This window comes from Trichoplusia ni, chromosome 17, assembly GCF_003590095.1.
Source record: "Trichoplusia ni isolate ovarian cell line Hi5 chromosome 17, tn1, whole genome shotgun sequence".
Taxonomy (NCBI): Eukaryota; Metazoa; Arthropoda; class Insecta; order Lepidoptera; family Noctuidae; genus Trichoplusia; species Trichoplusia ni.
Window position 1 is genome coordinate 981609 of NC_039494.1, and position 144179 is coordinate 1125787.

Here is a 144179-nt window from a genome sequence, read left to right on the forward strand (position 1 = left end):
ATCACATAAGTGCGTAGAGATTAAAAAATAATTAATTTTAATAAACTTCCTATTCTCAGTGCGCAACAGTGCTATCTAAGCCGTAATAATTAAACTTCAATTACGCACACGAATGGGTTAGAGCCTACACAATCATATTATACAACCAATAATGTTCCACTCCAAATACTGTTTGTTCAATAGTTCATATTAACTTACTCTAGCAGAACATGTTGGTTTCCTTCCGTTCATTTATACTTCCTATCCTACTTTGTTAGTAACAGTTGCATGTCTCAGATATGATGGACAGATAAGTGCGTGTTTCTAACTGTATCAATATCAATCATGTCATTATTTGGCGGAAGTAACAATGCTTACATGTGTTCAGGTATTTTAGAGCTGTTAAATTAAAATGCACGGTTACAGGGATATAATAAAGGTCACGGTCGTTATTAATAATTTTTATTTTACATTGTTCTATTTTCTAACAAAAAAATACATTCTAAATATCATTATAACACAGCAACCAGTTATAAAATTACTTATAATTATTTTAAGATTCCCTAATCTACCTGCCACTAAAACTATGTGACCTTGCTTGATTGGTGCCCATATTTTGAAGATGTGCTATCTTCTCAAGTTGGTCCAGTAGTTAGAAGGCCGTTGGTTTGGCTCATGTCAAAGGTCAATCCAAATTTTGGGCAAAAGTTGAAGGCTTGTGAAACAATGCAGTGTAGGTAATAGGTGTTTTGAAAACATAAGTCGCGTGCTGCATTCATATTGCAACATTTTGTTGTAGATGCTGGAATCCATGATGCAGACACTTCATTCTGAAGAAATGTGAATGTGAAAAAAAGAATACCAATAAAGACTTATGTTAACTTGTGATTTACGTACAGATTCAGGAATATTCTTTTTAATTTAATTTCCAAATAATTTGTTGCAATATTTACATCGTTTTCGGCTTTCATTATCTTTACATAGAAATTAATAAAATGATGGTACAGTTGCATATTTTTCCCCATTTATATAAAAATCACATTTTTTAAATTTAGTCAACCATTTAAGCTATACTTGACAACTTTAAGATACTGGAAGTTAAGTATAGCAGATAATATTATAAAACCGTTATTTTTTACGCCATTAATCTACATTATGTATCATGGGTTACATAAAATTAAGAAACAATTGAAGCGCCCCACACTGACGTCGTTTCAATTCAAGGAATTATGAATAGGGAGGCGATCCGTACCGTCGCTGGCCGTGAACCAAATGTTCTTCACGGTGTGTGGCCGGGCATCGCCTACTGACCACTGTTTGCCGACCAGACCATGTCGAACTGAAGCAACCTGTTGAGGAATCTTTGATGATCTATTGTTATTCTTTCATTAGTTACGACATGTATCGACTTTTGTTTGCCAGTGCTAAAGTTCACGAAACTTATTGCGATACAAAAAGAAAAATATCCACTAACATATTCACTGGCTTGTAGTACACACACATGGTTTCAAAATTGCAATTTAGATTAACAACTGCGACAAAATTATTGTTGTCTCTCATATTTTCCCATTATACACATTGTTTTAAAATAAATATGCGGCGCACTTGTGTAAAGCCTCATTCGTTTTGCAACGACTTGGTGAGCATTGCTGCTAACGTTCACGAGTTTAAATGTTTCCAACATCTAGACGAGGGAAAATAACTGTACCACTACAAACGAGGAACCCTCTGTCTTCCACTTTCTGCCTCTATTGCATTATACTTATGTAAGCCGATGCTAATATTGCAATGGGCTGTATAATGATCATCACACAATAAACATGCAGTATAATGGTACCTAACTACAGTCGTAATACTTTTAGGAAGTAGATGGATTCAAATTATTGTGGATTCTGTAGCAGGAAACACATTTCAATAAGTCATCGTATACAATATACTGTTATAGGCGATTAATAAGAGATTGTTATAATTATATTGAATACGGATTTCATCGGTGTCACAAGCATCAGTCGTGAAATAACTAAAAGCTGTGACTGCCGCCGGATGCTCGCTGCGTCGACTGATGCGCTATTGATAACAAGCGTGAGAAACACGAGCGGTGATCGCACATACACCTCCATCATTCATTAATGAAGCCTGTAATCTAGGACATTGCCACCGGCAATTTAAAACATATTGTTATTCGACATTCAACATTCAAACATTTATAGCAGAAGCACACACAAAAGAGGAACGCTCTCAAATTACGCTAACCTTATACCGATATCCTTAATTGCTATATTTATTTAAATTGCCGATAAACGATAGTTCATTTGTTTTAATCGTGACATCATATCCTTGAAGAGCACGCTTTTTGTATGATGCTCTAAATTGTTATGAGTCAGCAATAACTTACAAATAAACGGACAATTTAGCGATAATGGTCAGGAAGTTATTGTTGTAGAAGCATCCTTATTGTACTTACGACCTTAACACGGAACCAGAGTTACGAGATCTTTATCGAACAGGATCTCGTTATTAAAATTATTTTGTGCTACACCATTAAAATTGGGTCTAAAGTGTTCCGCGCTTTCGACAATGGGAGCTATTTACTTAATTGGCAATCAACATTTTTACAAATACATTTTTGTTCATGCAAATTTAAGCCCGCTTTACAAAGGCAGTGCAAACAGAGGTGAATCGAGTTAGATAATCGTTAATTGAATGCAAATCAGTATTACGCGTCTGATTGCACCCCGGAGGCGGAGGACCGACAGCCATCTCACTTTCGTTCCGCTCGTCTATTCTTAGAATTTTCCCACAATTTACTCAGTTCGATCGGCGAGATAAATAACGTTTCTGTATCCTAACATACTTTGACTGTTATTGAATTGTAACACGTAATTACCTATTTAACATTCATATCTAAAGATAAGCTAATAGATTAATGATTTGAAAGGAAATTATATTTACGTCATACATTATAGAAGTTTTCATCGATTTTCCTTCCTGTTTTATGACAATTTACGTAAATAGTTTTGTTCAATGTGAAACGCATTGATGTTCGATGCACGCGACTATCAAAAACTGTGATTGTTTGCGTCAGTTGCAACACGCGCGCGGTTGTTGTCGATTATTTAACGAGAAACAATGCCGAGTCGCACGCGCACCGCGCCGATGCTTCTCACGCCTGCCGAAGGTCGCGGATAACTTTGCTCTTACAACACCCTTTAAATTATTTTGATTTCATAATTCAGCGCTCCAATGTGTGCCCCTAAACAATCCGCCGTGTAAGCTATCTCTGCAAGAAGTTTTTTCACATTTGCAGTTAGTAGCGGCTATAAATCGTTTAGTATTTTACATTAAATTCCTTTCGAAACTTTAGCAAACTTGTCCGAGACTGTGCAAGCGTATAGTTAGAAATATCTGAAATTCTAACGTAATCTCATACGTGTTAGCATATTATGGCATGTTGTCAATTGCGAGCTATGTCCTCCTAGATTTCTTAACTAATAATCATTTCCTTTAGATCAACGTATTCGTAATCATCCATCAACTTGCAGTGGCTAATGCGTGTTTTGCTCATAGATTTAAATAAATTTAATCGAGCTATTAGTTCGTTGGTAAAGTAAATAATAAAACTGAATAACGTCATCTCATTAGTAATACTCTACTGATACATTGTGCAAACCACCCATAGTGTTAACATTTACAGTCATATAATAAACTAGTGATTAAACATAGCGTGTAGTAAAGTTTCAAAAATGGTTCGCTATCGTGCTAGTAATGGGAAGCAGAAACTTACTGCGGGCGTAAATGCGAAGAAATGAGGTATGCACGACATACTCTGTGAGTAATAACCGATGTCGTCTTAGTATCGTAGTAATACATAATTCGATCAAATATAAGGCATACTATTTCAAACGAATAGTAGCACACGCATTGTGACCGTGGATCAAGTAATAAAGCGATTCGGGACAGCGCTTAATTTTCGTCGCGATTTTATCTCCAAATGTTTGCAAGCAATAAAAATAACGTGCGAAACGCATTTGTATTTACCTACGATTCAAGGTTTTTTCTTCCAGTCACTTGGGACTACACCGCGATATACTTTCTCTACACACTATATAGGTAGACTACATTTTAAATTAAAGGTATGATTTACCTACTTATATTAATTTATAATTTTATACTATACTGAATGATGTTTGTATTGCAGTTGCAGTTTACAGCAACAAATAGTCCGGTAGTGTCTGATGCAACAAGCAACGTCATATGAACAACGATACATCAATTAGTATTAATTACAGCTGTTGATTGGCTCCATTCAATGTTGTCAATGTTGTGATCGTTTCAGAAAGATAATTAGAGTATGATTGATTGATACGCTATTAGCAACTCATCAATGAACATCATATAATACCCACTTCTTGTTATGTTAATTTGCTTTCTATTTTCTTTCATTGTGAATGTGGTGGTTTAGCAATTAGTTCTGAGAAAAAGGAACAGGGGTGAAACTGTAGTTAGGTATAAGGTGACAAACGTTTCCATATGTATTGCTAGTGGGTAACTTCGATATACCGTGAATGTCAGTTTTGGTAAAAAAATCATTTCACTTTTTCCAGAATATTTAAAAAATAAGTGCGCAAGAATTTTACCTACATACGACCAATTTCATGTTATAAACCTTTAATTATAAGCATAATACGTATGTATTTACCTATTGGTAACATGCATTATCTGGTAACAACATAAGCTTGGGATATCTGCACTTAACCAATCATTGAATAATTAAGCCTAGAGAGGTGCAAATCGGCACAATCAAGGTTGATTATGGGTTTATAATAAGTTAAGTAAGTACAGGTGTGAGCCATTATTTTGTGTAATATTAGAATTGGTTATAAGTACATGCTACGTATTATATTATCTATATCTATACTAATATATAAAGCTGAAGCGTTTGTTTGTTTGAACGCGCTAATCTCAGGAACCAATGGTTCAAATTGAAAAAATATTTTTGTGTTGAATAGACCATTCATTGAGGAAGGTTTTAGGCTATAAACCATCACGCTATGACTAATAGGTGTGAACACAATGGAAAATGTGGAAAAAACAAGGCAGATATAAATCATAACTTACACGCTTACGAAGTCACGGGTAACAGCTAGTCAAAAGATATAGAAGCGAACACGTTTACTCTCCCTGAGTGAAGAAACGAAGAATATAAAGTACGAAGAATATAAAGTATTTGACTAAATCAAAGTTTTAGTTTTATCATAATATATCGTTAAAATTTAAGGAAAATAAAAAGCTCTTGAGTTTGGTAGCGAGAGATAAAAACATTACTTGCTGGGAAAAGCCTTTTTTTTCTTCTGTCAAATACCCTAATATACAACATAAAGAAACACTTGTTATAATGAAATTGTGTCATACCATTATTTAATCTTCTATTCTTATTTATAGCACATAGCTTTTGCATGGCAAATATAAACTTTACACTGAAACTCCTATCTATGTGTTCAAGGGTCAGGGTTAACTTGAATCATAAACCCAGTTAAAGAGATATTCATTTTAATGTAGTTCAATGGTGTTTGTAGCATTGTTAGAAACATGAATGTTGATGGAATTGTTTTGCGGGCGCTATACGTTTTTAAACGATCACACAAAATGTACCTAGCTTCTTTTTTGTATAAATAAGTATATCGCAAATACGCCAAGCCACATTAAAAATAGTTTTTTGTTACCAGCAAAGCAAATTTCTGTAGAATAGGTATCTCCATATGATTTAAAAGTCTGTCAAGAGCGCACATGAAATGAGTACCCACACACACAAAAAAAATGTTGTACTTCTATTTTTAGCATTAAAGATAATTATACTCGTAATAAAAAAATACTATGACATAACTAGGTATAAATATAATTTGTGCTTATTTTAAACATCAAAGACCCCTATTTGTCATCGCTACAATGGCAAGAATAACAGTCCCTACGAAAATGGTCCCTTTAAGCGTCGTTAGATAACGGAGGTCTGGGTGGTGCGCGCTTTCACCTACGGTATATCACGAGCCGTCCCCTCCGCCTCGGGTCGCACATTTCCGTGAACCAAGGACCTCAGGCCACGAAGGCGCATCGCGACCCACACCTGACCTCCTTTTAGGGCTGTCAAAACAATTCACGAAGAAATTCTTTCGTTTCATGAAAAGTTTTTAAAAAGACAGGTATATGAACGAGTTGGCCAAAGCTCTCCGTCTGTATGTTATTTGTAACTGATGAAGAAAGCTTCAGTGTAGAGTCCCAACCGCAACGTAGTAGACGATGAGATGAGAGATTATTCCTTCATCTCATGTATAGCGTCTGCTATCAAACTTCTCAAAACTATGCAAAATGTGAACTAAGCATTAAAAAATAAGACAGTAACTTAGTATGATTACCTCATTTGCGTATGTTTTTTTATAACACGAAATTAATGATAATCTGGATGGTCTGTACTTATGTGTAAAATCATTATTATTTTATTGATGATGAGTTTATTAATACGCAAATTATTTCTGCTTAAATTATGGAAATCTGAAAACCCTACATTCTATAATATTGAGCTAACCGCGGCGCCACGCTATGCCAGTGTTACCTAATTCAATTTCCTTAGTTTCCACTCAGTCTTCGATTAATGGAAAAATACAGTATAAAAAGGTTGTCAACAGGATACGAAATGATTAAAGGTAAACATAATCATTATTTTCTAGGCAAGTGTAATATAGATGCATAAACAAATAAATAAATCAATTTCAATGTGTAAACACGTACCTTAATAATATATGTACAAGTAATAAGTACAAGTATGGCACAATGTTTTAACGATAAACGTTGTATCCGCGCTGTTTCATCAGCTTCACATTAAGATGTGCTTAATTGTTTTATTAAGTCTTAGTAATGCATTTTAGCTGTTGCGTTATATAATAAGTTGCTGTAATTTTCTAATATATTCGCCGGCATGGGTCATATTAATGTATTGCAACCATGCAAAGATTTCAATAAATAACTTTGATTACAGCGAGATTGTAATTATATGATAAAGTTCTATAAAAATATTATTGAATTTCTTTGACACAAATATTAATCCCACCAAAATCATTTTCATGTAAACTGTTGCCAAGACGAGCCCATATGACTCGCACTGTCAAAAAGTTATCAGATCTCATGTAGAGCCAAGTTTCTAACACAACACGCCCTAACTCTAAAAGGCGTAACTTCACAAACTCTACACCTTAGTCAAAATATGTGGCCGTCTTGGCGGGGGCACTACCGTGCCCCCAGATAAGGGTTTAAAAAGATGTTACGTCTGATAGAACCAAGTTATATTTACTCTCCTGTTTGTATAAGATGTTTGCTAACGGTGTGGTGAAATTGGCTAATCATCAAGCTTGTAACGGGGTTAACTGCCTGGGCTGCGCCGGACGTAGGCACACATTTATCGCCACATGTCAATCGACAGTATGTTACATGTGCATCTAAAGGGGTTAATAAAGTATTCAAAAGTTAGCAGTTCGAAACAATCTTATAAATAATAGAATTATTATAGGCGCGTAGAGATATCGAACAACTAGTTTGCAATATTTATACGAGACTTATCTCATGTCTTTTACTTTTCATCTATCATGAGTGATGTAAGACAGCTTACCGAAATATTCACCATCAAGATTGGATCAATCTGAATGTAACTACGATATTAGAGGGCAAAAGGTCGAAGATGTTATCTACTATCTAACGAAATGTCAAGTGAGGTATCAAACACGCACATTTTTACATCGGCTTTAAGTTTCAATTTCATCAGTGTTGTAATAATCTATTGTTTTGTGTACTACTTATTGGGGTCAATATTTTTATTGGTGCAACGCAATGAAGCGATATGCGAGTTCGACGGTAATTGTGGCGTGTGAACCATTAGCGTTTGTGACACTATCGGGGCACCTCACCTGTCGGTAATTAAGGCTACGAAGCAAAGCTGTAAATTATACGTGTAGCTAAAGTAAAAGGCGTTCTTTCTTAGTGTCAGCGATACTTCACACGAACACCGCCACCACGTAACGTGCCGTAATAGGCAAGTTACAATCTTGGTCATATATAAAAGTGCAAATAATTGTACTTCATAAATACTTAATATTTGATTGGATGGAGCAAATTTAATTTAAAGTCAATTAAACTATTTAAACTGATTTCTTATCAACTCTCATAGTTTTACTAATTACATTTATACTTCAGCACGACTAGCTCCGGAATTAATTATAATTATAGAGGCGGACGAGTAAATCTTAGCGCATTAAATAATTGCGTGTGAATCGTTTTCGGTAACTGCGATGAAACTTTAGGCACAAAGGTCATACATACAGAGCTAGAAAGTTCCGGCATTCATTACACGGTCACGCGAATAACTTATTTATGGGCTGTGAAAGCCCTTGTTTATACGTGTACATTACGCTTAATTTTGGTAATAACTACATCTTAAATTGCAACAGTCGTTGAAAAGGATTTTGTTTTCTGCGGGCCCGTTCTCTTTAGATTTTTTTAACTTTCCTATCCCGACCTAGCGTAAACGGATATTTTTTTCTAAGCCTTACAAAAACGTTTTTGGTCTTTAATTTCCCGTGATGATAAAAAGAACAATTTCTTCGGTAACGATGTGAGCCACTTTGCGTGTACAACACGCACGCGAGATTGCTATGCATTGGCATTCGATATTATTCAGAAATCTACCTTTTTCTTACGATAACCACGTACTACTAAGATGTTTAATTAATTAGGATCGACTGATAAGGTGATAATAATATACTGAGAACATGACATCAGTGAAGACTGAGTCTGAAATATTCATCCCAATCACCAAGAGTCCTCAACTGAGGGATCTTTGTAACGTTTAAACACTTTATCGAACTTCTCTGTCGTAATTGCATGCGGTTCAAAATAAGAACAAGCTAGTTGTTATAATAAAGGTATCAATTAAATGTTAAAAAAGTAAATATAGAGTCATTATTTGTTTTAGCAAAACGTTTTACCATGACTCAACTACTATTAAAATTAATTGCTACCATAAACAATTTAGGGTATGAAATTGAGACTACAACATTTGGCAACATCCACGGATTGAGTAACGTGGATAGCCTGTTCTTCCAATTATGTGCTGCGAATACTGCAGTCTTAGAATATCTTAACATTTCCGTTACATCCATATTTGCATGTACTGCGTCAATCTACGCAGCTTATGGAATCTACCATCGGATGTTGCAGATTAGTAGTAGCCGTTATTACTCACTGCCCGTTTTGCTAAATTAGATTTACATTTTACACTAATAAAATTTCCGCACACAATTTTAAAACTTAAAGAAAACATCCTGCTTAAGCTTCATACAAATTACGGCAAACAACCTCAATAAATAGACATACGACTTTTATTTAGTCAATTAAAACTCTGGATATTGCCAACATCGTGTCTCCACTATGCCAACATCACGTTTTAATAGTAACAGATTTTATTCAATTAGACTCGAACAATATTCTTTACATTGAAGCTAACAACTTTGTTCTAGTGAACTGATCACATTACATTTCGATACAGCGTGATTGAACACGAACACATTCTCACAGCCTGATGACTGCGGGATTATAAAAGGTAATTGCGTAATGAGCATCGAATGTGAATGTATATTTTAATTGTAAAATGTAGGGCTATATTCAAATGCTACAATTGGTACGGTAATTCACGAAAGGCTTAATAAAAAATAAACTGCGAAATATCCGCTAACACTTTTCCTTAGTTCATACGTACTTACTTGGTGACTTTTACACTTAACACAATTATAAGTAGAAATTTTTCTTACACCATATATGTAAAAGAAAAGGCTCTTTTATAACCCAATGTGTGTGTTTTTAATTCATCCATAAGATGGGTCATAGCAGTTTAGCGTGTTACTCAATATCCTCCCACAATCCAACATAATTAGCAAATTTGTGTTGTGTGTTACGCAGTATACCATATATTTCACATAAACATTTAACGCCCACATGTTATTCAGTGGATTAATTGAGCTTTACCAATTGATTTTTTTAATCGTTCCGTCCGGCAGTCGATTCTATTTCATTAATAAAGTTTGTAACAAATAAGAAGAACCCATACGATTTAGAACATGTGGGTGTATAAATAAGGAACTAAGTTTATGCACCCACATCTAGAAAACATTTTTACGGATAAAAAAACATAGGTTGTAACTGTTGTAGATTTGCAAGTTTTTAATCACTCAGTCAGTGCAGCAAATAAAATGTTAGTAATCAATGTATTGCTCGAAGAGCAATTTTAAAATGATAAAAAGTATATCACATATATTGCGGATATAAACCTGTCCAAGAATGTATCACAATTTTATTTTGCGTCAACGTAATCCCCGTGAAATTCGAAAACTACAGAATTCAGTGCGTAAAACTATTGCTAAAAAGTTTAGGTAACAGGTAGGTACGAATGTGATTGCATCATGGGGTTTTATTTTACCATATTTAATTGCTTAACTCGGAAGAACAATGGCACGACTATGATAGAGTAACTTATCGTATATCTTGCAAATCAATCAGAGTCACAATAGAATTGCGCGAGCGCTTTCACCGTGGACGCGCCTCCTCACCTATTGAACGCCATTTGTCTGTGATTTTGACCCCATCAATCTAACTGTGAGACTGTATTGTAGCGAACCGTACCGTGAAGTGATACATCGAAACTATTTTATTAGATCTTGAATGAAACGAATGAACAGATTTCTCATAGCTTCATATTGTACCGATAGATCTTCGATGTAGATACGAAGGGGATATGATCTAATGAAGTGATGATTACGGCTTTGACCAGAGATTGCGAGATTCAATCACATCCTGTTAATAAGAACGTATCTAATAAAAGTAAATTAATCTCAGTATAAGTAGGATGCATAACTATTACTATAATCTCAGTCATTACTTAAGTCTCTACCTACTCACTGACGTCTTCCTGGAATTTTTTTTGTGTTGCAAAAATCTGAATGCTGAAACCTAACTTTTATGGGAAGGAACCAAGAAACATCATTATCAACATCAGTAGGACGTAAAAAGGCTCGTGTGATATATTTTATATGACCGTTTTTTTATAAAACACTGCTCTATTTAAATTATTCACAGTTATAGGTAAATATCATACTTTGCATTGAAAAGAAATTGCCATGAATTCAATCTTCTCAGCATTGTAAGTAATATCCGCATACTTCACTGTTGGCATTTACCTGACCTCTGCCGTCAAAACGGCTGGGAAATAACTACCATTTGAAAGATGACACAACCCTAAAAGTAGTTGTCTCTTTTAAAAGGTCTGTACTTCCACATAGGTTGGAAGTACATATTAATAAAGCGAATTTGGGATAGGGTACCTGTTTGTGTTAACTTTCAGTACGGGATATTAAAATCTTGCAAAGAACAACAAATATTTCAATCGTATCATATATACGGATTTAAATGTTGAGTTAAAACTCTTCGTAACAAGGAAGTATTATTTAAGTACTATTAAACAATAACATCAAGCATTTAAACCAGTGGGTTTTAAAGGGTCTCGTTATGTAAACCTTTTCATCAATTTTCTTACCTAATCATATGATACAAAATAACTATATTTGACGGTTAACGCCTGTTTAGGGAACGTTAAGCAATTTCTGTAAGTTGATAAACAAGTGTAAATAAAAACAATTACCGCATTAGGGGCAAGGTCCATATTCAGACTATGAGACTGCTCTGTTATTCTTTTAAATTGTTTCTGAACGTTCTCGCGTTTTCCCGTGTTTATTGAGAGAAGGCCAACAGCGCAAATGATCATCGCCTTAAAATGCGATGGTGAGATAGCGTCAATGTTAAATGTATCCCAAAAGTGGTTAACATTGCATTACCTACGATCTGTGTACCGAGCAAAGTGCTGCAAACATTTATGTTTTAATATTTGCTTACTTAACGTGTCTTAAACAATGTTTATACACTACTCCAAGGACTAAAGCGACTAGCTGCCATCCTCGGCACATCCTTTCACGACCTACAAAAAGGCATTTATGAATGGGCGCTTAAACAAGCGATTGCCTAGTCAGCGCAAAGATATTTATTTAATATCCAAAGTATTCTTGCTAGTTTTGCTGTTGAATATATTTTACTTTGCTAATGGCCAATTATATTTGACTACCTCATTTTATTACAAGTCTATCAAAGGCTCAGATATTCATTTTAGGTAGTTACTTTATTTACTTTGTTTACAACGGCTGATGAATGGATGGGAATGGGATTAAATGACACTATTCGTATTCTGCTATTGCTTTTTCAAACACAATAATTGTAAATACAAAAGAGCCCTTCTCACGGCCAATGAATTTCAAATTATTGAGTTAAATACTTGAGAAAATAAAAATAGTTTCATGTTTTATCCAATTGCCATTCATTCAGCGGCAGTTGTAAACCGCAGAATTGGGACCCAGACGATTAGCACCCATAAATCTGTTTGAAAACCACGTGAGGGACGTGGTTTTTAAACACTTACAACATACTATAAATAGCCAACAATTACTACTAAATGATGGTTAAGAATTAGATAATTGACTATTATGGCAAGTTATAAAGTCAAAGTCCTAATTCGCAGTGAAGTGTTAGTAAATGAGTCACAAAATATCTACCTATTTTTTTAATCACAGCAAGTTCTTGTTATCTATACGTAGATACAAAAAATCAGCGTGAGAACTTATCGACTAGACAGTAAAAGTAAACCACACACGTTATAACAAAATGGATAGGAAGTATGTTTCGATTAACCTACAAAAATGCACCTTGAACTTTATATGCTGACAATGAGAAAAACGATAATGACCATCTTTGGCAACCCTTCACTTTGTTTGTAATGAAATGCTGATGGCACCAATGGCCGCTCAACGATGTGCTAGAATATTGAATTTATAAAACACTAGTCATACATTTTGCTGAATAGGCCGCTAGAAAAAGGTCAACATACCAGTTTAGTTACGCGCGGTTTTATAATTGACGTAGGTAATCGTTGAATGAAATTAAGATAAATGGATTTTAGATTATTCACCTGAGCATGTAAGTGGGTATTTACTTAGCTGTACGTAACCTGTGTAGGTGGCCGACTTTATAAGCTTACCGACTTATACTTGATATGCTATATAATTAAATTTTAGTTCTCAGGTCATTCAATCAACAACTACAATTTGTTTCATTAACAGGGCTTATTGCTGTGGCCTATCTAACACCTACGATGATCAATAAACTTTAAAGGAATTAGCCGTTGGTAAAATCAGTTACCGACGAAATCATCCCGAGAATACAAACTTGCAAATATGGGTCTCGCACTCTTACGTAAACAAGTATATCCATAAAACAAGAGAAAACAAGTGAAGCAACGGAGTTGTTTAGCACGTACCCCAGGGCAGAGGGCCTAGCAATCTCAGACCTATTTAAAACCGTTTACTGTTACGGTTCCGGCAAGTATTAATGCACAGCAAACAACGCCAAGAGCGAAGCGTGAAAACATCTTTAAAACAAATGCTGACGAGCATTGAGTCACTGATCCATTAATGCATTGAATTCATTTACCATTTATGGATAAGTATCTTCATCATTTAGCAATTTAATTTGAAATGGACATGCGAGTAGTAAGAATCTAGCGCTGTTTTTTCATAAGGCATATCTATCTGTTTGTCTTAATGTGGAGAAAAAATCTTCAAGAGAATGCAGTCATCAAGCCAGACCAAAACTGGGTTTTGTTTCAGTTCGCCGGGACCTTATCTATGAAATAATTTCTAAGTTAATGAGCCTACCTGTTCGTCACATTGATCGTAACACAGTAATCCCATTATAGTAAGACCCGATATAGCGGAAGGCGGCGCGTTGCGGCCCACGCCGGGCACTTCCGCGCATTGTGGCTGCGAACCGGGTCGCCTCTCCCCTACTTACGACACAACTTTACACCATGCAGGTAACGCACTACCCATGAGTACCCAACAAGTTCTCTTCAAGCGGTAATTGCTGTCTAGATGCCTGATTATGTGTCCGTAATAATCTACGTAATCCATGCTAGAATTATAAATGCGTGAGGAACTGCCTGTTGCTCTCCTACAAACAACAACATCACTCAACCTGTTCTGATATTTTTATTTTTTTACATGTTTGGATTAACAGACTGTTTTTCTTTCACAGTAAAAACACTGAACCAATATTTAATATTAAGTCCTTTTTTTAACCCTATAACAATTTTTATGTAGCTTCTTTTCGTAGCGATGACCAAGACACGGACGGAGCCGCGGGCGATGTGTATTATAAATCTAAAATGTAGGTGCCAATTACATTCAAAAATGTTGACTACCGCAGATTAAGCGCGGATTCTCGTCTGAGACCAACTGATTAATTAAAATGGTTCTTATTACATCAAACAACTTGACCTTAATAAAGAAAATGCTAGGAGCAATGATGCCATTCTTCGGAATTGGAGTAAGAAGATGCAGGTCTCACGTAAAAGGCGTTATTTACCCTATATGGAAGTTCAAAAGAAATCAACCATTTCCGGAGTTCATAGTTTAATGGAGAAATTAAAACAATATTCACATTACTTTGACTTTTTATTTACAATATATTAATATCCTCTTATTTTTTTCTGTTTTCTTTTTTACATTATTTTTCAGTTCAGGCACTAAACATTTTTCTTTTTATTTAAGCGTAAACACACAGTTTTAACAGTAATATGAAGACCTCACTTGTAAATAAAAGTGCGATTTAAGTGGATAAAATCGTAAGTAAAATTAAATACTTTTAGCAAAAATACGCCTTTGGCGCAAAGAGATCACCTGCGCAATAATCTCATACAATATGGCTTAAGTAACCGTTTAACCTAAACTACGTACTAAAACAGCATTCCATAGTTTTAACAGTTATTGCACAATTAACATATGTGTACAACAATTTAGCGCAGAAGTAAAGAGTCAAACACATGAACGCTGGACGCAACGCAGCTAATGCATGCCGAGTCACGTCCAGGGATATTACTTAGCAACAACAATCCGACATAAAACTACCGAAAATCAGGTTCTTTAACCTAACAACTAAACACTAATGTAATTTAACATTCATTACATTTAAGTGAGGTCCGTCTGAGGTGTTGAGATGGGAAAGAGATTATTAGAAAATTAGGTACACAGGGCAGTGTGCGCAAGCTGTGTCCTTTCAAATATCCAAACCATGCATTAATTTGTTCACATCCTATAACATTCTCGTTTTAATTTCAAGTGACATTTAACGACATTACACAGACTTTTGTATAATAATCGCTCAATAACTTGTACTTTACATCTAACAACTAACGTAAGTAAACGAGCATACCCTAAACCATTCTGACAAGCTTGTCACGATCGGTAGTCGCAACAAGCCATGCATTTATCCCTCGATCAACAATTTACAGGAAGCGTGAGTTTTGTATCTCTGTATCGACATGAGAATTACTTGTGGTTCCATATTCAAATGCACCACATTGTAAAGTACCAAAAATAAACATTAAATGAATAATGATATATTTGTTTTGGTGTTCTTCTTGATGGCAAGATAACTAAGTATTATAATTTGGTTAAATAGTGATATTTTATATAAAAATATAGTTTATTTTTATTGCCATTTTAAAATTTGAGATCTACATTAATATTATACTAAATACATGTTCACTGTACTATATATAGTGAAATTAAACAGGTACTATTTTACAATCATGATATTTTGTTTTGTCATTGCATCAACTCCTAAATATTGAACAGGTAAGGTATATAACAGTGCACGGTAACAGTAGCTCGATCAGAACTATGTAACTGAATGATATCGCAAAATGTACTAAAAAAATTTGGTCTGTCAAGATATACATTCGGAGACATTTTTCTAACCGACTTACATCCGTCTACATCTATGAAGAGGAGTAAACTGGAAACTACAAGTAACAACCATACTCAAACAAATAAATAGCAACATTAAGTATACCATAGCCAATTTTTGTTCAGGGCAAGTACTAATCACACAACGAACGTAAATTAGGTCTACTTAGCATTTATGAATTTAGCAACAAACGTGGTGTGGGCAGTCCGGGCGGGCTCACGTGAGGCGGCAGGACGGCGGGCGGGCTCACGTGAGGCGGCAGGACGGCGGGCAGGCTCACGTGAGGCGGCAGGACGGCGGGCAGGCTCACGTGAGGCGGCAGGACGGCAGGCGGCCGCACGACGAGTGCCAGCGCCGCTTGCGCCGCGACGACGCCGCGTCCGACAGCTCCGCCGTGGACAGCGTGCGCGACCCGCCGTCACCCAGCTCTGCAACACCACGCACTCTACACGCACTGCACACGCCTCCACGTAACATAATATGTAATACCCATAAATATTTGGAGAATTCTCATCCTTAGCCAAATATTGTTATTACTCTATAAAAATTGCGTTTTTGTAGGGTTCAAAACTACAAGGCTAGAATTTCGCATTTCCTTCGGAATTTCGGAATTCAAAGAAACGAAGCAGAGAATTATTTCGTTTGCTAATATTTTAACTTTTAAAATTCTACGTGTGTGGAAAAGAAGTATTCGATAATCAGATTATGAACCGTTATTTTCTGACGCAGTAGGTATTACAAAAAAAAACCTATAATTAGTAAATAATATTCTAGGTACACACAAACATACAGTATGTATATAGAAATATATATTTTACTGTATAACGAGTTATTTATACGATATATGCATCATAATATATTTTATCAGAGATAGATTAGTTATAATTCGTGAACAGTTAGGCGGGTAGTACATAAATAAACGATTTTGTTGTAAAGCTTTGAAGCATAGATTGGGGAGTCCTTCACTCTCATGCAACGAACCTAACTCAAGGAACAAACGCGAGCGCGCACGTGGCCTGCTATGCGCACTTCATCAGACTCTGAAAATGTTAACTCTATTTACCTTTCGAAGCATATTTACACGCAACCCTTATTTGTATCGGTCCTGAACTTAGTACAAACACAAAGTGAACAATGTTTTGCATAACAAATAAACTTTACCTGAAGACCTGTTTGTATACTGTCATTTGGACACAACATTTTCTTGTCTATGTTCGTCTATAGTTCGAATTACCGTTAAACCTTACCTGTGGCAAATTGCCACACTCATGTCAAAATAGTAATAATATGAATAAGGAAATCTGTACATAAGAATGTCTTACAAATTCTGCCAAGCCTAAAGATTTTGTTGATACATTATTATGTAAATGAATGACCACACATTACTAACTAAGAACAAAGTTGTGCTGCAACACGGCCATAAACATGCAGTGAGATGAAATTAAAATTAGGAATTCTATACCGAGAACTAGTAGGCTATTTTAATTATGCATAGTAATTCCTAAGCATTTACACCGTGTTTAAATGTTTTCGACATTAGACATTATTAGATTTGAGGCTTCTTAATGTTTTGTGCCTAAATCTTGGAATATAAATAGCACAATTAATAGTCAGACAAATGAAACCTTATGCACAATGCTTTTCGAATCAAATTTCATGTTTTCCTTCTAATACTACTATAAAGATCTATATAGAAGAGATAGAGTAGTGAGTGCTAACCATGTCGCAAGTCCCTCTCGGTGAAGTAGTCCTGCGCGGAGGGGTAGTGCCGCTCCACCAGGTAGGGGATGACGGTGGACGTGTGCAGCTCGTCCGAGCGGCGCGAGCGCGGACTCACGAGCCGCTCGCCCGCCTCCAGCGGCGGCCGCGCCTGCACCCACCTGCAGCAAGTGTGAACCATGACCCTAGTTATATAGCCAACACAGTCTTTTACACTACGGTAGTAAGCGGTTAAAGGTAAGAACAGTTATAGGAATATAAGAATCTACTGCGTTAATAAAAAAATAGGCTGAACGCATACAAGGGCTGGATGATAATGGTAAAAAAAACGATCTATCCATCTGTGGGTTGCAGAAGACGGATGATAATGTTCGAGGCACGCATAAAAATACAGTTAAATTAATACAGCGTGTCAAAACATTGATTGTGTGCTTAAAAGTATTAGCTACTTTCTAACGCAACTATGATCGATTGTCAATAAATGGTTAGTGATTGTTTCTATAAATGGCAAGTAAAGGTGATGCATAAATAGAATCATAGGAATACTTGACGCCTGTACATCAAGAACCGATATCAAAAATTTCTGAATCGTCAGTTACATAAACAACTACATTGTTGAGCATATTATTATTATCGTCGATTTCAACATTTACTTCACCTACAGTACCTACACACGTATAGACATAATACTTATAAAGCGTAAACAACGTAATCTCCACAATCTGGAGTACTATACTAGTTCACCTTTAACATAACCTTAAAGGTTTTAAGAGCAACTGGTAACATTAGCACTACAAAAGAAGAAGCGCCAGAGATTACTTGGTTAAAAATAATTGTTATTTGTAAATAAGTAACGGAAACTTGTAGCAACAATTCAAAGTGATGAATAATGCAATTAGTCACAGTATTTTGTAGCACTTTGTATGGCAGAAGATTACATTGTAACACAATAATTTTGCTCTAGGTCAGGTCAGATATGATTCCATTTTCGTTTTGAAATATTCACAATTTTTTATGGGCTGATAAGAGAGATATAGAGATTTGCGCTATTAAACGAAGAATTACAATTTCTAACAATTCAAATCCACTACACTTTTAAGCACGCCAAATAAATTATTTGAGGGACACAGAATGGCTTATTGTGAATGGGTTTGGAAATGGCCGGAGGTACTAGGCAACATGCGAAAAAAGGAAGTATACTCCAGGGATCACCTTAGAGATCTACTAGTCCTCCAACAATTGAAATTTTGTTGAATAGATCGAATACATAATTATCATATTCTAACTAAACGGACAAAGTCATATGAATTGCGTTATTTCGATGTGTCATCAGTTCTTAGTCACGTAAAAGTAATTAAACATTTCTCCATTTCAAAATGAGTCGTAATATAAATACTTATTCGATAAGCATGAATGTTCAATAAGTTAGGTAAGGTTAGTTATAAGCTGACCTCATTACTTTATCATTTTGTGAAATCAAATATCTTCTAACTTTACACTTTATACCTACTATAATGCAAAATTTTGTGTGTGTGTCACGCTTCTATCTATACGCGAAAGCTAAAACTATAAAAAAGTTATATCTACCTTAAACGGAAAAGGGATACCATTACCTTAAATAAAATTAGGATCTAATGACGATAAATTGCAACATCCCCAGTTGTTTGCAAATGTTATTTCAGTCTGTAATATATACATACGAGTGCTTCCTGATCTCGTGGACAGTGGGTCTCAGGTCAGGATCCCGCTTCAGCATGTTGGTGAGCAACTGTCCGAGGGCGGGGCCCAGCGTGGCGGGCGGCGGCGCCGGCTCCCCGCGACCGATCGACTCCAGCAGCCGGTACACGTTATCACCCTCGAACGGGTAGCGGCCCGTCGTCATATTGTATCTGAACAAAAAAAAACGTGTTACTTAGGTCTAAAGGTTTATCCGCAGCTAAGAAGTAGGAATTACCGTCTGCGGCAGACAAAAACAAGTAGATAAGTGGTATGGATACACCCAAGCGGATTTCGCTGTAGTCGTGGGTAGAATACAGCACCATATATATTACATCTCTGTTAGAGAAACTTGATACTAAATGGTACAGCGAAATCCGCGCAGCATTTACCTCTACCCACAGCTGCAACGAATACTGCTTTGCTTGAATAGACAATGAAAATAAAATCCCCAAAATTTTGTTGATGTTATTATTATTAAAATCTATTCGATTTACTGTTAAGCCTTGACCTTGCTAGTTTTTCGGCATTGTTTAATCTACGAGGTAATATTTAAAAATTCTGGTGCGAAAACGTAAATGAGGGTAATTACTGCTGTATTGAGGGTATAGAAACATTAAAAATGGACGTCAATGAGGTCAAGGTCGCGAACATAAGTAAGGTATAACTAGAAAAATATAAACACCGCATAAGCTTGGTAGCTATTCCTGCATTTACAATACCGCAATAAATAACTTGCATGAGATCATCGATACATGACGCCATTTTTGCCAATCACAGAAAGCAGAGTATTAAACAGCGTTTTCGCTACATAATTTTAATCTAAAAAGGTTTCTCTGTATCGGTTTATATTAGCAACAACTTCTTACTTCTGAATGAGAGAAGAATTCATAGTCATAAGTCTTAGTAGCAAAATAAATTGCACATAAATAATAAAACCAAGTAAGTCGTAAAATTCATATAAAAACGGCACACTTAATATGTAAATCAACTGGAAGGAAATAATGTGTGGTATTTAAATGATTTCATTATACATCATTACTTTCAAGCAGGTATCGAGAAGGACAATAACAGCATTAATTACTTATCATATTTACTGTTTTTCCAATTATAAATCAGTATGTTTATAAACAAATAATATTATTATAACCAGCAGACTAAATAAATGGCATAATAAACTCATTTACTATCTTATTTACGTGTCATAAATTGTTTTTACATGGTTTGAAAGAATAGAATAGCTGAAATTCCTGACACAGAATTCTTGATTATATACCAGATATATATGTATAAGAATGATAATATTATTTACATAATAAAGCAGCCTGTATAGTATGAAAACAATAGGTAAATACCCTTTGTATGTCAGACAATGCTATCACAAAGGGTCACTGTTAGTAGGTAATGTTCTACTTTCATTTACTTACAATGTAACACCACTGCTCCATATATCTACTTTGACCCCTGAGAATTGTTCCGCACCATTTGCAATTTCAGGTGGCTGGAATGCTGGGGAACCCTGCCCTGTGTAGCATGTGTCCTCAGGAGAAAACATGTCTAGAGCCTGAAATTAATTAGTCCAATGTTATAGTACACAAGCTTTGAACAAACTAAAATGACTTGGTGTGTGGAATTGCTCCAAATTTAAAATTGTAAATGTAGTTTTTTTCGAACATGGGAAGTTAATAATGGCTTTATGGTGGTGAAAACACATACAGAGGGTGGAGCCTACAATACCTAAATATAAATACTTAATCTTTAACAAGTTTCAGTAGTAGAAGTGAAATAGGTAATTTAGTAACCTAGTAATAATCTGTACTCTCATATAATGATATATTTGATACATTAAAATATTAGTCAGTTTGTCAAACACAGGTGACTCATTAAAATTTCCATTCTATTACATAGTATGTAATACTATCTTATATCTAATTTAGTTAATTGGATTTAAAACACTCAGATGCTAATTGGATGTTAAGTTCTATATGCATCTGTGTGAATAATAATTGCAAGTCAACTGCAATGACATTGTATCTTTAATTTTCTGACAAACTACCCTCTCATAAAAAACTTGTGGGTTACGACTGCTAACAGTACAAAATATGTGAGAGAAGTTGGTTTCTGCATTTTACACTAAACAATTAACAAAAGAAAGATACTTTACCTCAGCCACTCCGAAATCAGTAATTTTAAGTTTTTGGTCTAAAGTCAGCAGTAAGTTTCCTGGTTTAATATCCTTATGGACTACACCTTGACCGTGCAAGTACTCTAAGCCATCTAGAAGCTGGGTGAAATAGTCATGGGCCTGCCGCTGAGGGAATTTCTTTCCAGGGCTTGCTTCCAACATATCCTGATAAATAATAAAATATTACTATATGTATTTATATACATCTCTAATTTTTTAATTGTAAAAGAAATAAAGTGTATGTTCAAAATGGTATTAAAGATATTAGTTGCTACTTTATTAGAGTACATTATTAATAAGACAGTCCACACTTTATTGCTAGTTAAGATTGTTGCAGTCACATCAATAATTGGTTTTTAGGTAAAATATATAGTAAAACTAACTAATTTACTCAACAACATACTATAAATGATGTTTAAAATCACAACAGAATATTGTATTGATTAGAAATCTAATTGTGTAGGTGTAATTTAATAATTTGCTAGTACAGCATGAATTGCATAAGTGTAGGTACTTGAGTGTTCAATTCTCATGTTCACTAAAACTACTATTAATTATCATTATCTAATTACTAAGCCAATCTGTTGGAAACCCAAGTAGATATTGTAATTGGAGTGATAGGAATAATTATACTCAGCAATAATATTATGAATTCAGTTTAAATCAAGAATTCAACAAAAAATTGGTGTAGGTTTTATAAAATACACTTTAGAGGAAAATGTGTATAACAGCTGTTAGCACACAAAATGTTGCAATCATAAGCTAAGAATTTGTGAGGCTATATGCAAATAAGACATAATTCTATTTAATTTTTATAAGCATTAATTAAATAAGTAAAATATACATACCTGAAGCACACCCACACAAAACTCCATAACAAGATACATCTTCTGTTTTTCATCATTATACATAACATCGACTAGTTCTATCACATTTTTGTGTCTAAGTATTCGGAGCAATTGTATTTCTCTCTGTACATTTTGTTCACCATTTGGTATTCTTCTTAATTTTCTCTTTTTCAATATTTTTACAGCTCGTCTACAGAGGGTCTCCGAATCTAGCATCTCCTTAACTTTACCATATGAACCCTCTCCTAACACATCTCCCATTACATACTTTCCTACCATTTTGCATTTTTTCTTCTTGCTTCTGTATATTATATCGGCACTATCGACTCTATGAAAACATAGATTAGTTTGGTCGTCTAAATTAAGATCTAATTCATCTATTTGATCATTGTCTAGCCATGTCACGGAGTGAGGCTCGGGACTACCGTCCAACATAAAGTTCTCATCGCTTTCTTGTGGTGCTATAATAGTTGATACCTCATATTCCTCATTGTCCACGTCTGGAAGACTTTCACTACTGCTGATTTTCCTACACATTCTTGGATCCATTATCTATCAAAACAACACATTTGTAAATCTATGCGTACTGCAAGGCCTTTTGTCATGAGATCATGAAGGCAATATCAAAATAAATTTACTTATTTAAATTACACATATCTCAAAATTTTCACAATTGATGTGGACAAATACCCATATAAAAATTATACTCTTTTTATTTGTGTGTAACAAAATAGGATGGTAAATAAATTTATGAACGATCGCGCAAATGCTCCATTAGACAAGAAGTCTAGAACCACAGATAACACCACTTTTGTTTGTGGAATTTTGTTGAACTTTGCAGTTCACATAATGTTGCCACACCTAAGAAAAAATTTAGTCGATTTTTGAAAAAAAATAGAATAAAAACAATTTATATAAAATGAAAGTAATCCTGTTGTGACGAAGAAAACTGGTATATTTTTAAAAACTTTTGTTGGCTATTGACCACCAGGCTCCAGAGACCAGGAATTGAGCGAAGAACAGTAGAGTTTATAAATACATATTCTTACATATTGAAAAAGTTTATTATAACCATAATATATATTTAAATATTAAAAAATATTTTCTAAAATAATCATATTATCAAATAATCATTGTATCATCTCTTTGATTATTACCTCTGTGGTAAAAGAATTACCGATACCAAATGCTGGCCGGATCACAATTACGTCGCATCGCGCGGTCTATTTAACTTTGGAAATATCGGAAATTTGTCTAATTTAATAAAATAACTTCGTTTGTCATCAGTAGTTTAAAGTACGTTTGTTTCAAACAACAGGAAATTAATTGAAATAATCGAAATGTAGGCACCGAGCGAAATGAAAGGTACGTGGGTTTTATTTGTATGCTAAGTTTGTATATATAATTTATGATATGAGGTTTGAGTTTTGAGTTTATTTTAAAGGTAATTTAAATACCCAAGCTAGGATCACTAGTTGCTTAATGTTAACTATTTTACTTTCTGGTGTTATTTCAAGCTAGGAACAAATCATTTCGAATGAATGTAGGAAGGTAATAAAACAAAAATCTTTATTTAAAAATATATTTGTGCGTAGGTAATAAGTTAGCAATAAAACAGTCATATTTTGTAGGAATAAAATTTATCCGTTGCCTATATTTGAATGGGCACATTTGTATTTAGGTTGGTTAGTACTTATTCTTTTTCTCGTTCATTTCCTTCTTAAGAATTGCAAGACGAGTAAGGCAAGCATCACGCCAGGCCCGTCGCTCCTGCAATTTGTCCAAAGGAACCATATGGTTCAGTTGTTCACAAATGGTTCCAGCACTTGTGCTCGTCGTCATTCGTGGGATGTCGCCCATAGTGTTGCTGACGTTGTAAATAGTTTCGCCATATCTAAAAAAGAAGTGCCAGTAATAATAATCTCTCTTCACCAAAGTTAAAAAAATCTTACACAAAGTTCAAAAAAAAAATTGGAATGGGTATAAAATACCTGCAGCACCGATCAACAGGACCCCCACCAATAACGTTACAAATATAGTCATATACTAATTAGACTTTGGTCTAGAGGTAAGGAAATTATGTACAAATATAATATGTATAACTCTATTTTGAAGTAGTACTACTTCAAAGTGTAAGAAACTAGGAAATTACCGTTCGATATAATTCTTCATCCCTTCTGCGTTCAAGTGCGCAGTTTCCAGCGATCCAAGGAAAGCGTATCTCATTCCGAGGCCTTCGGATATGACCTTATCTATGTCTTCAACATTCACGACTTTGCTGTCCACAAGGCGCCATACTTCGTTCAGGATTGCGTACCTGTAGATCACATACAATGTAAATAATTATTTTCTGAATGGTGTTCGCTCATCTAGGTTTATGAGTTCCCATTATCCATTTCATTAAGCGTATTTTTGTAGTTTATAAGGCATTGCAAATGGTCTAAGTAAACGCTTCTTTATATTCGATAAAGTATACAAAAATCTCAAAGTAAATTGCTTTTAAATTCCAGGCTTTGTATTCAAAGTATATTTGTTTATTGTCATTTTGCTCCTGTTTTGGATGAAAATCAGCCTTCTCAACAATTTACCAATAGGTTTTTACTCACTGAATACGGTTTAGTACGAATCCATCAATCTCACGGCTGAGGGAGACAGGTTCTTGTCCAATTTCCAACATGATCTCCCTTGTCTTCGTAGCGACATCTTTCCTGGTCCAGGGAGCAGGGACTATCTCAACAAGGGGCACGTAGTACGGTGGGTTAACTGGGTGGGATACAATAACCTGAAAACATAAACCTACGATGTTGTATTACAAAATATAATAATCGACATGTGACATTTTTTAAATATTAATAACTATTAATAATTGAATTTCACTTTTGGAACAGTCTTGAAATTTAGGTATTGTATTAGCTGGAGCGTCTTCTTTAACCCAGTTTTTGACAAGTCTTTCAACCGTATGACTGAATATTACTGAATAAGCAAGCATTTATCGATCTCCTCCACCTAATTTCAATGAGTAAACTCAATTTCCCTTAGTGAAGCTAGTTGTAGAAATTGATTAGCCAGAATAGGGTTCGAACCCGGGTCGTCGCACTTGCGATAGCGACTTTGAGACTAGAAAATAAATATTTTAAAATGTAATAATAAATAAATAAAACTAACAAGGAAAAACTGTACCCATAAATGTCTGATATTCCTTAATTTTAGACGTGTCGATCAGTATTTTCACTTAAAATTTAATATTTTCCTGCATATGTTGAAGTCGCAAAAAATTATAATATATTTTATCCAATCAATTACCTGTGCCTTATGTTTCATATGTTCAGAGAACAGTGAGGGAAGAGTGGTGCTGGTGGAACTCGACAAAATAGTGACGTCATCAACTACTTTATCCAAGTCGGAGTAAACCTTCTTTTTCAACTCAAGGCTTTCAGGTACACATTCTTGTACGAATACAGCGCCTTTAACGGCTGTTGCCAAATCTGTAGTTCCTGTAAATTAAGTTTAACAATAAAATTTAGCTACTTTAAGTAGAGACCTTACGGTGCATAGTCTATTGCGATTTCTTTTTACCTTAAAAAAACGACTCCCGCAGTAAGGAATTTAATCCTTGTGTCGCGGGGGGTTTACAAACATACAATTCACATGCACAAAGACACCCAGACTCAGAACAAGCATTTGTGGATCACACAAATGCTTGTCCTACGCGGGGATCGAACCCGCGACACGTCGCGCGCAATGGGTTTGGTAAATTGATTTAGAATTGAGAAAATTGGTTAACTACAATTTGTTTTAACAGATGTGTTCGTTTTATATGTAGTTAGTTAGTACTCTAGAAAAATATAGCAGTATGCTTGTTCTATTAACATTTTCTATGAATATTATTGTAGTTCTGGATTGGATGTTATCTATAAACAATCGCGTCCTTATTTCCTTATCAAACACTTGAACTCTGCATAGGTTGGTACATAAAGTAGGAAATCGTAATAGTACAGTAGTTATAGGAAGTTTAATTACGCATTATTTATGAATAGTACGTAATTACACTGCATATCATATAATGATTTTATTGATGAAAGTGGAATAAACCGATCGCATAGAACTGAGTTTATCAAAATCACACGACTCTTCTGCGCTAAACGCGTTGTATCTACCTAAATACCTATTATTTCACAATGCTTATCACTTAATTAAAGTAAACTAGGTACATTAAATAGAAAGGTTCTATCAGAATATCAAAACAAGTCTACTATCACATAAACAGTTTAGTTCAAACACGTGATAGGACTGCTTAGGTACCATTGTGACATAATAATATCGTTGTTGTGTAAGTTAATTATGTAATTCGAATAACAAGAGATTGCACGTGTGAAAAAGCAGTAGATTTTTATCTAGAACTAGTTGTCCTAGCGAACTTCGTACCGCCTAACAGGCGATGATAACAATGCAGACAAAAATACTTTTTTTGCAACTTTTAGATTATGTATCACCTTTTAAACCACCCAATATTGGCCCTAGAGCAATTTTAATAGTTTCGTCCAAATACTTATTTTTACTCCGGTGGGCTTACATTCTACATAGACCAAATGCACAAACGGCGAGGTATATAAAAACCTAAACGTCAATGGTTGATTTCTTATAGCATTTAGGGTCCTCAATGTTGGACGATCACGAGCACGTGGCACTTTTAATAAGACGACTAAGGTGTGGCAGATTGACTTTGAAAAGTGTAGCTTACCCTTGATGCACTTGTACTGTTGGTCAGCATTCAGTTTGCCGCGCAGCAAACCGTCTCTTTCCAGAGTCTTGAGCTGAACTTTGATGTCGTCAAGAGCATCACTGACTTGCTTCGGGACAATGTCGAATACTGTCACTTGGTATCCAACGGACGCGAAGAGCATAGCCCACGAACGACCAATAAGGCCACTGGAATAATCATATTAAGAAATATTAAATTCATCATATTAAAAAAAATATGATCTGCTTATAACATATTTGTAGATACCTACGTAGTCATAATTCAACCATGGAATGGAAGGATATTGTGGCAGAAGTTAAATATTACTTTATAATATTATTAATCTTTTTTTAATTATCATCATTTATTTTCCATAAATGTTGTACCGAAGAGGTCTTAGAATAATGTCTCACACTAAGGAGTTAATGTAACATGCAAGTATTTATACTTTTAAGTAAGGTGACAGAGACCATCATCGGTAGATTCGGTAGGGATTCTCCAAAAGCATCAGATTATATCTTGTAAGTGTTTACAATTCTGGCTTCTGTGCCCAACAATAAATTCCCTATAATAAATTTCCAGTAGAGTGCCTATTTTCTAAACAAATATTTTATATTATATATATATGCTTATATTGATTCGTATTAACGCTAAGTACAATCATTCATAAGTCTTGTATGTGATGTGGGTCAGCTGTGTAAATTACCATACAAGGCTTAACATGATTGAGCTCTTGTATTTTATAATTTAAAGAGTTACGAGTCGAGTCTAGTTTTGTTTCTGATTTGATAAAGTAACATCCCTTACACCTAAATGTTAAACCAATCTGATTATACAATATATATAAACCCTTAAAGTGACGATCTGAGTGAGTAGCAAGCATAATACTAAAACTTATTGCGACTTTAGGTAAGACACTAATATGTATTCACTGTTTTGTCTCGTACATTATTTGCATAATATCTATTATTATGCAACATAATCACAGTTACTGTGAATATTAAAGATCCCGTCTGCGCCATGAAAATCAGACCAGCCTTTCTGGATAATTTGATATTTCCTAGGTAAATAATGACTATCTACCCCTCTCTATTAGAATACAATAAATATAATAGTGGACATAAAACATTATTGCCATTGACATTCATATAACACTTACAAATTGAGACAAACAAATACAACAATACCACTTAAATTTATTCATGCAAAATAAGTATATCACGTAAAAGGACTATTTTCATTTTGTTTCAGTACTGATAATTATGATATTTAAATACTATTTTGAACGGGCTATGCTTTGTGGTAAGGTACATTTTAAGCACTAGTACAAAATAACATAATAGATGCATTCTTACCTGCCGACAATGCCGACTTTTTCTGTTTTTACGGAGGCCATGGCGCTGTGAGTTCCTTGCAACACGATACGCGACTGGTGAATGACACAGACACGCGACGTTCAATGCTTTAAACAAAACTAAACTAGTTATCTATCGGTATTACAAGGTTAAACAGTTATTAAGCACGTCACTATAAACATACCGAGAAAAATAAATAAATAGCCGTTATATAATGAGTGAACTAAGTAATCATATAAAAACACCACGAGAGAGCACGGAATAGTACCGATTTGTTTTGAATGTTTATGAAATGTTTATCACATACCTAACGGGATTCTTATTCAATAAATTTTGTAAAACAAGCGTTTTTGAAATGAAATATGATCACAATGTTCAAACAACGAACCGTACTTGAGTGTTTACTAAAATTTAGCTTTCAGGAAATTAACAATCACTAAGATTTTTTTTAAATAATTGATGCAAGAACTTTAATCAGGTAGTGTCATATAGGATAGAATAAATAAAAGACCTTTGAACTAGGTTTCCTTCCTGTAACTCTGTAAATAACTAGCTACCTGTGGGACTACTCCAATGTATTTAAGTAATAATGTTTGGTTGTATTAATTGTGGATGTGAGACGCCGTGTAGGGCGCCGTCACGTTTCCGCAACTGCAATAATATTATTTTTAGTTTTTTTTTTGGTTCCAAAGATACCAAGATAATATTAACTTTAGTATAACCGCTTCGAATTTTTAAAATCATGTCAATAAATAAATTCGCTGTAGCAGGTAAGGAAATCACGTTAAGGTCAATAACCTTACCTTCGTACGAAAATTATAAACGTTAAATGTAGGTACGCATTGTTCACAAACTGAACCAGGAATCTGTTAAATCCGAAGCCAATGTTTACAATTTCGCAGAAGATTTACCTTCTGTTGTAGAATTAATATAAAATCAAATACTCAGTAGGTACTCAAGGATCATAACATGGTTACACACCAACCTCGCTCCTCAACACCTTCACATAATAAAAAATAACGCCATCTTTTGTCTATTCATGTGTAGTTAGTAGTAAATAATATACTCGTGAATGTCAAACAAGGACTTCGCCCCAAACCACGTGACTTTTATACCACCCAAACAACGCACAAACCTGCGGGTAATCAAATAATCAATCTGATACCTGGTCCACTCGAAATAGTTTTTTTGAGCTAGTTATTACACTTAATCAGAATCAAAATGAGACATGAATGATTTGGGTTAATATTTAAATTAACAATAACACATTTTGTTTTTACTAACCTGTCACTGAACTTTACCCAGGTATAGTTTTCTAGTCTAAATTGTTATCCCTGATAAAAATAATAAATAAAAGCGGTCCCACCAAAAAACGCCCTGGTTTAAAGTAACGTTATTTTTTAGATTTAGCCCAACTTATACCAAGTAACATAAAATGTAGGTAGGTATATGTTATTTAAAATCTAAGTGATAAATCGTATCAACGGAGTTCAAATAATTAAATGAACCCCGTTTAATCAGTGACCTTTATATCTCAATTGTCCGTTTATAATTGGTCATGCCACAGAGTTATCAGATTTGATTGTAAAAATATGTTTTGTCGAACGGGAATATTTTTAATCCTTGTGTCGCATTGGTTTTACAAACATTTAAGCCATATGCACAAAGTCACCCAGACTTAGGACAAGCATTCGTGGATCACGCAAATGCATGTCCAACATGGGGATCGAATTTGGGACAGGTTGCGTTCAATAATTTAGGATGTATGACCCACTAAGTACTAATAGTTTTGACGATCTCTCATTTGACTTTAAAAACCCAAATTGAACTTTGTCCAGGTTCGTTAAAACGCTATAAATTTGGAACTAAAAATTATTTTGAACATCATCATCAATCATTTAATATTGTATATAATCAAAGTACAAAGGCGATGACCTAGAGAGAAAGGCCGCATATTGCAGCGACTGCAAAATGTCGGATGATATTGATGTGACCGTGGCACCGGCCATGACCTTACTTCGCTTCAATGGTTTATTTATTGAAGAGTGCCTTATGGAAATTTGTCAACTAATGATTAGGTATATAGTACTGCTTTCCTACTTTCTTGTACTGATTGGGAGGGATTGGGATTGGGTAGGAATTTTCATAAGTTTTTAGGCAATAATTTATCTGTGGCTAGCTATTTATTCTATATTTACTATATTCTTTATTTTGTACAGTAATTTTTAGAAAAAAATATTATATAATAAAATATTAAATGTAATAATAGTAATTTTTCGAATGTCAGCGGAACCCAATTTAAACCCAGTATCAGTATCATTTCATAACATTTACAATTTATTAAAACGACTCCCGCATTAAGGAAATTAATATTTGTGTCGCGGGGGTTTTCACAAACTTACAATTCACAAAGACACCCAGACTCGGGACAAGCATTCGTGGATTACACAAACGCTTATGCTACGCGGGGATCGAACCCGCGACACGACGTGCACTGTGGGTTTAGCGTGATGACCTCAACCATTCGGTTATCCGTGCTATACTCTCATTAAGATAATCAAATGATAAAGAGTTTCACTATATAAGTTATCGACTAGATGTTGCGAGCGACTTTGTTCGTGTTGCTATGTAGATATTAATTAGAAAAAATTGAAATCGGATAAACAGTTGAAGAGGGCACGCACCTTCTCCCTTTTTTGATAGCATGATAGCATATAGTCTTCCTCAATAAATGGACTACTAAAATATTTTTTCAAATCGGATCAGTAGTTCTTGAGATTAGCGCGTTCATACGAATAAATTCTTCAGATATATAACTTGAGTATAGATAAAATGTTACACAAAAATGACAAACTTTAAACGCTGCACATGTTTTATTAACAATCTCAGGTAAATTGAGAATTTACATAGGCTATTGCTGAAAAATGTCATACATATAAACAAGTACTGAACTATATTAATGTGTTATCATTATTATCAGTATCATATTTATTGACATGGTCTCTATATCACGCCATAAATTGGCAAACTACAAACATGCATTGCTGTTAGTAAAATATGATTTATATATTATAATAATATAACACAGATATCAATCACACTCAGACAGTATATTTAAAGCAAATACTAATTAATAAAACTTACTACTATATATACCTAATGACAATTCCAAAGTTAAGTACGTGTATGATTTGCATTGCAAACAAACTTGGAATTCATAAATAAAAATGTGTTATTCAAGTTATTTGAATTTAACGTTTTCTTATAACTAAAGATTTAGGATTTTAAATGTTTATTGTACATTATGCATTCATCTCAAAAATGAGATTATGCTTTTTAAGTCTTCTTATAATAAGAGTAATTTCCGTCAATCCAATTTATTATTCCAAGTTAAAGCTGCGAAATAGTTTCTTATCTTCATATTTCGTAAAAAAAACAGCTTTCTTAAAACTAACAGTTTTAATAAAATTATAATGTCATAGTCGTAAATTAATATTGAACTACAATCTATTCGCAAGCCGTTCCTTCTACCGCCTTCTTAGTATCGATACTGAGTATTCTGTAGTTCACTTGGTTGGGGTCGATTGTTCTGTAGAGGAAACGAGCGAGTTTGTCTGTAAGCACCCATAAAGTCCCTTCATCGTCAACCTGGAAAGAAAATCCTCAACTTATTTCCATATAAAGATAAATAAAAAGAGTCATGTCTTTGCACGGTTAGATGCAACAAATACGGTTACGGTTACAAGCAAAATATTGTGGTAAAATCTATAAAAAATCAATCAAATGAAATAATCATTTGAATCCTAAACTTTATTATTTTAGAAACAAATGTTCGTCACTTACCTTCATGTCGTTAGGGAACTCAAACAATTCCGGGTTGCTGACAATAAGTGGATTGTTATCAATTGTATACGGCTTTTTGGAATTCCAGCACGCTATGCCGTTGCGGTTCACCTTAAAGAAAGTAACAATTTATGAGTAAAAAACACGAGCTGATACTAAGTTTTTGCTCAGAAGGTCTTGAAAATGTCCAAATGCGAAGACACCAAGAACAAGAAGTCATTTCTAGGTACCAAATATCAGCAGTACGATAAGTTTTCTTATATAGCCCAGCTAGTATCACATTGCGATACATTTAAGTGTATGTAAAACCTCGTTTTTAGCTAAAGTTTTTGTGAATAGCCCATTGTTAAATTTTGCGAAGGTTGTGTACAAGAAGTAAATATAGAAGGAATGTCAGCCGTGGTGAAGGTTTGGCATTCGATATTATTGTTAAATGAAGGTTGTTATTGTATGCATTAGGTTTATTTGGTACTTGTCGCATTCATAACTCATATAAACGAATTCCCACAATCAGTGCTAGCTAATTGTCGTAGGTTTTTGTATACCATGTAGAAATACAGCAACTTATTTATCACACGTCAATCTAGATGTTCAGAAAATCTAGATAACACTAAGGAACAATGTTAGATGATCGCGATATAGCCGAAGCGGAACATATTGTTTGCATAAACAAATGCAGCACTTGTTTTTGCGTGCAATTATTGTTTAGCACTATTTTATTTATATCGTATGACGAAACACCTATTTTTTTAATCAGTTTATATTTTATCAGTTAGGTTGTGTTGTTTAGCTTCCAAAGTAGGCAATCTTACCTGTGTGTAGAACAGCACGTGAGTTTTGGGATCGTAGAAACTGGCAGCCGATTGTGTATTTTGTCCTCTGTCACCCAGCAGCTGTAGATATAAAGGTTTTAGTACTTGTATAATTAAAAACAATTTCAGAATATTTCGCACTGACACGTTGCGCAACTTTTATGTTGGTATTCCGCCATTTATCGTAGTCATAAAAGGTAACGTTTTGAAAATGCAATATGAGAACACACTTTCTATAGGTGTGTTCAACATTACTGATCAAACGAGATTGAATTGTTTCGTTATCTTACTACATAAATTATTCAATGTAACCGTGAGACGAATAGTAATAAGTCAGCAATCAAACCTTGAAGTCGTGGAACGCTTCGAGCTTGTCGATATGGTTGTAGTTGCGAAGCAATTCTGTGGACACGCAGAACTCCTTGGTGCTGGAGAATGCGTGGAAGAACATTGTCCGATACCTGTAATAATTAAAACAATTCTTCATTGTGAACTCAAATTTCGCAAGTAACCTACAATGCTAAAAATCATAATTAGGCGCTAGATTCAATCAACAGAGTAAAGACGTATGACCTCGCTTTCAAGAGCTTTTTTAGTTTTGGGGTCAGTGTCGAACATCATATGTACCGTTAGACCAACGTTATTGGCAGAAAATTTAATGATAATCCTTCATTAATTTTAATGATTGAGACATTATGTTTCAATAAATTTTAATCATAAGACTGCAGTACCTAATGTCTATTCAAGTATTATTCTTAAATATCTTTTACACATTCTAGCCTAAACTTTAAGCTGATCACCAATTAACTACTAGCCCGTTCTCTTAAACATATACAGTAGCAAGGATAACACGTTATGAAACCAGCATTTTTTGTATTTGCAATCGTAAGTAGGTGTTCTTATACTACACGAATTGCATTTACATAAGTACACTGATTTATTTGCAATCAAAACTTTATTCCTTAAATTAATAAAATTATGAAAATTTTATTTACCGCAAACCAAACTTCCAAGTATTTCCACTATTGCCGGCATTTACAAAAGGTCAACACGAACCGTATCCAAACTACAATTTATTGTTTAATAAAAAGGAAATAAGTCATGACAGTACATTTTTTTTGACCTTCCATCATTCCGAAAAAACTAAAACATCGTTTAATATTAACAATATGCACAGTGGACTGTATCAAAAAAGTACTCTTACCCGTCTTCTCTTGGTTCCGAGAGAGCTAATCCAAACACACCATCGGTCCACTGGAACTCAATGCCGCTAACATTGTAGGATCCAGCCAGAGGTTCAAAGTGGAAGTAGTGGTGCGTAATACGCCAAGAGTCGTCCTGTTTCAGACTGTACACGACTACCCCGTAACCACCAAGATCAGGAATGTAGGCGTAAGCATCATCGCAGGTGTCCTTAGTCACATCCACAACCTAAAAAAAAGGTAATATAGAATACCCAATTGATAATTCTTCCTAAATATGTCTACTTAAGAGCTTTGGTTTATTAAAATTATAATAAACACTTACAATGTTTGCAAAGAATGAGTCCTCTTTCATATCTGAAGCTTTGCATTGATAGCGATGAATCAACTGATCGGTTTTTAAGTCAAATATTACAATTGAGGGACCATTGACTTGATTTCCAGCACCTTAAACGTAAACAAATCGATAGATAAAGAATGCACATCATATGGTGAAAACTTTTTATCATCCGGGAAAGGTATTCCATTCCTGATTCAAAGCTAATAATTATTTATTATTATTTATTACGCAGTTACGGCAAAGGGATTATTTATCCCTTCGCCGTAACTGCCTACTGCCCTGTAAGTGGCATTATAGTCCAAGATGTTTTATAATCCTATTAATAACCATTGGAAGTCGCTCTAAATCTATGATAAACTATCACGCTTTGGTCTCAATGCCTGTATAATTAATTATTTGTTTACTTATAAAATCACAATTAATACAGTAGTTACAAAGGCGTACTCAGCCATGCCTGCAAAACCTTTATTGTGGTCTTACGAATAACTGACTTACGGAGCATTGTAACAAGTCAGTTACAATTTATTGTGCATTGTTTTGCATGTTTAATTTTCCTAAGTAGTTACCGGTCACCTGATCTTATAGTCTTGTCATAAAACAAAATAATCAGATAGTGACCTGTTATGGATTTGCTACTTACAGTAAGTCTCTACTCGAAAAAACTAACTGTAATAATGTTGCATTGGGAAAGGGAAGTCTATGGTATGTGATCCATGCTAAATTATTATTTTCTGTCGTTTATTAACAGGAAGTGAATTTCATGTACATTAAATAAACATAACACGTGTGCTAATATAATACTCTGCAATTCGTAATTCAACAGGAACTGTATATTATAAAGTTAATTTATTTACAAATAAGTTGTCTTGCTACAGATTTATGATGAATATCAAAATATTAGGTTCTTTAACTGCAGGCATTACGCACAAAATCCTTTCTGAAACCTTGTCAAGTTCTTTTTGAAATACGGTTGGTATTTCCAAAATACTAACAACTGTAAAATTAAAAGCTTTATTTTTACTAACCTAATATGGTGTGGAATTAAATAATTACATGAACAGTAACATAGATAGTAGTAGGGTATCTATTAGTCGACAATTATGCATAATATGAATAACGAATAATGTTCTGTGTACTAGAGCGAAACCATTTAGTGGCACTAGGTAACACATCCATACGTCGCAGTTTCGCAATGTTTACAAAAGCATCCTTTCTAAAGTAATTAGTATTAATGTTCGATTGTTTTGACCTCTCGAAGCCTTAACTACGGGTATAGGCTTAAATATTTCAATTTAAATGTATATACGAACTTTTGTGACGAAGCGAAATTTATTAGGTTGATAGCGACATTTCGATTTATCAAGTTCTAGTCTACAATAGACATAAGGTAAGACCAACTTCAACTTAGTTTTTAACAATAAAACGGTTTAATTTATAAAGAAAAAAAATTGTTTCAAAAAATAAATACGCTAAAAGTTAAGAACACAATATTAATGTAAGTAGTATTTTTAGGAAAACTTACCAAAAATATCTGCCATTCCAGAATCAATGACCCAAAGCCTATCGCATTCGTCGACGAATACACGGAACACTGAGATTAGAGAGCTGTTTGAAGGTAGCTCTGTGGCTGTATCGGGTACAAAATTGTCTTTAAAAGACGGGTAGGGTTTCAGGAGTTGGTCTTGTGGGCCATCGAGGTCGACGTAGTTGAGTGTAGAAGCCACTCCAGCCTTCCATCTCGGTACAGTAACGAAGACTTTATTCCGCCAGCGAGCTAGCCCCAAAGGAAGATTGTTCTCAGGTATGAAGCGCTTCTCGCTGATAGCAGTCTCTCGAATTTCTGGAGACTCCCAAGTAAAATCCATCTGTTTCCAAGCAAACCTCACTTCTGGTGTAGCGGCATGGCAAACAGTTGCTACCGCTAGGGCTGCTAATAAGACGATTGCCCTCATATTTAATCTGAAATAAAAGACCCCATTATAAGCAGCTTTATAAAAACCGAACAGGTTTTTGGGTTATTTAACGAAAAGCATTATTTATTATGCACGACAACGAGTTTTTCCGGTTATATATTGCAAGCATAAACCTTTTTACTATTTCTGATTGATTTCGTTGTAGGTTCCAAGGAAATTAATTGTTTTCCCCTGGGACACATCGAACTTAAGTGTTTCGGTGATTTTCGTTGGTTTCATTTTAGATCCTGAAGAGTTTCAATGACATGACAGGCATGTGTGGCGGGCTAAGTGGCAAACCATTGGGTTCAAAAACGGCAGGTACACCAGCAGTGACAAAAGCACGACGAATAATGTCATTAATATTTGCATGATGCGGTATACGCCCCGAACTCCTGCGGCAGGACAGGCAATCGACTCTTTCACCGCATCGGCAAAGATGAGATGCGACACATTGTACACCCAAACGCAAATTAATGGCGGGCCGGAAAAAAATGTTATCCAACATCGAACCAATGTTGGCTGAAGCCTACCAGAGGCCCGATTTCCATTCTCCCACATATGGTGTATTGTGTGTTGACGTATCCTATATCAAACTGCAAAGCTGCTTATCCCACTATCTTAGACAAAAACATGGTTCGTTAAGATCCGTTCCTAGGCAGGACAGCTTCCAATTATTTACTGCCTTGGTGATTTTCAGATCCTATGTGACATGCATAGAATCTGAAAATCAACCAGAGAAGAGCCTAAAATTTCTCGTCTTAATTTTTTAGTGCTATGGACCGAAGACAGAAACGCTGGTAAACTCGGGCTCGTAACTTATTGTTCAATTGAGGATGTTATGTGGATTACATTTTTGTAAGTTAAATGTTACCCACTGTTGTTTTGTAATAAGCGTTTATTCACATGACATCTAAAAATATTTCGGAAAGTTAAAGCCAAACAATAATATAAAGTTAAATTTATCCAAACATTCAAAGAATGACAAAGTGTAGACTGGATTTATTTAATTACACCTTAAATTGTCGCTTTCATAATTAAATCTCGCGGCTGGTATTTTTGAATGGTGACAATTGTATTCATCTCGGCAAGATGTTGCAACTTGGTAATGACAGTATTGTGAAGCGGAGTATCTCCCAAAGTCTACAACAGTTTGAGTTTGCTCACGTTTTTGCAGTTGATCTTATTATTGAGAAATACCAAGATAACTGTAGTATTCTTCCTTATCGAGTCGATCGAGCTTGTTATGTATTCGGATGGCATGGGAACTGTGACGATGTTACGTAAATCTTAATAAAAGGTTCATAAAAGCTATGCGTCGCAAACTTGTACTGGGCCCGGCTGTTATTTAGATATAAGCGATACAGAGATAGATCATATAAGGTTATACTGGCTGGTTATAATGTGTGGGTAGTTTGTTTACTTCCGATTTAAGTACACCACTTATGCAGAGACAAGTCTGAATGTAAGAGAACGTGACGACGCCACAGGTTTTTGCGACACGCTCAAGGTTTACAGCTAGTTCAATGTAATGGTTGATGATACCCATTTACTGACACAAGAAAAATCATTAACAGATCCATCAACATATAAGCTTAAAAGCGCAATTAGTATTGATAATTGTCTATTTGATTGCGTAGAGCGCAGATTGATTCATATAATATTTAGAATTCACATCAAGTGACATAAAACATGCACAGCTATGTACCTACCTAGAGTAATTATGTTTTTCATTTAGTCTATTGTTATACGTAGGATGCTTCCTTATCACTGAAACACTGTTGAGAATATAACTTAGGTTCTTGGTGAATAATATTTGCCATAGAAAAAAGGAGAGCTTTCCTACTTACCTATAATAATCAGAGAGTCTTAATTAATTAAGCCAACCTTTTGTTACATTGGCATTAAAACTTGTAGTGAAATTGCTGATGAATGAAAATAGGAGGAATTCTATATTTAAAAGGTAGGAAAGTTTCTATTATATCCAATTGAACAACATAGGCGAATGTTAAAATACAATGTGCATGTGTAATTTCAATAATACTCAGAATCAATTCTCAGAACACTAGAGGTTACACTAGAACGGTTCATCTAAATTCCTTTTAAAAATGCTTGGTAACACTCGGAAACCGCAGATTCATTAAACGACTATTATTCTAAGAATAAAGGATCAATAAAAACAAAGAGCAATTTATTATTTACGTCACAATATCATATAAGTAGTTCTCTAATAGCTAGGTTTGAGAACTTTGCTGTATACTTAATCTTCTAATACATAAAATTCCCGTGTCACGATGTTAGTTACCGTACTCCTCCGAAACGGCTTAACCGATTTTTACCAAATTTTATATGCGTATTTAGTAGGTCTGAGAATATAACAACATCTATTTTTCATACCTTTAAGTGAAAAGAGTGGCTCACAATAAAATTAAGTTTTTTGTTTTTATGTTTTTATGATGTGGCGTTAAAAATACATACAACTAGAAATAATTTATTAGGCAAAACAACGTTTGTTGGGTCAGCTAGTGTAGTTATAAAATTAAGAAATGATATTATCATTTTTTAGATATGTTTAAACACATATCGTTAAAAAACAGAAAAACAACATAAATTTTTAGGTTGCCAAAGCTTTTTTTTTTACTTTTCTCATCAACATTTCTTATTGATTGCACTCAAAATACTCTAGATTTTTTAAGTAAATCTTTATTAAAGTCAATTCTGTTAACGCTTCTTTGTCCTTAACTGAATCTTTTGGACCCTGATAATAAATTGACTCTACATAATTAATGTGTACGGACGGAAACAAAGAATCATTGCTTTCCTCAAGTTTTGTACTACAAACTTGTTCACTAAAGTAAGTGTAAGATTACTATGAAATCAATTAAGAACGGCTTAAATTCATAAGAAAGATATGCGCTATTGTGTACAGGTTATGCTTGCAAAACCAAAAACCAAATTGTAAATTATATGTGTAACAGTAAGAAATATGTTTTAATTGCATATGTTTATTTTTTATTTATAATTATTAATTCACAAAAGTAAAATGAATTGAGAACCGCTTTCGTTTTAGGTTAAATACCGTTATAAACTTGTTTTAAGCTTAATTTAACATTCAAGTTCCTAAAACATACCGCTTATAAGTTAAATTTGGAGCATGCACTAAATACCTCTGTCAATTGCAGACTTATAATATTGAAAAACTTACGTGTGATTTAGGTGAGAAGTGGAAATAAACGAACGAAGGTAGTGAGGGTCAATCAGCCCGCGACCGGTTCAACGGGACCGCGTAGACAGACTAAACAGTTCGAGGTCTCGCAAGCCTTTATATATTCATAACAACTTCTTGATACAATAGCTTTATTTACTACCTCGTTTGGTGTTTTAGGTTCTAAAGAGATGCTATAAATGTCGCACTAAACTTACACAAGAAAGGTTATTCAGAAATTATAAAATAAATTGCGGTTTTAGAAAAAAACGATTCAACTTTTTTACGGTTTACGCTTTGCTGATTGCTATAGCATCTATTACCATGTCATGTTTAAACACACGACGATTGCGCGAGCGCTATGTTGTGAATTCGACTCGGATAGGTAATTCAAGGCCCAACCCCGTGACCAGTACATCCGTTGACCATTCAGTCGGGCCTATTACATTTAACCCGTATCTGACTCTCTGCTAATTTGCCATCATTCAAAAAAAGCTACTACTACAAACTACAACTGAGCGGTAACCACAATAATTGATAAACAACCTTGTAAATTTTCCAACATATTGTATAACAATATTTTTGTGATATTATTTCTCTGTCCTTTATATCTTTTACCATCGATCAAACTATGACTTTTATGAAAATTCAAGACATCCGTATTTTTATAAAAAAATTGCGCGAGTAGGTACTGAATACTGGTATTCTTAGAACGGTAGCCCGGCAATTAACCTTTTGATTCTAAGACTTGGCGTCAATTGTTTTTTAAATTAAATTAAATTTATAGTTAGACGTGCTCTACAATAAACATGAATAGTGGGTTGTGAGATGTTAAATATTTTATTAGTGACTTGTTAAACGTACCTATCTTTAATGTAAGTTGTTATTTACTCCTTTCTCCTACGTTAAATTAAACTTTTATTTCCTCTCCTTTCTACAGTTTATACCTCCAAAAAATATATTTTTCATACGACTGCAATAAAGTAGATTTCCAAATTGTCAGCCAACTTTTTAAAGTCTCATAAGGAAACGAAAAAGACAACTTATTTCGCAAATATTGATACAAAATTGCTTAATAGGAATATTTTTCAACCACATTTTCCCAATCGAGATCGAAAAAATATTTTTGTTCGTCGTCATACAAAGTCACCGAAGTCATATTTATCTCATTTTGGTACTTGACTTTAAACGGTAAACTTGATTTGTTCATTGTTTGAAAATGAAGATAAGTAAATAAGGCTTTGTTTAACTGTATTTACCTTTTGATGCATTAAACACATTGTCCGACCCTTGGACATAAAATAAGTTAATAAGCACAGTTTTCAATATTTCCCTAAAGTAACAAATTAATTCATAGGTGGTTACCTAGTTGTAATGATTTATTAGTTTTCAGGACTATCATAGGTTATTATAGGTTAGGTAAAATTATTATAAATAGATCGGGAAAATTTATTATAATCACAATTACTAGGTAATTCAATTTACGCTACTCTGCGGATAGGTTTTTTTTAATACGTAGGTCTGTACTCTTTTTAATATGGTTAAATAAATTAGATTTTTTATAATTCCAGCATTTGAAAAATAATAGATGCTCTACATAAGTAGAAGTAGATTTTATTATTCTTTTGTGAGAATATACAATTCCAAAAATAAACACCGGCGCGGCGGCGCCCCGATTCTGCTATTTTCAATAGTCAATGAATGATTGGCAGTTGGATTAAATTCGAAACTATTCCTATTCTCTTAAGCATTTTGCCAACATAATAATTGGAAATTCATTGTATTGACCGTGAGTGCTCCACCCCTTACTTAATTTCTAATTATTGTGTAGAATAAGCTTAAATGAATACGAAAATTGACATTTCAAGCCAAATTTCATTAATTCATCGGCCCTTGTAAATAGCAAAATGGGGCCCTTCTTTCTGAATAAGATTATCATCGTAATAACAACACCTGTTTTTTGAATTTTTGAGTTGAGTTTTGAGTTGTTATTGCTTGTGGGAAGTGAGCACCCAGCATGTTTAGGAATTTATTAAGTTACTCACTCATTCGCATCATTGTCATTGGAAGTGTTGCTATAGGGGCACATACACCAATTAGTTTCATTGTTATCTTTCGAATTCATTTAAATATTGAGGATGAAATTCGACGTTCTAGGTATAGATAATGTACATGAAGGTACTTGACTCGAAGGTGGCACATAAGAAAATTTCTTAAAACAATAAAAGATGTTACACAAGCACAATTATCACAGGTTAGCAATCAAGAAAATCCGGGAAATAATCCGAATTATTGTGTAGTCATAAACTGTAAAAACTAGAGGGTCTATCTTGAGTAATTCTCTCGTCGAGAACAACGAACCTACCTGAAACTAAAAGTGCTTGAGATAGAAGAAATAAACTCATAGGACCACTAGAGATCATGTTTATTAAACAAAAATATTTATGATATATTTTTCCTGCATAAGTAGTATACCTATGTGATTCTTGTAGCTCTATTCTAACGCCATTTTTCTCTAACGGATCGAAAATTTATCTTTGACTTCGGGTTATATAACGTATATAATTGTAATGGAAGAGTGTTATTAAAAGCAAGCAAATAAATAATGATGATTAATTAATTACGAGTATGCAGTATCCACAAGCTACGAACAGCGAATCGCAAGTAAATTATATTTTGACCCTTTTCCCTTGACCTTCCTTGCAAAATGTAATGATTGCATAGCTATAGTCCTAGTATGTAAGCAATAGTATCGCGTAAAGATGGCATTACTTACATGTCAGCGATAGATCCATCGGTAGATATAAATCATCGGATTTTATGGGCAGGTGATGAGCTATTTGTCACATAAAAAGGTTATAATCTTGTTAGTATTAGTTACTAAATACGTAGTATATTATATAAAAATAATAATTAATAATAAATAAATAAGTCACATCGTGCGCTGCGAGGTATTTTTAGAAGTAGGGGAAAATGAACAAAGCTGATGCATGAAAATTGCTTAGTTTATGAATATTTCTTGAATAAATACACATTATAAATTGATAAGTATAGTGTGAATATACAATTATACCTATGTGCTGGATTGATAGAAAGTTAATATGTGAATACTGTGGTCGCGGTTTATGTTTTGCACTGATCAGTCATGCCTCTTTCAAAGGTACAAGGTACCTTATTCTAAATTCAAACCGGACATTTCATTTCATTTCGTTCATTCAGTTTAATTTTACAGTACAGGATTAATTACTCATTTGAATATTATACCCGAATCTTTGAACATCAGTGATTTACATATTTTTCTTTATTTCTATTTTATATAAAATGCAGTTTAACGACCTGAGACTTAACAAGCTCTATTAAATAACTATTAATGATAGAACATTCGATCGAGTCAGTTTGGTATTTTAATGTCAACTAAGACTAGTGAAAAGTAACCGATTTTTTTTTGTAGAGGCTAGTTAAATACCTTGACCAAAATATAAGTTAGGTACTGCATAAGTTATTATCAGCAACTATCGTGATTGTTTTCACTATCGTGTTATCTCATCATTTTATACATAATCCCTGTAGTTTTTATTTGGTCTTAATTAATGTTGTTTAAAAATAAAAAAGCTCAACTAAACAATTAGCTTCTCATTCGTGCTCCCTAACCGCTATCCTTGAACAATGCGGTGTTGAGTATTATTAAGACAAATAATTCAACCAAAGTAAGTGCATATTATCTAATCTCCTACAGTAATTTTGAGAGCAATTACACTGAAACACAAAATGGAGCGTCGTATCTACACAGGTTAAAAAGAGGGATAATAATACTGTTCACTCTTTTCATTAAGGCTTGTTCATTTAAATTTATATTTCTTTATGTATATGATTCCATAAATAATCACATTAACAAAGCGCTCTATCTTTCACATTAGTCATTTTCTTTACACAAAGTTTAAAAGTCCATTCTTTATTAGTCGTTGCTTGAGATATGCAGGTACCTAATTGTATATACATTGTGTATTTATAAAATAATTACATTTGCTCTCACAGTTTTATGTCACGAACCAAAGTCTTAACGAGCTAATTGATAGCAATCTTGACAGAGTTTTTGTTCTACAATTGGCGAAACCTGGTAAAAGCTTATTACACTAACCATAATGAAACTATTATGTTTCTCAACGAAAACACGTGTTGTGAAATACAAGATTAGGCTAGAGGCTTAGATTCATTACCATCTACAAAATCTCAATAAATATTGATAGCAATGTGTGATACCTAACTATTGGTAAAGCTAGATATCTGGCTTATTTAAATTATTAAGTGGGTCTATACCACGGAGATCAGATGTAATGAAATTGCAATTTGATCTTGGAAATATGAGCAGCATAGAAAGAAGATGGCATGAACTAAGTACATATTTTATATAAAGCGATAGTCACAGATAGGCCGCTATTTTTGCACTATATATCAGCAAAACTTTTTGTCATCTTTGTCTACAACAAACACGTAACATAATATCCTACGGAGATATTCAGCGATGTAAATTCCTGCCGATTTAAAATAAGGATTTTTTTATGAGCAAATTGTGTACCTTTTATTACCCATAGACTGCTCCAGAAGTTACAAAATGAATCTTGTTTAGTTTTTCCTTGATTGACCGAAATTGAAAGCACATACATAATATTTAACAGAAGTGCTTATTTTTCTATAACGCTTTTATTAGCTTCACCTTTATGTTTGTTTGTTTGTCCTTTTTACCCACTTCGAGGGGTCAGATTTCATTCAATATTTAGACTTATTGAGGATTTATTGGTAATTTTTAGTTAAAATTATTGTATTATCATCAGGATAATACAATAATTTGAACTGAAAAATGACCAGTAAATAATAGTTAAAAAATCTAAACAAACATGCTTTCATAAATATTAGTATATTGATTTATCACTCTTATCCATAACTAGTTGTTGCCCGCGGCTTCGTCCGCGTGGTTTGAGATATAAGTTATGATTTATACCCGCCCTGTTTTTATTATATGATCTGATGATTTTATTATACATTTTCCAATATATGATCGCTCCCATTAGTCGCAGCGTGATGATATACATATAGCCTAAAACCTGCCTCGATGAATGGTCTATTCAACACAAAAATAATTATTCAATTTGAACCAGTAGTTCCTAAGATTAGCGCGTTCAAACAAACTCTTCAGCTTTATTAGTATAGATTTGAAAATGATCGGATCATTTATAAAAGCGTGTTTTTCGTCATTTATTTGCAAATAAATGCCAAAAGTCTAACGCTACAATTAGGTATTGTAAGCAAATTTCTGTTTTGCTAGAATACACTTTGCTCTACTCCAGCGTCATAGGTACACACATATTGGTGTAAGAATCTGCGGACATAAAACAGTAAGTAATGTCTGCCGTCGCATTATTTATCTTTGGTAGCGCGTAAGGCGCATTCTGCTTATCGAAGCGTTGGTAAAAGCGGGCGCCCAAGCGAAACTGACTGATCTCCTCAACTACACATGTGCCACATAAATACACTGAAACAATTACCAGTAATTGCCTACAGAAATCATCGTTTACAATCATATTATTAATTAACACGAGTAAAAGTATCGAGAGCAATAAAACGAGTGAATTTTCTTTTCAAATAAATTTACTTACTATCCCATAATTTTAATCTTAACTTACTATACAAATGATGATTTGCAGTCGAGTACAAAAATAGAAATAGGTACGAGAGAGTATTTGGCACAGCAGGGTTTTTCACCAAACTAACTCTATATAGAACACATTAAGTACTCATTACTTTAAACTATTCTACATAATAACAATTTAAGATAAAAAATATGGTGCTAAAACAAGAAACAATCTACAAATGCAATTGTAAGGACTTATAACAAATCGAGTATTTAGGTAACCTAAAGTTATCAATCCTTATCATAACAGTCTTTTCTCACTGTGTTATTTATCTGTTGAATCAACAATTGCCGGTTCTCCTGCAGTACCGGGCATAATCACTGTTTTCATCGTCTTCGTCGCGTTCGTACTCGTGATGCTTGTAAGGCGGTGGGTGGAACTCCGAGGGCCTCGAGTGATGTCTTTCCCTATGTTCTGTGTAGCCTGAAGGCCTGCGGCGTTCAGGCCACCGCCTCCTGTTGCGGTCTTGGAAACTGGCGCGAGATGGCCGACGCGATTTGTTGCGAGTTCTGAGAACAGAGGAAACATTTAGATACTAGTTCTTTGTCTCAGATGTTTCTGAAGAACAAAAAGATGTAAGGTTGGTAAATAACATTTATAATCATCTTTCATCACAAACAACACGTCTCTCCATTCAGTAGCGAGCTATATGCAAAGATAAATACGATCCATTGTCTCAAACCACATATCGAGCGCATAGGATAATGGCTTTATTAAATGCCACCAAAGTCTAGGAGTACTTGATTTTTTGTAACTTAATAAGTCTATGAACTTTATTTGCACCTTTCGTGCGATATCGACACGCGTAACTGGACACAAGTTTGAATAATTATGCAAAATATGATTTAATCTGTATGCGTGTTAATTCATACAATTCATTTTGACGAAGCAATTTATCAAACTAAAATGCTAAATTATTAACAAAAGTAAATATTCAACTACTTAATGTTAAAGTCTCTACAATATAGGGTATTTAAAGTTTGTTACCAGCCTGTAATTATTACATTTATATTTCATACCAACAGAAAATTAAATGAAGATGCATAATTATTACCCATACGGTCTCTTCTTAAACTGGGTAGGTCTCTTCGCATCAGGCCTCCGCATGTAGTCATCCCCATCAAAGTGGTCATTTTCTGGGTCTTCGTGAACCGGCTTGGTGTGATGGAACACTGGCCGCACGTACGGGATGTGAACTGGGTATGGCTTTTCTACTGGCACTGCCACCTGATCCACAACATAACAAGTACAATTTATAGTCAAGTAAGAATAGTCTTTTCAGAATACAGGTTTATTGGTGTGCAATTACAAGCCAAGTGTTAAATTCCATTAAAATTTGCTTTCGTGGTATCACGTAGATTACCTACATGCACTATACTATAATTACATTGAAAATTATAGTGTTCATGCAACAAGATAATAATTGAAAATAAGTAACCGTGTAAGTAAAGCTATATTTTTTTATAGATTTCCGGGAAAGATCACCAGTGAGATAACTAGCATGCGGAATACCATCTGATCGTCGTAACATTAATTTGGATCCCTACCGAACAAAAGTCTGCTGTGGTTTACTTAGTCAGCTCCTCATGTAAGTACTTAGTAAACATTGTCCACTGCGAAGTTGTTGCAGTACCGTTGCGTAAAATAAAGCACCATGTTCTGTCATTGACACGTACAAGCACAGATACGTGCGCAGCGGCCTGCTATCCGGGGCTTATGAGGACACTAACCTCTTTTTCGACAGGCACAGGGACTAGCTTCTCTACCGGGTAGGGAACCGTTTTGTAGACGGGGTAGGGCACCGGCTTCTCGATCGGCACGGTGATCTCCCGCAGCACGGGCACCGCGACCGGCCGAGATACCGGCACTCGCACCGGGAACGGACGCGGCACCGGAACTATTACCGGGTGAGGAACTTCTATCTGCAAGATCACGGTCGCTCTACACATGCCATTACTACTACTATCTACACCTATTTTATATAGCACCCTAAGGAGTTAAAGGAAATTCTCTATGCGGTTTTTCGATCGTTAATTATGGTATGATATAAACAGTACTTAACTATTTTGATTTTAATTTAGTAATTACTTCAAATTCCAGATCGGTAATATCAAGATTGGCAAAATTTTCGGAAATTTCGTTTTATCCAAAGTAACATAACACGCAAGCATTTTGCATTATTTCCAATTAAAAATATTTACCTATTTCTACATAAAAATTTAATCAAGTTGATCGATCGTACGAGTTGAGTAGCTACAAACAAACATTTCACTTGGTTGATGCGCCAGTGAAGGTAATTGGTTCTATTGTATTATTTATCACGATCACACTTTCTTTTATCCTTCGGACCTTGCATACCAACAATTTGTTACTGCTCTACATGCACAGAAATCTAAGGAATAGTAAAAAGTGAAATTGTGTATACTACGATATTCATGCCATGCAACAGTTACAAGGTTTGTTTTCAATGTTATGGTGAACGACCTCATGCCAGCACCTTTACCATTAGGATGCGATAAGCTTGCAACAAAAATACACATATAGTGAAAACTTTATGCATAGATACTCATGTCGTTTACTTTTTCCACTGAAACGTTTTGCATTAATCTTGGGAATTGGTGAACGTAAGATAACCTAGCGTAAGGTTATTAAAAAACACATCGTTGATCCTAATATAGGTACTTCCTTTACTTTCCAAGCTTGTTGTATAAAAAGTTCTGCACTAAATGACTATACATTAGTGAAATGTTATACACTCTAGTCTGCTTCGTAATACAAAATTATAATGTTGTAACAAACAAACATTTATTGCATTCGTAAAATAGCCAAGAAATTTTAATTGACTATAGGAACAATATTGCACGATAAGTCAGCTAGGCGCAGAGCATATTTATGCAGCATGGTAATTTTATTATTATTCAATAATGTCGGGGCCCTATCTACTTTTTACAAATAAGCCGAGCAATTATGGCTTTCACTATGAACAATGGCAACTAATGCAGCGTGACTCTAGGGAGGTCATCGAGCTCATTATTGTCCCCTAAGTGCTTGTTAACCATAGATCTGACTGCACTTACTCGATGTAAACGATTTCCATTTCTTTCAAGTGCAAGTTTTCCAACGCATAGACATAAACAATATAAGCTTATTTAATACATCGATATGCTGTGAACTGTATCACTTGCTGTTTATAGCCTGAAAAGTATTGCATTACATGATTTCTCTTGGGCGCACGAGCGCGCATCATTTTACTGACCAAGACCGAGGAAATTAGTGCGCGACGTGAGATGTCTGCTTTTCCGATCCGCATTCCATCATATCATAGGCAGTTTTTGCACAGATAAACACATAACGATCTATACAGAGACCATTGTTACCTATATGATAAATCACATTAAATATTTAAAAATAACAATCTTACCGGGTATGGTTTTGGTATTGGCACGTGTGTAGGTTTCATCTCAGATCCGTAACTTTCATAATCCCGAACATCTTTGAACTTTGTCTTCAAATAGGACTGTCTCCACTTATCAACTAGATTTTTAAATTCGCTGTCATTGTCGAAAACATTGTTGCTGGGCTTGTATGTTGGTAAATATGTTGGGTGTGACGTATCGTGAGTTCTGAGGCCTAATAAATCCTCTTCAGATTTATACCTAGTATCAAATAAATCTTTGGACCAGTCACTCGTTGGTTTATTCAATTTTTGTGGTCTTGAATGATATGCAGAAGGCCAGTCGTTCTGTTTATTCTCTGAAGTTTTTGTAAAACTTGGTTTTCGAGGTCTTTTTGGAATATTGACAGTAGTATCTCCAGTCTCGCTAAAATGAGATTTCTTCGGGTGATCTTTATAGGAAGAGTAGTCTGATGTTTTGTAAGCATTTCCCCAATACGAGGTGGTAGTAGGTACCGTACTGAATGAATTTTTAAATTGATTAAAATAGTCATTGGCTTTAAATTTATCTTTGAATGAATGACTAGCGTAGTCCTCATCGTCATTGAATTCTGGTAACTTCTTAAAATTTGAATAACTTGACTCTGGATATTGGTAGTTGGTTAAATCTACATTACTGCTTGCAGGTACTATTTCGTCATGGTTAAAAGGATTCTTAGATTCACTTACACCATATTTAAAATTCATATTACTAAAGTTAGTAGAATACCCATAACCCTTTATACTTGAGGCATCTTTCCAATTTTTGAAGTCATTGCTATAATTACCGGCTGACCAAGGCTTCTTAATTTTCTTTTTTGTTTCAGAATTTTTGTTACCGTGGTGTGTATTATGTTTATAGTTATTATTAACATGATTTAATGTGTTATCTTGTTCAAAGAAAGAACTTGATTTTACAACAGATTTGTCGCTACTTTCTTCATTGTCTTTTATATTATAATGATCTTTCTGTTTTGGCGGGGAATTCGTTATCTTATGGTTATTGTTGTTTATATTATTATAATTAAAGTTATTAGAAAATGAACTTTCGAATTGAGTGGTCATCAGAGAATTTTGGGGGTTGAGAGATTGAACGCTTCCTGATAAAAACTGACTAGTGTCTATAGCGGTTGGATAGTTTATTTTTGTAAAATCGACAACTTTCTGAAATTTAAATCCGTTATTAGTAGGAGATGGTCTACCAAAATCTTCGTTTTCTTGGTGTTCAAAATTTTGATCAAATCCGTTATTATTTTGGTATTTCATATGAGCCTCAGCAAATGATGGTTTGCTTTCTTGTGTTGCTTCTGATTCGTGAATGTTTGAATATTTATTATTAGACAGAGTTGAAACACCGCCGTTAAACATATTATATTCAGTGTTATTAAATACATTGCCAGATCTGTACTTGTTTCGAGAAATTTTGGTTCCATAAACTGGTGCATCTGAATCTTCTGCATTTTTACCGTTTGTATCTTCACTTTCAACATTTTTATTTTGTTCGCCTGCTGCACCAAAATTAGGGTTGTTGAAAAAATTCATTGAACTAGATGTATATTGTAACATACCAGGTTGCCCCATATCTTCATTCCCACCAAAGAATTGTGCGTCACCTGACTGCGAACCAAAATTTCCACTAAATCCAGTAGAATCTAAGGAGCTGGGAAATGCAGGAGCATATAATCTTGTCGTAGATTCTTGATTGACGCCACTGAGAAAGCTGGCGTAATCTGGCGATGTCGGCACAAACCCGTCGTAAGCACCAACATCATTAAATCCGAAAGTAGAGTAGGCGACAACATTTGGTTGTAGTGTTGTAGACTCATCTTGGTCTTTTGGTCTCTTATTTTTTTTAGTTTTTTTACTGTAGACAACATTACTAATAACTAATAATGTTATTAACGCAAAACAGAGTCTCTTGTTAAACATGTTGTACAAATCACTGTTACCGTTTACTTGCGACGCACTATTTACATTGTACGAGAACGTTAACCACGAAAGGTGTTCGATGGTGGACTGAACGAGGGCGCATTACTGCACGATCATGAAGCCGCGAGCCAGCGGGGTGCGCCTCCACCGCCGGCCGCACACGTGTCTCCCGTGTCCTAAGAAAATGAAAGCGTTTCACGGTTGAACAACTCAACGAATTTCCCCCAACTAATTATTCGCTAATAATACGTTCGATGCATTCAATAATAGCTGATGATATTAATGCAACGCACTTAATTGGCTACTCGTGTCATTTGAAAATTTGTCTTCCGTCATAATAGGCGACATTGTTTAAGCTACATACACATAAGCTACACCGTTTTTTGGAAATCGTAACAATAACTTAAACGTACTTACGTTAAACTACATTCTCAGAGACAAACTTAAATTTAGAACAGTTCCCAGGGCCCCGATTCTGCTATTTTACAATGCCGGATTAATGAATTGCAATTTTATTGATTAAATTTTAAATTATTCCTATTCTCTTAAGCATTTTGGTAATACAATAATTGTATTGACCTTAAGTTTAGCGTCCCACACTGAATTTCCAATTTTTTTGTAAAAACAATGCTAAAATAAAACGAAAATTGACATTTAAAGCCAAATTTCATTCATTCATCGGTCATTTTAAATAGCAGAATTGGGGCCCAGGTTCCAGTGTATTATTGTGTCAAAGTCCCAGAAGATTGAACACACGTAGGTACATTAATAATCACAACCTGACACAAAACTAATTATCAACGCATTGCTAAATTAACGTATAATCTTGTCAAACATAAGTAGAATCATAAAATAAACAGTACATATACACTATGTAGCCACGCCTACATTTTAATCTTATAATCCAGATTTATTTTTATATACACAAAAAAACTACACATTCAGGTATAGGTAGGTATAATACGCGATTAATTCCCAATTATATTACTTAGCATAAATAGAAGACTTTATTGACATTCTCTCGTTGTTTAAGATTTCTACTATCTAATCATAATTTCCCCTCGCTGAGGTTTGTGAACCTAGGTTAATACCTGCTTTATGTAACTTTTCTAGTTAGAGTAAATTCTTATTTTCTCTGTATAAAAATGAACTTTACAACTGATATAAGTACTGAGTACACTAAGCATTACTATTATTGATAGTCACTGTGTTGAGTGTGAACTCTACCTTAGTTGTGACGTATGAATATGTTAAGTAGGTACAACGCATTATGTGAAGTCAAAAATGACTGTAGGAAGACACGCTTTATAATTGTCGAGTGTAATTCATTACTACCTGCGGGAAGCATTCACACTATTTTGTGATACGATAATCGTTTTAAATAAAACGACAATTTGAAGAACAATTTAAATTAGTATAAAAATTACTGAATTATATATGAAAAGGCTATCTTGGGTATACCTATAATTTTTAATGAAACAATAAAATATGCTAAAACATTTTTATTTGACTATGCAAATCATTGAATTCTCTTACAGGTTTCATGTTATACTATCATTACAAAGAGTTACTTAAATACTACTTTCGTCAAATGTCGCACTTTAGATGGCCACGATGCAGCTTCGAAAGCCTGTAATTAGCCCTCATATCATGAAGGAGCCATTTTGTACTAAGTTACTATAACTTAACAATAATCTTAACAGAAGAGGAAATAATTCTGATAAGAAATAATACCAAGTGAAAGAATAACAAGTGGAATGATAGTTAACTTTTATGTTTAATTTTGGTATCTTTGTGAGAATCGTCATCCTATTTTTAATCTAACTTATAACGATAAATAATTACTCTGAAATTAAATAACAAGTTTTATATAAATAGGCACACTCGAGAACATAATTATTAGTCAAATAATAAGGCGATAACGGAAGCAAAAACAAGAGAATGTTCGATTGTTACATGATCATTGCAAATTCATGAAATTAGCAGATTTACAATAATTCAGAGATTCATCGAAATGTATATAAATAGCAAGCTTCAAAATTCAAGTACTGACGCAGACGGCGACTGATTCACTACATTCTAAGCATTTTGTTTTTTAAATAGCCATATCTTAGCAACGTAGAATTACTCATAAAATTACGTTAAACATCAACTAGGTGTAGTGTTAAAAGTATTCTCGGGGTCTACTACAAATATCTATTAAACTTTGAAAACCTGCGGTTATCCCACAGGCGTCTCAAATATATAAAAATATCTTTCTATCACTTTGATGAACACTTCAAATTCTAATACAATGGTCAACTATTTATTGGAGACAATATTGAAAGGCCGTTAAGGTGCAAGGTTCTGTAAAAAATTAGATATTTATTTAATTAGGTGCCCATAAAGCTATTAATTAAATTCACGATTATTATCATTAGGCTCTTTATGTATGTCAATATATCTGTTTAATTTAACTATAACATGTAAATGTGGATCGTAGATATTTATTAGGACTCTAGTTTCATAAGATTTCTACTCTGACAATAAAATATGTATTACATTTTAATATTTCTACCAACCATACATCTGTAAATTGCAAACATCTATCTACTCTCTATAATAATTATTTTCATAAAATAGTTGTTACAATTATTAATTCGACCGTTATTTCTAAATAATACAGTGAAAGATAAGTCATAGAGTACAACAAGAACAGTAAATGCTTACGAATGAGTTCTAAGAATTATTAAGATTTGTGACGTCAAAAAGTTTAGAAAAATATTTGTAATCTCTTGGTTGAAGTCGACTTTACCCTTATTATAATTATTACAACACACGCAGTCGATTCCTCAGTCATATAGTTGTTCGATATATTACGTACTCGTAAATTAAACAATAATGTGAATAAATAGTTACTCATAGGTGGTTAGTAACTGCGAATCTCCATACATATTGTTATAAATTAGGACCATGGACATTGCCTTACACAATATTCATGGTCAATACATCATTAACAAATAAATCACTACTTTGAAAACAATTTTGTGACACTTTTAGTGACCTTTTTCGATGAAAAAAAAGTTTAAAGCATAGCGCTTCGACTTATTACATAAAATCATAACCGATTATTATACTGAGACAAGCTTTGGCAATTAAAGCGTATTCACATGGTTAGCAACGCACATTCGATCATTGCTTAAAATTACAGTGCACTTCCAATTACCAAAACCCATGTACAATCCTTGAAATGTATCACTTGAATATTGTGCCCCCATACGACACTGTACAATAAATCTAACCCACCCTGAACTAATGTGCCGTTGTTAGTAAAAGTTACATACTAATGCAGATAGATGGCGCTAGTCATAAACAACACTCATGATGTGCGAATAATTGATATTAATTTAAAAATTCTCTGATATTACTTAATTTATCATCTAAATATCAATGTTGATGTATAATAAGAAGTTAAGACACAACATTAAATAACTATTCAATCTTATAGATTGCCTTTTTAGCTTCAGGGTTTTTGTTATGAGATTTTCATTTCAAGGTAAAGTACCTAGATACACGTTTATTAACTGTTACTCAAAGCGATGTCTAACGTTAGTCTCTTTTTCCTCCATGGAGTATTTAGGTTTAATTCATTTAACAAAAGCGGGCGTAACGTTGGACATTGTTTTGTGGCGAGACCGTTAGGCGACGTCCTAATGGGCAGCTAAGCCCTCGTCAAACATTAGTTTGATCGCTCGACCAATTATAACACTTAAAAGAGGCTTGTAGTTGAGATAGTAGTCCTAAAGTATTCTCTGTGCTTGCCCGATTGATTACCCATTAGGACCACGCATGAAGGCTATTTCACCGAAACACCTCTGTTGTAATAGATGCGTGATAAATTTAAATTTCTATTCTCATCTGTTGCTGAAGAGAAATGGCTACAGCGTACAGCGTACTGGGCCGTCTCGCTTTTACAAAAACACCACGCTTTGTTCACATCACACAACAGATGATGGTAGGCCTCCGGTAGCTACGATAGTGTTCTCGTGAAACATAAGCCCTACGATATGAAGATAGCGAGGCAGAGCCCGTAAACAAGAGGCAATTGGACAACCATTAGCGCCGCTCAAATGTATGCAAATAACATGCGATGCATGTTCGCGTTTAGCTTAGCGCTAGTGCTGTTGATGTCGCTTGTCCGGGCGCGGGCGGCCGCGGCTGGTGCTAGTGCGCGGAGGCGGCGGGCGCGGGCGGCGCGGCGTGTCGCAGGCGCGCGCGCACCTGCTGCAGCGTGGGGTTGGTGCCCGCCTCCAGCTCCGCGCCCTGCTCCGCCGCCTCCAGCCGCCGCGCGCGCTCCGCTATCGCACGCTCCAGCTCTGCAACAGACAACATCACATCTTAGCCCACTATTGTAAACAATAATCAGTTTTAAGTGCCCTAAGTTATTTAGTCTAATACACCTGCTGATTATTTGGATTGGACACTCATTATATTTTACGTAATAGATATGCATCTGTAATAAGATACTATACCTAATCGGGTCATAAGTTCTAGCAAAACCTCTTTGTTTTCATTTTTGTATACTGGCCAGAAAAAAAACCAATGAAGAATGTTACAACAAAAAAAAATGATAAGTTGCATGCCGTAGTATACTAAAATACTCTCCGAACATACATAGTGGAACCTCTTTCTCAAACTATGTTCAAAAATGGACAATGGATATTCCAACAGGATTGCACTAGCTCAAGTAGCTCATAAGGCACGAAGAAGTAAGCAAAACTGGTTGACTGCCTGTGAAACTGACTTCACCAAGCATGAAAACTGGACCTCTTCTAGTCCAGACCTAACCCAGTGGTTTACAAGATATGGCAAAATTTGGATAAAGTTATGATAATAAGATAAATTTATGAAAAAATCTGCAATAAAGCTCAACAAAATTTAGTCTCTCCGGGCATCTCTGGTTAATGTGGTGCATACTGCGATCGATGACTGGCCGCTTAGATTAAAGGCCAGTATTCAAAATAAAGAGGGGCATTTCGGATAATCTAAAAAATCATCTCAATTTGATTTAAAAATTAAATAAAAGATATATTTAGTCTAGATTTTTTAGGATCAAAATGTTACAAAGTAGCAATGTGTGAGACAGGGGTCCGGAAACAAGTCTCATCTCAAAATCAAACCTATTTTAGTAAGTATGTCCATAAAGGACATAAGCAAACTGCAAAGAAATGCATTCTCAATCACATTCATGCACGATCATTTTACATGTTTTCCATAATTTAATAACTTTTCACAGAAACGAAAGGAGAAATAGAAGTATTATTGACATACACAGGTTACTCATTTATTAATATTTCCGGTGTTAATAACTAAAACACTTGAAAATCAACGTGTCATTTAGCGAAATCATTAAACTAATGAATAAATAAGGAAATGACCACAGAAGTTACAAGCCTTTATCTATCGCAATAATTTCACCCACGCTCGACCAATCGATCAGACGGGAAATAACCAGATGCAGTTTCACTTTCATCCAACCTTGGTCATCGACATCCGCTCAAAACCAATTAGAGAAAATTGTTATAAATACACGGTCGCAGACCTGGATGCTATTGAGAATTCTGTTACTTTGTTTGCTTTACCAGGAATGTGTCCACAATATTGGTCTGAGGGGTGAACGGCCGCCGAGTGCACCTGCGGGGCTCATATCGAACTGCACCGGATAAAGAGCCCGCGTCCAAATATGCGAGCAAAAAAAGCCACACGCCATACGAGTTTTGAGGAATTCGGATTTAAACTTCGACCGACAATTTGAGAGTAAAAGTGTAGACCCTAAAACATCATTCGACATTTACGAGCATGTTCTCTAAACTACACAACAGGTTATAATAGTACCAATGACTATCAGTCAGGTAGAGTTTGATTACAATGATTACACTACGTAACCATATGGCGCCGGATACAGTACATACTGTTCTATCAGTTTAATGATTTTGTTACCTAATGTTATATCAAAGTTGGTAATACTGTCGCTCAAATAGCGTGATGTAACAAGAAGGTACAGCTAAGCGCTTTTATATCCTGACCGACTGACATAATTGCCTACATTCAATACAACTTCTATGAAATAATGTTTACTTATTTGTTTACTAATACCATACCTTTCTAATGGGCAACTAACTGCTGTTGATAAACAAGCTATTTTGGACTGATCTTGTTTATGTTACACAACACTGTAAACATTTTTATGCAGAGACAAACGTTTTCATTATAGTTTAACACGGCTCGGAATAGGAACAAGCTAGAAGTTTTGAAAAACTTTGCATTTGTAACCAGGGCACAAGGAGCTACTCGCAATTCATGACGCTAACACAAAACCATTGTGATAAACTGGGCTTACTCACTCTTCGTTGCAGACATTACGGTTACGGTTGAGTATAGTATCATACTAACTCGAGGCTATTAACAAAAGTTTCGCGTTTGTTAATTGCGTTTAAATTTTACCAAAAGGCATCTGAAAAATGGTGTGAAGTCGCTTCATTTTCAGTATTTCGGTTACAAAGACACAAAAGGCAGTAGTCGATTATAAAAGGATTAACAGCGTTATTTAAAAGACGATTACCTGGAGTCTCCCTGTGTTCCTTAACTTGATTCATGATTTGCTTTTCTTTATGTTTCGATAGGGCCTTTTCCAGCTCGCTCTTTTGATTTAGGACATTTTTACCTCTGAAACAGACAAAATAAACATTTGTACAGATACAAATAAAGCATAAATTTTTAATACAAGGTCTCTTGCGTCCTAATACCACATGAGTATTATCAGTAAGCGTTGTAACAACAAAAAAATAACGTAGAGTTGTCGTGTAATCTTATCATAAACGTTCAATGATACAGAATTCATTACCTTATATGGTAATGAATTCAGTATGCGAAACATTTTTTATGACGAAATGACGTTAAATTCATGATAAGCGAACATCGGCCACAGACGATTATAAAGATAAGGCATAGCGTTCAATCAACTATAGACTTATTGAACCATTAGGATAAAAAAGTACTGTTTTATATTTCATAATCGTATTATTCTTCAATATGCTTCCGCGTTATTTATTACTCAATTTTCCTCCTAACGTTCTTGAAGCAGTATAGAAATTTCGTATCTTACAGATTTCGATGTAAAGAACTCGGGAAAGCCCGAACGCAAATGTCGAAATTTATTGAAAACTATTCTTTCTCACATTTTAACGCCAAGAATGTTGAAACATCCTTGAATTCTATTTCAAAAGATAATGTGCTACTACGTTACATAGTAAAGTAATAAACAATGCACAATATCTAACTCTGAATAGCTCCTATTTTTTACTTAGACAGCTGCCTAGCTCATTTCCCACGCACAATACCTGCATGTGTGAACTATTTTGTACTTATGACGTCATATGTTACAGCATACTTATTTGTTTTGTTGCACATCTGTGTCGAAATACATCGAATGCTTACTGCATTGCATTTGCCTGGTTTGTCTCCTACAAAACGCCAAAACCATTTAGTTAAATTAAAATTTACAGTTCACAAGTTATGGTTTTTATTTTACGATAACTAAATAAGATTCAACATGCTGTGTGCACTGGCATGTGCGCATCATTTGAACACATAGGCAATCGCCAAGTTATTTAGAGCATTATAATTTAGAATTAATTTACAGTTGAGCCGAGACGAGTGCTCATCAAGTTGCTGAGGCGTTACCTCGAGGCCTGCAGGGTTTAATCCTAGATAATTACAGCCGGCTTCATAGAATATCGCCTCGTTGTCTACTTTAAAGAACCTACTCTTGATGACGCTAATGACGAAATTTGCATGGGAACTCTGCCATAACTGAAAATGTAATAGCTAATCAAATTTAAACTTATGTAGATGTAAGGCTATAATCAGCTGTTAATGTGTATTAATAAAGTTTAAGAAATCGCTATCGGTAAGGAATTTCATCAATTAACAGTGTTAAGCGAAACAAATTAGATAAGATGATAAATATGTAGGTTCTTAGTAAAATCTTTTATTTCTACGGTTTCGTCACGACACTATACACACTTAAAATAAGTTTTATAAAGGTATTATTATATTTATTGAGTACCTTCACATAGGATTCCCGTTAGCGAGCTGGGAATTACTTCCTTCCGTCAAGCGGCACTCGGAGCCGAGCACGGAAATAACAGGACGAGACTGCTCCGACAATCACATTGACGGGGAAATGGACTGAATCAACAGGTCTAAACATCTGTGAAGCTATTTAGCATTCAATATTGCCGTAGCGATTTGTTTGATAGGTATTACCGATGATTCAAAGGAGATATGGATAAAGCAGTATTTTAGGCTCACTTTTTCCTAGAGAAGGATTTTTTTCCCCTGGCCCTGTTTCTAATTTATGATTTTAGAGACGAGCGCAAGAAATTCAATGAAATTCCTAGAACTGTATTTAAACATTTAACATTCCATTAGTTGGGCACGCACAAAAGTACATGTGGGTCGAGATCGTCCCATAAAAAAAGTAAAGGATCGATGTGAGCGAACATGTACAATGCGAAAGCGTGGTACAGGCGACAGATGTTCAATAATTATAGCGGGAGTACAACTTGACAGGATGCGATGCACCTGTGCGCTAAAGACGCACCAAACTTAGACTTAGCAAAAACTAACCTCACGGCGTTCCTTGTACCACCCGTTATTTTAATGTTAAATGCTTACCAGCCTCATTCACTGTGAGCAAACACAATATGTGCAAAATAAATGCACACAGAAATGTTAACAAACAAGTTTTAAAGAATACAATTGCTACCTGAAGCTTTTGCATTGTACACGTTCACGGTTAAATGCAATTTGACTATTTTAATTGGAATAAATAAAATATAGGATTTGATAATTAAATGTTGATCTCACATTATGTTAGGCTACAATTATAATTTATATACTACATATTATATCTTCAAATTATGGGACCAAGTTGGTACATAGATATGTATGCGTAATCTATGTCTTTGTTTATAGTATGTCGTTTAGGTATTTATATTATCGACTTAACGCTAGTGGTAGATAAAAAGACAATCACATTTAAAATCTTGTTTGTTATGAATACATATATTTTGCCTAACCCAAAGATACTTAGGGAGAGACCTTATCTTCTAACCAAGGTTACCGGGTATCATTTTCAACGCCGAGTATTACATCAATAAAACCAAATAAGTACGTCAGTTGAACAGTACAGTCATTAATTGTAACTCGATACGAACCATTCGAATACTTGACCACAGCGAAATCAACATTGACAACGGGGCTCGTATTTATAGACACACGAATAATCCCCAGACGCTTTACTTAACGTATTTGAACAATATTGATTTTATTGATGTAAGTTAACAATGTATCAAATGAATTTTAAAAGTATTAATGTAAGTACTAAGATGGATGAAAATATAATAAAAATATGGTTTCTATTATTTTAAGTAAAGAATGACTAGGCTAACATTGGCCTGTGGCATACCTAATACTTATCAGAAGAGACACTTGTCGCTTCCACAAAGTGCTTTTGAGAGCCTTTTCTATTATAAAAGCGAACAAAGGTTTGAGAAATCCGATATACAAACCGAGTCAAGCTTGAGCTTTTTAAGTAAATGTGTTCCATAATTAAGTCTTTGAACTTAATTTACGCGACTTCATAAATGATTAAGTTATTTAACTAGACTGCTTTGAAAAATAAGATTAAGTAAACGCTTTACCTTGGTCCCTCTAATTAATTGACTATCAGGAGACGGCTCATATTGAATAACCACTGGTTCTCCAATTCAGCTAAGTGAACACTGAAGTAACTTTGAATGAAATCACTTACATTCTTTGATTGAAGAGGAGCTCCCTGTGCAAGTCCATTCGCTGGGGGCTCTCCATACAAGGGTTGGGCAAGCGGCGCGGCGCGATGAGTCCATCGCTAGCCGCACCGTCGCCGTCCTGCACCATGTCCACCTCCACGCCCAGGGCTGCCTGAGACACCAGCGTGGGGACCAGGCCCACGCCGCCGCCCGCGCTCAACGCGCTTACCGATAGCACTGCACAAAACATCACACCGTTTAACATACAGTACATATTCATTGCAGACAGGTGTACATTTAACTCTTAAAGCCATCTCAGAAGTCAGATTGCAAAATACGAAATTTCCATCACAAACCAGATGGCAATACGCAATCTGTGTCAAATGACGGAGGGCCTCGCAAACCAACAATGCTATGAATGGTAAATATAAAGTCATAGCATAACTGATGAATCATGTTGTCGTACGTATCCGTTAAGTAACAGGTGAGCAGTCATAAAATACAAAGATGTTAGCTAGTTACTTTTCTTTAAACCCGTAATATACTTTGAAAGTTTAAGTTAGATAAGTAAGAGTTACTTTGTCCTCCTTATTATTTTTATAACTGTACAATTAACTTCATAGTGTAGCTAATTTATGTACGACATAAAAATCTAGCTAGGCACAGTGATATTAAGCAATAGGTCTTGTAAGTCGTTTTTGTAACATTCCGAATTAGCCAAGATTAGAGAACAGAAGACGGTTTCATGATACTGGCGTACTGAATCACTGATGATATCATCATATTCAAGTATCACATATTAAACATACTAATGCAAGAACATAACATTTGATTTGCAAAAAATATATTAGCATACGGCATCCACATTGAAAGGTTACTTCGCGAATATAATTACACAAAGGCACTTGGGAGTTTGCGTAAAACCTGCTACACGTGTGTCTGTTGGCCACTAGATACAATTTTAGACACATGGTTTATTTAATTTTATCGATGAATCAGTTAGCACGAAGGCTAAACAAGAATTTATTTGATATGATTCTGAGAATTTATGATGACTGGCTTTGATTTTGCGTCAGAAAAATACTCAAATATTTGTAACAGGTAATAACTATCCAAATAACTTTTTTATAGTTAGAACTACAACCTTTTTAAGCTAATTAATTATGATTTATAATGTTAGGAAATATAACTAAAATGTAATTAACCAATTTCAGGGTTACTTAAAACTTTACAGGATGCTAGGTACTCGTATTTGCAGTTTCCTATTACAAAAATAAAATATTTATGATACCGTTTAATTTATTACAAATTAAAAAAAAACTATCTAGATTTCTTCGTCACTACTCGTTTACGTGTTAAAAAACAAATTAGCACTGAAACTGTGTGTAGTGTCGTAAAAGATTTTAAGAAATTGTGTACTAATGTTCTTAATTTTATATTTCTGTAATTGAATAATCAAGCGGAAAATTGATTTTGAAATAGTCATAATCGGAATACACTCATAAACCTGTACAATCATGTCATTTAATCATGGGCAAGTGCTTGAAACCCTGGCGGTAGCTCCAAGGTAGAGAATATGTAAAATATTTATTTTCAAATCCAAGACCATTCGAATTTTCTTCTTATGTGCTGTTTTGTTAATTTGGTACATCAGGATTAAAAATCTGTTATTCACTTCAACTTGTGAGTCAATTTATTCACTATAAGACGCCATCATAATATATAATTCTAAAATATACCTCGCACTTGTTATTTAAATTTCATAGAATGGATGCTTTTAATGAGTTCGATGTTTAAAAATTGTATAAACTAGGGTAGTATAAATTGTACTGAGTACAAAGTGAGTAAATTAAATGTTACATCAACTTGGCTTCGACACGCTACCGCAAGTCTAGATGTAATTCGAATTATTTCGGGAGCTGTACCATACAATCTACGAGCTAAGTTACTGTTCCAAAGAATCCAAGATAAATAACAACTTCTTAGCATTGTTAGAAGAAATAGGTACCTAATGTTTAATTTATATTTTAAGTCTAATATCCGCCGCGTTCTTCTTATGAATAGGCTGATTAATCAAAATATAGTGTGTGAATATAGAGACAATGATGTTTACAAATTATACATACCTACATTATACAAACTCATACTGGCACATTTTTAAACAACAGGCTTGTTTACTTATCTTGTTCAATGTTTAAAAAAGTACGTGTAAATTCCTAATGACCATTCAAATGATTCATATTACGTACGAGTGTAGATGCTAAGTAAATTTTGATTCGAAATCAATTACTCATTTACACCTATGTTTTATTCTACGAACAGGATAAAACTTGAATGATTTTTCTTAAAAATCTAAAACCGAGGTATAAGTCAAACGTATTGTTCTAAGGTAGTGACCTGGTTTGATGTGAATGCGTTCTGTAGCGTGATTGCGATCCCCCGAACTCCAGGTTAATAAGAGCGCCGAGTGCCGAGCCCCAGCTCCCAGTTCCTTTCCGGGGAAATAACAGAGGCATTACATGATGATTTTTCTACGGGGGCGCAATCCCAACTCGACTCTTTAAAACCTTTCAGCACTCGTTCCTGCTCGTTATCTCACGCCACGGCCTCATTTCAGGCACTTTAGACAAACGGAAACCGCAGTTGAGCTATATACACAAAGCACCACGAAAAATGTAAATTATAAGTGTAATCATTTGTCACGCACTTTTTAATTTGTTATGGTTTTATTTAGTTAACCGAAAGAAGGCCTCGAAGGTGGCGTAAGATAAGTGATATTGGTTTTTCACTATTGTATATCATTTTTGCCTGTACAAAATATATTTCCAGTTTGTATTATTAGGGTAAATTAAAGTAAATTTCATAATACTGCTTTTATCAGTACTGCTTTCCCTTAGAACAAAGTGGAAAGGATACATATAAATGTTTAACATGTTTTCATCGAGATGAACAAGTTACTCTTACACAACGCAGTACCTACAAACATAAAAAAATAAAACAAATGTTATCAAAATAACAATGACGCTAGATTTGACATCTTTGTAACGACTAAATATGTCGAGCGTTAATTGTTAACATTCGGAGACATTAAACTTAATTGCATGAAGCTAGTAGATGTAGAGCAAAAATAGAACACTGGCAGTTGGCTTTACCCGTGACTTAGCCATGTCACAGTGAAATTACATAAATGAAAATGATACTCTCATCTTCCACGGCACAAACATAGTACTTAACTACGTATCTATACTTCTATACTAATATATAAAGCTGTAGAGTTTGTTTGTTTGTTTGTTTGAACGCGCTAATCTCAGGAACTACTGGTCCAAATTGAAAAATTCTTTTTGTGTTGAATAGACCATTCATCGAGGAAGGCTTTAGGCTATGAACCATCACGCTGCGACTAATAGGAGCTAAGATATAATGGAAAATGTGAAAAAAAACCGGGCAGGTATACCTAACTCATAACTTATATCTTCTACCCACGGGGACGAAGTCGCGGGCAACAGCTAGTGTAATATAAAATGAACCTAAAATCAACAAACATAGTCATTAACTTAATCTAATTTAGAGTGTTTCCATATTGCAGTCAGCATTAAATTTAAAATGTGTGGAAAGCCCAAAATTGTGCTAATCAGAGATAGTAAGTAGATAAAAAATCTCATTTCAATTACTTTGTGATAGCATTGCATTATTACAACACAATAGTATGGTAGCTATCCGATACTGAACGTATCAGTACAGATATCAATTTATAAAACTGCATTCGATATTTTTTTCCATTGTGTTTGTAATCAGACTAGTCGACTTATATCAAATCACTAAGGCATACAATATAACACATTTTGAAAATATTGTTTGCTATGTTAAGGTCGACTTCCGGACTTATCGAATTCAGAATATCCTCTTTTTAACACGGACCTGCTATGAAAAATTAAATGTATTGTGACCGCAATAGTAAAAATCCAATAATAGAAAACCCTAATAGGTACCTTATAGTAACCATAATTATTCAACAGTTTTTTAACAAACTCCAATTGTATTTCTGTAAAAATCGTTACTTTTCAGCAATATCATGCAATAATAATTACAGTTTTTTTATCATTGTATGTTGAAACAGTGTAAGGAAACATTGAAGCAATAAATAAAAACGCTAGGCACTTATAGATAACCGCTATCGAGTAACACGTATTCACTGTGTTAAGAATTTCCCAATTTATAAACTCAATTTATTACGTTATATTCAATTTATTTGATGACCATGGCAGAAAGTGAGTTAAATATATCAGAAACATAATTTAAAAGACAAAAAAATAATATGAAATAAGATGTGCTAACGTTGCTGTAATTAACAATGTAATTCTATACGAAATTTAATTTGTTTCATATACATGTGCGGCAATTTAGCGCGTTTTACTTTATCAACTTCCTTATTGCGTCGGAACAAACAGTGTAGACGTAGAACAAGTTTAGTTCTAGTCGGCTTACTACACCCAGTAGGTATGTCTAGTTAAATATCTGGCTAGACCAGACGCAGCAGCTCTCTGGTTGAAGACGGAAAAAGAAAGCCGTGTCATAAAATGTAGAGCTATTTAATCAAGGGGAATTCATTACATATCTTTTATAATTTTGTAATCAAAACGACTTTGTTTCAAACTTTTTATAGTGTAAGTAAACTTTTAGTATTTATCATTATACGCAGCTTATAATTTAAGTTTTGTAAATCTTATCGTCTAGATCACACGTGTGTACACTACGACGGCTATTTATTTAGAAAAAGTAATGAGCTTGGTAATGTACTTTCACTTTGTTATAATTTAACACCTCATTAAGTAGTGTGTTGCATTACCATTATAAAGTAAGTAGTCGTTAACACGAAACGTAACGCAATAATCCGGGAAATGTCATAGTGATGTGGACCCGGATGTTAGTTACTGTACGACCAACGAAATAACTAAATATCTACCCTCCTTGGAACGCGATGAAGGTAAATATTTACAGCAATAAAAGTATTTTCACTTCAACACACATCTTAGCAGCCACAAGCCGCGGTGCTGCACGATCTGAACGTAAACAAACTGGCTTTAGATTGGTTATTGGCTATTTGTAGGTAGGCTGTAATGACTACCATAAAGTAAAGTAAGAGTGGCCGCGATAGTTAAATTCAAGTCGAACGTTAGACCATATATATATTATGTATAGCACCTTGGTACCGTCGTCGTACAGGCCACGCGCAGGGAGTGCCCTTGAAAAGGATATCAACTGTGTACAAAGTCGGAGCCCCGTATCGAACCAACCGAACCGTCTGTGAAGGTCAAAGCTATACAGGAATATTTCAAGGTTGTTTATAAAACACGCCAAAAGCGGTGACGTTTTTACAAATTACGACTTTGTATAAAGTCTGTATTAAGCCAGCTATTCGTTATCTTAATTCTTAGATAAATTACTTAACTATTCGTGAAGGATTAACGTGCCTAGAGCCCACAGATAAAAGAGGCTCCGTAGTTTGCCATTGTACGTTTAAATATTTGCGGCCCTATATAACGCTGTAGACACATTACGTAATAAGTAAGAATGCAAAATTTGTAAGATAATGTTTTTTTTACAATCTGAGTTATACTAAGTTGACAGCTACAACACAATTAAATCAAATGGTTTGTTATAAATATCATTCACCCTAAAGGTCGCTCGCACTCCATTAACTGACCCCTGACCTATAGGTATGGTATTTTTAGCCTTCCATCTAGCCATACCAAGCTGCAAGGTTGTTTCAGTACTCATTTGTTGAAACAATTGACGTCAGTCCGCGTCTGAAGGCTACCAACGCCTTGTTCATTCTGCTTTGAATAGATAAAACGATATTTGCGAGAACTTAAGCTGATGGAAACTAATAAATGGAGGAGTAAGAATGTGTGCTAGCTGAAGGCTAGAGTTCAGGAAGTTTCAGTATAATGGAACCGGTTTTGCGAGATAAAATACCTTTTATTACTTTAGACAAAGTCTTGGAATTACGTAGCTCAGGTTTTTTGTACTTAACATCGTTCTTGGTTATATGTATGTATGTACTCAATTTAAATACGTATTTTCAACAGAAATATGGAATATTCATATAATTTATTAGATTAGATTAAAAGACAAAAGTTTCGAAAAACAAAAATAATTTCAATTTGATTACGTTTTTTAAGTGCTCTATGTAGTCAAATAAACGTTATATGTTAATGAATACAATGTACATAACTACATACATATGTGGTGGGTCTTACTTTCATAGCCAGCATTTAATAAATATTGGGTTTCGATCTATTTCGGTATCTAGTTACGTTTTACATTATCAGGATTACATTATGTAACTAACAATAGTCTCCGGACAACTATGATAAACAGGAACTATTAAACCATGCTTCATGAAAGTTTGATCACGTTTCTTCAAATAATTCTGAATATGTTCTACCATTGAGGAAGATCCTCCATTATTTGTTGCATGCATATCAAAAAGAGATATACATAGGTATGTTTGTGTCTGCGTAATAGTAACTCATATCTGATACAGATATATGATAAACATCAACGTGAAAAAATCTTCATGTGACGCAAGCTCTCATGCCTTTGTATAGACGAATTTGTTTAGAGACCCTCGTGAATAAAAAATAATCCGACTATATTATAGTCTAACAAAACGCATTACTGTAGTATATACACAGTTATGAATCATTTATGATTCATGAATCAATCGTGATGGATAAATACAATATATTGTGGTCGGCCTTTAAGGTCAGATTACACTTTGGCAAACAGTAATTAATTGTCCGCCGTATAAAGCTGAACAAAGCAGGATCTATGTTGTTTAATACTTGGGATTTAAAATATTGTAGCATTAGTATTATTTTCTTAGCGCCGCGCCCGATGCAAGTACCATAAATTTATACCAATTACGATACAATTTCAAAGCTAATTAATTAAATTGCAACCCTGCCTCGGCTCGTTTCCGAGGCGAGTGAAGTTAAATTACTGTTAACTAGTAGTTTAGTCGCTCAAACGTGCAACAAAATATCACAAAATACAGTTTCGGCATTTTTCACTACCTTCTCATCTTTTCAAGTCAGTACTTTGTTCATGATTGCCATATTTCAACACATTTTCATATTTATATACACTGTTTACTTAGGTGTTATGAATAATTATGTAATTTTTGGTTGTAACAAACATCCGCGGGAACAAAAATAAGTTACTTCTTAACATGATTACCTTATAAATAAGGAAATGTACAATATTTATGCGTTTAAATGCCACATCATATAACACCTTAGCCAATTTATCAATTAGTTACTAGTTAACTAACTTAACAAAGATTTAAGTTGGGTAACGTGTAAGAGAGTTGCAGTTATGTTTCCAAGTTACAATCGTGACATCATTAACTAAGAGCCTTTTAATTTTATTATCGATCTTCTTTATCATAATTACTGTAAACGGGTTTCTAATAATGGGCATGACGCACTCTTGCCATCTAACGAATGTTGTCTGTATACGGCCATATAGGCACAAGGCACATTGAAACTGTGTCAATAGAACGGGTGTACGAACGCAGTTGAAACAGCAGGTAGGTAACGTAACATGTGACTTACAACAACACACACGAATATCTCGCCAACGTGTATTGATCTCTGAACGAATAAAAAGATTATGGAAACTTCAACAGACTAAAAACCTTTAATAAGTATTTCTTCAGGGCTGTTCCCTCCAAATCAGTTGTACGATCCTATATCCGGGTATTCCAATAGACAACTTTATTACAAACAACTAAAATACTAACTACAAACTACGATGAGTTAAAAGATGGAAGTTATTGCGAACAGTTACTAAATCGATTTGGCAAAAATTCAAACTATTTCAGAAAGGGGTCAGACTTCCATCTACCACGTTTTGTTGCGTAACTTTATAAATGGATGATCTGGTTTACGATATGGGTAATCATTATAAAACAGGCGTGACTATCAGACAATAAAGTAGCAGGGTTATTTTCGCCCGCAATAATGGTACGGAAGATGTTATTGCTTCAGATAATTATTCCCGAGACACGTGCGCTCGTAGGGCGGGGTGTTTATAATCTATAGTTTATTATGGTTAGTTGTTGTGCTGAAACAATTAAATGGTAGCAGCACGAAGAAAAAATATTTAACTCGAATCGTCCGTATAAAACAACACAGTATACAAACGAAGTTAATCGGAAAATTAAAGCTTTTAGACATAACGTTTCATAATAATTTTATGCATCGTTCTAACAAATCAGTACAATAAAGGTGTTTAAAAATAGACACTACCTCGTCGATTACATTTGTCTAATATAAATAGGAATACCAACGCGGCAACACGTAAGCGATGTGAAGCATTAAAATATCTTAACTGTTGTGATGACGTACACCAATCAACATCGAACGAATGATCCCTCCGTGACACGATCAATAAGCCACTTCCTCATGCGGGCGCACACGAATCAGTTATTATTGTTGATGACAGTTATAACTATGTAAGTATGTACAATACAAATTTTTCCCGTGTGCCTTAATGGGAGAGGTTAAGTGATTCGACCAAAGGAGATGCACAGCGCAGTCTTAATAACCACCAATAAAACTAATAGAACTTCGTTGTTGAAATAGGTGGCCCTCCTTAACTATTTTAGTAAACTTTCTTTTGAATTTAGGCCGTAGAAGATTTGTGTCTGGAACAAAGTACCTACAGTTTTTGCCCGACTAAGTACTATGTGTTATTTCACAACAGCCTGTTTTGTATCTACAAATGATAACCTGTCATTAGGGATTAGCTAACGTTCATTTTAAACAGATAGGGGTGTGACGACGAAAGGGTTACACAGATTTAGGGGACGACCCCTTGTTTGATTGCAAGGACACTATAGACTTATTAGAATAAAACCGATATACCACACATGTCGGCACGAACTTTTACTGACTGACCTTTTTGAGAAATAAACTCAGTGACAGAAACGAAAAAAAAACAGAACTTTCGGGAAAAGAGGCTGTGCTCTCCCAAACACAGTTCATAACATAAAAAAAGAAACCACTGCAACAAAAAAACACAATATCATTACAGTATCTGGGGGTCTACCGCCACGTCTTAAAGTATGTAATATAATTGCGGGTGCGGAACAAAGATACCGCTCTACGCCTAATACTCCTTTGAGAGGCAGAGTGGTAGACCCTCAATTAATTAATGAAATCACTAGTAGCCAGGTATTTTAATATACATTGTGATAAATTTAAACGGTTTCATTCTTTTTAATTACATGACACGTTAATCTCAAAATTACACTTTAAAATAAAATTACAACAACGTTCCTTTAGATTACGCAGTCCATCTACATGTTTAAGCATGAACTCAAAAATTACCTAATAGATTTGACCCTGATTCACCAAAGAAAATTGAAATAATTCAACTAGATTAAACACACAAATTTATGTTCGAAAAGAAAGTACCATCTACTTTTGATGATTAGGTATGTATTATTTAAAACAGTCGACGACAATATAGTTTTTGGAAATAAAGGTAATGTACTCGTGATAAATATTGATCTCATTGGTGTGTTTTGTACAGAGCAAATATACTTGAAAACACCTATCTACTAAGAAAAAATAAGGTCATTCTGACCTAGTTTTTTAAACACAGGCGTGTTAATAGCATGTAAATATATACAAGTATTTTAATGCGAATCTATTCATCTACTAGGAGTTGGAGTGTGTTCGTTCATTAACAACATACGCTGTATGTAATTCATTCATTGATCTTGTCTACATTCAGCTGTCAGGAGCAATAATAAATAGTTTCGTCGAATGGTTCAGTCTGCCAAATATAGTTTCACGAAGTATGCGTGGTTTCAGTGAGCTAATCCATCGACAAAAGAATATTTTCGACGAAAATTCATCAAGGAACTATCTATGGCTGAAATGGGCGCACTTAATATGCTCTTTCAGATCAGATAGGCACATTTTCTTTAAAGCGGATTTCAATAATTTGATATAATAGGAATATCATAGGAATTCTGTTTGGAATAAAACCCTATTAGTGACTACTTTACTGTAGCCTCGCTATACGGTAGCGATCTCCTATAATAAAATATTTATAGACTAAACTTTAAAATGGATTTTCACGTTTGAAGTGTAAACTACAATAACACACCGATAACATAAGCTGCCATGCGAAGTTAAGGGTAAACATGAAAAATAATCTACGACGGTTATGATAAGAATGTTATCAATTTGAACGTACTGTCGTTTGAGATCGTGCCTTCTAGCTTGACCGCTCCCTTTATATTATTTATCTAGCCCTTCAAATCCACACGAAAGCACTTACTGTAAAAGAAATCTGAGATTTATCACTGAGCATAAAACTAAAAATGCTATCAATCAAATCACTCAGCAGATTAAAGTGACACATTGAAGAACAGTATAATAATAGACTACATAAGGAATTCAACCATTGAAATCACTAGCTTTATATCCCAGACTGCAGAAACTACAAGCAACTAACTGTGACTGAATCCATTCATTCGCTGTTACTTTGTACCAATGTCATGTTAGGGGAGCCAGGAAACATGAATAATATGGAAGAATTATACTTTTCCTTGGATGTTCACAATAAGTAACGACTATAAAAACGCAATACTATACTTCTATAGTTCTATTTTACCATTGTTTTATCGCAAATAACAAGGTAGTAATTATGCAATATAACTACCAATCAGATCATTAAATGTAATAACAATAAAATAAAAGTTCACGTCGCCAACAAATATTTTTGTTATCTGACAAGGTTGAATTTAATTCCTCGATCAATTACTAATCTATGAAAGCCAAAAAACTTGATAAGAAAGTCGTGTTTTTGGCAAGTAAATAGTATCGATAACAGTAGTAGAGGGCATCCCTCGGTATTGCGTTCATGGGCAGGGCTCGAAGGGCGTTGACCCCTAGTAGCAGACGAAGCTTTTCGCGTCTCGCCCTACTTGCCCGCCCGCCCAACATACAATCCTATAATGCACAACGACGTATATGCGCATAAGTTTAACGCTTCATTTTTTATGAATATTAAATAAAATATTTTAAATATTCATTGTTCAAGACATAGGAAATGGGACTTGAGATATTATGTGGCAACGAACTGCCAAAAAACGTGCTCAAGGATAGCGTAGCAGAATACACACTTGAAGCTAAGTATCATTAAAACCACTCATGAATTAGAACAAAAAATGCTTAGGTGAATACTTTAAAGTAAGGACAAAAAATTATGACGCTGACGAAGGTGAACCACGCACGTACTTGTGTAATAAACATGTTAATAAATATACATTATATTATAAATAATGTTACATTGTGACGCGCAAGATTTTTCTTGATATTTCTTCAATTTCCATTACAATAAATATACCGAAAGAAATAGGATTAGGTATTCGAAATCTAAGATCTATCGTACCCGACCTTAGACGTTACATCACAGCGGCGACGGGGGCATTGTTATAAGGCTGCGATTCTATTGTTACAATGGAACAGAGGCATCGTCGGACTTCCTTTGTCCTTTTAAGCATCGCTAGTGTGCTGCACTAGTTGGAGTTACCGGCACGCCAAGCGCCGCACTTGATTGCACTTTCGCTTTCAATAGATCGACTAGTCAGTGACAAACTGTAGTCTTACAACCGAATGTCAACATTAAATCCAGTATCTCTGACGAGGTACTACTGCTTATCAGTTACATCTGCACATATATCATTTGAATCGTTAACGTGTTGTTACTCGCACATAAGTACTCCGTCATAAGTAACGCAAAAATAAAAGTGAAAAATGCGTTTATCTCCAACAGTTCGCTCCGCTCTCGTAAGAAATTACGACAAATGCGTAATGGCCGTGTCGTAACTGTCGTAAGATATTCCAACACTTTCTTACGAAGATACTATTCGCGGATATTGTCTCCACTTACTTATACGCTATAGTTAACTTCCAAATATGTTTTTATCTACTCAGTCAGTGACAATGGATTAGAAATAAAGATCAAATTTTAAATATAATAATAAGGTTTACTTAAGATAGAGATACTATTACTCTTTGTACGCCATTGAAATCTAAATTACACTAATTCTACTTTTCCTAATAGACCTTAAAACCTTGCGATTAACTCAACAAAATAGTAAACATTTTATGAAAGAACAAGGGAGACGCAGGGCAATAGAGTCTATAATACTGTTGATTGTTAAAATAATGTTATTGCAAGATATATTTGTCAAAAACTTTTTATCTTCCGCTGAAACTCAGTCTCGTTAAGAACATAATCACATACGTTAATGTGTAACGTATAATTTTGATAAGTAAAAACACAAATAAATGCTGTTGCAACTGCGCAATATGTATGGAGTCAAGAAGAAATTGAGAAAAGGGGTTAATATCAGCTATTTTTCACGTAAAAGCGATATCATTATATTTGTCGAAGAAACAATATCACTTCATTACGTAATTTACTTATTTGATAGAACATGAATGCGTCCTAAGTTAATTCATTTTCAAAATATCCGAAGCTCGAGGCAGAACAGTAAAATACGTGTAACTTACAAGAACTATATAATTTGTGTGCTTAGAAAGCAATTGATAAAATTATAAATTCAAATAATATTTGTTTATACCAACGACTCATGATTTAAAACAGTTTGCTACAACAGTTTCATAGTCTATTGATTTCGCACTTTTCTTTGTGAAGGCATGTTTGTTTGTATTTATAAAGTGTGGACAATAGCATACACAAATATTTCCGAAGGTATATATACTTCTTCAATGTCAAATAATATAATAAGCAGAAAAAGAGTAAACAAAAATCTTGTAACGAATCATGATTTCATAGCATAAGGCTGACTAACTAGGTATGTGCTTGATTTCAGTTTATCGTATAACTAACTATTAAATGTTTTTCTACCACATTTTGTGATCAGTTAGAAAAGAAACATTATTTAGAATGGATTTGAGAACTGCGTGTCCCTTTAGACGATGTAAAAATGTCATCCAAGTCATTATCATATAAATGCCTAATATACATTATACATGTGAATGGCCATAGTGACATTAATTAAAGTATAACCAAATGTCAAAGATTCGATTATTCGATTTATGTATTAAAATCGGAATAAATTGAAAATTTAATTTATTAAAATAGGTTAACATTGCTATCTTTTGGCCTTTTAAACAACTTGATTTTTGTATGAATAAATGAATGATGTACAGGTGCCAAATGCTATAATGACAGTAATAATTTTAGAAGCAAGTAAGAAGGGTATTTGATGAACCCATAGTCTACCTATCAAATGTTGCTTCGTATTCTATATGTATCTATTGTTGGTAGCCCCTGCGGAGTGCGGACTTACGGCGCCACCCATGGCGTTGGTGCCTTATCCAGGATTTTCTATCCCTTTTATCCTATACCCGTGCCAAATGTCGCGCGCCTACTGCATACGTAATTATAATGCCACCGCCCACAGAACACTCACCTATTTTAAAATGCGATGCACAAAAATCTAACTGTGATCGTACTGTCCGCATTCCATATCGCGACCACAACACCAACATACGATTTTTTTATGGATGTTATTGTTAGACTCGCGTGTTTTGTCAAGATAAAATTATAACGCAAAATATTTTGAATTACTACATATTTTTGTTCTAATTATTTTATACAACAAATAATTCCTTAACAAACAAGTTTATTATCTTTGTAATTCAAATATCTTTTATACACTACGGTAATCAGTGTCTAATTGTTTGACGTTATGTTTTCGTTCTATGACATCATTATAAACGAAACAACGTTTTACATATGTTATGGTCATGGAGTCTTTTGCTCTTATGGAAATGTACGATACATCATTATATTCGACTCTTGTACACGTGTTCCTTGAATATACGGTACGGCTAGAAGGATTAAGTACCCAGTCGGTCACCTTCTGACGGTAGTTATCAAAGCGAGTCTACTTGGTGATGGGCTCCTTTTTCCGCACGTAGGCTCTAAGTCGGCCCATTGTGCGTCAGGTGTCTTTGGGAGGCTGTCAGTCCAGCCATCCCAACTCCCTCCAGAAGCGCAGAAGTCTCCTGGGACGTTCGCAGGCTTCTGTGACGGAGCTCGGTGAACCGAGGATCCCTGCCCGGCATTCCGCGACCCCCGTGCACTCCAGGAGCACGTGTGCCGCTGATTCTTCATGTTGAAGACAGCCTCTACATAGTGGACTATCTGTAACATTGATGGTGAAAAGGTGTTTATTGAGTGGAATGTGCCCGGTCAGCGAGCCCACCACTATTCGTAAGTCGACCCGCTTTAGCCCAATCAGGCTGCGAGACAGTTTCGGTGAACGGATAGGGACCGCCTCCCTTGACTGTCTGCAGCCGTTAACTGTAGCCCAGCGATCGTTGTGATTGTTAGTAGTCTGTCGCCTTAGCCATGACCTGCACTGGCCAAAGGGCACAGGCAGGTATGGCCGGGGGCCAAGGATCCGCGTGTCCGATCCCCTCCTTGCCAGCTGATCAGCAGCGTCGTTTCCTAGGGATCCGCTGTGGCCTTTTATCCATTGCAGGGTCACCATGTTGCTTGCAGCAATGCGCTCAAGTGCTTGGTGACACTCTTGTATCAGCGACGCTGTGATGATGTAGTTGTCCAGTGCCTTCAGAACCGCCATGCTATCGGAGAGAATCCTGATGGCTTGGTCCTGGATCCCTCTTCTTTCTATAGCTCTGGCCGCCTGGGTGATGGCTACACACTCGCACTGGAAGATCGAGTTATCTGCACCCAGTGGTATTGATATGTTGATGTTCAAGTCCATTGAGAATACTCCTGCGCCCGTGCTTGAGTCCGTCTTTGAGCCATCTGTGTAGACGCGTACCTCGTGTATTCCCGAGGAATCTTGTTTGTTTTCTGTAGTTTGTATCGTGTATGCTTTGTTGAAGACATACATCCTAGGTATTCGGTCACATGGTGCATTCAGCATTGGTATGGACTCAAGGCTTTTGTGCCATATGTCACCATGACCTCTAGATTGTGCGCGCCACAGTCCCGAGTGTTGTAGTCTTGTAGCAGCCACCGCTGCCTCTTGTTGTATGAAGAGATCCAGCGGTGGCAGTCCAAGCAGCACTTCCAGAGCCGCTGTTGGTGTTGTTCTCATGCATCCTGTGACAGCACAGCATGCTAGCCTTTGGAAGCTTGTAGTTTATCCATGGCGGTGGTTAGTTTGGTCCTGGGCCACCATACTACCGCTCCATATGTGATGATTGGCCTTATTACGGCTGTGTACAACCACAGGGTAATCTTGGGTGAAAGGCCCCATCTTTTCCCCATTAGTCTTTTACATTGCCAAAAGGTGATGCAGGCTTTGTTGAGTTTTTGTTCTACATGTTTATTCCATAGCAGTTTGTTATCCAGGGTCACTCCCAGATATTTGACGTCACTGGTCAAACAGAGTTCGGTGTTGAATAGTTTTGGTAGTTTTAGGCTTGGCAGTTTGCGTTTGTTGGTGAATAGTATGAGTTCCGTCTTCGTTGGATTTACGGAAAGCTCGTGGTCTAAAGCGAGTCTAATCTCTAGTTCATATTCATGCGAGGTATGTACGTGTCAACAAAGAGCTGTTGTACTTCGTATGACTGACAACGCACAAAGCTAAGGATCATGACGCTGTGCCGCTAAGACTATGAAAACGTAATAATAACACAATTTGGATGCGATAAGACCACAGAGGAACACTGTATCCCGTTATCAGCACACAACGCTAACGCTTTCCTGCGACGTAACTTTGTTATTTTGATTATATATGAAACAATTGTGCAATTACTAGTACTATATGCATTGAAAACGATATGAAATGAATGCTTAGTCGTAACAAAAGGTTTTAAATGTCCGGTAATAGTGCAGTATGTCACTGTGGTCAAATATCATAACCAGGTGCCGTGAAAGCGCTGGACATGTGCTTTTGTTTAGGCCGCGCACTATACTGTACGTGTGCTAAATGACAACTAGCCGTGGTGAAACACTACCTTGCCCAAATGTAAATGCATCGACATAGTGACAAAACAGGGTTATGATAATTTCGATCGTAAATTGTAAGCCAGGCCTAATCGGGAGCCTACGATGAGATATGGATATGATATGAATACCGTTTTCATAAATGGCGAGTTTCTCTTGTATGGCAGGTGCAGTTTTACGTGGTCTGGCGTCGCACATTGCGGAGACGGATGCGGGCCGAGTACCGACGACTAAATGCCTCAATACAGAAGCCGGGCAACGTGTCACGGCCACCTAACAGGATTAACGTACCTGCCCTACTACGCAACTATCTACGAACTGAACCACCACGACGTACTAACCACAATATCTTATATCTTACATAACTGGCTTAAAATTGGTTTGATTTTGAGCAGGGCCGAGTAAACAATGATTTAAACAGGATTAGTGAGTGCTACACTCACGACTACTTACGAGGGATTTTTTAGTAGTAAGTAGGTTATTGATTACAATACTATACGCTGGTGTTTTTACTACTGCGCAGTTTCTTCAATGCTAAGGAAAATTGAGTCCATTCAATGAGAGGATTAATGAGTTTGTAAATTATTCAAGCGAGGTTCAGGTCAAATGCTAATTATAACTGGTTTTCTTTGAAGATAGCACGTGTACATAATCTATTTTAATAGAATTAATTGTGATAAGGGAATGTTTTTACGTAAGAGGGGAATGTCATCTTATTCAGGTTTGCTTACCTTCCTAATGCATTTCAATGATCTACTTTCGTAGCTTTAAGTACTGTTCGAATCAAGTTAAGTAACCCGAGCCTTTTTGCTCTATGATTAACGTGGGTAAGAAATGTGAGAATGGTATATCGAACATAATATCTACACAGTTAAAGAGCATACTACTCGATGCATAACCATTTGCAAAAGATAAGCTTTTGCAATTGCCTATTGAAGTTGAGGATGGAGGTTGAGGAGAAAATGTTTAACTTTTTGTTATATACCAACCCGTTTTCGTATTAGGTAAACTTTGCTTTGTCTACAAAATCTACATTTAATCAATTCAATTTTAGGCCCGTAATGTAGCAATGCTAAAATCCATACTCACTTTTTATGCAAGTAAGATTAGCTATTAAATTTATTTATATAAGCAGTTCCAATATACATGTAGCACACAAATTGCTTACTTTTCATGGATAATTGATTATCTACTTTAAGAAATACCAGCAATTCTACAAATAAAACTTGGTATTTAGTTAAGAGAATGAGAATGAAATACGAAAAAAATGTTCTATCATTGCTTAGGAATGTTAATGAATAGTAATTATATTCAAATAAAAAAAAAACATAAGCAAAATATTGTTCAATGTCATCTTATAGTACTAGTTACACCCGATTCCAACAAACCTACTTAGAAATTAAATACTCATCTGTTTATACGTTATAGTTATGACATAAAATGTTATTAAAATTATATGCGTTCCATATGCAATATACACCAAAATCCTAATAATTACACACAAATCATAAACAAACAAAATTATTTTGATTTCATTATCATTACAGCCACACGCTAACCGCAAAAAAAAATTAAAACTGCAACTTACCCCAAATAAAAAGTAGCACTCCACTTGGTTACTATTTAAGTATTCACAATATCTTACGATTATTCTTTAAAAACTGGAATAAAATTATTCTGAAATCGATTTACGTAAGAAACCCTCGTACATTCAGACACCACCATACACGATCCTTCGCTTCATTTGATTGATAAACAAACTTCGCATTCTAGCAGCGCGCGCATTTTTATGTTGCCAGAAATAAAACAAAATTAAAATACAATATCGTGGAAAAACTCAACATAAACGTTACGAATTGTTTACGGGTTACTAGCGACTTATTTTGATAATCTACACACAATTTGACAGTTAGGACAATTAAACATCGAATCAATAAAAAATAAGAATATGGATCAACTTGGTAAAATGATTTATGTCAGTAAAACAACTGACAACATTGACGACAACTCGCGTTCCTTACCATTTTCTGCTGATATTATAGCATTATAGAAATAATTTTGTTTTGTTTCACTTGCACATACTGCTTGTCGCATGAGAATAAGCAGGACCAAATTTATTTCTACGCAATGGAAAATCATTGATTTAACCTGGACAAGACTAAAATTCATTTGTCACATTAATGACGTTTCTTTAACTGCTGGTCGCCAGGGCTCCGAATTTTTATTCCTTCCAGCAAGCTACCGATAAAATTCAATACAGATAGCCATAGAAAATGGTCTATATAATCTTAAATCAGGCAACAAAATCCTTCCGGGTAAGTTTCTTACATTTCTATTCCTTACTGTTCTTTTAAAATGGTGTTCTCATAGCTGTCAATTGTTATGCAATGGTTCGGCATAATATTCATCAGACATGTTTCAGCTTCGAATGCTGTAAAAAATCATATTATCCGTGTTGGTAATACATGGTTTATTAATAAATTATAATAGTACAAGATGAAAATTAATGGCGACCGGTTAACCTGTATTGACCTTCAAACATGTGACCGCATAAATAGTTTCTTATCAATAGGAACAACAAAAAATCTGCGATATCTGTGACTTTGATTTATCATGTTATCTATCTGGAGTAATTTATTACTGTTAATACTATGACTGTGTATAGCATGTTCCAAGATACCATACTTACACCTTACTGTCCAGTGATTGATTTGTAACTGTAAAGATCAGTTTCTCCCAGATCTTGAGGGCGGTGACAACTTAAAATCATTATCAAAATAGCTACTATCAATGACACCCTATGCTGTCATTTATGACAACTTTTGAGTAAATTCTAATGAATTAGGGTTAAAATTCTTCACACATAAAAACAAGCAACTAAATAGTAAATAAGTCAGTAGATTCTCTGATATTATTGATTTCAGGGGGAAATCATATTTATGTTCAGGTTTCTCCTAAAATTGTGTATCTATAATATAATATTAATAATCATATTCATCTCATTCATCATATCATATCTGTACATCAAATAAAAATTTTTGAATGGCAGAAGGGCCTAAGAAGATATACACGTGTTAAATAATTCATGTGATTTTCGTTTAAAATAGCCAGTTGTTTTCTTATAGAGTGGAGGTATCCGGGTTATAGCAAGAGCGTACTCAACAACTCATGATGCGGACTTAGTAGTGATTGGCTCGGGCCCTGGTGGCTATGTCGCTGCTATTAAAGCTGCCCAACTGGGTCTTAAGGTAGACAAGAGCTAATTATATTTGAGTCCTCATTTCAATAAGATATTAATTATCTTTAATGAAAATTATATGCCACATCCTTTTAAAACACTAATTGGTTATGATAATAAGTTGCATAACTTTTTAATAAAAAAATATTTTTATTGAATACTGTTACCTATAAAGAGCAGAAGCATCAACAATTATGAATAAATTTATATTTGTAGACTGTATCAGTGGAAAAGGACCCAACCCTTGGTGGAACATGCTTGAATGTTGGGTGTATCCCATCCAAAGCCTTACTTCATAATTCACATTTGTACCATATGGCTAAACATGACTTCAAAAACCGAGGTATTGAGGTTGGGGCAGTCAACTTCAACTTTGAGAAAATGATGGAATACAAAAGGAATGCTGTAAAAGCCCTCACTGGAGGCATTGGCATGCTGTTCCAAAAGAACAAGGTAAGTCAAAATTTCACTCTAACATGCAGAACACACTAAATTTGATATAACAGTTTCCCATTATTTAGTAATAGGTATTAGGTTAATAACTACAAAATTTGGCTCAGACAAGTTATGCAATGTCATCTAATATTAAGTCTTTGTTTGCAAGATATTTATAGAAATAACAAAAATGCCACAAAAGTTGACATATAAAAACAATATTCAGGACTGACCAACTAACCAAAGAACACACAAGGTACACACTATATATACCTATTGTAAGACCTAAAATGTAATTTTTAAGATGTTTGATATAAAAAAGCTATTGATACAGTTTTGAATCAAATTAATCAGTACTGACTGGTTAACCACACCTTATGTAGAGAGCTTAATCAAATGATTAAAGAGAACCTGAAAAGCTTTATTTATAATGGATATAATATAACAATAAAATTCGTCCTTATTGTATACATTGCGATCCACACTCCTAATCAGATAAGCTTAACAACTATTGTGTGTGTAGTTTTAAATACATTCATTGTTATGCTAACATAAAATACTTTAAATAATCCCATCTAAATGCTATAGTGTGATAAGAATTTTCGTGATAGCATTAATTAAAGACTTCCTACAATGCCCTCAATTATTTTCAGGTAAAACTTGTACGTGGAGTGGGAACTATTATAAACCCCAAGAAAGTGGAAGTTGCTGGGGAGAAAGGCAAAGAAGTCATAAACACCAAGAACATTTTGATTGCTACTGGATCTGAAGTCACACCCTTCCCTGGTGTCACAGTGAGTACACCATGCCAATTCAAATAAGAAAGTTTACCATCATATTGTGCACATACTATAAATTCCATTGAATGTTTTGCTCAGCCAAAAAGAAGAATGACTTGATCCGTTATTTCGGCGCTTCTAAAATGTTAGTATTTTCTTTAACAGTTTGACCAGACACAAATCGTTGACTCTTCAGGAGCACTTTCGCTCCCTAAAGTACCCAAAAAGATGCTTGTGATTGGTGCTGGAGTAATTGGATTGGAGTTGGGATCTGTCTACCAGAGGCTGGGCGCTGAAGTGCTTGCTATTGAATACATTGACACTATTGGAGGCAAGGCATCCATATATTTGTTGCCATAGCTTTCATATTCATATGTGATTATATTCTTGTTATTTCATAATGAGTATGTTTAGGTGCCGGAATCGATGGAGAAGTGGCGAAAACGCTTCACAAGATCTTAGCTAAACAGGGCATGAAGTTCAAACTTAGCACGAAAGTTACAGGAGTCAAGAAAGAGGGCAACAACATTAAAGTTGAAGTCGAACCGTCCAAAGGCGGCACCAAGGAAACCGTAATATACTATTTCACTTTAATTAATTAGAAGTTATTTTTATGGTTATCACATTAAAGAAAATGAAAGGATTTTCTAAAGGAATATTTTTCGCATTTTTTTTCATGGTCAATTTTAAAAAAACCTTACTAACTTTATTTTTCTTTTTTTAGATCGATTGTGATGTTGTGTTAATCTCGATTGGTCGTCGTCCTTATACTAAGGATCTTGGTCTAGCCAACGTCGGCATTGCCCTCGACGACCGCGGCCGTGTTCCCGTTAACAACAAGTTTGCAACTACAGTTCCTGGGTAAGAATAAATTTCTGACGTTTGACTTTTTAACCCCCAACGCAAAAAGAGGGGTGTTATAAGTTTGACGTCTCCGTCTGTCTGTGGCATCGTAGCTCCCGAAAGTATTAAGCGATATCAATTTAGTTAAAGGGGAATTCTGTACGAGTGACTCAGACATCTTTGATAAAAATCGGTCGAACCATTTAAATGGTATGTGGTGTGTAATTTTATGTCTGGAGATTTTAAGATTATTATCGAATAAAACAAAATACGTTTTGAGCATGTGTTTTTCTTCTTGTAAACTCCTAACTCTACAGAATTCATAATTTATTTTTAGAATCTACGCAATCGGCGATTGCATCCACGGACCCATGTTGGCCCACAAAGCTGAAGATGAGGGGATAGTTTGTGTTGAATGCATAACGGTGAGCAATAATCTTAAACTTAAGGAACTTTGAATGAAGTAAAATTATGTATAGATCTCGACTTTGTACAAAATATGTATTTTTACGAATTTGGACCATGGTCTTATTTGTTTTTTTTTTCTTTGATTCAGGGCATGAACTCTCACTTCAACTATGATGCTATACCGTCGGTAATTTACACTACCCCCGAAGTCGGTTGGGTCGGCAAGTCGGAGGAAGATCTCAAGAAAGAGGCATGTAGATATTATAAAAACATTATTCTTAATAAAAATGAATATATTGACATTTAAAATTATTGTTATAGGGCAAAGCATACAAGGTGGGCAAGTTCCCATTCTTGGCTAACTCCAGGGCGAAGACGAATGGCGAGCCCGACGGTTTCGTTAAGGTTCTGTCAGACAAAGCTACTGACGTGATCCTTGGCACTCACATCATTGGACCCGTGAGTAAACCACTTTTGTTATTAAATTTTCGAAATCCTCTTTATAATAAAACATATATTTAAACTCCATTTGATTATGTAGGTTCTTTTAAACTGTAAACAGACCTGAAGTGTCTTGCTGCTTGTTTTCGCTACATGCTCAACTGCATTTTGAAGCTCATATATGAGCTATAATTTTGATTAGAGGTATACATATATGTATTCTGATACATTCATTTATTATAAATAGGGTGGTGGCGAGCTGATTAATGAGGCTGTGTTGGCACAAGAATATGGCGCTGCAGCTGAAGATGTTGCGAGAGTGTGCCACGCACATCCTGTAAGTATACTTTGCATTGAAACACCATCAAAAGGTTAAAAAAAATAATTAATACAATAAACTGTAACAATTTCAGACTTGCGCCGAGGCTCTGCGTGAAGCGAACATGGCTGCTTACTGCGGAAAGCCCATCAACTTCTAAACAATTACCTAGATATATAGTGACCCCAATTCTGATGTCACAAACATACCAGACTAGACTAAAAGTGTTACTTCTGTCAAATGATATTTTCTAGTTAGAAAACTACTGAGACGACAGATGTAATGTAGAAAATCATATACCAATTGTGATATATGTGACCTGTGGCTAAATATTAATAATTCCGTTGCTGATTGAAACTATGTATCATAAAAACTTAAGGGAGAAATGTATATACTCAGTATTTATTCAATCTAGCTCACGAAAGCTCAACCATCGTAGAATTTGTGGTTACCACATTGACTTCTGAAATGATATAAATGTGTTGACGAATATAACATATTCGATTATTAGAAACTCACTGACTCAACATTTTAAAGGACTAAGGTTCGAGGGAAATTACCGCATGGTGAATAGGACGTTGATTGTATCCTAAGTAGTAATCATTGAAACAACTTTCATAAAGTTGTAACTGTGCGTGAGTCATGGTGCCAGTTAAAGGAACGTGTTTTGTTACTTTTTATTGTTATACTTTGATGTATTTATTTATTTTGTTTTTATTTAACGTTTAGACATGTTATTGTCATAAATAACACCTGGCTTTTTGAGTTATTTTATTGTTTGATATTTTTATTTTGTATAAATTCAGTTCTGCTGCAATTTCAGATAGATACTTGCTTTGTAATTTGACCCTGCTTTCAAACGTCAGTTTTTTAGACAACATGGTAAATCCTTTCTTACTGAAAGATTTATGTCACTTACACATTCCGTGCATAGCCCCATGTACTGTTACTACAACCAAGATGAACTATGCCGAACTAGAACCTTTGTATTATACTGTTTATTACAATTTTGTGTGTATAACATGTCCTAAATAAAAAAATATCAATTTTTTATTGGTTATCTATTGTAGTTTGAAAAGTGTCTTTGCATGATAATTTCACAAATATTGACTAATATGCGATATGCCTATTATTTCGGAGCATTTTAGATGAACTTGTGATTATCATTGTTCATAATTCAACACTATGTACACGTACATGTACACGTTCACAATTATGAGTCATACAAAACTTTGGTCCCTTCTGTGTTTGAATAACATACCAGGCGTAATGCTGTCTTTCAGCAACTTATGTACCCCTTCCATTCACAATTTTAGATTAGTCTGGTCACTGGAGTAGACAAAATTGGGGTCAGTATTACATTTACTTCAGGAAAACCCAATAAAAAACCATCAGGGTTTTATTAAGTTACCTAGTTTAGGTTCGCCCTAAGGAATCTTGTGTGAATCTGATTGAACGGATTTAGGATATTTATATTTGTTCCAAGTCATCATTTTAATCTCACAAGCAATGGTGTATCAAATTTATGAAGAGGTGCGTCTTATTGTGAACCATTATTTATTGAAATCATTCATACCTGCCCATATTATATATGTGTAATATTTGTATGTATGTATCATAAATGGTTCTGTTTATTTTATATATAAACTTGTTTATGCATTTGAAGTATATAATTATGTAAATATAGCTTGGTTTAATGAAATACGGTCGAGTTTATTTTACATATTTATTTATCCCTGATTTTATTAATATATAAGTGTAATAATAGTGCAAATTTCGCAGATTAATATTATGTTAGAGTAATTAATATCATAGTAATTATCTAATTGAACCAATATTTACTTTATAACAAAAGGAGCAATGACTAGATGTATACAACAAATAACATATCTAAAATATGACACTGCTGAAAATATAATAAGTAGTTATTTAAATTCTATAGATTTTAAAATAATTATAATTGGAAGTATCAATTGAGAATTGAACATTAATAATTAACATAACATAATTACAGTAATTATACCATGTAACACAAGAAATCTAAGAATAAAAACAACAAAACTTCGAAAATATTTCTATAAAAAAATGAACACGAAAAATTGGATATCACTACTTTATAACAACCATAACAGTTCAACATAAATTATAATTATTTATACATATAGCTGCTCTAATAAATATTGTGTGATGGTGTCCATTCATACAAAAACAATGGGTTTATGCTTTTACCATAATAATTATTGTATTTTACGGTTATCTTGATTAGTGGAAATATTTTTGTTTTACAAACCTACCTAAATAATGGCTTAATCAAACAACACGCAAGTTAATATTATATTTTGTTTATAATAAAGATGGCATACAATAATGATCTAATGAGTATATGGTTTGACTAATATATCCGTAGAAGATATAAATTCAAGAGTACTAAAAAATGGCCCACCAATTTAGGCAATTGCAGCACTCCTCTACTTGCTGATAGAGGCCCAGTATTATAATTTGGTCACACAATATAAGAATTTGATTACATGTGAAAAACAACACAAAGGTGAATTGTGTGGTAGGGTAAATTAAGGCCAAGCAGATGATGTGAAAAAATAACCAATCATGAACTCCAAGTATTTAAAACTTGACTGCACATGTTCAGATAAAATTTTGGTGACAAAATTTCGCTGTATTGAGTACAATCACTGGAATACATGACAGCTGCAGCCATCGTTGTGGCATTCGTTTCCATATATTTACGCAACACCACTTCCAGGTCAGATATAGATAAATCGTTTTCCACATAAAAGTTCTTAGCAAAGCGGAAGCATAATTCCCACAAATCGGATTCTACAGGAAAAATACTCATACATTTGTCTATAACCTCGGCAGCTTTAACAGAAATGTCGCCATCAGTTTTGGTAATAATCGACTTTGGAGATGCTCCTTTTATACGATATTTCAACTCATCACAGCAGCATGGTATTGCCCTAAAGGTAGATTGATCTATGGGGGGATATGCTTCTTCGTTTAGAATAGACATTGACACATCTTTTATGCGCTTAGACATAATGCTTTTTATTGTTATTATGAGTTCGTCTTTCCTTGTAAGATGTTTTGATTCAAAACTTGAATCTTCATTGTCTTCTGTCGTGGCGTGTGTTACGTAAATTTGATCATGTTTTGTTTCAGACTTTAAATTTTCTAATAGTAACCTTAAGCATTCTGAGTATACTTTGTTATGATATGCAAACTTTGCTGCCATGTTACAATTTCCCTTAAAATTTTCTTCATTAATCCACGATTTAAGAATAAGAATAATGTCGTCAGCCCATGATTTATTTTTAAAGGCATTTATAGAATCGAGCGGGTTCAATCTGGCTTCAATGGGTTTCCTTTGTAAATCATCAATGTCGAAAGGAAACATGATGTCAATTCTGTCGATAGGTTGAAATAAGAATTTGTTGTTACCTCGATTTGCTGGTATTTTAATCACTCGCTTTGTTGTTTTCATCATTATGACACGATTTGACAATTTGTCTTTTTCGTTATTAGTCTGAAAATAACCATTTATTAAGTATGAGCATGTCATCAGGTAAAATATAATTGATAAATAAAGTACAGTACCTGTAGATGGGTGTTGCCTGTTGCATAAATTCTTCCATCATTATCGATGTAAATAGTAAAGTCGCCTCCGCACGCCACCAAGGCTTTAGTTCTAAAGTCCTTTGTTTCGACGTCTGGAGTCTTAGAGTTATTATTTTTTACTGTTTCTGGTTGCGCATCTGTGCGTATTTTTATTTCTGTTGGTATCTGCATCTGTTTTCTATCGCCACTTCCTAAAATCAAAGCATAGATTATTGAAAGGTGTACTTTGTTAAGGTAAAGAGGCAGAGGAAATCATGTTAGGGTTTAAAACTTAGAAATAATTATCAATATTATTCTTTTACGAACCCAATTGTCCATCAAAGTTGAGGCCCCAGCAGTAAAGGTTACCGAAGTTATCGAGTATACAAGAGTGGTGCCAGCCTGCTGCCAACTGCAAGTAAAGAGTTCTTTATAATTTCGGAGCATAGAGACTGCTTGATTCTACGTTGTTATTTGCAAGGCGATGATAAAAAGGGGAGGTGTAGAATTAAAAATATTACCATAATCGAATGTAAAAAAAATTCGTGTCACGGTGTACGAAATTGAACTTTTCCGAAACGGCTCGACTGATTCTTATGAAATTTTGTATACATATTTGGTAGATCTGCATATTTAAATTAGTGTCTTTTTTTCTTTTTGAGACAAAAAGCGTAGAGTAGTTTTGGTTTACATTTGTAAATGGGCTAGCAAGGCGAAAATCAACTAGTTACAACTTGCACCGACCAAAGAGACCGCAGAGAGTGGACCACTGCGTCTTAAAGTGATATTATGGTCGTGGAAGCGTGATAGCACCATTCTCACGCACCCTCATACGGAATGGCATTACTTTAAGACGTGAGGGAAGCCATTCCCGCTTTTGCCTGAGAAATAGGTATACTTGGGCATGAACTGCGCGGAACCATTGGGCCTCGGTTTTTGAATTACTTCACCCAGAGAGGTAAAGTAAAAGCACCGTATCCGCCGCACCTCCGCCTCGCGGACCTGCTGCGGGCTGTAGTGTACCTGCACGATGTCGCCGCGCACGTGGCCGGTGAGCAGGCGCCGCGGCGTGAGGTGCGTGTCGGGCGCGGGGGGCGGCGGGGGGGAGTCCCCCGCCCGCCGCGCCGCCGCCGCGCGGACCTGCTGCGGGCTGTAGTGTACCTGCACGATGTCGCCGCGCACGTGGCCGGTGAGCAGGCGCTGCGGCGTGAGGTGCTTGTCGGGCGCGGGGGCGGCGGGGGGGAGTCCCCCGCCCGCCGCGCCGCCGCCGCGCGGACCTGCTGCGGACTCGCGCCCCAACACCACACCATGCCCTTGTTGCTTAAAGCTAACTGGAAACCGACATGTTTTGATTTACAATTACATGGAAAATAACTGCAATTTTTTAATTTTCCGAGCCTCGAACTCTGACAGCACGTTTCATCGAGCATTTGGTTGAATTGTGACAACACCAGTCGCGTCGGTTTGAAGCAAAGTTCGCAAACTAAAGGAACTTAGGTAGCCTACGAACTACCTTTGTATATTTAGTGCAGACGCAGTTTTAGGTTAATTAATTTGCGACCCCGCCACCACCTTAGGTCAGGACTTCGTTTAGATCAATACAAAAATTTCAAAAAAAGTCTCAAAATCAAACCATCGTAAAATGTAGGAAAATTCTTTTTTTTCTAGAAGCTATTAGAACTATTAAAAATTGCGTAGAGTATTTACATTGTGGAAGTATCCGACGGCGATGCTGATGCTGGGGTCTGGCAGCGGCACGCGCAGGGGCAGCGAGGCCTTGTGCGTGTGTCCTGCGCCGAGCTGGCCGAACACGCCGGCGCCGCTGGCCCACACCTCGCCGTTCTTCATCAGCACCACCGTGTGGCACGCGCCGCAGCCCACGCTCAGGACCTGGTATGTCGTGCACAATCAATGATATCGGCGGTAGACCTAACACGGGGTACAATTTTCAATAATTCATAACACATTAAATAATACTATTTTAAAACATTGAATAATACTATTTTCTTCAATTTTCTTTTCTTGTTACGAAATTACAAAAAAGTTAGCCATACTTTTTTGTTATGGTGTGATTTATTGCTTACTCACCTTTCTTCCCTGAAATTTTGTTACCAACTTTGGCGAATGTTCGTCGTCAATAGTGCCGTGACACAGCTGACCGTGGACGCCCCATCTGAGGGCGAAAAACGAAGTTATATAAATAGCTCCAAGACACAAATGAAAAAACTACACAGTTTTAGTGAAGCGGCCATTGTACCGAAGAGATATTTATTTTAAACTAGCTGTTGCCCGCGACTTCGTCCGCGTGGTTAGAAGATATAAGTTTTGATTTATACCTGCCCTGTTTTTTTCCACATTTTCTATTGTATCTTCGCTTCTATTAGTCGTGCGTCTGTTAGGCGTGATGGTATATAGCCTAAAGCCTTAATAACCTAAAAATATATTTTCAATCTGAACTAGTGTTTCCTGAGATTAGCGCGTTCAAACAAACAAACTCTTCAGCTTTTTATATTAGTATAGAAGTATAGATGACACATGTTAACTTTACACAGACAACATGTGTTTTTTTATTAACTTCACTTGTCACCTTGATTTGGGATTCCGATTAAATTGAAATTGTTCATATGTCATGCAATATTCAACGTGTAGACATGCGAGCTGATCTTATGCTGGAGCTAAAATGTGGCTTCAGGACTTCCGCAATGAGACGTAAATACTTCTTCGTGGATCACAGGTAACACTCAGCCCAAACCCACAACCAACCAATCAGCATTATTTTGGTCACTTTTGGCTGAGATCGATGGTTCATTTTCGTCGAGACTTGCTAAGTTAGTAGGGACACTGACCCCCAGGTGTAGAGCCTGCCGCCCGCGTCGAGCGCGGCGGAGTGGTAGTGTCCGGCGGCCACGCGCAGCAGCGGCGCGCCGGCCGCGCGCGCGCCCGCCACGTGGCGCAGCGCGCCCGCCGCCGCCGCCGCCTCGCCCACGCCGCCGGCCCACGCCGACCCCACGCCCAGCTGCCCGAACGAGTTGTCCCCCGCCGCGTATATCTAAACACAAGGCTATTAGCTAACGCGACAGGAGGCAAATAACACACTCGGATCTACCAATGACCAGTTTTTTCAAGTTTGAACAATTACTTTTTGAAATAGTTTTTTTTTTAAGTTTAGAAACAATATCTCTCTACAAAATAAAGCCTTACCCCGTTTTCGGTGAGCACTAAAGTATGATGCCTGCCACAGGCCACATCGATAACTCTACCAATGACCTCTGTGTTAACAGGAGTGTTAGCCATCATGATCTTAGCGTTTCCTTCGTCAGCGACTGCCCAATGCGCGAGCCCACAACTCAAAGCCCTCTTCGGGGTAAACTGGTTCTTCCATGTCTCAGGATGTCTTGTCACTTCTAGATGTATCTCTGGACATGGCTCTCTTGCCTCAATAACACATGCTATATGTATGAAAGTCGCTATCAGTTGCTGCAGTCTCGTAGTCTGGAATGAAATTGTGACTTGTATTGTAATAGGTTGCCACTGAAATTTAATATAATTTACAAGAAAAATTAACTTACGTAAATCGAAGTTATGCCTTGCTTCAAGTCCCGCATTACTGGTCGTAACTGATCTTGTAATGGGTTCAACCATAAACAGAGGCACTGTAAGTAATACAAAAAAATCATAAACCTCTTACCGACAAAGGAGCAATATATGTATAAACAAATGTTTGTACATCCTACATACCTTTAAGATCATGGTGTCAAATGTATTACACTTGTCAGTGATGTAATCAAAAAGCCACTGGCCATTGTCTTCCAGTAAGAGTGGCACGAGGCATCTCTCCTTCAACAGACAGTCGACGGCACCGCGACACATATTGCTGCGTGATTTCAGTGCAGACAACAATAAATTGGGATATCCGCGATATATGTTAAAAACGGGCACTAAGTCCCAAAGGCCCACAGCTGCAGCGAAACACGATAGTTCTAATAGTTCCACTTGATTAAGTGCCGTTAGTTGGACGTCACTAGAATATAACAATATTATTTCTTAGTACATACATTATACATTCTTATTTAACATTTATTTTTTACAAAAATAACACCTTTTGTACTTACGAGTCAAACTTGTCATCGTTTCCAGTAACTATGTTCAGCAAGGAGGCTAGAAGTTTGACAGTTATAGCGACGTCGCCCAGGCTTCCAATACTGCTGCCGGGATGCTTGTAAGTGGAGAGCTCGTTCAGACGTCCGAATACACCCAAGCGAGCGACCCAACCGTCTGGGGGGCTCTAAAAAATTGTTAAGTTGTAAATATTTCATAACCACCTGTATTATAATAATATATAAACATGTGTTTGACTTTTCATATGTAGATTTCAAATCAAAGTCATAATTTTATTGTGTTTACAGGTTAAGGAACTTGATGTTTATCGATGTTATATTTTGGTGTAATTAACCTACAAATTTAGGAGGCTAGTCATTTTACATAGTTGGAAACATTACATATACCTATTGTACGTAAATAAGTATATGTGGTGCAGATTATAAGTGTGAAACCATAAGATGCTTAACGGTGCGGTTAACCGCCACAGTGCAATTAATGCAAGCTTCACGGTGTAACGCGGACTGTGCAGAAACCCAGGATAACACTGGTTTTTACAATGCCGTCGAAGCAAAACTTGGCAGGCTACAAGTAGAGTACTACAAGTACTAGTATCAGTAGACTATAAAGAAGACGAAGAGTAATACCGCTGGAGTGCGTGGGTACCTGCGACAGCGTGTAGAGGTAGTGCGCGGGCGGCAGGCGCGCGCGCGCCAGCAGCATGTCGGCGGCGGCGCGCAGCAGCGCGGGCAGCGCCGCGCCCAGCGCCGCGCACGCCTGCTCCGCGCCCGCGCCGCCGCGCGTCACGCCGCCCACCAGCCACTCGCTCGCTGAACAACTGCACCACACACATACTATATTACGACGACTCTTTCCATTCTGCGATTTCTTATATAAAAAGTATTTTACTATAGACTTTTACTACGGAACCTCAGTGCCATGAATTAGACTCGCAATTGTCCAGTATATTTATATTCCCTTGCAAAGAAACTGTTTTCATTTCATAAGAGAGTTGGTGTAATTTTAAAGTTGCGCGTCTTTATTTCCAACAAACATTTATAGACACCTGGTACCAATGACACATTCACTGAGTATATCACAACACAATATGTGTATCCAATTTGTTCAATGACAAGTAAACAATATTATGTGGAACACAATTATTGTTTTTAAGTCTCAGTGACCCAATAGTTTGTTGTGTCTTATTATTTACTCAATTGGTTTGAAATCGTTTTAACTTATTAGTATGTATGTAGTACAAGTAATTGTGTGCAATTGAAAAATATTTTTGTTGCTAGACTAAAATGCGCAATATAGATTTTAAAACTACTTACACAGTATTCAAGATAAAAGCTCCCTTATTGGTGACGATTAAGCATGGTTCGAGGCTAAACCGGGGCAGTTGGAGGTCGCACATGAACGTAGGTTCCTTCCAGCCTCCCGCCATCGTAGGCGGGTCCTTTGCAGTCATGAGGTGAGCGCGGCGTACATCGCCCATAAGTTCTGCCCGCCATAACTCCGAGGTTTCACGTTTGGCCCCCAACAAGGCTTCACCCTGGCATTATACAGTACTTAGATTTTCAACTTTTAAAATCTTTATATGAAAAGCAATAAAATAACTGCTACTTGTTGGACAATGTGATGCTCAATTATATATCTATATCGCACAAAAAAAGGGCATATAGGTAACTATTCTGATTTTACCTGAATTACAGAAAAGCTTGAAGAATGTACTTCAATCTCATTTTTCCTTACTAGGTAGACAAGCCTCTGAGACCATAGGCCTTGAATGTATAAACCATCCTTCTTGATATGGGGTCTTAATGTTCTTGATGGAGTATCTTCATCTGGACTTTCTAACTGTAAACAGTTAGTAACAGTATTATATTTTTTTAAAGAATTTACAATTATTCTTAAACAATGCCTATTATGCATCATAATCTTAATCAAAATTACATAGTTTATTATACATGCTTATTAAATCAGTTATCTTTGGTTTTGTTTAATTTAAAGTAGAATTCTTGTATTCTAATATTGCTTAGATTTGAAGCACAATGATATCATGACAGTGATAAGGTAAAAACTTAGCACACTAATTTACTTGAACTTACAATAATTGTGCCCTCATTTAATTCAAATGCAGTTAAAAAATGTCTTCCATTGACATACTGTGCAGCCAATGCCCAGTTGTTGGAGCCCTTACGGAATAAAGGCAAGTACTCTGTTGGTTTAAGAACATACTCCACTGTTTGTGATTTGCTATCATCTGCAAAAAAAATATTCATATTCTCAGTATAAATGGGTTGAATGCATGACATAGTCAAGAATGCAATAGGAGTTTTGAACAGTTGCCAATCAATATAACATGTATAACTTTTATTTCATTAAAAATACTTGGTGTGCTAACTCTTTACATAGAACCTCGATTACCTGATTGATATGAATATTAATGACTTTTAAATACATTAAGAAATTACCTTTGGAACCTCCTTGTATGAAAATAGTTAATTTATCTTTAGATAATTGTTTGATATATGACATGAATCCATCCTTCTTATCCTTATCCTGTGCTCGTGTTTGCTGTAGCCAGTTGTAGCCATATGACCGGTGCTCCAGCACTAGCTTGCTTTGTTGAGTTTTACTGATAGATATCTGATTAAATGTACAATATAATTGAAATATCTTTGAGATTCAGTTTATTTTTTTCTATTAGATTTTCTTAGCTCTTATGCAATATTTTATGTTATGTTTATTATAAAATTCCAAAAAACGTAATAGAAAAGTCATTAACTGTTGTTGCTTACCAAAAGCGTCAGCAGATCCAATGAATCATCAAAACATATTTGCAAATCTGTAATTTCTCCAGAAACTTTACATTCCCCAACAATATTTTGAGACTCCAGACTATAAAAAGTAATAGTTCCTGTCTACAAGAAAAAATAACTGTTTAAGATCTTTTACTTACATAAGTACACTTAGTAATATTAACTGTGTTTAAGTGTATTTCATTTCTGTACCTTAGATCCAATAATCAGCACATTCTCTGATTCCTTAGTCAACCAACACACTAATGAAGTAGGTTTTAATATATTCCCCAGAGGCAGAACTGTTACTCTTGAAAGTGACCATTTCTGATCAAAAGTGTTCTGAGGAATAAATAGTGGAAGAAATGGCACTAATAACACTTTTTGTTCGCTGACGATAATCAACCATGTTCCACTTGGTTCGAAACACATACAATATATTGGGTTATCCAAAAAATCCCAATCATAGTTTTTTTCAAAACGTTCAAGCTGAGGGTTAATATATATGAAAACTAGTTCTTTATCACTTGAAAAAGCGAAAAACTTCTTTTGGCCTACTTCATAAAAACTATAAGTAGAAATATCGAGGTGCAACAAAACATCTAATTTAAATAATCCTGAAAAATCTAAATTTTCACTTTGTGCCATTTTATTTATTAAATATTTTTAAATGTCAATGTCATTGATATCAAAATAAAAATATTTTGTACCTACAGAATGTAACAATTTGTAGCCAGCAAGAAAATATGAGCAGAATAGAGTAGAAAATGGGCTTACCTGGTCGTGGTTCCTCGATGGGTCCTCCCTCTTCATAAAAATTCTGAAGCAAAATATTCAAAATGCATAAAAAGCGAAAGTGACTTCAACTAAACTTTATTATAAAATGCTAAGGGTAATAGATACGTAAAATGTTCTTTGTTTTAAAATGTTATAACCCCCTCTCCCAACCCAATCAACTTCGGTTTTAATTTTGTCACAAATTTAAATTTTGCTAACGAGACAATAAAACCATTTTTATTTGAATTTGATTTTTTTTACTCTCATGAGTTCTATACAGGCGTAGATCTTGTCTCGATTTTATAGTAGAATTTTTGAACCAGCGCGTATTTTTGGCAACATAAAATAAATATCCATTCTGCAATATAAATCGTCGTTTATTAGTTTTTAGTCTTTAATCAACGTAAATCGGCTTCAGTAGTTGAACTATCGAGGTGTGTATTATGTTATTTTATATTTAAATATTACTAAGTTCACGACACTAACTGTTTTCACGGCCTTGTGGACATCTGGTCATGTCATTGTCAGATGTGTGTCAAATTGAATTGGAAAACTCTTCGCTTTCAATGGAAAATGCACAAATGGCAAATGCTCAAAGTTTAAGTTAAATGTTTTATTTGGGTGTTCGGTTGCCAGGTACCGTTTTAAATGGTTTATTTTATTCGGTCATAATCTCAACGTTAAAAATGTATTTTTTGAGAGTACCATTCATTTTATGTGATATTTATCGAATTTGTATTTATTTTACTGAAACTGTAGTAGGTATTTGTAATCTGGGTTTGCAGAACTGAGAAATCATTATCATCTTTATATTTTACTGTTGTTTTCAATGAAGATGCCTCTGCAACTTCATTGAAATATAAGTTTATAATATTGGTAGAAGAAAAATATTATAGCACCCGCGAAAGAAAGTTCTTATAGTTACAGTCCTCTTAAGGCTTAACAGTTTTATATTTATCAATTCACTATTAGTTAAATTAAATTTTACCAACATAAATATGCCCACTTCCACACTCACTAATTTTTTCACTCATATTACCTACTTGACAATCCCTTTTGCGTACATATCTCTGTGATTGATAAATACGATATTTTATTATAAAACCACATAATATATTATTTTTATTTTTAGTGCTTTCAATATTTTTTACTAGGCACTTACACAGGTTAAAATTCATTTAAGTAAAAATAGCTCATATGGTGATGTAATATTTAAGCCACTAACACCTATTTAAGTCATAATCTAAATCTTTTTGTGATTTTGTATGGACTTAGCAGCACCCTTGCACATGTATTTTTTTATATTTTGTAAATCCATAAACTATTGAATAAATAAAGTGTTTATATATGTTATCTTTATCTGTTTGCTAATAAACCTGAAAACTATAGATTAGTAGAATGGTGTAATTCTTAAATAATTATTAGCTAAATAATAGAATAGTTTCAAGATACTCATTAGACTGCATAGATAACCAATAGGTCACTATGTCACCTATGTCTGTGGTAGATGTAGGATGTTTGATAAGGGCCCATAATTTATTTATTTCTGCTTTCACAACATAGTTTACCCTCGATACATACAGGTCAACATACATCAACACACAATGACACACAGGTCAAATAAGTTCTTAGATTTGGAATAGAATAATAGCAGGTTAAAGGAAATATGCTTTCTTTCAGGCTCTAACAATGTTTGCCGTACGCTATGTTGGAATGACATTTAAGCAAACTAGTCCCTTGAAGTTTCAAGTGCGACATCAATCAATATATCATCGTGGTGTATCATACCTTTTTAAGAAAAACTTGCTATTAACAAATAGTTTAACATCAGGATTATGTATGGCTATTGGTGATTTAGTACAACAAGAAATTGAATACCAACAAAAAATATTACCAAACAGATATGACTGGGGAAGAGCAGGTTTTTATACATAACTAAAATTTAATATCATATACTCATAGAAGAGTCATCTTTTTTGAATTTATCATTTAGAAATGTCACAGGATCACTAGGTACTTAAATAATTAAAAAATCATTTCACACTTGTTAATTTTTAGAGTTACTTTTATGTTTCAGCAAATTATTTATATGAATGTGAATTGTTTGTTTCAGTACGCATGCTTATTGTGGGGACTGCGATGGGCCCTCTGCATCATTACTATTATTGCCACTTAGACAAAGTTCTACCAAAAGTTAACTTAAAAAACGTATTTATAAAAATTTTATGTGATCAAGGCTTTGCCTCACCATTAACTATATTATCATTTTTTTATGGCATGGGGATTTTAGAAAAAAGGTCATTATACGACATTACGATGGAAATAAAAACGAAATTTTTATATGTGTATACGGTGAGTTTATCAGCTTGAAAAAAATATTTTATCATTATATTCAGTAATAGAGTAGAACAAATTTTCTAATTGCCATCAGCAGTGTGCTGTCTTGCTCAATTGATATATTTAGCCAAATGTTTTTTTTTTCAATGGTATGTTTATAGATCGAGCTTGTTTTAATTCTTAAAATTTTCCATTGTTTCAGGCTGACTGTCTTTATTGGCCACCAGTGCAATTTGTAAATTTTTATTTTCTACCAACTTGTTACAGGGTAGTATACATAAACGTAGCAACAATGATATTTAACATCTTCCTATCATTTATGAAACACTATGATCAACATGAAAAATAGAGACCATATTAATATTTAATATATTTATGTAAATAATATATTGTACAAGAAAGTATTGGTTGAGTACCTAATTCAGTATTCAGATAATGTGAATGCACATAACTTAAAACAATATCTTTTATTTAGTTGCTGGTTAGCTAAGTATAAGAAAATGAAATAAAAAATAATGTTATTATAATTTTACATCCTGTTTTAAATTTTATTTTATATTTTACTATCCTATATCGTAAAACAATTCGTATTATGAGATTTTGAAATAATAATAATAAATTATTAAATTAGGCATGCAATTTAGTTATGCAATTAGGCATTCATTAAGTTTAACTTAATCCTTACTTGTACGGCTTGTACCTATAGTATAACATATTAAATTGGTTATAATCTTAATATATATAAATCTCGTGTCACAATGTTTGTCCTCGATGGACTCCTAAACCACTTAACCGATTATAATAAAATTCGCACACCATGTGTAGTTCGATCCAACTTGAGAGATAGGATAGTTTCAATCTCAAGTTATAGTTGCAATTTCTTCTAACCACGCGGACGAAGTCGCGGGCAACAGCTAGTTACTTATAATAATATACCTTTACTATGACCTAGCCACAGTGCCGCCGTTTTTTTCTATTGTTTGCCATGTAGGACAATGTGAGGTTTTATCTAAGTAGGTAAGTACCTACCTAACTTAATAGACAAAGACATTGATTGTTACTTGTTAACAAGCGTAATAGTTAAGCTCAAGCGGTCTTGACACCGACTTCATCAGTACCTAACCACTATGGTACTTAGTATTTTGTTTTTCGTTTACGTCTCTGTTGAAAGTAGTTCATGCATAGTATGCAAAAGCGAACAAGCGATTTAGAAAAATACCATTTTTTTGGCCCCTGGTTAACACATATCACTTACAAACATTTTTAAACGATCAATTTTAGTTCTTTCTAGCTATGTTGCTGTAAAAAGAGTTATTATTTCATTGTCATGCATGTAAAATATATTACGTAGAGAACTTATTGTCACTCCATTAGTTTTAGTCAATATTAGACACAGATGCCAATAGTCTGTTTGTCTACACCTGTAATAAGGGAATGTGTTCGATTCCTGCTTATAAGTAACTAGCTGTTGCCCGCGACTTCGTCCGCGTGTAGAAGTCGTTAGAAGATATAAGTTATGATTTATACCTGCCCTATTTTTTCCACATTTTCCATTGTATCTTCGCTCCTATTAGTCGCATCATGATGATTTTTAGCCTATAACCTTCCTCGATGAATGGCCTTTTCAACACAAAAAGATTTTTTCAATTTGGACCAGTAGTTCCTGAGATTAGCGCGTTCAAACAAACAAACTCTTCAGCTTTATATATTAGTATAGAGTATAGATTACAGTACACAGTACCCAGCCGCTAGGTAATTTTATTTAGCTGCCAATTGTAGGGTACAATAAACTTCTTTCTCTTCGAGCATTCGTTAACAAACAGGTTTAGGAAAACTGTGGATATTCATGCCGTAATTTCAAAATTATCTGTAATTAAGTCCAATTTAAATGATAATGCACGAATGAATTTTAACTTGAACAGGGCGGTATACCAGGGTAATGGGCCCGTTACTTTAAAAATAATCAATATTATTAGGCTCAAATGAAAGGGCTTGGAAAAGAGTCGGAATAGAAGTACGATAAAATTAAGATACGTTTTCTGAAGTCGACGAGCGTAGAGGGCATCTAAAGCTAGAAACACAACATTTTACTACAATCCAGCTTATATTTGGATATTAGTATATAGTTTGATGTGTTTTTGACCGTGCTATCCTTTGCTTAATCTCGATTTTTCCCACGTTTTTATACACTTATTTTTCTTGCTTGTCGTTCCGGTTGGATTTTTTGTCTCTCTCTAAGCATTTTGAAGCACTTCCCGATAACCTAGCAGGCTGAAATTTTAAGAGTAGCTTCAAAACCGATGACAATGCAATTTGCAACTATAGAAACGGCTAGACCGATTTTGATAAAATTTGAATGGAGTGGCATTTAAAAACGTGGATTTAGAGATTCTTTAAATCTATTAATTTTTAGACATTATATATTGTTATAGCTGCAAAAATTTACAACATTATAACTGAAAAATCAAATTGTTGACACGGTATTCAAATTAACTAACAAACTATCTCTTTAGCTTTTTAATATTAGTATAGATTAGTTTTTGACTTCTATTTTACGATAACTCAATTATTTAATCAATTTGTAAATATTAAAAAATTGTCTCATATTTTCATTATAATCACGAACGAAGTCGAACGCTACAGCTAGTACTCAGTAAAATTTAAAAAGATAATTATATTTTAAGCCAAAACCAACATTATTATTATGGACTACGGACTACACGCAACGACTACTACGCACAAACTTATCAGTCATACGTCTAATTAATTAGATCGTTGCCATTATTCGTGAAATTTTCGAGTATTTTTGTGAACAATTTTTGATATTGTTAAGAATAATAAATACTAAAGAGGATTAAACAATTTCTCTAATAGAAATAATAGAATTAGCTTGTTTGCAATACGACTCACAATTTGGAAATTACAGATCCGAGCGATAATAAACGAAACACTTATCATTTGGACGTTAGGTACGTCCAAAAAGAAAAAGACCACTGATGCTGAATCTCCATCTCTTTGTTCAAGAATAAGTATTAGCATCGAATCAGAATGAACTTAGTATACATTGTATCCCAGTATTATTATTTATTTTCATAAGATGTGTCGTATTATGAGAACTTTGGAGTGATTGTACAATTAAAACGGCTTGGATAAACATTTGTGAAGGGTCCCAATTCTCGTAAAAATAAATTGGTTTAAATTTGACACTATTAACGTATAAGTTAATGTATGGGTTTAATTTAAGATGATGTAGCTTTAAAGTACAGTACAGTACAGTAAAACAACAGAACTCAATCGAAATTGATTGATTTGAATTTTAGAACTTTATTTAGGACTTAAAATCTCTTATATAAACTTCTGGTGTCGCGGTGTTCGTAATTGACTAAATTTTTCAACATGGCCTTTGCATGATGGACCTGTGTCCGTGTACGCCTTAAAGAGCATCGGACTTATTCAATGATGTTTTTTCGTAGTCGTAAAAAATACTATTAAAAATTAAATCTGCAGTGTTTGGTAAAGGCCCCCAATTGCAGCTTACAGGCCTTTATGAGGGGGTAATTTGTTACCTAAATAAAGATTAGTAAGTAGAGTAGAGATTTTTTTATCGACGGTGTCGATGACAATGATGCTCAAACTTTTATATCAATCTTTGCTGCAGTACAAATAAAACTAAAGTGATAGGTAATGCATGGTGATAATTTCGGGTTGAAAAACAAAATATTAAATGAAATAATTCATCACTTTACAGTCAAGAGTTTATTTATTTATATACATACTACTTTCAATTACTTCTATTCCTAAAAGTAAAGGGATAAAATATAATTATAGGATTTAGTTAACCCCAGCACATTGTCCAATCATCTTTTCTCGTTTGTAGTTTAACAATAATACGGTATAGAGCCAAGGCAGGTCCTAAAGGCAACCCAAGACCTCTAACAATATCGGCTCGCCGCGCCATACTAATCGCTTGGCCATCAAACTCCTGAAATTAAATCACAATTATTAAAACCATTGCTACTCCGACATTAAAGTACGACTGGCCAAAACAATTAAGTTGAGGAAACTATGAGCAAATATTTTTATTCCTTCATCCTACATTCTGGTTAAGGTAGAATAAGGGCGTCAGGCGGAGCATTTTTTTTATTCACAAATAAGTCGCGCGTGTTGTGGCAAATGGGGCTAAGACAAATATAAAGAAATGCGCAGTTGCGTTAAGGAAACCAGCGTTTTTGGAGCGTGGTGCGAGCGAGCGGACTGTTGGCGACCGCCGCAACAGCAGTAGCGTGTGTCGTACCAGTCTTTTGCCAGTCATTTTTGAATAATGCATAGGTGTTATTACAATCAGAGCTGAATAAAAAACATGTGCGTAATCACGCTCTCAAGTCTCACATATTCCCATGTGTAAAAGTGACAGCACGACGTGTCTCGTGTCGCTCGAGTCTCTTATGATGCCAAATACTTTAATATGCTTAAAAAAGTGCAGCTTCCTGTCTGGAGTAGGATTTTTATAAAAAAAATAGATTACACACCTGTTCTTTGAGAATAGGAGCAGCCTCTGGCAAGTATTTAGTAAAATACTCAAAAACATCATCAGTAGTCCAGTTGCTTATATCGGGTATGCTTGGATCAATAGGTAAGTCATCTGCTAGTTTAGACGGGGCTCTATCAAGCTCATGTGGTTTCAAGAATGGATCCACCGAAGGCGAACTTTGTGCATTATATTCCATACTCCCACGCATAATTGCAGGTGATCCAACTACTGTTGGTCGCGATTCAAGACAGTTATTACATTCCCATTGGTCCCAAGCTTTCAATCTTTCGGGTATGCGAGGGCTATGGCAGAGCGCGTGATAAGCGTCTGAACAGATACTGCACACGGTGAGAATACCCTGCAATAAAACCAAAATTTAACATCTGATTATACATTGATCTAAAAAAAATTACTTCAATATGGAAAATTAAATAGTCTTACAGCATCATTAGTTTCGCAGCAGACCACACATGTCTTACAATGGGGACATTGCCAAGTGTTATCAGGACGAGGCTTCAAAATACCCGATCCTGATTGGAGACAACTCAAATGAGCTTTGTTGTTACAATCACGACATTCTACTAGTCTATCATTAGATCCACGAGGTTTCTGCACGAGGCAAACTGAGCAAACTCCAGAGGTCTCATGTGGTAAGGGTTCGTCTTGTTCCAAGTCATCACCACTTCCATCCAAGGAAAGTTGACTCTCAGATAATGGTGTTCCTTCCTCAGATTTGTGGTGTCCACCAATCATTAACCGTTTTTTTATTGTGCTTTTGTTAAGTGAACCCACTGGACGACCTCGTTTCCTTTTGCTAGGTACTATATTGTCTGATGGGTCAAAAACTTTTTTAGCCATTTTCCGCCTTTCTCCGACACGAACTGCAGCGTTTCTGGAGGCACTGCTACTGGGTCCATTACTAGATGAACCTCCGCGTTTTTTAGGCCTTCCCCTCATTCTTTGAGGTGACGATCTGCATGAAGAATTGGCTGAAGACGTCATCTAAAAATATAAACAATAATTGCGTACTGATATGTTTAATAACGTATTTTGACGATAATATCAACTTCAATTACTAGAAAAAAAAACTTGTTATGCCTGTACCTCTTCCTTGACACAAAAGAGTATTTACTTTAAAAAATATACGTCAAATCCGAGTTGATACCAATGCTGCTGTACACATAGTGCAATATAGATCTTATATATAAAAATAAATTGCTGTTCGTTAGTCTCGCTAAAACTCGAGAATGGCTGAACCGATTTGGCTAATTTTAGTCTTGAAATATTCGTACCAGTCCAGGGAAGGTTTAAACGGTGAGAAATATGGAAAAATTGCGGCCAAGAAAAAAAAATGTTACGCGGGTGAAACCGCGGGAAACAGCTAGTCATCAATAAATATAAATGTCTGCACCAATAATTGCAGACTAGCCCTCGATGTTATTTTATGAATTGCTTTGATAGCATCAACAATAATACATTGTCTTTCATGGTTTATGAGATACAGCCTGGTAACAGATGGTAACAGATGGCTGGACAGGCAGACTCAGTAAAAATGTAACAATTTTACCTTTTTTTGTATATGGAACCCTAAAAAGTGGCCAAAATATTATCTTACCTTTGTATTCAAATCAGCAGTATATTCAAATTTGAAACTATCTGAGCTGTCCCCATCATGATCAGCTGGGCCTAAAGCCAAATTGCCATTCTGTAATTTAACTAAACTTCCAGAAGATAACTCTTTGTTGACTATGGTTTCAAGTTGCTTTTTTGAATACTTTGATCCTTGAGATCCAGCAGCTGACACAAGATCATCAAAAGCAATTCCATTCTCCAGGTAGCTCTGATCCTGATATATAAGCGTTGCAATTGCAGAGGTTATTACTCGTCTCTCACCAGTCGCAATTGAAGCTGCCATTTCTAAAAAAGATAATAGTTGCATTAACAGGGGCACATTACATTAAATCCTTTTAAATTGCCGAGGAGTAAGAGACAATCATAATATTATTGGTATTGTACTTCCAAGTAGAAAGACAGGAAACTTGTTTTAAGCTGAATACTCATACAGGGTCAACTCACTGTTGTTTTGGTTTGATCTTTTTCGCCACTTAGCAGCGTTTCTATAGCTTACATTATCTTTATAGTCAACTTTAAAAATACTTTTCTCCTTCAGGCAACGTTTGAGATCTGCTGTAGTATCTTTAGGTGCTACTTTGTAACACTTGAGCATAAACTTGCAAATTCTATTTATATCGGGGCGCGATTTACGTGAACGCAAGTGATCTATAGCGGCCAAAATCTGATTTTTATACTTTATCTCTGACATTTCTGGAAAAATAAAAGTAAAATGTGTGAAAATAGTGTATAGCGAGACATGTTAGGAAATAGTAAAACAAAAACATAAAAAGACGCAATCATACTTAAATAAATTAAAAGAACTTAACTTTTCAGTAAATAACTTGAGTTAGTGCGGAAAATAAAATAATAAAAGTACATTACATGCGTATAGAAACTTTACCTGAGCAGAATCAGAAACATGCCGGCGATTTTTTAAGCAAGCCTGAAGCACCTTTATTATTTAGATACGTCTTTCACTAGGGTCTGAGAAACTAAAGATTTTTATTCTCCACTTTGCCTACTCGTTGTACGATGATCGCCAGCAAGCAAACGAACAACATGAAGTTACTCAACTGGAAAATACTCAACAAACAACCTGCTACAGTGTTGCTACTGTAGCAATTCCTGTTTATGAATTGAATTTAATGATGGTAATATTGTCACAACATATGTTTTAATTCGAAATCAAGTTCAGAACGATACAATAAATGGCTAACATTTACTTTAAAGGTCCAACAGCCTGCCCCACAGTCCTACATATTCTTTGAATGCGGTTAACGAATCTCGATTCCCATTACAATACCAAGATTAGAAATACCAAGTCTGTTTGTCAGTTGTCACTGTCAGTCAATTTTCAACTGTCAAGTCTATGGTGTCATTCTCGAAATCAGCGTGTTGTTTGTTTTGGTCTTTAATTTCGTACTTGACTAACTAAATCTATCTGAACTGTATGGCAAGAAAAAAGTGGCCTTAACATTAACGTTATTAGTGCTTTGCTATAAAAGATGTCGACTCTGATTTTATGTGCTTTTCGTATGACATACAGTAAAGCCCAGTATTTTAGAGCTCTGAATTATTCTTCACAACCGGAACAAGCCAGCAGAAGATGTTTAGGAAAGGTAGTAAACGTAGCTATTATCGGTGCTCCAAACTCTGGGAAGAGTACACTGATCAATAAAGTTACGGAAAGAAAGGTTGGTATATTCTGTTTATAACCTTATAATTACTTTTTTTACATTATTTACACAGAGCTTAAGTCTAACAATGAATAATGAATAGATCTAATGGAAAACTTGATACTAGTAAAATGTTCATGTATCAATAACTTGTTTCATTACAGATATGTGCAGCATCTAATAAAGTACACACAACAACGAAACTTGTGAGAGCTATGACATATCAAAATGACACACAAATTATATTTTTAGACACTCCTGGAGTGGTCACTGAAAAAGAACAAAAGAAGTAAGTCTGAACTTAATTTTTCTATATGTGAAACTATATTTATTGTTTGCATGTTAAAGCCATGGTCATAGTTATTTCAAAAATTAATAAAAAAGAATTGCCTACAAGGTTTTATTGATGCTTTCTCTTTTCTCATATCCTATTCTAACATAGGAGCCACTGCTACACAACCTGCAATATTGATATCTTTTTGCTGCATTTTTTTACTATATCAGGTACAATCTACCGGAGTCCATGATCAAGGCGTGCCACAAGAGCCTAAGGTGTGCTGATGTTGTTGGTGTAGTGCATGATGTCTCAAATAGATACACCAAGGACTCCCTTCACTCTGATGTCATTCACATGCTGAATATGATAGAAGATATTCCAAGCTTCTTAATACTAAATAAAGTAAGTTTATTTTAAAAAAAAAGGGTTTTTCCAGATTCAATTCAATTATTTTTGTCCATATTTATAATGTTAAAATAAAAAACAAAATAATTATTGAAAAATACTCCTTGTGTAAACAGTTACCAACATAGTTTAAACAGTATAACATATAAAAGTATCAGGAATTAATCAATTCAATGAAACATTATTCCCTCATAATAATATTATTTTTTCAGGTTGATAAATTAAAATCCAAACATCAATTATTATCAATAATAAAGAATCTTACAAATGGTGCTATTGCTGGTAGACCTATACCGGGCACTGACAAAAACAAAAGTAAAATTGAGAAACATATGAAAGGGTATAGCAAATTCTCAGATGTATTTTTAATATCTGCTTTAAATGGAGATGGTGTGCAAGATATTAAGGTATGAGGCATTTCTATTGCAAACTACAGATTCATAGAAAACTTTCCCAACAAAAAAAAAAGAAAAAAGCTATCACCAGCATCCACAAAGGTTACATGTATAGTATTCATACACCTTCATTTCTCATGAGTAAACAATATTATTCGAATTTTCAGGAATACCTAATAACAAATGCAAAGACTGCTAATTTCCAATACTCTCCTAATGAATGGTCAGACCAGAGACCAGAGTCATTAATAGAGGAAGCAGTCAGGGCTAAATTTTTAGACTTCTTGTCACAGGAAATACCATACAAATTAAATGTTCAACTTGAGTACTATGAAGAAATTGAGGAAGAGGAGAAAATTCTATGTTCAGTCTCTGTGGAGTGCCCCAACGAGAGGTTGTCGCGGTTAATAGCCGGCGCCGGCGGCGGAAGATTACAGCAAATTAAATCGCACATACGAAGTGATTTAGTCGATTTATTTAAGAAAACTGTAATTATTGATCTTAATTTAAGAATTAAAGATAAACCGAATGATTCATTGCCAGTTCTGTAAAAGAATTTCGTGTTGCAGTTCAATGGCCTTTGTCAATACAAAAAGATGAGAAAAATATAGAAGTATTTTAATTTTGTATCCATAAGCCAGAGTAGTATGAATGCAGCACCTCAGTGTATTAAGTTCCCACTGAAAGACCAGCAGACAGTCGGCAAAAACGTCAACTGCTCTTTCAGTGGGGATTGACCATAAATCACGCCATCTTTGACAGAACTTTATAATGGTATTGATAATCGATTATAATGATAATGTCGTGGTTTAGACATTTATAAATTATATAAATAAATAATCAAAATTACGTTGATTCCTTTTTTATTTACCCATGTCGTCATTGGTCACAAGAAATTGCATATCTTGAGTAATGGCTTATGATAATATAATAATATAATAATATAATTATACAAGGATATAATTACAAGCTGCCCAATATTTGGAATATAGATTCTATGTAACCTAACGCTGTTCCCCTTTTTTTTATTTGTGCAAAATAGAAACCCCCTTTTTATGTTCTGAAAAAGTCAGCAACATTCTTACTTGCATGCACGGGAATAACCTAAAATTTTATGTTTTATAATCTGTAGGTACATATAATATATAACTGCCACAACAATTTATAGTCAGTAGCTATACCTACTGTCCTCGTTAAATCTTATTAATTAGTAATAAAGTAATAATGGGTTATTATTTTTCCAGTAGATATAAAGCAGGTGGACAGTAGGTACCCATTTTCTTTTTTCATAGTAGGTAATGAATGAATATCGATTACGACCAATTCAAATTAAAAGCTGAAATCGGTTTCATTACTTACCATAACACGGATGCAAAATTTGTGCATTTTTCGAACGCTTTTTCACCGCCTTGTAAAACAAGGTCTAAATAATCAGAATAACGAAAGTACTCGTCTATTTATTTAAATACTATACTTATTTATTAAGCTTTGATTAAAGTCAAATTTCAAATTAGTTTCGTATGGAGCTACTTCTTAACTGTAAATAATAATACTTAAACATGTCTCTTTACTTTCATACGTACTTAGATACCTATTTAACTTTGATGTTGTCGTTAAATAAGTTAGAATGTTAATAGGCAATAAATAACGTTGCGCACATTATCTTGTCGCTTAGTTATTCATACTTAACAATAGAATTGTACGAAACACTAAGAGACCGTAGAACTTAACCACAAAACTTTGTTAAGACTTGTTTACAGAAACAGTTTCAGTTTATGTGATGGTGGTCCCTAACTCCCTGTGGATATACCTATACTTTATACATATACGAATTAAACGATCTTAGTTTCAAACAAAACTAGTTTAATTGAGATTACTGCCTATTCACATGTAATAAATTGGATATCGTTCTTATAAACTTTCGTTGTGTGAGGAGCAAAGAAAGTAGGTCCCAACTAATAACTCAGGCCAAAGTTTAGTCCAGGATTCTGATAAGTACTGGGAATTGAAAGTAGAAATTCAGGAAATAGCACTGTGTTTTTGTACATCTACCTAGATATTTTAATGATTGTAGGATTTATAGACGCAAAAAACTTTAGACCTTTGGAGTCGGTTGAAATTAAATTTAAATCTTGTAGTTAGGTAATTAGGCTGTGTTTCTTTGCAAAATGTGTTTATAATATATCCTATATAGAAAGAAAAAGAGTGAATTTCAACAGGTCCAATAAAGTCTTCATTTCCGTGGATTTTTTATTCCTCAACTTTAGAACAAGATAAAATAGTGTTTACTCAAGTTTTTGATCAGATATGCAGTTTTGCTTAATATCTAGCTTAAAAAACTAACGAGATATACAAGATTGAAAATTCCGTGCCACGGCGATGAAACATGCATGCACGGCAATGAAACATGCGTCCATGGCAATGAAATATTATTTTAGTGTACAAGACTTTTTAAATGATAAAGTTAATAATTGAAACAAAAATAAATACTTTTATAATAACTATCGTGAGACTGATTCATTATTAAATGATGTAACGGTTTACTCACGCGTATTTATCGGGGTAGCCCGATAAATACGCGTGAGTAAACCGTTACATCATTTAAAAATAAATACTATTAATTTATACGCAATAATAATAGAATATAATATGAAAAACCCAGTAACACATGATATTATTTTTATAATATAACTATAAATAGATACATCCCTGTCCAGTGGCGGTGAAAACATAAGTCACGGAAATGAAACACGTGGCCCCGGCAATGAAAGGAAACTGTTTTACAAGGCACGGCGATGAGGTTTTTTTCATTCCCGTGTATTTTTTTTCATTACCATAGCAAATTTTGTCCACGGAAACCACGGCAATGAGAGCACGGCGATTAAAATCAAGGGATATAATTCAATTTACTAAAAAACTGGGAATAATTCACAGTAATGGACACTTTACAAATAAACTAAATATAAATGGCAGTGTATTGAATGCTCAATCGAGATTAAAAACTTATAGAAATAGAAGTTAGACCTATCCACGGTGATGAAAGAAAAAATGTCCAGTACCAAAAAAATCTAATACTTTTAATTATAGCTCGAAAACGCAGGCACGTACACACGTCGTTTCTTGTCGAGCCTTTCGACGTTGCTTATATGCAACGTTTAACGCACAACGGGAGCGACGCAAAACGTTAGAATATGCAATATGCTCAAATATGTTTAGGACATGGCGATGAAAGGTAGGTCTAGGAAAAACGGTTTTTTATTAACCATACGTTGTATTGTTTAAATATTTGAATAAATGCATTCCGAGACAATACTTTACCTATTCACGAATCAAATAAAACTAATTTTTAATATAAATAACGATACATTTTTGATCAATGATGTATTTAATACATCAAGGTGAAGTGTGGACAAACACGGCGATGAAAGATTATGTGGTTTAACTTTTTTTTTTGGGAAACCTATTAATTCTATTAATAAAATATTTAGTGCTACAGATAGGTTTTTATGTCATCTACCTAAAAAAAATGTTAGAACATTATAACAATGCTTATTAGTACCGATTTCATCGATGCCACGCAATTTTTGGGTCCGGGAAATTCACCCAGACAAGATTTTATACGTGTTTTAGTAGGGTAGTGCTATCGAATCCATAGCACCAGTAGGTACCACCGCCACCTAAACCATAGTCTGAAAAGCCTTAGACCAGATTAAATAAAAAATATTTTCGAGTCCTAAAGCGTAAAGATATAGCTAGTATTGATTGATTGAACAGAAAAAATACAAAGCGTTCATGTAAAAAGAGATCTAATCTAATACACAGCTTGAAATAAGTTCTGTAATTTCAGGTTTCAGAGGAAATTTGTATCTAAACGTACGTATAGACAGTATTAGATTGGTTCCCTGTCTAGCGACGTCTGTTAATACTCAGACCATTCCATTAGGAACTTCGCGCTGCGCGTTGGTAGAGTAAGGGGTGACTAAGCGATTATATCAAGATGGGCATCACTGACGACTCGTGCAGGTGCTAATAACCTCAGACTGAGTTTAGCGATCCATTTCTGAAAACGTTTCAGATTGTGGCAATTTCTTTTCCGATTGTAGATCGAATTATCTACCTTTATGAGTAGGTACATACATACCTTGGTGGAAATTTGACGATTAGGTACTGTAGGTAGGGTAATCATCTTTAGTTTAATAGAGAGGTATTACAAGGTTGCAAATAATACTAAAATCGTTTGGGTACGAGAAGCTGTTATGAAAACAATAGTATTTCTCTGAAAAACAGAAAATCCATGCCACGATGAGGTCGCCCAAACCATCCAGCCCGTAAAATATTAAACACAATTTTAATTCAACATGGAACTTTATTTTAATTCCCCCGCTTGGCTAAAGAAAACGTTTCGGCGTGAGAGGCGTGTCTACAACAATCCCTACACGAGTCGAATGCTCTCACGATGCGATTGAATTGTAAGTGTTAGTACCTATCGACAAGGAGCCCCACTCATCGGGACCCAACGATATTCCGAGAGGCTTTGCTTTGTTACTTAAGAACTCTAAATAGTTTTACCAACTCCTTACAGGGCTAAAAATAAATTAGAAGGATCTAAAGCTGTTCATTGAACTGGTGTTTGAAGTTTTATAATTTTCACCCACATGCGTTATACATTTTACTTTTAATTTCAGGAGCTAGTTGTTAAACATATACCTGATATACCCACATGCCCATTTTTTTTCTTTTTGGTAAATTACGACTTTTTTTTGTAGTTGGGCAGAGCGTAGGTTGATAAATTACAGAAATCCCTTAACACTGAGCTGGGGGAGGCAAACGATGTTACCTACATTTTTTCAAATTAATTTCTTTAGATCATGTTTATTTCCAAGAACCCATTTTCTAAAGGTACTGATCCCCGGAGAAATTTCGAGTTTCGTTCAAAAACTGCATAATTCTACACTGTACCTATTGTAGAAGTAGATAAGTCTAACTACTACTGCTTTTTGATGTGCTGATATTAAACGGAAATACCTACTTGTATCAAGCAGAAGCATATAACACTACAATACATCCAATAAGCTTTGCTTGGATATTTGATAATTTTATAATAATCAAAACTCACACAAAATCTTAGAATATAAGTTATATCAACTCCAAACTTTGTTTTAGTAAAAAAGGTTCGTGATGTTAGTGCAGAATAGTTTTTGCTGGAGCAGGAATGTCACTTGTCCAGTAATTACTGCTCTTATACGTAACATCTATGTATAGGTGTTCCTAATGTAGCTAAACTTTAAATAACATCAACAATTTAATTCCTACTCAAACACTATCGTGATCGATTCGTCTCAAGGAGCAATGTTATCTTGAAATGTAAAATCAAAGTTCTACTTTTCCGGACGTGTTGAGATCCTTCCCAAGAAAAGCTTTTAACCACTCGAAGTCGAATCACAATTACATCGACGTTCTTCTAAAAATTCACACCGACCGCATTTTGGCGGGGTGGACTTGAATGGAACAAAAGTTTCAACGATGTATGTAAATGAGGCATCACGCCGACCCCACGGAGCTACTCGATTGGAAAATGGGTTTTGTATTTTTAGGTCGGAAGAAAAGGTGTTGTTGAATTTTTTTAAGAACCTCCCTTATTTTCGCCAAATTGTTATTACCTAAAAAACCAGTACTTTAAGAATTCTTTTTTTCTGCTGAGTTACTGAATCTAATTGTGTCGCGGTAGTACGAGTAATACCAGAGGAAAGAACATAGGTCAAGGGGTTTTTTAATATAATCAATGAGGTTAAGAGTATTTTTTCAAAATTTCTTGTTGACCGATTGTTTTCTATTTCTCTTTATCTTATTTTATGTAAATCAAGTAAAATTTAAACATCTTAGAATTAATGGAACTTTACGTTGCAAGTCGAGCCCATAACGCTCATTGAATAAAACTTGAGATGTGTAATTATTTTATCTATTTCTAATCAAGCAAAAAGCAATAAATGCAAAAACGATGAAATTCAATATATTCTACCTCAGACAACAACGCATTATGTTTATGTAGATCGAATACAGAATACGACTAAAGCGAACGTGTACCACGTAACAACTAAACAAGAACTTTGTCGGGAGCCGTGCATATGTGTTAGATTGCTAGAAAGTGGAAGTAAGACTATGTGAGAGGCGAGTGCACGAGGTGCCGAGCTCCGTGCATTGTACTTAGGTAAGCGGCCCGAAAATTCGGCCACATGTGCGCGAGCACGTCTGACAACTTGCGATGTGCTTAGTTTCGCGCTAAAACGCTACTCAACTTTATATCGCTTCTCGTTGAGTGTGAATCGTTGTTTTGCGCTTAAGGTGTTATGAAAAACTGGAGGCTGTTATTCTTGTTCACGTTTATTTCTCTATTTTTAATTCCATTATGTTATGTCGTAAATGATTTTTTTTATAAAATCATAAATCAAATGATGTGCTTATCTTACTACAAAATACCCAATGTCAACTAAAAGATCAGAGACAAAGTTTCTAAGCTTAGGAAAAATCCAAGTCAACCATCAATATGGAATATTGTACAGCTTGTTTATTTGCTTAAGTAACATAAACACCTATATTTGAGTATTTAAAACTAATTGAGTCTACATCGATTCTTTTTTGGAAAGTTCTCAATAGAGATTTCATATTCGAGTTTCGTTTTATATTAGACATCAGGTGCATGAAGACACGAATTAAACTTGGACCTAGTTTTCCGCTACTTATTTTTATTCTTCTTTACACTCTGTAGCTTAGAAGGAACAAAGATGCCGAACTTCCCGTTTGCATTGAGTAGGCAAGGTGGGCTCACATGTTCAATGCAGTTGAATGAAAGTAGAGTACCAAATCATTGTGCAAGGTAGTCGTACGAATGTATAGATGTTTTTTATTAATGCACCGATGTTTGACATTTATTTAAGTATTTTTAAATATAAACGACTGTTGAAAGTGACCTACCCTACAATAATCAAATAAATCCTTAGTTCTCTTTATGGATTCTATTTATGCATAAAATTCTTCAAACTAATAAAATTTTAACACGTCTTTCTTCAAAAACTCAGATTAGGTCAACAGACTGAATTTATATTCTTTAATAATATCAAAAGTTTAGATTTAATACGAGCGAATAAAAACTCTTTCAATAGCTATAATAAAACTGTACAATAGTTATAGTAAAAATTCAAAATAGAAACGAAGCGCAGCCAAATAATAATCGCAGACTTCAAAGTTCAAAAGTTTCATAAAACTGAGATGACTATACTTGAAACTTTAGCAGTGAGTGGAGCTTGTATATTGGCACCCGGACCTAGGAGCATGCACTAAATCATTCTGATATTGAATCTGATAATGACCTTCTCATATTTAACTAAAGGGTCGTATTTATAGAGGTAGAGTTCAGGAAATTCGAGAGCATAAACGGCGCTACTTTACATGTGCTTCAATATTGACGTCATATTCCTGAGAAACTTTTACGAGTATCTTACAAAGACACTATTTTAGACATATTTATGTTTCTCACACTTGCATATTCAAAATCATATACATAATATACACTCTAAAATGAACTAAATAAACTTTGTAAAAATTTCCCATAAACGTCGAAAAGTACTTATACGTACCTATGTTCATTTACTTTTAACTCGTACTCGAGATACTTACGTACCTAAAATACAAGTAAAACATTATGAAAATATTCTTATTTTGACAAGCGTTTCACTTAAGGTAAAACCAACATTCTGGAGCAAGACGCTACGTTTATATCATAAAAAAATCGAAGAAGTAGGTAAAGAAGTTAAAAAAACAGCTATTAACTTCAACTGTTTTCTTGCGTGTGTATAGATGTAGATAGTCATTAGTAATAAAATGTTGGATTGTTATTTTAATGTCATGTTGTAATCTGCTACAAATGTTAAATGCTCGGGTGGTTTTCTCGTTTATGTAAATAGTATTTTGACTTAAGTACCTGTATAAGCACAACGAGTTTTTACAGACATCTAACGAGAAAAAAATATAGAGCGTATTTTGTATAATAATATCTTAGATATAGAACTAAATTAAAACGATGATGAAAATGCGGGAAAACAAATAACCTAAATAAAAGAAAAAGTTAAGTGCTAGTTGGAATAAGAAGCTTTTCTAATTAATTTCTGTTATCGGTAACCAAATTAATTGTGCGTTAAAATGAAGGTTTATTCCATAAGTATTTTAAAATAAATCTCTCCTCCGGACTCAAGAATGACACAAATTTAATCCGGTTTTGGCGAAAGCCATTTAAGCAATTACTTAGACATCTTTAATATTACCTACTTATTTTAATGTTCCAACATCTTTTGTAACCCAAATGTCTAATTTTACACAAAGCGTCATAAACGTTAATTCTGTAATTATGTCGACGTGAACAATGCCAAGGTATTCATTAAGAACATGAATGTTTTATTAAATGTCTAGTCGAGTGGGACGTGGCTTAAACTTCTCAGGAATAAAGATTGATATCTTGATATCTCACTACTCATAAGTTACATTTTCCGACTAACACACACAAGTTTTGTTTTCTCCATAACTAGAAGTTATTTTCTTATAGCGGGCTCAAAGGTCACAATCTTTTATATTATCTAGATGGCAGAGGACATGCCGTAAAATGTTTCTTTAATGACTTCTAAATTGTTCAAACTTACATTGTGCTACACTTCGCTAATAGAGCCAAGCAGAACTTACCACTCATGTATTATTAATGTATATCGTTAAGTGTATTTGGATGATCTTGTGAGATATGCGATGCAGGTGACTAGAAATCACGACTATAAAGAGATCTGGAAGATTAAGCTCTCACAGGATACATAAAGAAAGAGAATTTAGTCTCGGTCCACAGGCAATGGACTGCGCGCCATACGATAAGCGCTATTAAGTTTTAGGATAAAGGATTTAACTGGATACAACCTATTAACAATTGACAAATAAGTAAATAAAAAGTTGTAAAACTGGAGTTGGCTAAAAGCCAGTGTCAGCAGGGTACTGAATGTGGTCTCTGAAATCTGATTGTAGGTAAGTACTTACGCATAAAATATTCTCGAAGACAAATATACAAGAGGAAGGTAAATACTCGTCAAAGTTTGCGTTTACAATTCGAAGGCACTGCATATTCATAATCTCTAAAACTTACTGCCGTGCGCTGCATAAGTTGCAGAAGCGTTAAGAAGCTCTATAATATAGTGAATAATGTGTATTGTAATTCAGCTACATTTCTATTCTTTTTTAACTGGATCTGCTATTTGGATAGTAGTCCTAGTGTCGCGTGTTTGGGGGTCATGTAAGGATTATTATACAACCTTATTCATCCTCTTTTTAAAATCAATCTTGTTCGCTTCTATGTAAAAGTAAAAAGTCAAAAACTAAAAACTTTTTCACACGATTTTCTTTAATGAAGGCACTTCGCCGAGCCCCGCTCTATGGCAGTAGTTACGGGTTTTTTGAGTCGGTGATTATCTACTTATGTTATAACTAATTGTAGGTATTCGTACGGTGTGTTTGTAACTAACACTTCGATCGAATACAGGATCACGGCACTAAAATTCTAGGTACTGTTAATTATACCATAGGAGGATATTTCAATGGAATAAAACAAAAGTTTTACTACGACAGGGTTACGCGCTACGCGACATTAGAAACCACTAGAGTATGGAAGCCACCAAAAGACCAAAACTTAAGAACAAATGGATATGAGAAAGTTTGGCCATGAGTAAAGGGTATTCAATTTCTTTAACGACCATCATTTTTGTCGGGGCTTGCCATGAATCTTGAAGATAAGCGTTTAATGGAAATAACAGCTCGCCGAAGAACATTATGGTCATACGCGAACTATCGCCATAACCTTAAAAGGGTAATATTTCTGCATAAACAAACTAGGTGTATTTGTTTCTAGTACGTTTTGTTTATATAAACCCTTTGTCTATATTCTTAACTTGGTTATGTGCTTTACATATAGTTTTATGAGCCTCAGCTGAAGGCAACAAAATTGCCGTGCCTCTCTAAAACATAATATTGATCGATAGTTGTGTCTTAGTGTCGTTATATGCAATTGAAGAATATTCATTGTGACCGAAACAGATGTATTAAAACTCCGGCTTTGTTATTTAGAAATCTACTGAATGTAGTATTTAGTAGTGACAGTATTTAGTAATCTATTAGGGTGTATGTAGAAGAGATGTCAGCAAGCTCAGGGGGCAATTAAGGCCGATGCCTGCCGGGCAAGCGGGATTGTCCGAAAGGGTTACCATGGCCTCGATACACAAAGGAGCTGAGTAAAAACATGGGAGGGTTTAAATCAGTAAGAGGGTGACACTTACTTCGAATCTAGGGGAGAAGAATCCATCCAGAAAATATCGTACGTCGTAATTATAATATTTTTCGTTACTTTATCGGAGCTCTACGCTTGGTTGATAGGTAATACTATTGACCAATTTGAATTAATTTGGTTTACTAAAGGTTATAAAAATATAATTCTTCAGAAGTTTTGTGTGTGATGTTTCATTTATACTTTTTTTCACTTAAATTTCAAAGGATGCCTAATCCAAATCTTCTTAGTTGAAATTTAATAAGATATTCAATGTTTGTCTACACGAGTTTTTATCTTCTTATAGGTTTATCAAAAAATATATATAAGGTATCAATCGGCAGTTTGTTGCCTTAGAAAAAACACAAACAAAGTTCAAACGCACCTAAAAGGATTCCAGTGTAAACAATGTCGAATCAACACGATGAATTTATCTAAAGGGAAATCTCTTCAGCGAAAAGCAAACACGTCTCGAGCAAAGACTACGGAGGGATGAGTGATTCACTGGGCTAGAAAATGTTAGTTGATTTTTGAATTTCACACTTCAATACCCGCTTTAACGTGGGGACGGCGTGCGCGATTGTGTTTACACGGTTTCGAGTGATCATCCACAATCAAAAATGGTGGAGAATATATTTTTTAACAAAAAATCTAAACAACCCTTTTTACAGGTAAATGCGTTCAAATGTAGATATGAAACAAATGTAGGCATGATCAAACGTTTTGTGAACAAACGACGGCGACGTTAAAATACCTTTAATGTTTGCTCAAACATGCTGCTTCATAGAAAAGCATCAGTTGACAGATGTTGTGTTTACAGTGAATTTTCATTATAATACTCTTTGAGAGTTACACTTACCCTACTTAGTTACTACGTTTTAAATAGTATTTCGTGTAAACTCTATAAGAGTCAAAGTAAGTACCTTTACCGCACTTTTGAATAAGAAGAATGTCGGAAATGGAACAGAATTTAATGAAAGTTTCCGAGTTTCCAGAATTCCCAATCAATGCGGCGATCTTGACTATCTCGACGGTAACTAGAGTAAAACATTTTATAAACTAACTGTGTAACGTAAATAGAAGGGCATAGAATGGAGACACATTTTGGATAATAATGTACTTAGAGTTATCTATGAATACAGTTAAATTGCTGACTTATATTTCCTGAACAACGTAAGTGTAATATTTGCATTAAACAAATTCTTCCGCCTCTTGGAACGATACCAATAAGCTCAGTGTCTGCTACAATATTAATACTAAAAGCTCATAAACATAAATGGCAAAATGAGGTTTTAACAAAAGACAAATCCTTACATTGTTGTAACTGTTAGCTCCCGCTATTAACGGAGGCGAGAAAAAAAACGGATAATTGGAGTGAAGCCAATTTCTGTGGATGACAGGAAACTTTGTTAAATGTTATAACAGCGGAATTTATGATTAGAAGTTGGAGTAGTGCAGCAGGCTCCAACAGTTCCGAGTTCAGAATTCAATTAGGTACCGACGATTATAGAAACTCTTTTTACACTGACATTGTTCAAGAACTAAGTTTTTGTTGATTCTTCATTTCAAATCTTACTTAGCCTTAAACGTAAAGTTTTAATACAACTTTACTAGAAAACATTGCATTTCCACTTTTGTTTTTACTGTGTACATAATTTATACATAGGTAGATATAGAACTCAAAACTGATGACTGTGATGAGGGTTGTCAGAACGAAGAAGGATTTTTTGATTAAGAATTTTCTTTAATGTAGTATCTGGTATTTAGCATTCTTAGAATAAAATAATAAAATAAAATAATTACCTAAGAGCTGCTTCTAATTTCTTTGTAGAAGTTAAGATAATGTAACCGCAGACATGTGATAAAAAGGTATTGTTTTGGTTTGATTTTAGTAACAACCTATACTTAACTAATTGAATTACCAAGTTAATCTCAAAGAAAAGTAAATATAAATTAATTGCCATTACAATTATCTTAAAAAAGATAAAGAATTAACTAAATTAAGTAATTCAAAGAATGCTTTAAAACTGCAATTAACATGGCTATTAGGATATTTGGTCGCGGTCAAGTCAAGCACTTGACCGCTGCCAAATATCCTAAAGATTGAGGTAGGAAACCCTAAATTGAAGTGAAGTTTTCTCATTAATTTGATTACGTCGATCCCAGGGCCCGACCCGTGTCACAAGTTACTTCATTAGTTACGGAACTTGCTGAAAGTAATCCGAGCGAATTAGGTTTTGTAAGACACGAATCATCAAAATTATACTGACGTTAGAACACTTTTTATGTGTCACAGATATAATTGTGACAAACGAGCCCGGCTCCCCGCTTTCGCATGCGGGTTTTGTTTATTATAAATTAGCAACCATTAATAAAGGACGGGCTACACATTCGAGTCACTTTAACCGAAATATGCTGTGATATGCAAACTAGACGATTCATAAAATTAGAATTTAAAATCAAAGCTCCGTTTCAGAGGTGTTTTTGTCTGTGAACAGCGCGACACAGCGCACATAAGTTACGCCGAATATTTATGTTGGGTGATGCCACCTACAGGCTCACGCTCATATTTACCGCCAAGATCTCGTTTACTGCACTCCTATATTTGCATTTTACAAGTATTATTTTTGTTTACGCATATATTATTTCTGTTGCGAACGATTCGAGTGTGTTCTGCTCGCGAGTTGGATAGCCAAATATTGTTTTGTTAGGTTTTGTTAGCGGATAGAATGGTGTTTGGGTTTAATCAAGATAATAGAGTGAATGAATGATTTAATATGGCCTTATTTAATGAGCTGTCTGGCGTTACAATATAATGAAGATTGCATTAGACGTCTTATCCTCGTGTAGGGAACATTAGGTGGCGGCCGAGGCCGGGTTTAATTGATCTAGGCAGGATGATGGATGGTTGCCGCTGGATGCGGTGGCTGCGGGTCTGCGGCGGGTAGAGACGAATCTAAGTGCCGCTTCCGGAAGACGCTTTCGATGTTCATAGACCACACTTGTATAATTATACGTATCTATTCATATTTAGTTGTACAGATTATACAAATTCGCGTCAGAAATGTAATTCGTTATTTATGATTTTTAGTTTGTTAGTGTGTAATAGCATAGCTGAATCGCCATTAATTAAATTTGAAGTAAGCTCTCTAAAAGAGCTCGTTAAGAGGATATAATACTGTGTAGTGTTGTAGTTTGCGTTTTAAGAGCTTAAAGTATTAAGCAACGAGGCTGCGTTGCTGGTGACAAGCGACTTAATTAACTGAATACAAACATAGTAAAAAATTGTCTGCGCCGACCGAGTTATGCGAAGTACCGGACACTGCTGCAAAATTCACGTAATACCAACAACATTCGCAAGTTTGCAAAAAAAAAACTATTCGATATTAAAAGGTTCTACAATTTAGTTCCAGGTGTCGCTGCGCTGCAACGCCCGTGGAATTTAAAATTTTGCTCCGGTCCATCGAAGATAATCAAACAGCTGGCGTCCACTCCATGTTTTGTTTATTAATGATTTTAATCACGCCTCATATTTAAGTATACAACTGGCACCAAAACAGAATAAAGGTCCCTTTAATTAGTTCAACCCGCGTCGTTGTACTATTTTACCAGTTTAATTGTTCCTTTTAAAATACATTGAGGTATTCATTTTTTTTCTTCAACACTAATGTTTGCTTTTATTCTGTTATTTGGCTGTTCCAACAATTGTTTCCATAATAAAAGCCCTGGTTAACATAAACATGACTTTGTATTTACCACGAAACTGTACAGTTGTACCACTAACACTCAACTACCCCTGTAATAAATTAGTTGTTTTAGCGGAAATAGCATCGTCTTAGCCGGGGCCATAAAGACATTTAGGATTGAGTTCTACTGTGGCTGTGTGCCGGGCTCGTAGGTACGTAAACCCGTTATAATAATGCGCATAAAATTCTCCGCCGAGAGCAGTGAGCGAGCGAAGTTGCCGGTATTACAGCTCTGAGTTATTCAACGTCACGTACCCCGGGACTGGTCGCAGTTGCGCCCGTGTCCTCGTCGCTACACTGTGTAAAGTCAGCCGTTCCAAAACCGTTACAACCTACAACTCGCTGCGATTTCGAAACTTATGACAGAAACAATCGAACGTCGCGAACAGTTTTCCCAACTTGTTTTTCCGACCGGCCTACGATAAAGGTTGCCAACTGTCTCGATTTAATCGGAATGTTCGATTTTATTTCGCTGGCATTCTTATTTAGAATTAACTTTTCCCCGCCAATTCGAGCGAGTAAGTTTCGGCAAAATCTTTTATTTAGTTTATTAGAATGCACGGTTTCAGAAGTGATTTAACGTTCAAACAAAACAAAGCAACTTTGTGCGTGACATGTAATTTATGTTTGAACATGCAACGCAGATTGTATTTTACTCAAAAGTTGACAGTCTAAAACACGAACTTTTGTTCCAAAAATATTTTTGGTTCTGTCATTTTAGTTTCTGCAGTAAAATTTCCTTAAAACATGGCTGTGGACGCAACAACGTGTTGAATGTAGATTTTTTATGCTTTCACATTTTTGAGTCACATGTGCCACTCTTTGTAACGGTGAAGTGTTTGCCTGCACTATTTGTTCATATGAATTTTTGAGTCACGACAAAAATTTAAATTTTATGTACAATTGAATTGCAATTTGTATTGGAAAACAGTGTAAAATTTTAGACCTGAAGTTGTAAATTGTATTTGGAAAGTGTTGGAGGGTATTCTAATGTGTTATTTGTACTTTGTCGCTCGGGCCGTGGCGTTTAAACGAACAGTGCTCGATATTTCAAGCTTTCAGAGACTCGGGTATGCGTAGACACGTTCTTACACATTGTTCTCATTGCAGTTATAAGTTAGTTGAAACAAGGGGTTCGCTCCCACGCTCTTCTTTAATTTCTTAAAAGCAAACATGGGCTTAATTGAAAATGTCTTGGAATTTTAGGCACAATCATGTTTCTCTACACAGCTATGATAAAAGCTGTGAGTTGTGTGGTATTGTGATAAACTTAATAAATTGTTTGGCTCCAAGAACAAGGTAGCTATTAAAAAATAAACAATAATGCAGCTAACTTTTGTTTTATCGACTAAATAATGACTGTAAAAATCGCTACAAAATTATATTCACATGACTACTATTGTACTCACAAGAGTATTTAAGTTCCTCACCTAGAGAATAGTCAAAGAGACCCGAAGCTAGAAGTGTCTTCCCGAAACGGTACAATCGGAATACGTCGTTTGTTTTACTGTACGAGAAAAGTTTAAATGTGCCACATCTTGTAATTACGTCCGATCATTTCTGAACCCCTGTGGCTGAGCCGAGCTTAAAAGTTGTGTTTGTTATATACGACCCGAATTTGCCACGACATTGACGTTAAGGCGCTACCACACTTGATTATACAGAGCTCGGCTAGTTAAACAGCGTATGTTAGTTTTCCTTTTAATTAGGACACCTGTATTTGTTGTGAGTTGGGTATTTCAACGAAAGCGTTTAAATTGATTAGTATCTACTTCAACAAGTATAGGATTGCGTTCTTTAGTTTGTATTTTACAGTTTAAGTACCAAGTTTTACATCTATACGTTTATAATGTATCTAGGGAAATATATGAAAAAAAGGAGTTGAATAAAGGGCAGTGTTGCTAAATGATTTAGATTATGATCAATTGATCAATAAAAAGCGTTAAAGAGTAAAGGCCAATAGCTAATGAAAAAAAACTTACAAAAAAAAATGTTTATCTACATGTTTGACCGTACTTACCAACAGAAATACATGACCTGTACCAATTTCAAGTGTCTAGCCAAAACCGTTTATGAGATACAAGTCGGTGACGGATGGACAGACAGCAGCCCCTAAGTAATAGCGTTCCGGTTTTACCCTTTGTTATGGATAAAATCACAATAACGGTACGGAATTCTAAAAAATATATGAAATTTTCAATAATATAAAAGATTCTTTCCTTTTAATTTAATCTCAGCAGCAGTAACATAAATGAACACCATTCTATTGCTTTAGCCCGAGAGATGAGCGCCGGTTTACACAAATCCTAAGCCATTAGCATCTTTACAGTACCTGATCCTATATGACCATAATGTTTAATAACGGCTATAATGTGGCCTCCACAGTATCCACCCGTTCTCATTCTTGGAGAACTAGTATCTTATCTGTAGTAGTAGTATGTACAGTCCACACAATGGTACTATGTAGAAACGAGGTTCTGTGAATATTCGGTGTTCATGTTCATTATTCAATGATCATGCTGTTGAATCATTGGAGTGCTGAGAGATCGTAACTTGTTAGGCTCTAGCGGTATTTATCAATAAATGTAGCTTAAAAATAAGTAGTTTTGTTTTTTATTTTAGAATTAAATTTCAGAACCGCTATCGTTAAAAGATTTGAACACTGCTTAATTTAATCAATTATGATTACTGATTACTGGTCTTTATAAATGGAATAAGGTAATTGAACCTAGATATACTATAACGACTACGATAATAACTTATTAAAAACTAAGTTTTAATTTGACACTCGTGACTCAAAAACAATATAAATAATAGCGCGGTTATCAAACAAACAATCACGTATTCATCTATTACACATAGAAACTGTGTCAGCAATCAAATAGTACAGAACCAGCAGAATATTGAGTGGGAATCGCAAGTTTTACCCAAGTAATCACATTAACCCATCACACATGAAATCGTCTATAACGAGACTCAAATTTGCATTGCATTGTGTTTAGTCGCTGTTATGTTTCCGTACCCGGTAGTTAGGCAAAGCCGACAGTCGGAGAATGTAATTGAATCGAAGTACGAGTTTAGTTCGTGTTTAAATCCGATCGCCAAGTTGAACGTGATTACGTTGGCCACAATGCGTTGATATTTCGTTTCAGAATTATTTTATTGCAAAACTCGTTAATATTAAGTTGTGGATAATTAATGTTCACTCCTTTTCTAAATGGGAAGAGGCCTTTGGCTGGCTGGGAAATTTACAGGCTGGTTGTAGTGTTCTCTAAATCTTTCACTGTAATATGTTTACTGACATTAAATACTATACTCAGGCTTCGCCCGATTGAATGTCGGTTATGGCTGGAAAATTATTACCCTCCCTCTTTTCACGCAGTCCTATATAAGTAGCCAATGTATTAACCCAAGGTTTCAGCTACCTTCATACAAAATTTCATTGAAATTTATCCACTAGTCTGAGCCTGAAGAGCTTACAAACAACCACCCTGACATATTTTCATATTTATAATAATATTACTTTGATAAACGTAACGTAACGCAACACTTGAACCCACACAGTAATTGACAATGTGATTGCGACATTAGGTGCGGAAGGCTCCAGTTAACATCTGATCTAATAGGTTTACTCCGATGTTTGTAGATAGTCGGGTGAGTCACAAAGGTCAACGACACACAAAGCTCTGATGCAATGGGAATTCTCCAAGTGTAAATATTAAACAGGAACCTCCTGAGAATCTACCGCGACAGGGGTTAACTAATCTCGTAGATTGAGTCTTTGCATTTATGTGCATTTTTTACCGACCGTTGTTCATAAAATCTCCATTAAACAGCCAGTGCAGCAGTGTGCAGTGTAGACGACAGATAGAGCTGTGATCTACAAGCGCATGACGTCATAAGATATTGACTTATCGAATAGGAAATGAAAAAGAAATGGAATTAATGTTTTAATTCGATCGTCGAGTTAAACTTGATGAAGCGGTCACGTCCGCTAATTCTTCGAAATATTAATGTAGTTCACGTGGGTGTAATCTGGAGTCGCGGCACGTTGCGGGCATTCCGCCTTTGAAATCACTTCCCGGCCCCACTCTCCACTCTGACAGTGACGTATTGTTGCTCTTCTTTAACATTAATGTAATGGATTTTGTTTCATGTTGCGGAAGTTATCGCATATTTTACGATCTGCTTAATTTATCCATTAAAATATTTTGTTGATCTTTCTTTCGGTTAAATGACTTGTTTGTGATGGACCGCAAAGTATAAAACGTGCAAAATAATTAATGAGCTGACCTTTTAGCTTACCAGCAGCCATAATTTACCCTTAACCCTTTATTGTACTTATTTCCTTGTTTTGTAAATATATTTTTATGGTCTCTAATGATTAGGTAACTTTGGTAAAATAGCCGTTAGTGGCACCTAAGAGAACCCGCAAACGGTGTAGCCTGTAATAAAGTGCTTTATATTACCGACTACTACGGCGCACTTGACGTAGCAGCTCTACGTCGTAGCACATTCGTAGCGTTCACGAGATAATGTGCTAAATCTGTAAAATGAACCTATATTTACCTATACTTTTAACTACTGTAAAAACAGTTTAATCATGTTCTTAATAATATCTACAAGATAGACACGACACTGTAGATAGTCAGTTTTTCCGTACCTACAAACGCGCTACGGAATATATCATGTTTCTTGTAGTGTGCGTTCGGGGAACGCTGTCATAAGACTGGGTAATAAAATCACAGCTCAGTGAATAAGCACAGTTCTCAAGAAAAGAAGCTAACTTTATTTGAGATCTGTATAATACGCAGCTTTAGTGTAAAACTTTAAATTCACGGTTTCCTGAAACATCTCAACATAATGTTCCTGGGTGCTTGAACAGCAATTCCATTGTAAAGTTACGTTGTATGCAGGTGGACGTCAGAATGCTTCTTGCTTTGTGTAACACACCACCTGAAAATCTTAAACTAAGTGTTCCTAAGAGGTGCCTTGTGAATATACGAGCTAATACCTAATATACATGTGTGGGCTCTCATGTACTCAAAGGCTTATGCACGCCTTTACTTACATATTTTATCTAACAGCTCTTAGGTTTTAGGGGTATTTACATTAAACAATTAATTTGTTAACGCTTTTGTAACTGTTTCGTTTATCTTATTTAAGTAAACAATATTCCTGTACAGTTAATTAAATTAAAACAGCTACATAACTTGTTGAAAAATCACGCCATCTTTTCTCACGTTTCTCTTTAATAAGCAAGGAAGGCACTCCTAGCGTGTGTATAAATTGTGCGGAGGCGAAATGAGAGGTAAATCCGTTTTAAACCACAGTAGACGGGCCAGGACGCGTAGAGCTCTCGATCCGTCACGCGTCGCGCAAACTTAATCCCTCATCAAATCCAGATTAATTAAACTGGAGCCGACCACGATCCCCGCCGAGCCACTCACGCATATCGTAACACATGTGTAAACCGACGACTTACATCACGACAACATTCTTAACTTACTAATTGTGTAGTGCCTTAATTCTGTTCTGTTAGAACAATCACTACATAAGTAACCGATTGGTTAATATTTTTTGACGTAAAAATTGATAAAGCTGATATAAAATAAGTATGTGTGTTGTAACAAATTTTGATTTCATTTATTATATTCATATTCATTTCATACTCAAGATGTCTGAATTATTTTTAAAAGTTTCCCCAAGTTTGTTCAGTGACTGTCGCGTCAAAAGTTTCAAAAAAGGATACACCAAAAGCGACACCGAAAGATTAACAAGCATTCGGGGCGGAGTGTACGTAATACAATCAAAACTTTTGATGAATTTCTTCAAAACTGTCTTTGTTTCCCCTTTCTGTCCAAGTTAAATAATAAAATCCGCAGCGGACTCTATCCGAGTGTTCACCAACTTAGTCTAGTAAAAGTAACATCGACCACAAGTTATATTTCCAAGTACCCGACCAGGTACGAACGACGTGTAAGCTGATCACAACATCGAAATTTACTTAGCGAACTTCAATGGTCTAGACTGCCAAAGATCTTTTTAACGTTACTTTGTAAAGGAGTTGATACGTAAGCCCGAATAAAACCTTATTGGGGACTCAATGCACCTTTCATTGTGGTGTTGTTTCTAGTAGATACTCTGCTGTTCTGATGGTTTGGTAAAGAGACAAAAATATCTAATTTGATTTAAATATAAAATTGGAATATTTAAAAAAAATCCTTGATAAATATTCATAGGTTGCTTATTCAAACGATCCCATCGTGTTCAGTGGCTTTAAGTGTTAAGCCCGTCCAACGCTGAACATTATAATAGTTACGCCCACTACAAAAGTTGAAGGTTTCCGAAATAAAGGCATTTTAAACAAATTTGGGATAATACCCCCACACCTAGTAAAATCTATCCAAGCATCTCCGAATTTGCTATATAAGTACGATCAAGCAAACTAAGAAGCAAATAGAAAGATGTCCGTACTGTATATTCTAAACCATTTACATTGTCATGTACGGATAACGTAGGAGATTATATTACACGTTGTTATGTTACGGACAAGTAGAAGGTAGGCAACCTAGCAAAGGACCTACTACCACTACTGGAAATAAGGCTGTTGCATTTGCGAGAGTGAGATGCCGCTCTATGGCTCGTAGTGCGCTATCCTGCTTCCACCACTGTGACAGCATAGTTTAAGAGGTGCTGAAAAGCCATGCTGAGCGTCAGCAGATTTGTGTGTCACGCGGCTGAGCTGCCATAGCCGCGTTCTCATCGTATCGGAAAAAATATGTACGACCATCAGATTTACAACACGCCACTCTAATTATCATATTAGTGTATTGCCCTTGTATTTTCTGAGGAGGTACAACTCAAGCAAGAAGTACCTACTATGTCTACTCTGTATGAGATACACTTTTGTTCATCTCTAAAACATTACATTTCGCGTTATTATACACATTATATACGCGTTATATTATTTACTTCATCGGATGTTTTTAAAACAATTATGTTTTTTTTACAGAAATACATAAAACCTTTGCCATATGTAATTATTGCTTTTATATTCTACTAGAATAAAAGTATTTGTTTGCTAATTAGCAAGCGTTTTTATTTTAATACTTACAAATCCAGTATCTGAATATAAAATAGATAAAATAAAGGTTAACCTATTTTGAAGCAAAATTTTAATTTCATTTGAATTGATTCCACAAATTAATTAGTTTCACGTTTTAGTAGAAATTGGTTAAAATTTTAAACAAACAGGTAGAAATTCCGCTTACAGTAATGAAACCACGGATCCTCGAAAACTGACAACGATAACTAACTCTGAATTAGTTATGATCTTCGGTGGGAATATAAAAAGAGAAATACTTTAAAAGTTGTTTACTCCGAGATTTATGTGGGGCATTTTTTAAGGTTGCTATAAAATGAACAGTTCATGTCTGGTGATTTATAGGATGGCAGTGAGCGATGCTGGTGGCGACGGGCGTCGGGCAACAGCGCCGGGCTCGAATCACGGGTCCTTCCCGAACACACGCCACGTACTCCAACCCCCTATTTTCATACGTTACAAGGGTTCATCCTGGGATCAACGTGAAGAATTTATTGAGACTGTTTACGCAAGAAAGGAAATAAGCGATGTTGGATTCTTTGTACATTTCATTTTGAAATTTTCTACGACGTCGTTATTTAATAGATATGATCCGAAAAATATTTAAAAATGTATCGTTCGGTATAACAGATAAATGAATATATTAACATTTTTATAATCGAAAAAAAACAGAGCTTTGTTATAAACGACAAATATTTAGCTCGTTAAAAGTTTTCCCCAAAGCCGGAGTACCAAGTGTTATTAAAAACCATGGCCTTATTTAGACGGCATGTGGTCCTTAAATTGAACAGTTAAAACTCTCTTTATTTTCAACTCATGAACGTGAAAACCTATGCTTATCGAAAAAGAGAATTGCTTCATTCTTTATTCAATATCGTATAAAATAATGTAATTCGCAAGAAACCTTTCTCTGCTCGCCATATACTAAATACATTTATTATCTGTAGTATAAATATTATCCTTATAGAAGTACATTTACTATAATAACTAATATCAATCTACATATGTTGATATCTACCTCACTGATCGTGCAATCAAAGCTTATGGAAGATTCCTCATAAAATTTTACGAGAAGCATTATAGAGCTGGAATAAGCTGAATAGTACGTACTGTAACAAACTATAATATCTGTAATTCGTATCTACTATGTACTATATTACGTAACTCTACAGATTTGAATAATACCCTCAGTTCAGTACCAGTCGTAATCGTATCTTTGCGTATATCGATGAGCTGCAAATCGATCGAATCAATCGCCTTCTAATTTTCAGTTATAACAGAGCCAACAAAGTTAATTGACTTAAGTTTTGGTCGGAGGCGGGTGGACTAACATAATCTAAGAACTTGTGTGGAGCGTTCTCATGAAAGTGTAGTATCAGCTGAATGGCGGCCAGCGGGGGTCCTTCCACTGAACAAATTAAACCCTATTCAGTCGCTCGCATCTTTACGTAAAGATAGCGATGTGATGGGATCGTATCCAGCGAGACGGCTATGAACATAGGACCGCGGGTCGGGCTTATATAATAACATATTTTTCAACTAAATGGTTTTGAGAATTATTTTACGTGTTATACTTTAAACGGTTTAGAGTTGAATAACCATTTAAAATATAAACATGTTTTGCGACGTCAACTTTAGATTGTGAATGTTGCAACGTTATTTATTGTAGATTGAGATCTACCAATTTATCAGAAGCAACATATTTTTACTCAAACTCAAATAAAGAATAAAATGTATCTCGGATTTTTGAGAGGTTTGAAATGAAAGTAAATCTATTTATGAAACGAGAAAATCTCTTGTAAAATAATTCAATTGATGTAAAATATTATTTTAAGGAAATGTATTTTGTACTCTCATTGAGATTACGCGAGCGTAAACTTTACAAAGGAGTGCAAATGTTGTTGGCTAAAGCCTTAGAAACGAATCCATTTAAATAAAAAAAAGTTATATTTCAATGCAACATTCTCAAAGAAAGTCAAGAAAATATCAAACTACGCATAATATTAATCATCTTTCATTTGATTTTACAAATACATAGATTAATGAATCGATTTCCTTAAACTGTTTAGCAACATAGTGTATATGCTTAAATCCGGTAAGCATTAGTTAAACATGTTACATTGCTTCTCTAATCACATACAGTGCGGGTTCGTTGGCTTCAAGCTGTTCAATGCATTTCATGTGGAACGACTTAGTGTCTTGCGTGACACAACAGTGTGTGTGGCTGTGACTCAGGCACGTGTGTGCGACGCCATTGTTATCGAGAACGTCTAAGTGCTATTGTAAGTGTTTCAATAGAGATTACTCATCACGATGATTCAATACAATTCTATGTATAATATTAAAATCAATAAAATAAAGCAATTTCATGTGCCGATGCAAAAGCAATAGGCACCTCATCCCCGTAATTTTAACAAGTAATGATTCCTCCTGAAAGTAATACTGCTACGTCATTACCAATAAATCAAAATGAAATCTCATTATGAAAGGAAAACAGCAAGTTATTTCAAAGTATGTTTAAAGTTGTATGAAATATAGGTACATTGGAAGAACAATTTTCCATTTGCGGTATTTACATATTTTATAAGTTTGTTACATTTGAGCGTAAGTTGACTATATGAACAATTATCTTCATACTTTAAACAAGTTTTGTTATTTCAGAAACATTGCAGATTACGAACCTTCAGAAAATTAATTAAATGCAAGTAGAACACGATAAAAAAAGCTTTCCGCATTCTAGATGTATTAACGGAACGGTGAGAATTGAGTTAGCTTGTAGATTCCCACCACGTTCGTTCGCCTTCATTCACGCGACTCTAACGGCGTAGATAATAGAGACTTACTGCGCACTTTACTCCGCCATACCTAGAGCAATAACTCTCTCCGAGTAGTTTTCACGCGAAAAGTAAAAGACGAGATCGAGGGAATCGACCTGTGGACGATACCAAAAAAGTTTTGACGGGGCTTTTTATGAACTTTCATAACAGAACATTTAACGAGGGCTGGGCGATGACGGCAGACCTTCGCCCCGTCGTCCCTAAAGACGTAAAAAGTTAAACTTTGCGATTATTGTTTAAGTTAGGCGCACTGTCCATTGAGGCGTGTCCTCATAGACCGCGTTATATCAAACGCTTGAACGCGGAAACCGAGCCACTCCTTCACTCCTTCTTTGTTGTTACATGTTTTATGATTTTCTCAGGAAAATAAGTGTTCTTTTCCACATTACACTTTTGTGCTTCTCCACAAATTCTTTTTCGTTCAGACTATTAGTATTTCTATTGTAGTGAACTTGGCTTTTGCCTTTTATATAACATCAAATTGCGAATGGGAAAAGAGATAAGATGTTTGTTTTGTACTGCTTGGTTTTATTTATATAAATGCTTTGTGTTGTAATTATGTATTCAGATAGTAATTAGGTAAAATAAGTGGTGATATAAAATATAACTGAAGGATCTTGAACAATTTGGATGTACGAAACAACTCGGAGAATTAAAGATGCTTTTCAAAACTGACAATCACCCGCAGAACTGCATTCCGGTAGTACTGTTCCATTGCCCTGCACGAACAGCGAACTGAGATCCATCACCTAAACCGCCGCTCGGATTGGTCTGTCAATTACGTCACTGCTTTCCCATCCTTAATCTGTCATCTAGACACCAATTAAGGGGAAACTGCCACTACGAGGAGTTGTTATAATTTATCTTACAGAAAATAAACCTACGTACAAAAAATATCCTTAAATAATTTAATATAAAATTCAAAGGCCGGAAAACTATGTTTTATTTGAAAGAGTAATTACCATTCTGACGTAAATGTAAGGTGAATGTTTGTTTTCACTACATTATGTTTGAAAGCACTGTTAATAAAACATGGCCAATAATTACCAGTTTCATTCTCATGATTCTCGATGTAATACGAGACGCGAATATGAAGCTCTGTATGTTTGGAACATTTGTTATTGTCATAGTAAATATAACGTAAATAAAGAGATATGTTACCTTTCCTCAGTCGTTTGGGATTAAGCCAAGTCGAGTCCGTTGACAAAGACACGACTGTTGTGTTGTCACGCAGCGCTATTCGCTTTCACGAATAACCGTACCTATTGGTAGGTAGGGGAGCGTGAAATTCTGGAATCGAATGTACGAGGATGCTTTAGAACGGACCGAGTTAAAACGATCTTCAGTGTGATTCTAGTGCGTCTTTATTTTTTGGACATCCTTTAAACTTTGTGAAAGGTTTCGAATCTTAGATAGTTAGAAGTCGTGGTACTGCGTTTTAGTCGCTGCTTAAGAGTGTATATATTCAAGCGACTGTACTTCTGTAACACTGGCAGTGGCGCATTGCCAATCTCGAGTAGTCTCTAACGGGTAACAGTGACAATAACTATTCATATACTTTTATTACGTGTTGGTTTTCACTTGTTTAATTGCGTTCCTGCTTACCAGTTTCGTTTCATTCCGCAAAATATGAAATGAGGAATTTTTGGATGTGGTTAATGAAAATCCTTTTTTTGAAGCATTTACGTAACATACTCCTTTGATAACGTGTAATATTTATATTTTGTTTGTATGTTCAACAAGTTAAATTGCAATAAATTCTTTGTTTTGCAAACACATTACCTACATTAAATAAAATTGACGACAAAAACAATGTAATTTGTTATTATGATTCGTAGTATGTAAATCAATAGCAAATGCACTCTGCAACATTTATATGAAATAGAAGTTTTACCTCGCATTTACATCATAGTTTATTCAAAACATCACGGATTAAACGCGACAGCATAAATCACATGTAAAGCTTTAATGGGTATTCACAAAAAGTGCAGGAAATACAGATTTGTTTATAATGGGGCGCTGTGCCGGGTGATTGGATGGTAAGCGAAACAAAAGTTCCTCGGCTTTGTTTTGTTTGCTTTTTAACTTAATTAATTCGCTTGCTACCAACAGCACCGCGCTTGCAATATTATTATGAAATAATAACTTTAAAATATCAAGCGGTGGACACATTTACATGATTTAATCAAGCCTTTGTTATAATGAAGCGTAGATTTAATTGACTCCAAACGTTGATTCCATTTGCATATTGCGGTCACCTGTTTGTCAGAATAAAAACTAGAGTTTTATACAAACGAGGGTTGTGTATTGGCTATATAATCATAGGATACGCAGCTTCTCTTTTTTTAGTGGCTAATAAAACTCGGACAACGTTTACGAAGACAATACCATAAAAATTGGCATAAAATCACGGCGCCGAAAATTTTATATCGCGATACTATTACGTTCATAAAGCGTGGAGGGGAAATGATCGGCCAAGTATGGCAAATACAGCGAACAGATCTGTCCCCCTCGAGTTTATATCATTTGGACACATTTTACTGTAATAATATGAATGTTTATTTTAGACAGCATTTGTAACAGCCTAAACATAACTAAGATGTGATGTTATGATTGCTATATTACCTGCTTTGTTGGAGTGTTGTCTTGGTTAACATGTTGTTTGAAATAGGTCGGTCGGACTTTGGACTATAGACTGGCCCGCTGGGCTAATTGAGACCTAATAACATTGTTGAGCAACTGAGCAACCCATTTGTGGTTTTGACTTGCCTCTTAATAAGCTTTAGCCAATGTTTAGGAGCTAATCATAAACTAAAAATAATGAGATGGTAATTTTATAATGTCAATAATACGGAATAAATATTATAAGTCCTCCATTGTTAATAATCCATAAAAATCCCATAGCAACGCGGATAGAACGCCACCGAATGTTGTCATTCGAAACGAAAAATATGTCCGTAAATCATATGTTTATTTGTACGTGAAAGGCGGTACCTGGTAATACCGGGTCTCGGTGGTTTTATTGAAAACTCCGGACAATTCTATGACACAAAGACCTTAATTTATTCTTGAATTGGATTTATTCTTTCCATGTGTTGGGGAGCTGGTGACAGAGGGCCCTTAAGGTTAATGTAGGTCTTGTCATCGGAAATTGGAGCGGCCAAAACCGTGCGATTTGTCAGCTGTCATGTGGAATTGAATCCTAAAGGTGTATGTAGGAAGCGTGTACGTGTAAGAAAGAGGGTGAAGTAGGTTATTTAATGAGGTTCCATTTTAAATAAATTCGTATTTACAGCCTTTTAAAGACCAATATTTTTTTGGGAAATTTATTAACAAGGGCCTTCTTGTACTGTGCGATACTTAAGACTTAGAAAATTGATGACCTAATTATATTGACACTGTTAGGTGAAAAATGACTAAGTGTAATTTAATATTACCAATAGAAAATCATTTAATTACTAGTTTACTCTTAGAAAAAAAGACAAAAATAACGGAAAAGAAAAAAGGTTATCAGTATATATGAGGGAAAGAGGAATAACATCGTTAAAAAGAAGCACATTTAAAAATTTGAATACTATAGAGTGTTGAACATGTGAGCATCATCGAAGCGAAAGTGGTGTGTCAGGACGAGAAGCCGCGGCTCCCGGGTGTCAGTGCGGGAAACTTTATGAGTTCATTGCGGTCACTCCGGGACAAAGGACTGTATCCTCCAAACACAGCTACAAACATTGATTACTACGAGTGAGCAATATACGCGCCCATAAATAATGTGAATTTATAGCCAGTTGATGAATGTTGTTAATTATCGTACGAATATTGTGTCTCGAGTATGAATATTAAGTAGCTACTGTCAAAGTTACTTACATTGCCTTCATATAAATGACTTAGTTATATCGATTGGTTTTTTATGTAACAATTGACGGAGGACTAAGTTCATTTTGGAGTGGTAAACAATGCTATAGTTAAGAATAGTGAAATAGGAGATTATTCAGAATGGAATATTATTTTACCCAATAAAACGAGTCGACAATATCAAAGATAGCTACGTGACACTTTGTCTTAAACGAGCCCTTTGATGCTGCGACTTCCTCAACAATTTTCATTTCCTCTGTTCAAATCCTCCACTCAAGTTCCAGCATGCCAATTTTAACTCGAAATCTGTTTCTAAGTCTGTTTCAAATGAGTTCACATCATATAATACCAACGTAGTTTGCTGTAGATAAAATCTTTTGTTCAAATAAAATTAATCGACAAACTTTTTGCGCAAACTTTTCGAGTGTATTATTAAAATCTTAAGCGAAAATTTCATGCATAATAGCACCTATTTTTAAATGCCATTCATGTCATTGCCATGCCAAATGATTAAATACTTATCTAATAATAAGATTCACAAAAAAAATCACAATGCAAACAATACCATTAAAATATTCTTTGGTAAACAAGAAAACACTATAAATTACGCTTCAAGAAAAATAAAAAATAACAAGTAATTAATATTCATAGCAATCAAAAGTATTCAAGTCTCCAACGATTCACGCCCGCTTTGGAAAACATTCACGGAGAGAGGGACAGAGTTCACTAGCAAAATAACAACGTCCATTTGTAACAAAAAGTCCATTCATCAAACGAGATAACAATGTCACGGCGTTATCAAAACATGACCCGTGAAGCGATCACAATGTTTTGCTACGCGAATTCCGGCCCGCAGCAAAAAGTTAACACAATGGAAAAGTTCGCGCTTCCAAATAAATCGTTTCGTTTATTTATTATTACCCTCGTTTTGCCTATAAGGGGCACATTTGAAACAAACGCCTTTTGTGAGGAACTTTGTAAAATGAGCTGCATACAAAATATGTCGTGCGAACCTTGGCTTAGACTCACAAAATTTTATCCCGAGGGTGTCGTAAAAGACCACTAAGGGATTAAATCAGGTAAATGCACTGAAGCATTTTACCGTACATAAATAACATCGTTCTGACAAAATATGGTTCCCTTGTGAGATGCAAAGGTCAGAAGCCATTCACGGGAATAATATTGGAATCGTTTATCGTCGATAAGAAATTTTAGCGTTTACCTATTTCAGGTAGCTTAATTACGGTTCCTATACAATACATACACAATATATGTCTTATGTTAAACAGATAGAATAAACGAATGTTATTTTGAGACAAAGAAAACCTATCAAATAACCAGACACCCACAGCAGCCACAAAACAATATATTGGATTACTCTGTGGTACAGTTGCGCGTTATTGAAACATAAAGCACAATCGAACGCAGCATTTTCCGCGGCGCCACGTAGCAATAAGGCGATCGTGTATACCATGTATATTGTATAGTATATATCGCGCGAAGTTTAGCAGCGTCGAGCAAGCGGTGTCAGGGAGAGTGTAACAAGTGCAATACAAAACAATATTCCGGAGTAATTTCCTCAGAGGAGGCAGGGACCGCCCGCCGTTCGACGCTCGACGCTAGACGCTCGCTTGCTGTTGCACTCACAGACAACGCTTTGTCATTTTCTTTACTTAATTTAAACTCTTTGAGGTCATTAATCCTTTACAATTTATCGTCAATTTTAATGTTGGGACGGAAGAAAATTTTGTTATTATTATTTTAAACCAATCATCATAGAACAAAAGTATTTTTTAATTAATTTCCGCAGAGATTTGGTTAAACTGAAAACCAGTCTCTTACAAAACTTAGAACGGGGCTAAAACTGTATAGACGATGAATAAGATTACGTGCATCTAGTCTGGGTATACGTGTTCCTTGTTATGTTGAGATATGTAATTGACATTGCAATCAAATGGAGGTTCCACATCTGAAACTCCTGACAAGAGCAAACGTCGAGGCGTAATGCAATGAACAGGCGGTGAGACTTGTCACAGTGTGAGATCAGATAGGCGGGGAACTAATTTCATCTTGTATTGTACATATACTGGCCTTGCAGAGTACATTCTCGGATATCTGTAGAGCAGACTTATTATTGTAATTGTTTGTCTCTCTTGTCATTCAAGTAGTTAAATGAATACCTCCTTTTTAAAAGCGTATACGGGACTAACATGCAATGGACTTGTTGAGAAATGTAATATAAAATAAAATGGGGACATCGACAGCCTAAGGTAGATACTATTGAGATAAAACTAATTTGGGCTATTGCTATTTTAATGTTAAAATGAAGCGTTTATTTGCTTGTTTATTGTTTATCATCTCGAGCAAAAAAGAAAAGGAAAAGGATCGAAGAAATTTCTACCGGAATTGAATTTAAACGTGCGCTCCAACCACTTATTGAAATTTCAATTACAAGAATCTTATAATTTAAGGTAAAGACTCCAATCCTTTTGTCTTTTGTTCTATAAATATCGCTGTGGAATTTGACCTTATTTCCAAAATGTAATCAAGTTGATGAAGAACTAAAGCGGTCTGGAACGTATCTTTGCCAAATCATCTTATTCTCTACACTAAAATCGGAGTAACTATATGGAGGTCACGCTTTCAATAAGTAGGGGAAACAAATCAAAGCGCGTTCAATTTTTTAAAGTGTTCGAATTAAGGCGCCTTTTTCTGTGAATGGTTGTTGGCACTGTTCCAAGTGCACGACTGCAATTAGCCAAAATTATGCTCAAAAACAAGTTCGGAAGCAATTAGCAGATGTAGACTCAACTCAAGGACCACGCTTAACCAGTTTACTGAAGTCTTTCGGATGAGATTTGTTTCATTAGTTTATTGGTTAAAAAAAGGTAGTGAGTAAAACTTCGTAGTTGCTTCAAAAGCGCAGTTCTATATTATGAAACAGAATTCCTTAGTGGGAAGATGATTAAATATTTTTTGTTTGCTCTTTTATGCATTTAATGGATAGCATGAAAAAATTGTGACATCACATAGTATTTCAGACTCATAGGTTAAACTTTATCTATGTTTATTTTAAGGAAGTGGCTTTCCTTTTATTAACAGGAAACCGAAGAAGGCACGTTCACATTGTAGGCACTACACCACGATATTAAGTATATCATGGTGTATCTGTAGTTTCTTGCAGCAATCAATGCCTCAATAAAAATAAACCAATCTGTAGATTTCAATATTTTTCATTTGAAAGCGATCACTAATATCTCTATTATCGGCGCTATTGACATCGATTATCGCGATATCTAAATGTGGAAGTAAACAGAGCAGTAAATATCTATTGTGTGCACCATTAGTGCGTGTCAATAAATGAACCGGACCGGACGCAAGGGCGACGCGCGACGCGGCGCGGTCACACGAGACGTCTCACGGACACATGGGACTTCAAAACTGCTGAAACGAACTTGAATATTTTTCATATAACGTGGACTTCATTTTTACAAATGTCTTTTTTAACCCTCGAATCAAGAAGCGGAGTGTTATAAGATTGAACTCTTTGTATGTTTGTCTATGTGTTGGTAAGAGACAGACAGACATGTCTCTTTCACCGTAGCACTTAAACGGGTGAACCGATTCAGATGCGGTCATTTATTAGAAATAGGGTTGTCTAGCGATGGTGTTTAGATATGTCGTGTCAAAAAGGCTAAACTATTTCAAGTGATCTGATTAAGTCTTTTTAAGGGGGTGCTATCACTTTGACCGCCATGCACAATTTTCTATGTATCCTTGTCTCGTATGTGGCATAAAAGCTACTAAGCGGGTGATCCAATTTGAAAACAATTTTTTTTGGAGAGATTAAATTTAAAAAAATTACCTTCAATGGAATACAAGTATTGAGATATGTTTAATGATACTAACCTGATTTACTCATCAAATTACAGAACACTTTAGCAATTATTAATGCACAATAAAATACCAACATTTTACCAACACCATGTTTGAATGTCAAGAAACTGTGGAGTAAGCAAAGAGGTACGTACGTGGGGCTAGCTAGCATAGGTAGTACGAAACACTAGAGACAGCTTAGTGGGCTATCGGTGGCAGCCCCCTGTCCCGTTACTAGAGCGATAGCTTGCGACCGCTACATTAACCTATTTCGCTACTCGATACTCACTACTTGAGAAGGGACACAAACACACGCTGTATATGTTACAGTAATATCAGACCTACATGAATAATATGCATAATATATTCTTCTTTATTCGTATTTACGACTGGAATTATGTTTCCTATCCGACAATAACTCATAATATATTAGTTTTGCAACTCTTTTTTCATTAGATCGGCTAAACCAAAGATTTTTTGTGTCAAACTCTTACTGGCCAGGGACAAGTTTACGTCCGAACTTTTACGATATCGTTTGAATATTTTATTTGAGTCTTTTTATGAGAGTATACAACTTTTCAAAATAATGTCGAAAGCTGTTACATCTCTGATCGTAAAATTAATGAACAATAATGCGGCATCGGGGTTTGTTTACTTTACCTGTATTTCGCTCGGCGTAATAATTATGAATAACTAATTAATATTAATATTAAGTGATTTAAAAAAAGATTTTATTCAACATAGGTCAAAAATAACTAACATTTGAGCCTGAATATCAAGTAGAAAATACTAGGCAGACAGAGGCACTCAGTTTGAACAAATGTCTAGTATTTATCTATCCATTAACAACTAAAATACGCAGATTCGACTCATATGAAATAGTTCGAGAGTTATTTCTATCTCTTGATTATATAGAACTACGGATTATGAGCGTACAATTACTGTGTAACACATTAAGCGTTGTGTGTTTAGTGCTAATATTAGACTTCTCGTCGAGAGTTATAGGACTATTTTTTTCTAACAATATTTTACTGTAACTGTATTTTGCATTTCTTTGTAGGTAAAATCTTGCCGTAAAACGTGCCTGTTTTATCGAAAACGTTTTTTTCGTGAAATACTTTGTTGATGCGTTGTCAGCTGATAGTTGAAGCAAAGGCCTCGCAATGTGCAGGTAACGTCAACAGCAAGTCTCACTTGGCCCGAGTGTGTACAGCTGCTCCCTGATTGCTTCGCTCTCAATCGATAGCATGAAATAGTTTCCTAACTCAGACATGCTAATATGTAAACTTCATCTTGGAATTTAATTGGTTTTATGTGGCCTTTATCAAGTATCACTAAAATTACTTTAGTGATTCATCGTTATCTTATTTTTATTATTATTTGTAAATAGCTATTGAACTGTATAATATAAAGTACCTAATCCAGTTAGTACGAGTACCTATATTTTTATCATCAGGCGAATCTATATCTTTAATATTGAAGCGTTTTTTGAAGATGCATAAAAAGGAAGTGGTGCTTTGATTATGTCATCTAGAAGATCAGATATGTTACTCTCGTAGTATACAACTCTACTATGAGTCACATCGATTAAGTACGTGTGCGGCGTGGGGAGTGCGCGTTTTTATCGTTTTAAAGGGATATTTGAATACGGTGCACGCTGCGCGTTCAATGTTACATATGCGTGTAGCCTCTGCTCAATATGTATCATAAATGAATGCTATCCGGGATATCCTTTTATTGCAAGAACAGTTAATACATAACAGAATATTTATTTTAAATAACTGACTGAACACTCAATCCCGAACAATGAAATACGCGTGGTACAACCCTAATTGTGTTAATTATAAATTCACAAATGAACAATAAAATATTAAAACGAAAATATCACATTAATGGTTTATTGGCTCATTCATCTGAGTGAGCATTAAAATGCTCGGTTAAGTATTTTGACATTTTGCTGTGAAATTCATCGATAAGTGTTTGGGTGTTAGTCTCATCGAGTTCTTTGCGTTATTCGTGATCATTGAGGTGAAGTAAATCTTTTGGGGCGCTTAGAAGATAAAACAAATTAATCACGGTTAGATAAGTGTGTCTGGAGGAGGCATAATGCGAGGTCGGAGTGGCTTGCCTCCGGGGACACATCCTGTACCTGCGAGTTGCCTATAAAATTTTACGATCACGCCGTATGAGCCATTATAGCTCTTGTCGATGTCACTTATGAGTGCCTGACGTAGTTTCTAACAAGAATTTAGTTTTAAAATGAAAATTCAAATCGGCTAATATTCTGAGAACATCGGTTTACTAGTTAATACGATTGTTTTTCAGGAAAATGCAAAGACCATATTACACCTATATATTTTGATATAATACGTCTATTTACTATAAATTGCTAACATCTCTTTGTAACTAAATTAAAGTACATTAATAAACACAATACACTATATTGTTATGAAAAACAAGTTTCAAGTTGTATCAAACATTTCAAATTTAGTTAAAACTATTTAGCATAATTGAGTAATAATGTTGAACATATTCAACATATAAGTTATACGTAGTAGCTATGTAGTGAAGTACACGTACGCTTGAGAAACGCGTTTGCCTCAGGGTAATCATTGCGAGCAGAGTTAACGAACTCTGAATACAAATCGAATGTAGGTGACGTGTATTACTTAGGTACGCACCGTACAGATTCCGCACTCCTTATTCAACGATGTCTGATACATTCCGTGTATACACAACTGTGTTTATTGATATTCGATATGCGTTACTCGAATAATATTACATTGATAATAAAATGTGCGCAAAAGTGTGTTTTAGGAGTTTTTATTCGGTTCTGTCAAGATGTTCGCTTTTATATGCGCCAATGAAATAGGCAGTAGGTATCAGTTACCATTGTACCGGTGTCGTAAGCTGTTATGTTTATTTTTCCTGCTACGTCATTTAATTCAGGAATTTTATAACATTGTCAAGTTGGTTCTGAAATAGAATGCTACAAGTGGTGTTAGAAAGAAAAATATTATTTACTGTAGTCATAGCTTGTGTTGCTCATAGGAAAATACAAATTTTGAATGTATTTTTTGTCTAGTGGTTGCAAGTTTGAATGCCAATGAAAAGGAAGAAATCCAATTAATACAATATACCAATACAAAGATATCCGCTTTTGATGTAAAAAACACTAAACCATGTTAGGAAGTTTGTTTTGACGACCTCCGTGGTCGAGTGGCGTACGCACCGGTTTCAAGGTGTCGCTATCTCTGAGGTCCCGGGTTCGATCCCCGGTCGGGTCAATGTAAAAATTCACATTTCTACATTGTCTCGGGTCTGGGTGTTTGTGGTACCTTCGTTGTATCTGAATTCCATAACACAAGTGCTTTAGCAACTTACTTTGGGTTCAGAACAATGTATGTGATGTTGTCCGCATTTATTTATTTATTAAGTTTGATGGCGTGTTTATATACTCGTACCTTAAAAATAACGTGGAGACAGATGTGCTTGGCGACACCAATGGGTCTATAGAAGTGCTTGTGGTTGTATGGAAAAACATTTACGTACTCGAAATATAATTAAATCATCAGATAAGTCATTATATTCTAAATGTAAGTTTCAATTAAGATGATGTATTGAAGAGAGCACGTAGTGTTTACATTGAATGTTCTAGCAAATTATTTCCTCTGTACGAATAAAATACTTTGAAAATGAACTCCGTCGGGGCCCACTGGAAATGCCGTTCAGTAGCAATTAAAACTTTCTTACTGATCAAACTTTTACAGTCACATCTTCACGAGGGCAAGTTGGCCGTGGAGTCTGAAGGAGCGTAAATGTGACTACAGTTACCTAGCAAAGTGACGTCACTAACATAACTTACTCGACGTACGCGCAACTACTAACTGGCTATTGTACTTCTTGTTCGTGAAGTACCCGCACCTTGTATATTATGGGTACATCGCATTTATTTGTAAAGACCTGAAAAATAAAAAAGGTTTTATTTAAAATTAATACGTGACCAGAATGTTTGTGCTCATCGTATTTTTTTTTAATTTAATGTGTCGTATAAAAAGATGCATCTGATAATTTATGAATACCGTGGTATACGTGCAAAATTTCATATAGGTACTCAAACGTGATCGTAAACTCTCCCCAACCAAATTCGACGAATTATATTGATTCCATATTAAAATTTCCTGTGCTCGCCGAATTGTCATGCTATAAATTAAATTTATTCGTTTATGTGAAATAATTTAATAACTCAGTTATAAAATGCGTATGACGATGCTTGAAACTAGCATAGAAACTTTAGTTTTACGAACTTCTTTATTATGTGTGAATACCGGTATGAAGTGTTTGCTTCATGCGTGCACACCAATGAAAATAAACACTTCATCATGCATGAGAATTCGGGGAGATAATAGAGTCGCATAAAATGCTTGGATTTTACGGCTGCGTTGTTTTCAAATCATGTTTTATTCGGTGGAACGTGAGCTCGTTAAAACTTATATGAAATAAATCCTCACTATATTTTGAGGTAAAAAATCGTTAGGGACGTCTTTGGGAGTATTTTAAGAACGTGACATTATACCAGATAACCGCTTTGTACTTATAAAACGTGGTGAGAAGTTCTCTATGAATACAAACCCATAACTATGTTGTTATAGTTAGGCACCTAAAGCAACCTTTATTTGAATATGCGAATCCCTGAATTTTAGTAAGTGTAAATAATAATTCAAGTTTATATAACTTGAACATCATAAAGTTCTCAAACTCAAAACTCAGGGGTTCAACTTTTACAGACTACGACAGGAACAAAAACTTTTCAACCCATTAGCGCAGCTAAAATAAACTTTAAAAATTCTAATGTAGGGTAATAAATAGCATGACGTTAATCGGCAAGTCACCAACTTAATTAAACGGGAGAAGAAATGTGGTCGAGAATGGCGCATCAGTCAAGTGAGGCGGAGCTGGTAACCCCCTGAAATCCGTGTAAGCCCGACGTCGCTATAAGACGCGGCCGCAGTCTCTGACAGATCACTTGTCAGTGTCCCCTGTTCACTCGCTGCAATAACAATCCCATCTTTTATGCAGTCCTTTTGATTCTTTTCTGCATTATTCATTGTTATAGCTATTACGGTACTTTGCTTCTTTCGTGTTTTTCCTTGTTTGTCGACATCAAATCATACTTATTGGCTGAATAACAATATGTTTCTATCAACCAGTATTATGATTTCATTAGCATACAAGTCAATTAATAAATACGAGTTCATATTATGCACAATAACTGAACTGCAATGGAGCCCGCTATCGGTTCAGCTTATGCAGTATCTAGGCTGTTAATTAAGCAGTCTGCATGCAATTTGCATCTAGGCGGATTGGAGTCGCGAACTTCTGATTATTTGAATAAGATTTCGCAGAGCAATATTAAGGAAATTATTCGTGCCACGGAGCACTAAGTAGACTCGGCGCAGAATAAAGTAAGGTGCCTACTGTCGGAACTATTTAACGAAGACGTAAAGTGCTCTGTTTTCAGCATTGTATTAAAATAATACATGTCTTACTGTAACCAAGAACGTTAGGAGTTTATGCAAAAACAATGGTTGTATGTTAATTCATGGTTGGCATGAGCAATGGTTAGCTTATTTCGCGATTTATTCCTATCGAATATGTTGTTCTGTATAAATAATTTTATTTAACATAAATATTGAAGACGTAGTCAAAAGGCCGGCCAAAACACGATACATATTATCCCGGTCACAATCAAACGCTTATCTTTGTTTTACGAGTGGGCGCCGTTCCTATGTTTCATGTGAGCTCTCGTCTCATTTCGCTTAGCTTGACATTTTGAGTGCCCCTGACCATTCTCTTCTTAGATATAGGCCGTCATAAATATAATCTTACTTAGGGTGACATTGTGTGTTCTTTTTTCACTTAATATTTTTCCTGCTAAAGGTCCCCGGCGGCGATTACATAAACAGGATTCAACCGCGACCTTAATGCGCCTAATAAAGTTTTACGATGGACCCTTGGCAAAAACGTGAACGTTTCAAGGCGACAATGCTTTTATCTTTTCTGTTTTACTGATTGTTTTGTTCTTTACAATTAGGATTAGATATTGTATATTGCACATAACGTATAATATATGGCACACAAAGTTTCCAACGAACAAAAAACAACAATACTTTTATTGGTTTTATACGTCACTGTCCTTGCTCTGTCTGGAATGTTTTTGTTTAAAGTTAAGATACAAAGTTTATATTGCTGAAACAAAATTGTTGTTCGTATATCGAGGCTCAGAGCTGCAATCAATTGTCTTTCTATCTGACTTCAATCAACGCGACTGTTGCGGGACACACTTCATCAACAAATGTCTACAGCTCCCGTCTATCGAGCGAATAAAGAAGTTTTGTTTTCAATTGCTAAAATGTAAACTGGCTCGGCACAAAGGACTGGCTTTGTATATTCTATTTTATAAGAAAGTTTATGCAATGAGTGTTTCTACTTCAAGATTTTTGATTATATTTTTCTAACTGGAGAACATTTTCTAGAAATCTAAGATGTGCCGTATACAAAGTTTGTTAAAAAACATCAAGTCTGTTGGAAACGTGATCTACGTAGAGAAGTTGAATATAACATAAATTACCGCATGTTGTAGTGTGTTCTTGTGTTA

General features: G+C 35.0%; 10 protein-coding genes and 1 long non-coding RNA gene across 15 annotated transcripts; 4 read left to right on the forward strand and 7 right to left on the reverse strand.

Annotated features, from left to right (window-relative positions):
* Positions 1-14575: 14575 nt before the first annotated feature.
* Positions 14576-23201, reverse strand: LOC113502394 (serine/threonine-protein kinase STK11). Of its 3 annotated transcripts, none has more exons than XM_026883949.1 (6): positions 22393-23201; positions 21524-21709; positions 20787-20923; positions 19344-19532; positions 17644-17804; positions 14576-16352 (listed from the first exon to the last, which is right to left on the reverse strand). In XM_026883949.1, the coding sequence occupies exons 1-6, from the start codon at positions 22939-22941 to the stop codon at positions 16231-16233; spliced, it is 1344 nt and encodes a 447-aa protein (XP_026739750.1). In that variant the 5' UTR covers positions 22942-23201; the 3' UTR covers positions 14576-16230. The 3 variants fall into 3 exon arrangements, with proteins under 3 accessions (XP_026739750.1, XP_026739749.1, XP_026739751.1); XM_026883948.1 differs by having other exon boundaries at positions 17644-17807; XM_026883950.1 differs by lacking the exon at positions 14576-16352 and adding an exon at positions 16771-16964 and having other exon boundaries at positions 17644-17807.
* Positions 23202-23958: 757 nt separating this feature from the next.
* On the reverse strand, positions 23959-28596 carry LOC113502390 (lambda-crystallin homolog). Its single transcript, XM_026883944.1, has 6 exons — positions 28489-28596; positions 27134-27321; positions 25696-25886; positions 24999-25174; positions 24545-24709; positions 23959-24286 (listed from the first exon to the last, which is right to left on the reverse strand). Exons 1-6 carry the CDS (start codon positions 28527-28529, stop codon positions 24079-24081), a joined length of 969 nt encoding a protein of 322 aa, XP_026739745.1. The 5' UTR covers positions 28530-28596; the 3' UTR covers positions 23959-24078.
* A 2747-nt stretch (positions 28597-31343) lies between these two features.
* On the reverse strand, positions 31344-39967 carry LOC113502391 (L-dopachrome tautomerase yellow-f2-like). Its single transcript, XM_026883945.1, has 8 exons — positions 39843-39967; positions 36208-36644; positions 34671-34792; positions 34348-34574; positions 33490-33604; positions 33144-33224; positions 32332-32442; positions 31344-32136 (listed from the first exon to the last, which is right to left on the reverse strand). The coding sequence occupies exons 2-8, from the start codon at positions 36635-36637 to the stop codon at positions 31996-31998; spliced, it is 1227 nt and encodes a 408-aa protein (XP_026739746.1). The 5' UTR covers positions 36638-36644; positions 39843-39967; the 3' UTR covers positions 31344-31995.
* A 5503-nt stretch (positions 39968-45470) lies between these two features.
* On the reverse strand, positions 45471-51382 carry LOC113502392 (putative uncharacterized protein DDB_G0282133). Of its 2 annotated transcripts, XM_026883946.1 has the most exons (4): positions 48954-51382; positions 47263-47454; positions 46587-46759; positions 45471-46041 (listed from the first exon to the last, which is right to left on the reverse strand). In XM_026883946.1, exons 1-4 carry the CDS (start codon positions 50892-50894, stop codon positions 45813-45815), a joined length of 2535 nt encoding a protein of 844 aa, XP_026739747.1. In that variant the 5' UTR covers positions 50895-51382; the 3' UTR covers positions 45471-45812. The 2 variants fall into 2 exon arrangements, with proteins under 2 accessions (XP_026739747.1, XP_026739748.1); XM_026883947.1 differs by lacking the exon at positions 47263-47454.
* On the forward strand, positions 46663-48931 carry LOC113502393. The gene is made up of 3 exons (XR_003401354.1): positions 46663-46732; positions 47000-47120; positions 47633-48931. It is a non-coding gene; the product is annotated as an uncharacterized LOC113502393 (long non-coding RNA).
* A 999-nt stretch (positions 51383-52381) lies between the features above and the next one.
* On the reverse strand, positions 52382-78538 carry LOC113502409 (actin-associated protein FAM107A). Its single transcript, XM_026883973.1, has 4 exons — positions 78360-78538; positions 60751-60964; positions 57496-57599; positions 52382-55249 (listed from the first exon to the last, which is right to left on the reverse strand). The coding sequence occupies exons 2-4, from the start codon at positions 60873-60875 to the stop codon at positions 55098-55100; spliced, it is 381 nt and encodes a 126-aa protein (XP_026739774.1). The 5' UTR covers positions 60876-60964; positions 78360-78538; the 3' UTR covers positions 52382-55097.
* Positions 78539-78938: 400 nt separating this feature from the next.
* LOC113502406 (dihydrolipoyl dehydrogenase) lies at positions 78939-84938 on the forward strand. The gene is made up of 12 exons (XM_026883969.1): positions 78939-79086; positions 79897-80019; positions 80226-80462; positions 81098-81238; positions 81389-81554; positions 81638-81795; positions 81948-82084; positions 82404-82491; positions 82623-82724; positions 82796-82933; positions 83163-83252; positions 83329-84938. The coding sequence occupies exons 1-12, from the start codon at positions 79045-79047 to the stop codon at positions 83392-83394; spliced, it is 1488 nt and encodes a 495-aa protein (XP_026739770.1). The 5' UTR covers positions 78939-79044; the 3' UTR covers positions 83395-84938.
* Positions 84939-85339: 401 nt separating this feature from the next.
* LOC113502410 lies at positions 85340-94403 on the reverse strand. Its single transcript, XM_026883974.1, has 19 exons — positions 93962-94403; positions 93749-93871; positions 93422-93596; positions 93056-93210; positions 92649-92804; positions 92279-92499; positions 91611-91782; positions 90959-91131; positions 90585-90867; positions 90416-90499; positions 90048-90338; positions 89693-89895; positions 88935-89019; positions 88554-88736; positions 88124-88177; positions 87870-87986; positions 87174-87258; positions 86847-87058; positions 85340-86775 (listed from the first exon to the last, which is right to left on the reverse strand). Exons 1-19 carry the CDS (start codon positions 94394-94396, stop codon positions 85840-85842), a joined length of 4143 nt encoding a protein of 1380 aa, XP_026739775.1. The 5' UTR covers positions 94397-94403; the 3' UTR covers positions 85340-85839.
* A 450-nt stretch (positions 94404-94853) lies between these two features.
* On the forward strand, positions 94854-97394 carry LOC113502408 (PXMP2/4 family protein 4-like). 2 transcript variants are annotated; one of them, XM_026883972.1, is made up of 4 exons: positions 94854-94959; positions 96206-96446; positions 96639-96877; positions 97065-97394. In XM_026883972.1, the coding sequence occupies exons 2-4, from the start codon at positions 96215-96217 to the stop codon at positions 97209-97211; spliced, it is 618 nt and encodes a 205-aa protein (XP_026739773.1). In that variant the 5' UTR covers positions 94854-94959; positions 96206-96214; the 3' UTR covers positions 97212-97394. The 2 variants fall into 2 exon arrangements, with proteins under 2 accessions (XP_026739773.1, XP_026739772.1); XM_026883971.1 differs by lacking the exon at positions 94854-94959 and adding an exon at positions 94987-95161.
* A 3205-nt stretch (positions 97395-100599) lies between these two features.
* LOC113502405 (histone acetyltransferase KAT6B-like) lies at positions 100600-104266 on the reverse strand. The gene is made up of 6 exons (XM_026883968.1): positions 103909-104266; positions 103470-103718; positions 103009-103310; positions 101835-102395; positions 101392-101751; positions 100600-100844 (listed from the first exon to the last, which is right to left on the reverse strand). The coding sequence occupies exons 2-6, from the start codon at positions 103714-103716 to the stop codon at positions 100698-100700; spliced, it is 1617 nt and encodes a 538-aa protein (XP_026739769.1). The 5' UTR covers positions 103717-103718; positions 103909-104266; the 3' UTR covers positions 100600-100697.
* Positions 104267-104342: 76 nt separating this feature from the next.
* Positions 104343-106615, forward strand: LOC113502407 (GTPase Era, mitochondrial). The gene is made up of 5 exons (XM_026883970.1): positions 104343-104701; positions 104848-104972; positions 105188-105362; positions 105578-105772; positions 105928-106615. Exons 1-5 carry the CDS (start codon positions 104513-104515, stop codon positions 106309-106311), a joined length of 1068 nt encoding a protein of 355 aa, XP_026739771.1. The 5' UTR covers positions 104343-104512; the 3' UTR covers positions 106312-106615.
* Positions 106616-144179: the final 37564 nt, after the last annotated feature.

Excerpts from the sequence above, each read along its gene's own strand:
- LOC113502405 (XM_026883968.1), bottom strand. The coding sequence starts at position 103,716 with ATGTCAGAGATAAAGTATAAAAATCAGATTTTGGCCGCTATAGATCAC. Across the intron at positions 103,311-103,469 it reads AAGATCAAACCAAAACAACA|AAATGGCAGCTTCAATTGCG; the intron begins GTGAGTTGACCC and ends TATCTTTTTTAG. Across the intron at positions 100,845-101,391 it reads CTCCTATTCTCAAAGAACAG|GAGTTTGATGGCCAAGCGAT; the intron begins GTGTGTAATCTA and ends ATTTAATTTCAG.
- LOC113502406 (XM_026883969.1), top strand. The coding sequence starts at position 79,045 with ATGGTCTATATAATCTTAAATCAGGCAACAAAATCCTTCCGG. Across the intron at positions 79,087-79,896 it reads AGGCAACAAAATCCTTCCGG|AGTGGAGGTATCCGGGTTAT; the intron begins GTAAGTTTCTTA and ends GTTTTCTTATAG. Across the intron at positions 83,253-83,328 it reads GAGTGTGCCACGCACATCCT|ACTTGCGCCGAGGCTCTGCG; the intron begins GTAAGTATACTT and ends TAACAATTTCAG.
- LOC113502407 (XM_026883970.1), top strand. The coding sequence starts at position 104,513 with ATGTCGACTCTGATTTTATGTGCTTTTCGTATGACATACAGTAAAGCC. Across the intron at positions 104,702-104,847 it reads ATAAAGTTACGGAAAGAAAG|ATATGTGCAGCATCTAATAA; the intron begins GTTGGTATATTC and ends GTTTCATTACAG. Across the intron at positions 105,363-105,577 it reads GCTTCTTAATACTAAATAAA|GTTGATAAATTAAAATCCAA; the intron begins GTAAGTTTATTT and ends TTATTTTTTCAG.
- LOC113502391 (XM_026883945.1), bottom strand. The coding sequence starts at position 36,637 with ATGAGGGCAATCGTCTTATTAGCAGCCCTAGCGGTAGCAACTGTTTGC. Across the intron at positions 33,225-33,489 it reads AAGCGTTCCACGACTTCAAG|CTGCTGGGTGACAGAGGACA; the intron begins GTTTGATTGCTG and ends TTATATCTACAG. Across the intron at positions 32,443-33,143 it reads ACGTGCTGTTCTACACACAG|GTGAACCGCAACGGCATAGC; the intron begins GTAAGATTGCCT and ends ACTTTCTTTAAG.
- LOC113502409 (XM_026883973.1), bottom strand. The coding sequence starts at position 60,875 with ATGGTGCAGGACGGCGACGGTGCGGCTAGCGATGGACTCATCGCGCCG. Across the intron at positions 57,600-60,750 it reads CTCCTCTTCAATCAAAGAAT|AGGTAAAAATGTCCTAAATC; the intron begins GTAAGTGATTTC and ends TGTCTGTTTCAG. Across the intron at positions 55,250-57,495 it reads GGAACACAGGGAGACTCCAG|AGCTGGAGCGTGCGATAGCG; the intron begins GTAATCGTCTTT and ends TGTCTGTTGCAG.
- LOC113502410 (XM_026883974.1), bottom strand. The coding sequence starts at position 94,396 with ATGGCACAAAGTGAAAATTTAGATTTTTCAGGATTATTTAAATTAGAT. Across the intron at positions 92,500-92,648 it reads CAAGCTTTTCTGTAATTCAG|GGTGAAGCCTTGTTGGGGGC; the intron begins GTAAAATCAGAA and ends GTATAATGCCAG. Across the intron at positions 89,020-89,692 it reads GGCAGGCTCTACACCTGGGG|ATGGGGCGTCCACGGTCAGC; the intron begins GTCAGTGTCCCT and ends TTTCGCCCTCAG.
- LOC113502390 (XM_026883944.1), bottom strand. The coding sequence starts at position 28,529 with ATGGCCTCCGTAAAAACAGAAAAAGTCGGCATTGTCGGCAG. Across the intron at positions 25,887-27,133 it reads ACAGTACAAGTGCATCAAGG|GAACTACAGATTTGGCAACA; the intron begins GTAAGCTACACT and ends CTTAATTTACAG. Across the intron at positions 24,287-24,544 it reads ATGAAGAATTATATCGAACG|ATATGGCGAAACTATTTACA; the intron begins GTAATTTCCTAG and ends CTTCTTTTTTAG.
- LOC113502392 (XM_026883946.1), bottom strand. The coding sequence starts at position 50,894 with ATGTTTAACAAGAGACTCTGTTTTGCGTTAATAACATTATTAGTTATT. Across the intron at positions 47,455-48,953 it reads CAATACCAAAACCATACCCG|ATAGAAGTTCCTCACCCGGT; the intron begins GTAAGATTGTTA and ends GTGATCTTGCAG. Across the intron at positions 46,042-46,586 it reads TTTAAGAAGAGACCGTATGG|AACTCGCAACAAATCGCGTC; the intron begins GTAATAATTATG and ends CTCTGTTCTCAG.
- LOC113502394 (XM_026883948.1), bottom strand. The coding sequence starts at position 22,941 with ATGGATCCAAGAATGTGTAGGAAAATCAGCAGTAGTGAAAGTCTTCCA. Across the intron at positions 21,710-22,392 it reads TTTGTGTGGGTGTGCTTCAG|GATATGTTGGAAGCAAGCCC; the intron begins GTATGTATATTT and ends ATTATTTATCAG. Across the intron at positions 19,533-20,786 it reads TGGAGCAGTGGTGTTACATT|ATACAATATGACGACGGGCC; the intron begins GTAAGTAAATGA and ends TTTTTTGTTCAG.
- LOC113502408 (XM_026883972.1), top strand. The coding sequence starts at position 96,215 with ATGTTTGCCGTACGCTATGTTGGAATGACATTTAAGCAAACTAGTCCC. Across the intron at positions 96,447-96,638 it reads ATATGACTGGGGAAGAGCAG|TACGCATGCTTATTGTGGGG; the intron begins GTTTTTATACAT and ends TGTTTGTTTCAG. Across the intron at positions 96,878-97,064 it reads AATTTTTATATGTGTATACG|GCTGACTGTCTTTATTGGCC; the intron begins GTGAGTTTATCA and ends CCATTGTTTCAG.